A 144179-nucleotide genomic window follows, 5' to 3' on the forward strand; every position below is an offset into this window, starting at 1 on the left:
ATAAAGTCAGAATTGCGTGATATAAAGTCAGAATTGCGTGATATAAAGTCAGAATTGCGTGATATAAAGTCAGAATTGCGTGATATAAAGTCAGAATTGCGTGATATAAAGTCAGAATTGCGTGATATAAAGTCAGAATTGCGTGATATAAAGTCAGAATTGTGTGATATAAAGTCAGAATTGTGTGATATAAAGTCAGAATTGTGTGATATAAAGTCAGAATTGCGTGATATAAAGTCAGAATTGTGAGATATAAAGTCAGAATTGTGTGATATAAAGTCAGAATTGTGTGATATAAAGTCAGAATTGTGTGATTATAAAGTCAGAATTGGGTGATATAAAGTCAGAATTGTGTGATAAAGTCAGAATTGTGTGATAAAGTCAGAATTGTGTGATATAAAGTCAGAATTATTGCGTGATATAAACTTGCAATTGCGAGAAATAACCTTGCAATTCTGACTTTATAACATAATTAGGAGATATAAAGTCAGAATTGCATAATCTAAAATCGCAATTTGTGTGATAAAAAGTCACAATTATCTTCTGTGGTGGAAACAAGCTTCCACAGGTTTGTGTGCTTATGCATGCACAAAATCTCTGTTTGTTCCCAGTGCATTAAAGTTCTACAAGTGATGCATGTGCTGATTTGTGAAACGGACCGGACTCTGATGTAAAATATCCTACCGGTGAAGTGAAGACGGTCATACGAGCGTGGATTGCAGTGTATCGCGTCTCTTTGGTGCGACTGACAGCATCTCTCAGCACTGATCTCACACTCATGCTAATGATGAGGAATGGAGTAATACCACGGTGAGACGAGCAGGGCCGGTGTAAACCTGGACCCCTCCAGAGCTCTGCTGCGTTCTGGACATATCCATAAAACGTATGAAAAATGATTTGGCTGTGACTAATTGCCTGTTTAGTGTCGTAGAAAGTTGTGAAACAGACCATTGGCTTTTAAAACCTAAGTGAGGAACGGGATTAATTATGCAGAAATAGGCCATAGCCATAGTTCATAAGAAGAATATATATATGGGACAAAAGACGGATGGATGGAGGTTTATAGGAAGATTATGAACCACCTTCTGGAAAAAGAAGTACACTTTAGCATATGTTTAAAAATTATTTATTACGGAAATAAGTGTTTTTTGAACCCTTAATTGCATTCAATTTACAATTAAATGAAAATGCATTATAGTTATAATATTTTGTCAATATTTTGACATTAAATGCAATTATTTGAACTTTAGAGTGCTTTTTCACTCACTTAAGTTATGATCTTTACATGTAATTGCATAATTCTTTTGTCATTGAAATTTGTATTAGAGTTACTGCTGAATGTGACAAGGATTTATGGTAAACTAAAATATACTTTAATGTCATCCTTATTGAATCTTAAATGTCATGAATTTGAATATATTAGTATTTACACGTGTAATGATGAAGTTGCAATTTAGAACATTTAAAATATATTAAATTTAAATATCAAACAAGGCTGGGTTTCCCGATGCCGTTGTCTCTTAGCGCGCTACGAAGACTCTTAAGGTTTAACTTAAAGGAGCCGTATGTAAGATTGTGGCCAAAACTGGTACTGCAATCACTTTCAAATGACTGTAGAGCGGTGTATCCCCTCCCCCAGGGCCATTTTATGATTAATTGAAATACATTTCTTACATACAGCTCCTTTAACTAAAGGTATACCATTTCTAGTCGTGTTTCCCGAACCATACCTTAGGAAGCCGCTAAAGATATTCCTTCTTACGTGCGACGTTACCGGGTGCTGTCCGTGGCGATGCTGCTGAATCTGCTGATATCGATGGCTTGAGAATCAATTATTCTCTCGTGCAGGGGCTGTTTATGTGAGAAAGCGTGTTCTTTATAAAAGAAGCACTTCAGAAATAGTTGAAATTGCATTTATTAGGACTTATGGGATATTATAAAAAATAATCCAAACTATAATAGCCTATAATAGTCTAGCCTACATATTTTTTAAATTGTATCATATATTGCTGCCATAATAACCATTTCAAATGCTGCGATGAAATATTGTTCTTGTAAATACTTTCCAGCATTTCAGTAATAAAAGTGTATGTCATGTACGGTGCTCGGCAGTGATCAAAAAGGATTTAAACAGTGAATTTTGAATGTCTTCTTGTAAACTCAGAGATGTGGATTCAGACGGCATTTAAATCACCACACGTTTGTCAGAAAACAGTAGGTACTTTGGCCAGGGATTTTTACGCGGGTTGGGTGAGAAAAAACACTGATATTATGGATTCGGACGGCACTAAAATCACCGACTTATACCCCTATAAATGTTACAAATACGAGCCCATGAGAAACAATTAGCGTCCGAATAGGACTTAACTGACAGTAGCCTATGCTTTCACTGGCCTTTAAAAGTGCTCTTTTATTAAATTAATAATATAATATATATAATAGTATAATTCAAATTCTAACAACAATCAGTGTAATGACAATTTTATTCTTTGCATGAAAACACTTGAATTCGTCTAATTGAACACTGTCTGGGTGCATTAAAACTTCAGAATGATTTTCACATAGACCTGCAACAGTGATGAGGTGAAGCTAAGAGTGGTCCAGACCAACCTTCCGAACGTATGACTTACAGAAGGTGTACTTAACTAAGAACGTTTCGGGAAACACGTATTAATGATAAGGTACAGCTTAAGGTGTAACTTAAGAACGACGTAGCGTTAAGGAGGTTTCGGGAAACCCAGCCCAACACACTAGAGCTGAAATTACAATCAAGTGCTTCACATGTGCTTTAGGAAGTCGACATGTCAGAATAATGTTCACGACAAAACATTATTAAAACACGATCATTTAAAATGAACATTAAAGTAAACTTTTAATTTAACATCATTTTAAATTGCATTTTTATTGATGTTTAGGTGTGTTATTAACAGTCAGAGTGATCTCTTATTTCGTTAATATGATATTATCTGCAATTACAGTTTATATATATATATATATATATATATATATATATATATATATATTAAGAATTAAAAAAATAAGATTTGAAGTAGTACAAGTGCACATTCAATGCAATTAACCCTTTATAATTGCATGGAATATTTGCTATTTATGTGTCTTTTTGCACAAAGGAAATATTGATTATACTGATAGAAAAATAACTTTTGGTTTAAATCATTTAAATATTGATAGAAAAGCTCATTGTCATCGTTGGGCCATTGCGAGCGATCCGTTGACTAACACAGTCTTTCCTCTCTATTAAGAGCGGACAGATTTGTGGACCTGTGGACTTTTTTAAAGGACTGCTATAGTCCTGCACTAAAGTTCATTTTTAGCTCTCCACTTCTTCACGATGACAGAATCTTGGCATGCGCTTTTATGAATAGAACTGAAGTACTTTCCAACCGGCCAATAAACTGGGATCCCAAGCACGGCGTTGGGAAGAAACTCAGCAGCAATTCCACGGACACTCGAACGGATGCTCTCGAGTGATTGAACAACAGGACGTCCAGGGAATCATTATTGCCTGATTTTTGAGAGTGTGTGGGACATGAAATAATATTGATTGAGTCTTCTCAACATGTGGCCTTGACTCAGACAGTAAGACTGTGACGACGGCTCTCGAGTCGAGAGATCAGGAGATGAGTCTTCATACTGACACTTCGGCCTTCAGTGTTTTAGACCAACTGTAAATATATACCATCAAATCATGAAGAAAACTTCTGGAGTGACCATACTGGACCATACTGGACCATACTTGACCATACTGGACCATACTGGACCATACTGGACCATACTTGACCATGCTGGACCATACTGGACCATACTGGACCATACTGGATCATGCTTGACCATACTGGACCATACTGGACCATACACTCCATTTCATTTGTTCCCAAATTCCATTTTTTTTTCTTGGTTTACTTTTTTTGGGGGTGGGGTGGGGTGGGGTGGGGTGGGATTCCAAAAGCATGTGTAATTAATTTAATTCATTAAGCTTTAACAATTTAATTCATAATTTGTAATTTTTACAATAATAGGATTTTATGAATTATTTTGTAACTTTTTTTCCCCCAGAAATTCTGTGCTGTCTGCTTAAAATTTTGTGGATTCTGTGCTTGTTTATTATCAAAAACATAAAACTTTCTTTAACAATAAGTTGATCTTATTAGTAGTTTTACTTTGAGAAGTACATTGTACTGTACGATAGTAATGTATTTCTGTAATAATTTAAATCAAACTTTTATTTTGGCCTTTGAGTTTCTGGGCCCTATCTTGCACCCAGCGCAATTGACTTTGTACCCCGACGCATGTTTCATTCCTATTTTGCACCCGCGCAAAGCGGACTTTTCCCTCCACAGAAGCACGTCGGTTAACTAAGAAATACACTTGCGCTCCCCGGGGCGGTTCAGCGCAAAGAGGAGGCGTGTTCCGGCGCAAACGTTCCCTCATGCTATTTTACAGGTTTAGAAAACAATTGCGCCACTGACCGAAAAAAAAACCGTTTAAAGTCAGTGGCGCGTTGTGCATGTTATTCATATGCTATTTTAAGGGCGCATGCTTGGCCTTAATCAATGTAGCGTGTGCACAACACGCATACACTTTGATTCTCTCATCTACACACAGACGCAGCAGTTATCATTTTTGCAAATCATACATTATTACGATAGATAGATAGATAGATAGATAGACATTTTATTATAAAAGCATACATCTAGCTTACACATTTACCCAAATTATCATACGCCTGTTTAACCGAAGTTAATTTGGGTGTGTTTCTCCATCCCCAACGTCCCTGACGAGAACGTCGGTCTCCTCGGCCTTGAACCGCTCCTGTCGTGCAAATCCGGCGCCTGGCAAATCCGCCGTTATAATAGGAATCCGCTTTAGAACAAGCGTGCCTGCTCTTAAAGGGAATGTGAGATGTCGCTCTGATTGGTTTATTTCACATTACGCCCAAACCACACCTATGAATAATGAAGCTACTTCAGACCAACACATTTTAGATTTGCGCCAGGCGCAATTAAGAGTCATTTATCCCGCCGGGAAAATAGCAACAGCGCCCGAGACCCGCCCACAAAGTTACTTGCGCTTTGCGCTTTGACACTTGCGTTTCAGATCGTTAAAATAGGGCCCTCTGTGTGTATATCTGACAACAATTTTATCAAATGAAATCGTTATACAGTAATTTCTATTTTTATGACAAGATGTTTTCTGCACTGTGGAAAATCATAAAAAGTCCATAAAAGTTTAACCCCTTTAAGACTGAACTGCATACTGGATACAAGTTTGCTGTTAAACAGTATGCACATTAACAATTATCAATAACATTTTACAATATACATATATGTGGGCAAGAGTATAGTAGGCTACACATGCAAAACAGGAGAATGATGGACTAGACAACAACAACAACAAAAAAAAGGCCAAAGGATTTCAGCAACTAACACACTAAAGTAATTTGAACTAGATTAGCTTGAGAATGATTTGCTCCTGCTGAAGATCCACCTCAGGAAACGTGGGAGGATCTCGCTGATTAAACAAATTCATAGTATGGAATATAGTTCACCACATACTTTCAGGCTCGTAATTAACCTGTGCCAGCGCTCAACGCCTTTACATATCACAGCCTTTTCTTTTAGTCAGATACCAGAAAAACAACAACAGGAAACACACACACACACACACACACACACACACACACACACACACACATCTATCTGTATGTCTGTCTCTCTCTGTAACGTTTAGCAGATGAAGGAAGATAAGAATCACTGGATATGATCAGAATAGAGTTTACTGGTGACTCACATGAAGAACAGCATTAAACAAAAACTGACAAAGAACTGAATAGAACAGGGAGTAAAAATACACAGACACAAATGAGGGAACTAACCAGATACAGGTGGAGATAGATCAACTAATCAGGGACTAATGAGAAATGAGGAATCTATCTATCTATCTATCTATCTATCTATCTATCTATCTATCTATCTATCTATCTATCTATCTATCTATCTATCTATCTATCTATCTATCTATCTATCTATCTATCTATCTATCTATCTATCTATCTATCTATCTGTCTGTCTGTCTGTCTGTCTGTCTGTCTGTCTGTCTATCTATCTATCTATCTGTCTATCTGTCTGTCTGTCTGTCTGTCAATATAATTATCTTAAAAAAAAAAAAAAAAAAAGACATAAATCTATCTGTCTGTCTAATTCACCCGTACCAGATGTTTCTGGCTCTCTGTATCTCTTATTTACATGTTGAACTGATCTGTCAGCTAAAGCGAGCCCTGCTGACCCTCACCTGTGATTGCCACTGAAGTGCTGACAAGCTGACAAACTCGTATACGCTTAAAAGGAAAATAATAACGTTGTGTTTTTCTTTCAACCTTATTGTGCTCTGTCAGAAAAGTGGTTGCTAGACACATCAAGCATTAGATTTTTTTCCCAAACCAACAGCTTTCCAAGCAAAAAGTGTTTCTATTCAGAGACTGTGCTTCAAGTGACCTCAATTCCCAGAAGCGAAGAGCATGAATTGACTCATTGTCATTGTGTTTGAGTCTTATATTTTTTAAATCTTTGCAGCTAAATCATGCGGTATAGATTTAAGATAGGTATAGAGATTAATTTACCTGAGCTTGTCTTTCACATGTCCTTGCAGTCTTATTAGACTTTTGCCTACTTATTATCAGTCACATAAAATCATACAAGCATTTGAGTGAAGCTTTGTTTGACCTCGTGTCCCTCTGTAGCGTGTCCCTCTGTAGTACTCAGCAGTCATACTGTATACGTCAAACCAAGTACACAGAGGAGTATCTCATTACCTTTTAGTCTGGTTCAGAACCTCAAATGCTGTTGCTGGAGGGAAATCAATCAGTCATAGGGAATCATATTCCCCATTGCAAGTTTCTAGCAGTTTCACAATGAATGTGTTTATTGAATGTTGTCATAAACTGTATCATAATATCTAGTCTGAACACAGAACAACCACCTGGACAACAACCAGTCTGGTTTCAAAAGCGGCCACTCAACTGAGACTGCCCTGCTCTCGGTCACTGAAGCTCTGAGACTGGCAAGAGCAGATTCCAAATCCTCAGTTCTCATCTTGCTGGATCTGCTGCGTTTGACACAGTTGACCACCAGATCCTTCTATCACTCCTAAAGACGAAGGGCATCTCAAGTACAACACTCCTGTGGTTCAGGTCTTCCCTCTCAGCAGGTCCTTTAATGTGTTGTGAAAATGTGTCCCAAGATCTAGCTACTGGAGTGCCTCAGGGCTCAGTGCTGGGACCGCTTCTCTTCTCCATCTACATCTCATCACTGGGATCTGTCATTCTGAAACATGGTTTTCATTTCACTGTCCAGCCGGATGATCTGATGGCAGCTGATCACATCTCAGCTTGCCTGACTGACATTTCATGCTGGATGAAGGACCACCACCTTCAACTAAATACTGTGAAGACAGAACTGCTTGTAATCCCGGTCAACCCAACACTGCACCACAACTTCTCCATTCAGCTATACTAGGCTCATCAACCATAACTCCATCCAGGACAGCCAGGAACCTTGGAGTTGTGATTGATGATCAATTGAACTTCACAGACCACATTGCTATAACTGCCCTGTCCTGCAGATTTGCCTTATACAACATTAGGAGAATCAGGCCCTTCCTATCGGAGCTACACAACTCTTTGTCCAAGCACTTGTTCTATCCAGACTGGACTATTGTAATGCTCTCTTGGCAGGCCTTCCAGCATCACTGTCAGACTTCTGCAACTGATCCAGATGCTGCAGCTTGTCAAAACCAAGACACACACTGGTCTTTGTCTAGTCTTGGTCTCAACACACACTGGTCTTGGTCTTGCCTTAGTCTCAACACACACTGGTCTTTGTCTAGTCTTGGTCTCAACACACACTGGTCTTGGTCTTGTCTTGGTCTCAACACACGCTGGTCTTGGTCTTGCCTTACTGTGCATTCACACCGGACGCGAATAGCGCGTCAAAATCGCGCCTGCAGCGTCTAGTTATACGCTTGACCACTTTGTGTTAATTCGCGTGTCAAGAGCGAAATTGACGCGCGTAAAAACAAAAATTTGAAGCGAAATTTACGCGCGTCAGAGGCGAAATCCGGAGGAGAAAGTTTCGAAACCCGTTGGCGGCCATCTTTTTTAGATGTTTATCGAGCATTAGCATTAGCATTAATCGAGAGAGTCACCGCTCGTATATGCTCTGGAGAGCAGAAACAGCTGCATAGGGGACTTCGTCGCTGTACTCGGGTCCACCAGACCCTCCGGAGGGTTTCAGGAGTTTCACAATTTGCTCCAGGAGCTAGGTTTGGTGGACCTAACGGTGAGGACGCTGACGAGGACAGTGTAGGCCGTATAAGGCCTCGGCCTCGAGTGGTCGCTGCCTGACGAGCCCGCGCTGTACAGCCCGGCGCGAGGTTCACCCTCACCCGCACCCACCTAATCTGTCATTTATTTTTGTTTTGATAATAAATGGAGCCAGCCTCCAAAAGTGAAACTTGTCCTGTGATTTTTTTTTAGTTTTTATACACTAAATTGTGTTTGTTGTCTTTACATTAGATTAATAATGTTTAACATAATCTAGAATAGATATGGAATAAATAGCATTCAATACAAAACGAGTATCTCTCATATATTGAAATCAAGTTTTAATGTGAAAGATTTGCTTTGTTGTGCATTTTAGTCATATTACAAAATAATTTATTGAGGCCAAACATAAAATAACATTATAAACTGTCACTTCACCACGTGACAGCAGCAAGCAGGCTCCTGATTGGTTAACGCGGCGCGAATTGACGCAGAAGTTCAGATTTTTCAACTCGGGCGGCAGACGCGAAAATGCACAAAAAGCACTAATAAAATAATTTGCGCGTAACGCGCTTAACGCGCCAGACGCTCAATTCGCGGCAATTGCGCGAACGAGGCGTAATCGCGTCTACCGTGTCGCGCTCTACGCCTCATTCGTGCCGCAGGAATTTTTTAAGCGCGTAACGCGTCTTTGCATTGACTTAACATTGAAATCACTCGCGCCTGATGCGCTATTCGCGTCCGGTGTGAACGCACCACTAGTCTAAACACACACTGGTCTTTGTCTAGTCTTGGTCTCAGCACACACTGGTCTTGGTCTTGTCTTGGTCTCAACACACACTGGTCTTTGTCTAGTCTTAGTCTCAGCACACACTGGTCTTGGTCTTGTCTTGGTCTCAACACACACTGGTCTTTGTCTAGTCTTGGTCTCAGCACACACTGGTCTTGGTCTTGTCTTGGTCTCAACACACACTGGTCTTTGTCTAGTCTTGGTCTCAACACACACTGGTCTTTGTCTAGTCTTGGTCTCAACACACACTGGTCTTTGTCTAGTCTTGGTCTCAGCACACACTGGTCTTGGTCTTGTCTTGGTCTCAACACACACTGGTCTTTGTCTAGTCTTGGTCTCAACACACACTGGTCTTTGTCTAGTCTTGGTCTCAACACACACTGGTCTTTGTCTAGTCTTGGTCTCAACACACACTGGTCTTTGTCTAGTCTTGGTCTCAACACACACTGGTCTTTGTCTAGTCTTGGTCTCAGCACACACTGGTCTTGGTCTTGTCTTGGTCTCAACACACACTGGTCTTTGTCTAGTCTTGGTCTCAACACACACTGGTCTTTGTCTAGTCTTGGTCTCAATACACACTGGTCTTTGTCTAGTCTTGGTCTCAACACACACTGGTCTTTGTCTAGTCTTGGTCTCAGCACACACTGGTCTTGGTCTTGTCTTGGTCTCAGCACACACTGGTCTTGGTCTAGTCTTGGTCTCAGCACACACTGGTCTTTGTCTAGTCTTGGTCTCAACACACACTGGTCTTTGTCTAGTCTTGGTCTCAGCACACACTGGTCTTGGTCTTGTCTTGGTCTCAGCACACACTGGTCTTGGTCTTGTCTTGGTCTCAGCACACACTGGTCTTGGTCTAGTCTTGGTCTCAGCACACACTGGTCTTGGTCTAGTCTTGGTCTCAACACACACTGGTCTTTGTCTAGTCTTGGTCTCAGCACACACTGGTCTTGGTCTTGTCTTGGTCTCAGCACACACTGGTCTTGGTCTTGTCTTGGTCTCAGCACACACTGGTCTTGGTCTAGTCTTGGTCTCAGCACACACTGGTCTTGGTCTAGTCTTGGTCTCAACACACACTGGTCTTTGTCTAGTCTTGGTCTCAACACACACTGGTCTTTGTCTAGTCTTGGTCTCAGCACACACTGGTCTTTGTCTAGTCTTGGTCTCAGCACACACTGGTCTTGGTCTTGTCTTGGTCTCAGCACACACTGGTCTTAGTCTAGTCTTGGTCTCAACACACACTGGTCTTTGTCTAGTCTTGGTCTCAGCACACACTGGTCTTGGTCTTGTCTTGGTCTCAACACACACTGGTCTTTGTCTAGTCTTGGTCTCAGCACACACTGGTCTTTGTCTAGTCTTGGTCTCAGCACACACTGGTCTTGGTCTTGTCTTGGTCTCAGCACACACTGGTCTTAGTCTAGTCTTGGTCTCAACACACACTGGTCTTTGTCTAGTCTTGGTCTCAGCACACACTGGTCTTGGTCTTGTCTTGGTCTCAACACACACTGGTCTTTGTCTAGTCTTGGTCTCAACACACACTGGTCTTTGTCTAGTCTTGGTCTCAGCACACACTGGTCTTGGTCTTGCCTAGATCTCAACACACGTTTGACAAACCACATTACATGTTTAATTGTACATATGATTAGCCACAGTTTTGCTGCACATTCAGTCCAAAATGTGGAAATACAGTATACAAATTATTTTCAGGATTTGTATTTATTTATATTGTTTTATATTTATACTTACTATATTCAAACCTGCAAAAACATTTAGATGAAATCCCCCTTGGTAAGATAGTATTGCTTATCATAAAGGAAGGATACATTATAATATGGTCCCTCTTTAATGTTCCTGCATAGTATGTAAAGGTGTGTGTGTCTTTTTTCCCCCCTGTTTAAATATGATTTTTAATGTACCTGCAGTAGGCATAGTAAGTACTTTTTCAAATAGGAGCGATAAGACTCAGATGTTAGTCAGGGGTCAGTGCTGCATTGTCTATTTAGTCGCCTTCACTGGAACATCAAAGATGTTTCCACAGACAGAAATCACACATGAATAAAAATCACACCAACCACTTTGTAGAGAGAAAATATTAGAAAGGCTGAGGGAAGAGAAATAGTTTGTTCTGGTTGCGGCAGGAAGTAAATGACAGAGATGAAACAAATCAAGTCTGAGTAGCTTCTCTGAGTGAGCCGATTCTTAGTAATCAGTGTGACTGTATTGAGCTCTCGTCTGTACGGACCCTGATTTGCCACCAGAACACACAACTGTCTGCATTCACTACAGCGCCCTTGTTTTGTCACATCACTTGCATTTAAAAACAAAAAGTATAAGAATAGGCACAAAAGTGTGAAGGGATTTTGGGTATCGAGATGATGGGTGAAGATTTGGATTTTGTCAAAATGAAGGTCTGGTCGTCTTTAATATGTGTGGTCGTTGACCGGATCACTCAAACCACAACTACACAAGTAATATATGGTATAATACAGAGGTTGTGCTACAAATAATTATCCATCACTTTGATGAGATGTAATCTTTCCATCATGCTCCATTTGTATCATATCCATGAAAGAACACATCCATACAGTCTCATAAAAACTTCTCTGTCAAGTTCTGTGTCATTTGTGTGTATGTTTTTTTTAGTAATATGAAAAAATAACAGAGTGTGGTTAAGCAATCTAGTCACCCGCTTTATGAATTAATATCTCATTCATTTTCCCACTGAGCAGCATTTAAAATCTGTACTTTCTCTCCTCAAATCCTCGCTCACGTCTCTCGCCGGGTTTATATTCACAAGAGTGCTTAAAATATTAGATTTTTTGCCTTTTTACTTACACTGTAAAAAATTTGTAACACTCCCAAATCAAAAATTTCAATTGACCGATAACATCTAAATTTTTCAATTGGCCCAAGTGAAAATCTGTACATTTAATTTTAGAATTTACAGAATTTCACTTGGGCCAATTGAAAAATGTAGATGTTATCGGTCAATTGAAATTTTTGATTTGGGAGTGTTACAAATTTTTTACAGTGTACTTCAAATCCTCCTTTACTGTTTCTTAACCCTAAAAAGCCTACTGTATCATATTTGATAGATTAATTTCCAAGGCCTCTACATTATCAACATGATCAAAACTTTGCTGATAAACCAGTCGCACAGAATCTGCTCCATTCCTTCCATCGTCTGATTGATAGTTTAGACTTTTGTAGCAAGTAAAAGTATAATTGCACAAAAATCCACATTCACATGTCTTTCTGCGGTGACATCTTTACTGATTTGTATTAAGTAAACGCAACAATATCTTTTATATTGTTAGTAATATTTCAAGATGAACCTTCAGGCTTTTGAGAAACGTTTATTTGTTCATCTCTCAATAATCAGTGTATTGCATTGCATTATCATTTATAACTACAGACTATCAAAATTTTCATTGTACTTTTTGGCCTCATAAATATCAGCATCTGCACCAAATTGCATATTTTTGCTTGAGCCTCTTCGTGTTCTCTCTCTTTTACTAAAGGTTCAATAAACTGTTCCATTTAAAAATCTATATTTTCTGACTATGATTGTATATGTCAGGCTGTACAGGGTTGAGTAGGAAGAACAAAAGTGTTTTATTATGGCAAGCCTCAGAGACTGTCCAGAGCGCATGCATGTGGACGTCGAGTGCATCAGAGAGTTTTCCCCTGACACACACAGAAATACACATCTAACAAAAGTCTTCACACTAATGAAATGTCCCTGTTCTGTTTAGGGATGAAGTAATGATGGCCTGGAGGCAGTGCGATGCTCTCGTTTGAAAGCCTGTCTGCTAGTAGTTAAAAATGTTCTCCACTTTTCTGCTACCCTCTCAGATTGAAGGCTTATTAGTTCCCGTCTCTTGGACTGCAGTCTCCAATAAGACTGTATCAGCAAATCCACTTCATTATCCTCTTTAATTGGCTAAATAATCCCTCTCGCTCCCCACTGAACTTGTTTGTTGGTGGGCAGACTGGCGCTTTATGGCTGACTGGAGAAGATCTAGTCCATTTTTGCACACACACATACACACACAAAAATGTAAAAAAGATACACACTGTCATACAAACTCATCCACATTTCACTTCGGGGAGCTAAAGCTCTGTAGTCGTTGGATCGCTTCAATTACCAGCCCGAGCTCGTTCATTAAAAGGCAAAGCTGTCGATGCCGATCTGATCAGCTAATGGCGTGTTAGCAAAACCAGAGAGGGAACTTCACTCGCAGCGCTTTAGCCCTTTGAAAAGAGGAAAGCGGGATCAGCTGTAAAGGTGCAGCTCTTGGCTAGTTTTTTCTCCTGATAGATGGCTTCTTCTCGCCGCCGTGCTTTGCTTGTTTATGTTAATGTGTCTGATGACCTGTTGGTCTTCAATCTAACTGGAGGAAATGGCAGATGGAGCAGCGGGGTGTGATCCTTTGATTGTTATTCAATGCGTCCTTCACCACAAAGCCTCACCAACATTAAACACACAAGATGAATGGAAATGTGCACAAAACGCCGAGCTCGGTTTGCCGGCGTGAGCCCGGACGTGAGCCGCGTCTATTTACTGCCATTGCTTGATGATTATTTGACTTCAGTGTCTCGACTGCAATCCACAAATCTATACTGATTCTTTCGTACTAATGTGCCTTACATTAATTAAATCCCAAAGTCTACCAAAATAGCATAGTTAATGTCAGTGGTGGTGAATAGCAAGTTACATATTTTACAACACACACTTTATATATGGTGCATTGTAAAAAACATTTGAATGCATTGATAATTATATGACCTCATGAATTGTTACCGCAGTTATAATACATTAACACTTGCCTATTCATTGTTACAAGTAAAATGCATTAAAACGCACAACCAATTTCAGATGTAATAAGGAATCTTATTATAATGCATTTTAACTTTGGTTGCAATTATTTCTGAAAATATATAATGCATTATAATGTACATTATGACTAATCCATTATACATGAAGGCTTTAAGTAAAGCGTTACCAAGTTTATTTTTTTATTGGACTGACAATCATTTTGGCAGAATCAGAAACCATTGGACATATTTTAACATTACATACATTAGTAATAAAGTTGTATGATAGACGTTGGCAAGGAATTCTTTTTAGATGCCGGTTTTTCTTTCACTTTCTTGATAACCTCTCGACAGAAACTCTCCTCTCCACAGTTCATGGGCCCCTGGACCTTTAAAGAAGCCGTTTTAAGAGACACAGAATGACATCTGAGCCGAAGCCCACAGCGGTGATTCCCAAACTCTTCAGAGAGCCGTAGCGATGGGACGGTTCACTCAACTCGCCATGCAATATAGGATTCACAATCCTGGTTTCACGATACGACTTTCTCACAACAAAATGAGATTTAAGACGTATTATAAATGAAAAAGTTTCCTTTTATTATTTCTCAGTATATTAAACAATGCTGCACCTTTCTTTTCTTTTATGCCAAATAAAATAGATAAAACTAAATTGAAATTCCCAAATCCACTGGCACTTTCTTCACGCTCTTCCTGCTCAGAGGAATAGCAGAAATAAAAAAAAAGTCTACGTACAACAGTGACAGGGGTTTCACATTGTTATATAAAGGCAATGTTTTAATATTATTTGTTGTCATTTGTATCATTACACTTGCAAGAGTTAGAAAAATATGCCATATTAATCAACAAATTATTTAAAAACAATTCCATGTACACATTTAGAGAAAGAGATGGTAAAATAAATACAATACCTGGTTCTCGCAGCTTTCTCCGTTCTCCGCTGGTCTTTCTCTTACGGAGATCCCAAAGGGACATTGTGAAAAAAAAAGAGATCGGAGGAAAAATGATTTGGCAATGCTTTCGCGTTCCCCCATGAAACTTTAGACTCGCTTTCTCAGGGGAACACGAAACTCTGTGAACGACCGCAAAGTTTCTTGGGGGAACACACAAAACATTTGCTAGAGAACCCAAAAGCATTGGCTTATTTTTCCTCACATATCATACTTTTTTCATATCCAGCACCAGGTCCCCTGCGTATCCTCCAGATGAGGATTCTTTTTCTACGACGACACGAATACGCCAAAGCACTTTGTGATCTCAGTGGCTCCGGTCAGTGTGGTTTGGCCTGTTAACGTCTTCAGCTTTGGTGATGGATTAGATGCTGCATCACGTTTGTTGTGCTATTAGTGTGTATTAACATCTTGCAGTATCTGCACACAGTTTGTGGTCAGTCTGTTACCACCTCGTCGCTTTCATTTTTAGTCTTCGGAAAGTCAGAATGTCCTCAGATCTGAACGATCTACGCTTGTTTGCCATGTTGGAGGTCACAGCTTCAGCTTCAGCGCCCCTGCTGTTCAGAACATGTATCGCCATTCCTTTAACATCTCAATCCACTTGAATCGTCACATATTTTTATAAATTTTTAACCAGTCTATCGTTACATCACACCTTTTCCATTAAGGGACAATGTTTTCCCCCTTAAATTGATTTTCAGGTGCATTTATTACCTTTATAAAGGCAAAGTTTTTCTATTAAATGTATGTCATGTTTTATGTCAAATTATTAAAACTCCATTAATTTAATTATTAGTAAAATAAATCAATGCGTTAAACTAAATCAATCAAATGAATCATCATCTCATGAATGCAATTACAATGGCATAAATAATGTCATGAGATAATGTGTTAAATAAAAAAAATATTCAACAGAGAAATATGAAATGATGGTAAAAACAAAGTGATACTTTTTAAATATTAAACTAAAACTGCCAGTAGGTGGCGGCATGTCTCTGTCTTAATGAGTGAGCCATCGAGTCATTCATTCAGTAACGAATGAGCCATTGAATCATTGACTCTCCTGTTTCGTTCAAAGCCGCAGATTCACTGACGAAAACACTGTGTGTTTATCGGAGACGCGCAACAGTTCTGCTGTGGCTTTCGTTTGAACTATTATTTCATGGCAAAATAGAGAAAGCAATACTGTTTTAAATCAACATCACTTAACATTACCTTTTTTGTCTGTTTGAACTGTTGCATAAAATCAGTGTCACATTTGCAATCATGTGGATATTCGGGAAAATTGCATTCTTGCTCGTATTAAAAACAAGAACTCACACAGGGTCGTTTTCTGTGTCGAAGAGACTTTGTCTTCAACCGATCTCTATGTGTCAGTCTGTGTCTACTGCTGTTCTTTATGCTAATAAATGCTAGCAAAACGCAACCTTTCATACACACGCTGCTTGTGTAGATGCAGTCAGTTTTGACCACAAAAGATGAGGTCATGATTGGATGTCATGTATTTGACCTTTTACGCCACTACCTTTTTTCTGTTTTAACACTAGAAGTGACGTTTTGCCTGTTAGAAATACATGCTCGGTTTGAATGCTATTTTAAGAATAGTATATAGAATAGATAGAATTAAATCAAACTAAACTTAGCGTTATGTTCACATACCCCAGTTTGGGAAGCACTGGCCTACAGAATCCAGTAGTCATCAGTCAGCGAGCTTGATATCACTCCACAATCCGACCTCGTGACCCGCCTTCAGGATTCACAAGATGAACGTCTTGTCTTGGAAAAGGAAGAAGTGTGTTTGGAAGGCCATTAGACGGAGGTTTTCAGAGCAAGCCGGTCGTTCGGGATCTATCGGCCTGACCGTCTCGACTCCCACGGGAGATGAATCCGAGTAAATGATTACGCTGAGGGGGTAATTAAGAACAATCTGTCTTCAAACACTCATTTTGCTGGGCTACTTTGCCCTTCATTTGCCTTTCCATTTTCTCTAATGTATAATTTCGCTCTCGTTTCTCTCTCTCTCTCTCTCTCCCACCCACTCACACATTTCTTCCCACCACAGGATTGTTTTGCACTGTAGAGTAAATACCAAAAGCTCTAACAGAGAGGCAGGTTTTTGTTAAAGACCCTCAAAGCCGGGAGACGAGGACTCGAACGAACGCCCTCCTCGCGAGGATCGATCAGCTGTGCTATTGGCAACATCCCTTTGAATAAAACACAGCACTATTGAGTTCACAATCCCCACTGGGCACAAGAATGGGGAGACATAACCTTTCGCATCTGGGCTTTGTGCGCCGGGATTCAAGTCGTCCCCCCCGACGACCCCGACCTCCCCGCCGAGAGGAGAGAGGCAAGAGAAGCAGAGTAAATGTCAGAGAGGAAAGCAGGCTCTTCAGAATACGCCTGTTTCTATCTCTTCCCTCATCCGTCCAAACCAAACGAGGGAACGATCCTCAAATACGCCAGATTTAGCTCACTAACATCTGTAGAGATTTACACTTCCATTCAAATGTTTGGAATAATTAAGTCTAGGCTACATTTGTTTGATCAAAAATACATTAAAAACAGTTGTGCTGCTTCACATTTTTATGGAAACCATCATGCAATGTTTTCAGGATTCTTTGATGAATCGACAGCGTTTATTTGAAATAGAAATCGTTACATTGTAACATTTTAAATGTCTTTACTGTCACTTTTGATCAATTACTGAATACATTTTTTACAAGAGTATAATTCTTCTTTATTGCTATTTACAATAAGGTCTCATTTGTTAACATTAGTTACTGTATTAACTAACACTAACCACGAGCAATACGTGTGTTACTGTACAGACCCTTTCCAAAAAATTAGAATATCATGGAAAAGTTTATTTATGTCCATAATTCCATTCAAAACGTTAAACTTCCATAGATTATAGATTCAGGGCCCACAACTTAAACAATTTCAAGTATTTAGTTGTTTATGTGTACATAATTTGGGCTTCCAGCTCATAAAACCCACGAAAACAGGATTTCTAAAAATGTGAATATTACATGAAATCACACAGTAATTACACAGTGATACCATGGTCATTGATCCAGGTTTGGGTTCTTTTGGCAGTGTGGGCAGGTGCAAATCCTGCTGGGAAATGAAGGAAGCATGAAGTGCTCTGGACATGTCCTGGTAGACGGCTGCGTTGACTCTGGATGTAATAAAGCGCAGTGGACCAAAGTCCTCTTTTCTGATGAGAGCAAATTTTCCATCTCATTTGGAAACCAAGGTCCCAGAGTCTGGAGGAAGAATGGAGAGGCACACAATCCAAGATGCTTGAAGTCCAGTGTGAAGTTTCCACAGTCTGTGTTGGTCATCGGCTGGTGTTGGTCCACTGTGCTGTCCACTCAACGCAACCGTCTACCAGGACATGTCCAGAGCACTTCATGCTTCCTTCAGCAGACAAGCTTTATGGAGATGCTGTCTTCATTCTCCAGCAGGATTTGCATCTGCCCACACTGCCAAAATAACCCAAACCTGGATCAATGACCATGGTATCACTGTGTAATTACTGTGTGATTTCATGTAATATTCACATTTTCTGAAATCCTGTTTTCGTGGGTTTTATGAGCTGGAAGCCCAAATTATGTACAAATAAACAACTAAATACTTGAAATCGTTTAAGTTGTGGGCCCTGAATCTATAATCTATGGAAGTTTAACGTTTTGAATGGAATTATGGAAATAAATAAACTTTTCCATGATATTCTAATTTTTTGGAAAGGGTCTGTATTTGTTAATGTTAGTTAATGAAAATCCGTTTGTTCATGTTACTTCACAGTGCATAAACGAATTTTAACAAATACAACTTTAGATTTTATTAGTGTATTAGTAAATGTTGAGACATTAACAAAGATTAATAAATTCTGTAGAAGTGCAGTTAACTAATGTAGTGAACTAATGCTAATGAAACCTTACTGTAAAGAGTTACTGAATAAAGTTAATGTAATCCTAAAAATTCCTATTTTAACTTCCAATTGAAATTGTAAAATTATTTGACAATATTACTGTTTTTGCTGTATTTTTGATCAAATAAATGCAGCCTTGGTCAGTAGTGTAGTTTTGAAACGTTCCTAACCACTGAAGTTGTCGTATGAACACTTTTAAGAGCTGGTTATTAATACATCTTAAGCTGAATAACGCTCAAAGGAAACTAATCTCTGATAATGTATGAAGAAAGAGACGAGAGCGTTTCATGCAGGACAAAAGTCTTGAAATTTTCCCATATATAATTTATTTAGTAATTCATTAGTGTTTTTTGTTTTTTTTTAATCTATTATCTATGTATTTAATATTAAATAGTATATAGTTCTTTGTAATCCTGTCTCAGTTCCTTCTTGTTTTCGTATATGCAAAGTTGTCTGTTCTCTCAGAGGTCCTTGCTCTTCTGTTTGGCGGGGACGTATGGCAGTACAGTCTGAGTGCTCTTATCCGAAACCGTCTGTGTGCTGCTGTTGCGTAACAGTTTTTTCCGGCAGCCCGGGTTTAGAAGACCTTTCCTCGGGAGCGTATGAGAGCCAATCATTGACACCTTCACTGGCGACGGGCCCGCGGACGCCGTTTCCCGACAGTTGTAGAGATCGGAGGAGGATAGCGGCGGGATCGGAGAACTGGCTAACGGACTCGGCTCGCTGTCCGTATCCGGGGTCCCACACTCGCCCTTATCGTCCTCCTCGCCACCGTCCTCCTCCTCGTCTTCATCATCGTCGCAGCACAAGGCGTGGTAGAGGATCTTGTCGCTGAAGCGGACCCGTTCTCTGGTCCCGGAGGTCCGGGAGGTTTTCTGGCTGTGCGTTGAGCTAGACGCCTCTTCGCTGGAGGAGTCCGGCGTGATGATTAAAGGTCCGTTTGGGACGGGGAGACCCCCGTTCATCTGCGAGTACACGCTGGCGGTTGTGGGCCTCGTCTGGGCCTCGTCCGGCTCATCCCTGTGTGCTTTCCGGTTCGCCGACTCCAGGAAGTTGCAGAAGTCCCAGCTGTCCGAGAGCATGTCCTGGCCGAGGAAGTCCAGTCTAAAGGCCTCGCCCAAACCTCGCTCGCTACTCGAAGTGCTGCTCGCCGTCGCCACCGTCCAGTCGTCCGGCTCCAGGTCCAAGTCAAAATCCGATGTGAGTTTGTCGATCTGACCCACCACCTGCGTGAGAGAGAGGGAATGATGAAATAATGGCTTTTCCTTCCTTGATCATCAAACATGCATTAGCATCACCCTGAAGGTCAGTCTAATTTAACTTTGGTCAACTTCAGTTGCTCTCGGAAAGCGCTGAAGTGATCCTCGGATCATGATTCATTTTATTAAACTGTTTGAACAAAAATTGAATTGAGTTGACTTGCAGGGCCCTCGTTGTCCAACACAATATTCGATGGAAGTGTCAGTATATGAAGTTAATTTTCACAATTATTTTGTGATTCCCAGCGTGGGCTTTTATGATTCGCCCAGCGATCTATCCACACACACTGCGCATTTATGATCTTTTCTTTATTGAATATTCTTCCCTTTACGTTTATTTCCCAACATTCTTTCCCAGTGTTGGTCTCAGTAGTTAGTCCAGTTCAGATCTGAATAAAGACTAACCCTTTAACCCTTTGTGGCCTTCAGAATTTGATCTAAATGTTCTTCAGACCCGTGTCACAAGGTTTCTTGGTTTAGCTGTGTTTTTTTTCCTGTCACTTTGTGGCATAAACACAGAAGGATCAGATGAAAATGCCCTGCTGGCATGAGGGATTAAAAATCTAATTCATTTATCCGGCACAATGACTCCAAAGGAGCAATTAGGAGCTCTAAATCCCTGATTACACCGCAGCGAAAGCCAGAGGAGGGCTGTGTTTCCGTGATCCGCTCACTGATTTAACAGATGAGTTGCCTGAGACACTTTTTCTCATCTCTATCTGTAATCACCGACTGAACGGGTGATACTATATTTAAGCATGTGCTGCAAAAGCCGGTTGTCGAGTTTGCTCAGGCGCTTATGGACTATGACAGCTTGACTTCATGAAATTGCTTCGTTTACTGTATGTTATTTGTATTGTGTATATAGAGTTCATTTATGACTGGACCTCCCATTGTTTCAAGATGTTTTATATTCTACATGAATGGCACTACATCATCAGATAGCTGGAGAAACATGACGTCCTGCATGATTGAAACCCCTCACAAAACCTCTTTAGAGAGAGATGTCACATTTATTAGGCCAATCAAATGATAAATTGGCTCGGAAACAACTTTTAGGTAAAGGGCAATTGGATTGGATTGAGTGACAGATTTTTAATAATGTTCCCATCATCACTGCCACCCAATAGTTGTCCAACCCAGTCTGTCATTGTCCAATTAAATCATAGAACGATAACTTCCATAAAACCACAGCTGTTTTTAACATTGATATCAATCAGAAATGTTTATTGACCATCAAATCATCACGTCAGAATGATTTCTGAAGGATCATTAAAAAGACTACAATGCTTTCTCCCTCTTTTATTATTTAGTTATTATTATACCTCCTTGGTTTTCAGTCTGTGCTCCTAATTTCTGGTTCATGATGCTCATGTCATTGCCTGAGCAGTGTAACGTATGCGATGGCGTCTCTGGATGAAGGGTAGGAAGCTTAAAAACACACACTGAAGGTGCTGAGGATGTGAGATGAATTGCTGGCCCAAGGGCGGATGAGATAGCTTTGTTTACTAGATTACTCGTCCCGCAAAAGCGGGATTTAATTCAATCAATGTTTTCCGGATAGTCTGGCACCGTTAGACACATTTCACAAACCCCTGTCATCCAAGAGAGGAGCATAATTTTATCTATATTAGGTCCGTTATGACTCATGCCATTTTTAATATTAATTGGAACTGCAGCACATCCTCACAGGAACAAGTGCACTGTCAGTAAAAGTTATTTCCAATTCCAATTGAAAGGTGAAGTGTGTAATTTCTGAGCCTCTAGAGGCACCAGACGTACACTCATAAAATATCAAGTTTCCAAAAGAGTTTTTTTTTTTTTTTTGCAGTGATGCCATAGACGAACATTTTTGGCTCCGGAAAGAATCCTTTAGTGAACAGTTCTTGAAGATGACCTATTGTGCTTTTTGTGCATCTTTCTTTAGTGTGTAATGTTGCTGTGTGATCATGAAGAAGCTCCAGTTCTTCTCTATATCAGCGTCAGTGTTTCTGAACTCCTGAAACGCCTCCATTGTAGTCTTGAGTTTCTCCCGGGAACGAACAAGTCATTATTCATCATTATAATAATTCATACGCAGAATAAAGGGGCGGGGCCTGGTTGAGTTAGTCAGTAGTGTGTTAAACTGGCGGTTATGGTAAGGGGCGGGACATTTCCCAAACACACTCGAAGCGCTCGACCAATCACAACACACTGCTCCAGCCGACCAATCAGAGCACAGTGTGCTTTTCAGAAGGAGGGGCTTCATAGAGACAGGAAGTAAACAGAGCGTTACTGACAGACTGAGAAGAGAGGAGAATATGAGGAAAATAATCAACATTCACGCAGGAAAACCTGTTCTAGTAGAGACCAAAAACAAAACCAAGATTTTTAATAATCTGAAGGACCTTTTTCCACTATGAAGAAACTTTTGTGCATTAGAAAGGTTCCATAGATGTCGAAGGTCCTTCATAGAACCATAATGACAAATAAAGAACCTTTATTTTTAAGAGTGTACGTAGACAAAAAGGTTTCTCGAACACTCCCCGTCTGCTATTGGTCATCAACCAGTGCTTCTTCTGATAACTTCTAAATTAACAGGTTTAAAAATGGTATGCAATCGAGCACAATTAAGTCATTTTATAGGTCAGATCTGGTAAAAAAATAAATCTTGATTTATTGCACCCATGTTGGGAAATGTACAGTTTATTTTGGTCGTTGGCACTTGACTTTTTTTTTTTATTGCATAATAAACACTGCATTAGCTATTGACCGATATTACTTGTACATTTTTTGGCTCATATTTGAGCTATATGTACGTATAATTGTATGCATGCTTATTTCACATATTTTTAAGCCATCTAAATCCATTGTTTGAGCCCACCTGCTGTGTCGGGCCGGATCTACATTTAACACAGGCAGAAGGAAGTATGTTAACACTGCACAAATTATACCTTTCCACCTCCCCCCTCCAAGCACAACACAAACTGCAAACAGAAACAGAAAACGTCTAATTTGGCTGATAATGTCCGTTGTGCGGCGTAATCACGGAAGCAGCCGCCTCCGTTCCTGCGGCTCACTCGAAGAACGCAGGCATTCCTCGGGGGAAACAAAATCATTCAAATGAGCCTAGGCGATGCCCTCACCCCACAACAGCTCCTGAAGCAATTTAACTAGATAGCAGCGCAAGCTTAAAGGGTCTGCGAAACCTTTCTAGGTCACAGATGGGCTCGACGCAGCCACAATGAGCAGTAATCCCTGCGCCTTTCCTCCGAGATGCAGAGAGAGTGAGTGGGCTATGGAGTAAATTATTGGGTAAACAGATTGCCTAAGTGTAAAGGATGAATGAACACATCAGGAAGAAGTCATTAGCGTTGGGACACGTTGCGTTTTAACGGGAAGGAGCACAATGAGAACCTGCAATAGTAATTACAGTCTATAGGGTAAAAATCACATCCTTTTGTCGGCCTCGGCCCTCGTAATGGCAGAGATTGCAGCTGGATTATTCAACGCAGAACAGATTCCTCTTCCCACTCCGGCGCTTTCAGCTGACGCTCGTCTCACTGTAGCTAAATTACACATCAGCAACATCCAGGAAAACTGCACACTGTGGGCTGAAAGACCTGCCGTTTGGAGCGATTATATCTGGTGTTGCAAATGACACCAAACTGGCCTATCTGCATTTCTGAAAATGTGTGAAAACAATACTTTTATAATAAGCAAGTCAATATTGAGTTACATTTTAGATACAATATGGCTAGATAATCTCTTTCTGCAGTTACATTGCAAGTGAATCACGGAATCATTCATTAATCTGATTACTTCAAACATACCAATTGATTCAATTAAAAACACAGATGAGAGATTCTTTATGAGAGAGTCATTGGGCCCTATTTTAACGATCTGAAACGCAAGTATCAAACGCGAAACGCAAGTAACTTTGTGGGCGGATCTCGGGCGCTGTTGCTATTATACCGGCGGGATAAATGACTCTTGCTCCCAACGCAAATCTAAAATGTGTTGGTCTGAAGCAGCTTCATTACTCATAGGTGTGGTTTGGGCGTAACGTGAAATAAACCAATCAGAGCGTCATCTCACATTCCCTTTAAGAGCAGGCGCGCTTGTTCCATGGCGGATTGCTATTATAACGGCGGATTTGCCAGACGCGGTTCACAGCCGAGGAGACCGAGGTTCTCGTCAGGGCCGTAAAACACAGAGAAGTGACATTGGGGATGGAGAAACACACCGATTTTGTAAATCCGCACCCGCCCGTACCCGCAGTGCTTAAAACCGCATCCGACCCGTTTTCCGACAGCAACACTAATTAAAATCTGCACCCGACCCGACCCGCTTAAAATAGAACCGACACCCGACCCGCACCCGAAATAAAATCAGTTTAGACAATCACATTATAGACACATTTATACACTTGTAACATTTTACCAATCGAACAGACGCGGCTACAACACTATATCTGCCACGCAATTTCGTCTAGCCTACATCTGACAATTTTGGGTTCAAACACGCCCTGCACACCACACATAGGCTACTTAGCAGTGTTAAATTTGAAAAATACTGATCGATAGAACTGCTTGGTTTGTTATCTGCGTGCTTCCTCGGTGATGAAGTTCCACATTTGCTCCTATCCAACACGAAAATGCATGCAGCAAATAATCCGTTCACAATATTTTGTTCCGATAACTCCAAATTTCTCCCACACACTAGACTTGATTTTTGATGACGAATTGTCGACAACTTTACAATCTCCACTAGCTATTCTTTTCTTCAACTCCTCAGCATCCATCTCGACGACTGCAAGCAGATCGCGCGCGCGCAGTTATGATGAATTTTTAAAAGTGAAAGTAGCCTAGGTAACGTTATAGATTCCTGGGAGGGCGTGGCGCGTGGGCACGAATAAACTGATGTGGATTTTAAATTATTTTATCAACTTGAAAAACAGGCATATTTTTGTAGATGTGTTACCCGAACCCGTGTGGTACCCAAACCCGTGCAGGACTCGCTGGGTGCGAGATAGAGCCCATTGAATCATTCACTCAATAGTCTATTATAAAGTGTTTCTAACAGATTATACTACAATATATTGGCATATAAAAATCAAATAATGGCACAATCACGAATGGTTTGTCACAACTGAATGTCTAGAGAATTTTAACAGTGTGTGTTTACTGCCAAATTACAACTTATAGAAATTCTAAATACGCTATTCTATAAATTCTGCATTTTTAGATCATTCACAGATTAACTGTTGGGAAATGTTGATGTAAAAACAGTAAAGGCATTAATAAAAGCATAACTGTTTAATAAAAAGCTGAGATGGGATTTAGTGACCTCTGATCGAGAGGGGGGAAAAAAAGGAAAAGTTCCTTGTATATCAACACAGCTGTGATATTAAATATCTAAAAATAACACATTCACTATGACATCATGTAAATGTGTCTATGGAGTGTAGATCAATGCTCGGGACGTTATTTCTATCGAAGCACTCATGTTCCTGACGTCTTTTGCTCTACCTCCGGAGAGCTGTGAGGGATTAGCGAAGGTCTTGCTAGCAGGGCTTCGATCGGTACGGGTAACCGCAGGACACTCCTGTCCCGTCTGTACGGGTAACCGCAGGTATAGCGGGAGCTAGCATACAGAGGTTAGCATTCCTACGAGTGACAGCTGACTCCCCGCCAGAGCCTCCTGCTAAATGTCATCTGTGGCGCTGGTCCGTGAATAACACGCGCTGCTGTTGTTCTGTGCTTTAGCTGAGCTCGGCCCTGCTTTGGGGTCACTTTCATTTGTATTGAACATGTTTACTGCAGGACAATTCCCTTGCTGTGTTCATACATAACTAAATAGATCACTTTAATTGTAAATAATAAATATATAAATGCAACTGTATAAAAATATATGTATAAATGTATGTATAATTTTTTAAATAGAGTATATATATATATATCAGCAGGTAATTACAGCTGTGTTGATATACAAGTAAATCACCAAAATCCCATCTCAACAATTTATTATGATTTATCATTACCTAAAATGACAACATTTGCTGACACTCAACAGTTAATTTGTGAATAATTTAAAATATAGAATTTATAGAGTTTATAGAATTCTAGAATCTATATATGTTGCGATTTTATACACACACTGTTTATAAGAAACACAAAGCAAACACAATTTTGTTTCTGTGATTTGGTCGTGACGAATTCGTGATTGTGTCATTATTTGATTGTTTATTTGCCAATATATTGTGGTATAATCTATCAGACACACGTCTCAGTGTTTCATTCTAGAAGGAATCCATTTTTTAGAACAATTTATGACTCACTAAATCATTAAATCATAAATAATAAATATATATATATATATATATGTAACAAACAGTTTAGCATATACATAATCATAATCTACATATACCCCCAGTTTCACAGACAAGGCTCACGCTAGTCCCAGACTAAAATGCTTGAGCTGTTTTAACTGAAAGCATTTCTTAAAATATGTCACTGTCTTTGTTTGGTCTCAAGATTCACACCAGTAATGTTTTTTTTCTTTTCTTCTAAGGTATGTTTATTAAAGCTAATTAAATGCCCTAATTGACCTATAAGGCCTAATCCTGTCTTAATCTGTCTAAGCCCTGTCTGTGAAACCAGTCATTTGTTTGTCCCTCAAATTTTGGTTGCATTATTGAACTTGTAGGGTCATTAAAACAAATATCCCCTCTGGACATAATTTTGGCCACTATAAAATATAAACATATATATATATTTAAATGTATATGATTTAGATTTTCACAGTTGTTGATGTGTAGCATTTGTGCTTCTCATTTCATCTGAAAAGCTTCTGAACTGAACGCAGATGTAAGTTGTGAATGTGTTTCTCCAATACTGTCCTGCTGAGAGATATTACAGTAATACTGCTGTCCTACTTAAACTTCTGCTGAATCCTGCAATCCTGCGCATTGATAATTGTGGGCATTTATAAAGTTCTTCAGTACAAAGTCTTTGAGTGTTGTTTTCATGCTGTCTATGTCTCAAACAACCAGCACAATCAGTCTACTTTACGTAACAGTATACACACCAAAAAGAAAATAATAATAATAATAATAATAATAATAATAATAATTTCCATCAACTCTAAATAGCTATTGGAAAAAAAAAGAAAGTTTGTCAGGCAAAACTTTTCAGGCCCCCTGAATGATCCATTATATAATATTCAGCCTCTAGCATGAGTTTCCCCAAGAATCTGATTGAAATGTGAGCACTATGGGAACAGAGAGCTATTAAAACCGCCTCTCCATAGTTAGAGGCCGAATTTGATGATTAGGAACTGCAAACAATTACTGCAACAGCGTCACATGCTGATTTCAAAGTGAACCGTTGGTAAATATTTCCTTAATGTATTTCGCTCATGCAGCGATTCAGACTTTCAAGCGCACAGAAATCAATTCATCGTCCGCTCTGTTTAAGTTCACTTCGGGACGCATGCGGGACATGTTATCCTGCTCCGGCCTTCCTATTACATTCTGCTGGCGGATTCATCATCGTCCTTATCGTTATGAAGTTTGCTTAAGAAAAAATTCAGCAAAGGCTTCAGATTCTCAGTCCAGCTGATACTGTAAATGAATATTAATTGTGATGTTGTAGAGCAAGAAAAGGTAGAGACAATGAGGAAATAATCACAGCTCTGCTGCGCTCGCTACGGGACATCGGGTTACAGGTTACCGGGAGATAACACAATATTTTGGCGTGTAAAAAGAAAATGAGAAACCAAATATTGGTAGTCATGAATGGTTTGTCACAATCAAATCATGCACAAATTATTTTGACTATTATTTGGTTTCTCATTTTCTTTTTACACGCCAAAATATTGTGTTATAAAAAAAATATATATATTTTAATTAAAATATTAAAAAAAATATATAATTTTGATTTTATTTTGTTTTATTCTTCACAATTATCTGTTCACAAATATTATAATATATATATATATATATATATATTTTTTTTTTTAAATAAACATTAATAACAACAAAAGCACTGCACCACACATTGGTTATAAAAAAAATAAAAAATAAAACAATAAATGAGTATAGCCCTTCTGTCCCTTGGTAATCCAATTAATTGTATAATTGGCATTTAAAATGTTTCACAGATTAATTGTTCACAAATGTTGATGTTTCGATTAATAAGAGGATAACCAATCAATAAAATGTTGAGATGAGATTTAGTGACCTCTATGGTTAAGTTGTATTTCCTAAAAAAAAGTGCATCAAATGAAACTCAATGCAACTCAAACCTGTGTGTCTTTACTATTGAAGGAAACCAGGGATTTTCAGTCAGAGCTTGTGTGCTGCCGGAGTAAAGCATCGGCAGTACTGTATATGTGTGAGAGAACAAGTGAATCCTTTGTCACGCAGTAAGATTTCAAACGCGAGCATGTTTTTTTTCTTATTCTTTTTTTTTTTTTGCACGGATCCGCGTGAGAGCTTTAACGGATGATCTGGGTCACGCAGACCAGATTGGTTCGATGTGTCACTCATCCCGTGCTGAGTGTGTGAAGTGTGTGTTTGAAGTGCTCCCCCCGACCGTTAGCGGCTAATTATCCCGTCATACATGGGAGCATGGGCTCCGGCGTTCATTAAGCACACAACACCCTCCTTTTTATCTAGACTCTGAAATAACACTTCAAGCAGACCTTAGCACATGCTGCATATTCACACACACACACACACACACACACCACGAGTGGGGCGACGAGGCTCTCAACAGCTGGATGATCAGACGCATGAACACACAGCTGTATAATGGGTGTCAGTCAGTGGCTCCTGTGATCTGACGCACACTTTCCTCTGCTCCTAATTGCAGTGGAATTGTCAAAAGCGGTCATTATTTTTCCTCTCTTCTTACAGAAGCTTGGCTGTAGTCATTTCAAACTCTCAGAGTAAGGCTGAGCTGAAGAATTATGTGGGCCACGGCTATAGATATGCTAAGGCTATCTTTAGATATAGGCTTGGCTAACTTTGGATGTGGGTTTGCTGGCTATTAACGGCACTGAGCAGTTCTGTGATACTGGGCCGCTCTGTGGATCCCCGTTACATAACTCGCCGACTGCTTCACCTGAGGCGTACGGCCAGATCCAGATATAAGCACGTATTCATCACTGTTTGAAATGGGGTTAATTTAGTTTAATTGATGTCATTTTCGCTGTGTTATTACCAGGTGGCGTGCACAGGTTCTTTAGGCTATACATGAATTATTCATTGCAAACAAGTCACACGTTAATTGTTGAACATAAGAATTACTTACAGCACATCAAAGTCTCTGAGAACTGCCAGCAATTCAAAACGAAATAATCATGCGCTGTTGCATTTCTGACAGTATAATGTTATTCATGTGTTATAAATGTGTTATAAGCAGTGCATTTCTAAAAAAGAGAGAAAACATCTACTATGACGATTATGTAACATAGCTATATCTGTCCATGAGTACAGCCAGTTATTCACAATGAAATACTCATGCACTGTTGCATTTCTGACTGTATACTAATGTCATACATGTGTTGTGTACAATAAGCAGTAAAATTGCTTAAATAGAGATAAAACATCTACTTTAAAGATTATGCAACATAATCGTCTTTCAGTCTCTATGAGTATTGAGAAGCAATTCATGCAGTTTTGCATTTTTGACAGTGTAATAATGTTATACATGTGTTATAATTGTGTTATAAGCAATAAAACAGATTATATAGCGATAACTTGATGATTATGTAACATAACTGTTTGCCCCTGATTACTGCACTCCTGCATCTTTGACATTATAATAATGTTATACATATGTTATAAGTGTATTGTAAATGTGTTTTGTATGTGTGTTATGTAGAGATAAAACATCTGTGACGATTATGTAACAACTCTTGTTCTGTTCCCGAGCTCGTTTGCAATGAAAAAATCATGTTTGCATTTCTGACTGTATAATAATGTTATACTGGTGTTATAAATGTGTAATAAGCAATAAATTGCAAAAAATAATAATAAAAAAAAAAAAAAATTATGCAGAGAGAAAACATCTACTATGTAGATTATGTAACATAGCTATTTCTGTCCCTGAGTACAGCGAGTAATTTAAAGTGAAATAATCATGCGCTTTTGCATTTCTGACTGTATAATAATGTTATACATGCGTTATAATTGTGTTATAAGCAATAAAACAGATTATATAGCGATAACTTGATGATTATGTAACATAACTGTTTGCCCCTGATTACTGCACTCCTGCATCTTTGACATTATAATAATGTTATACATATGTTATAAGTGTATTGAAAAATGTGTTTTAGTATGTGTGTTATGTAGAGATAAAACATCTGTGAAGATTATGTAACAACTCTTGTTCTGTTCCCGAGCTCGTTTGCAATGAAATAATCACGTTTGCATTTCTGACCGTATAATAATGTTATACTGGTGTTATAAATGTGTAATAAGCAATAAATTGCAAAGAAAATGTTTTATGCAGAGAGAAAACATCTACTATGTTGATTATGTAGCATATCTATTTCTGTCCCTGAGTACAGCCAGTAATTTAAAGTGAAATAATCATGCGCTTTTGCATTTCTGAGTATGTGTTATAAATGAGTTATAAGCAATACATTTGCTTATGCAGGGAGTCTACTGTGAAGATTATGTAAAAATATCTCTATAAATGATGTGTTTAGGTGCGTATGGTGATTTCCATGTGTTGTGGGTAATCTAGCAAAGTCTCTGAGAAGGATTTGTGGAGGTACTCGTGACGAGGGCCTGAAACAAGATGCATATAGTTGCGCTTTTTGCAATAGACTATTTGTTTGTGGTTTCCTCGTCCCAGGACCTTGTTTTTCACAAAGAGAAACACAGTCCTCTATCAAATCAGTTCATAATGTCTGAGACAGTGTTCATCACTATTCAGAAATGAATCAGAAGGTGCAGTATATACAGTGAATCAGCTCTGCCCATTACAAACACACCGTAGATCATATCTGCCTTGAATGATGACCACAAAAGGCTCACCAAAGAAAGATTTCAGCAAAGAGAGCCACGGCAAATCCACGGCATGAAAATGGGGTTTTCTTGCCTATACTATATCGCCTATATCTCAGTGGTTGGAGACATCTTATCACTGTCAGCATGTGCTGTAGTTTCTTCCCTTGCATTGAACCTCATGATTATATAATGAAGTCATTTCATCAGTGAAATAAGTGTTCACTGAACAGATCTGGAGCATGCTCTCGATTGGCTGATGCATTTGCTTATGGCAGTCTCTGGAGAAAGAGCAGAGTAATCTGAATTTCACTTGCATCTCATAACTCATGTTCTCTGTATTTTCCACAAGATTTTCTAATGCTTAAAAATTTGAATATTTTTCACATTGACTTCATGATACAGCTCGCAATATACTAAATCCTCCGTAACTACCACGTTTTTATTACCGACTTCTTCATCTGTTTGAAGAAACAGTCGGGAGTTTATTTAGACTACCTGATGGTGGCTTAAAGAGAGTAATTTGTGCATTACAATGATGAAACCCACAGCCTGCTCTCGGTGGCTGACAGTATAATTGGAAGTTAGACAGGGAAGCACATTTGAAAAGACATAATAGAAGTATATTAGTCACTAATTAAGTCACATGCATTTTTCTCTTCCCCTGACACATTCATCATCCTTTAAATCCCTTCATGTGTTACTCTGTGAATAAGTGTGAAGCTGTGTTTATACGTGTGAATGCGTGTGGATGTGAGACGGAAAGAGAAAGCGTACACAAAGGGCGCATGGGTGGTAATTATCTCTCAGCATATATAACCTGGATGACGTACTGGAAATGGCCAACACATCGTAAACTGAGCAATAGAGAGTTGGATTTTCACACTGTTTCTGGAGGTAATGCAATTAAAGATGCTCAAAGAGATCTGCGTGATTTCCTACAGTGAAATAGACCATTCCTTCAACGTAATGGCAGGGAGTTCTCTGACTGGCTCATAAAAAAACTAAACAAAACAAATCCTTATTTATTTTAATTATATTGGTGCATAGTTACATTTTACTTCAATATTGACTATTATATCGATATTTGAAGGCTTTCAACTGGGACTGTATAATGTTGAGATCCATCTTTTGACATTTAATGAGGGATTCATTAAAATTCAAATCTTTTCCACTCTTGTTGCCTCGTTTCCTTCTTGTTAGACAACGAAAAACTAAATCTGAAAACATTCATTGATGCTCAAGAAGGAAAACGAGGCAACAAGAGTGAACAAGATTTGAATGCGATGATCAAGGTAACATACTCAGGTTGTCCTTGGATAAACATATAAGTATCTTATTTAGCTACTGTACTTAATCAAAAAAAATAAAAAAAAGATTTGTACTTAATAATAATAATTACGTCTTCATTAAAAGTTTACACCCCCCAGCTATTAATAAATTGTGTTGTCTTCTTGAGCAGTAATTAATGTTTGCACCTTTACGATATGCAAATTGTGAGAACCATGCTTTATGCATGAATACGTCCGATAACTAATGAAAGATAGAGGTGTGAAATCTCAGTAGTGGAGAGCATGATCCTGAGCGTCATCCAGAAATCATATCCGGAGTCTTGGATAGAATAGAGAAACTATCAGTCTCTTGATTTTGTCTGCATTGCTTGTGATTTTCTTTTGTAAAGGAAATGTTTGTCTGTGTCCTGCTGCAGTTTTCTGCCAGACTTCATATTTTCCCAGACTGTGGTTTTGCCCTTCGTCACTCGTAGGGCAAAATCAGGAATTAAAATAGCATTGGGCGGGAGACTGTGAGGAAGTCTCTCTCTCTCTCTCTCTCTCTCTCTCTCCTGCTCATAGACTCTCTCTCTCTCGCTGATAACGCCGGCCGTCAGATCGATGTCTCTCTGGCGCTCCGCTTTGTTTCTCTGGCCCACACTGCATCTGTTTAAATAGCTTCCGCTTTCTCGTTTGGAAAAATCCCATATATCATTACCCAACAAATGTAACTTGCTCTCCCATATTTGAAGTGAAACTCCAGCATTCTGAATATATAAGGACAAAAAGAAAGCCAGTGATTTATTTGATTCTGCTCTCAGAGCTGCTTTTGTACGACATGAAGCAAAGCAGCAGCAAATCTATTTCCATTCCTCAATCCTTTTTGTTTTGGACTTGTTCAAGGCCTCGATCATCAGAATTACCTCGACACGGCCAGGTAACGCTTCACAATCAGCGATGCAGTGATCTGATGTATGGCGTGGCAGGAACCAGGCGTCCAGACGAGACAAAAACATCGACTCAATCGCTTGAATGAGAAACACGAGTCACGCTGTTCAGTTTGCTTAATCAAGAGAACAAAGCTTTTTGATTTTGTGTATTATTATTCAGATAAATCACAGGGGGTGTTGCAATTTAAAATCAGCTGGGTTGTGGAACATTATTCACAGTTTATGTTATGAATTTTTATGCATGTTTGAAAGGATGTTAAAAGACTTAAGAGGGAGATTAAAAGATTCTTAACCCTCAGAAACACCAGCTTTGATATTGATGAAGTATTTTCCTTTTAGAGTCATTGGTTATTAAAATCATATGCATATTTATGCATATTTTGCTTCGGGGTGAATTTTTGAGAAAAAACAACAAAAAACAACAAACAAACATTGCAATGTTTCTATGTTGGGTTTTCAAGGCTGCGACATTTCAGAATGAAGGATGGAACTGGAAATATTCGGACATTCTGGGTTTGACTTTCATGAGAAACATGAAGGCTGAAATTTCAATAAGTTCATATACAGATATATAAATTCTAGTGCTGGGCAACGATTAATCACACCCAAAATAAAAGTTTGTGTTTACATAATATATGTGTGTGTATAATTTGTAATAATGTAATATAATTTGTATATATTATAAATATGTAAGAATATTATATTTTGATTTAAAATATTTATATTTAAAAACAATTTAAATTATAAATATATTTACAGTATATATACATGCAAATATTTCTTAAGTAGCCTATATACATGCATGAATGTGTAATTATCTATACAAAATAATTATACACAGTACACATACATATATTATGTAAACAAATAAGTTTATTTTGGATGCGATTATCTTTGCCCAGCACTGATTCACACACACACACACACACACACACACACACACACAAATATATATGTACATGAACTTTCAATTGGCAGTGAACTATACAATCCTGGCAAAGTTAATAATCAAAAAAATATCCCAATAAACATTTCCTTGCCAAAGCCGTAGTGAGCTGCTGCTATGTGTAGTTTCAACACATATGTAGTGAAATATATCTGTTATTTAATAGCTTTAAATAACTTGCAATTTTGCTACAGTGTGTCTCTGGAGGTTTGAGATTTAACAGTTTAGACTAGCAGTGCCTCAGTTATTTCTCTCAAGAAGAAATTGACCAAAAATAACAAATAGTTGCATCTAAAAGCCTTAGGTCAGATAATACAGCTGTTGAATATGGAGACAATCCTCATCCGTCACCCATCACAACCGTTCGTCAGTGTTCCCACACTCACCCTTACACACACACACACACACACACACACACACACATATCCTCACTCTCTCCCCTCCATCCTCCTCTCCCTTTCAATTTCTGTCTTCCGATCCATTCCTTCCCTTTCCTCTTTAGCAAGACCTCGGAGAGGCGGTGACATCTTTATCAGACTTGTTAGTTTGCTGAATCAATGGTTGCGGTGTAATCTGAATGGAGGAGCGGAAGCAAAGGTGAGTCTATTTGCAAACACAATCACAACAATATATCTAGCAGTCCCCGGGGAACCTTCTGCCCGCTTAACCTCCTAAAACACACACTAAATCTACAATCAGGGTCTATTGAGCAGCAGATGCTGACAGGTTATTAGCATCATAGGATTTATTCAGTCATTTACTGTCAGGAGTTTCCGAGTCAATGGTTCATTTTCGTCATGGTTTCAAACGAAAGAATCACTCATTGCACTGGCGTGTTTTCAACTGGGCTCAGATCCACTAACACAACTGGAGAAGCTCGGCTTGTGTGTAAGTTTGTGATTTATGATTATCCTTCTGTGACTAGTTTTGGGTCAACGTCACCAGGAACACTTCCATGTAAAATACTGGGGATATTCACTAATATTAAACTTTTACCGTGACAAATAAAGTATCTGAATTAATTTAAAACCCAACAGGGACAATATATGCTTTACATATGCTATTCATTCATTCATAGATTCATTCACAGATTCATTGATTCATTAACTGATTCATTGATTCATTGATTGATTCATTAATTGATTGATTCGTTGATTCATTGATTGATTCGTTGATTCATTGATTAATTGATTGATTGATTGATTGATTCATTCATTCATTCATTCAGAATCTGTATATTTCTGCCAGAAGATCAGCTGATTCAATAGCCTAATCCATTTGACATTATCCAGCTAGCATGAAATGCTTTAGTGGGTGATTATGTCTGGTTGCACTGCAATACTAGAAAGTCACATTCAGTTTCTTATATTGCACAGAGCCAATAAATGTTGCTGATAGAGTTGGATTCAGAGCGGCTTGGCTCAGTGCAATAACAACAGAAACTCATTCTGACTCGAGCAGACCTCGGTGTGACAGCACAAACAGTGCAGCAATTATATCAACAGCATTAATTATTAGCCTTGTCCACTTTTTTCAGACAGAGATGTCATGTCAGATGAAGTTTAATTGGTTAGAAGTGGGCTATTAGTTTAGAATGTGGGCTGGTTACAGATGGTGAAAAACTCATAATGATTTGTGGTGAATTATGAAGAACATTCAGATTAATTGACAATAATTTTCCTGTCACCTGTCAGTCCGGCAAGCATTTGATGATTCGCTAAGCTCCGCCCCCTCTTGATTACAGTAGATCCATATATAGGGCTATTTCCATAAACAACACTAATTTCGCTAAAATGTGCTTGTAAGTAAATATTTAATGTTTATTATTCATATTTGGACTCAAATTAATTGTGGGATTGTAAATCATTATTCTCAGTTACACTTTATTTAGATATTCTACTAACTATAAGTAACTTTGCAACTACATTTCAACTAACTCTCATTAATTTGAAACTATATATGTGAACTAATTCTCATTAGAGCTTTAGAAGACTGTTATGTTAGGGTTAGTAGAATTAGCTGACTTGCAAAGTTACTTATAGTTAGACTTATACTTATAGTTAAGTTACTTATAGTTACTGTCTAAAGTGGACCATCGAAACAAAGTGTAACAGAGGAGAAGCCGTAACAGAATTGGGGGCTCGTCCGGGATGCGAACCTGGGACCTCTTGCACCCCAGGCGTGAATCAGACATTTTTCAGAAAAATATATAAAATGATTAAAAACTGCAATTAATTAGAATTAAGACAACTGAAAAACAGAATAAAAACATATTTTGCAAAAAATATTAATATAAGTAAACTGAGCTGTTCATAATGTTTAAATAAATGCATTCACAAAATAGTGTACAACACAAACTAAAATGCACACTTTTGTAACGAATCACTCAAAAGTCATTTATTTACTTTGTCGTCAGACGCTGTTGAAATGATGTGTTGCTATGGGTTGCATCTTGCTTCGGACTTGACTGACAGACTGGCATTCTGACACATGCTTTCTATCCTTAAATCCACTTTTTTGTTGTTGTTGTTGCAATTATTCTGCTTATTGTACATATAAAATACAATAAGTTTATGTCAATAGTCCCATATTCATAACTGTGACCACACAGTCTGTTTTACAATGTCTTTAAACAGTGTGTGTATTCATTCCTTCCGCCTTTCCTTCTGGAAAGGTTGAGATTTGCTTCAAAAATAACAAATGATCCCTAATATAAGATCAGTTTTATAAAGCTGAACATCTGCTCCCTGCTTTCACAGTTAGTTATCACCCCTGAAAATCTTCAATGGCATCGGCATTCTGCCAAACATGCTTTCAGTGCCGTTATTAGAGTGACTTTTAGAGCCGACTATTAGAGCTGAGAGATGTGAAATATGACACGTCTATATGATAGATCTGCATCTCACGTCTCACAATGCCTCTGGAACATGGACAACTTAAAATTCACGTACATTTAATAGTCATATTTTCAGAGTAATTGCAATAATTATCTGTACCCCTGAATCATGGTATAAAGAAAATGAAAAAGATGTTTAAATAAAACCAGAAATATGCTGTATGTGCTTCACCATTGCAGTAGAAACTATTCTGCACAGCAGACGTCTTTTCATGAATGCTTGGTTATATATTTACATAACTTAAACAACACTTCAGAGGATAGGTAGTAATGATTTGTCATTAAAGGCACAGTATGTAAGTTTGGCCACTAGAGGTCACTTATTCAAAACAATAGCAGGCGTAGCTTGATGACGCTGTGAGTGAACAAGTTGCGATTGCTTTGGTCCATTCATGCAATTGATTATGTACAATTGTCTGCAGTTTCCTACATTATCAGTTGCTAATGCCATGTTGCTCATCCGATGGATGGATGGATGGGTGGATGGATAGATGGGTGGATGGGTGGATGGATGGATGGGTGGATGGGTGGGTGGATAGATGAATGGATGGATGGGTGGATGGATGGATGGGTGGGTGGGTGGATGGATGGGTGGATGGATAGATGGGTGGGTGGATGGATGGGTGGATGGATGGGTGGGTGGATAGATGGGTGGATGGATGGGTGGATGGATGGATGGGTGGGTGGGTGGATGGATGGGTGGATGGATAGATGGGTGGGTGGATGGATGGGTGGATGGATGGGTGGGTGGATAGATGGATGGATGGATGGGTGGATGGATGGATGGGTGGGTGGGTGGATGGATGGGTGGATGGATAGATGGGTGGGTGGATGGATGGGTGGGTGGATGGGTGGGTGGATGGATGGGTGGATGGATGGGTGGGTGGATGGGTGGATGGGTGGATGGGTGGATGGATGGGTGGATGGATAGATGGGTGGGTGGATGGATGGGTGGATGGATGGGTGGGTGGATGGATGGGTGGATAGATGGGTGGGTGGATGGGTGGGTGGATGGATGGGTGGATAGATGGGTGGGTGGATGGATGTGTGGGTGGGTGGATGGGTGGATGGGTGGATGGATGGGTGGATGGGTGGATGGATGGATGGGTGGATGGGTGGATGGTGGATGGGTGGATGGTGGATGGGTGGATGGATGGGTGGGTGGGTGGGTGGATGGATGGATGGATGGATGGGTGGGTGGATGGATGGATGGGTGGGTGGATGGATGGGTGGATGGATGGATGGATGGATGGATGGATGGATGGGTGGGTGGGTGGATGGATGGATGGCAGCCATGAAGTGTATCATCTATTCATCAGTTAACACTGTTAAGATAAAGTTTGATTAATGATTCTCTATATAAATCTCTCTTCAGTAATACAGTTGTTTTGGCGGCCGATCCTGGGCCTGTCGTCCTGAACGCGGTGTGAAATCCCCCCAGCTAGAGGTGAGTGTGTGTGTGTGAACATGTACAGGACGAGCTCCTGCATGACGCCGGTCCTCAGCGCTCTTAGAAAGGCTTTATGAATAATGAATAGCTCTGTGTCTGTGTCTGGGTCTGAGCTCGGTGTCTCTGCCGGCTGCTGCAATACTCTGACACCTCGTGCCATCGTCGGCACGGGCACTTTCAGACCCAGATGGAGGAAAACAAAGGGAAGAGAAGAGAGATCTATCCTTCCGGGAAAGGGATGGAGAGAAGGAGATAAGTGACTAGTGCTGATGAGTCAATGGATGGGATGGGCCTGCTCCTGACAGACGAAAAACGAGAGAGAGAGAGAGAGAAACAGAGGGCAGACAAGGAGAGAAAAGGAGAGCAGGGAATGGGAGAGAGACTGTGGATGAGTCGAAGAGAAAGCCAGGCCTGACAGAGGGAAATACAGTGTCATGGGCAAAAGATATGATAAGCACAGAAAGCTGAGACAGACAATGAAGAGAGATTTATACTCACTAATTAAAGGGACAGTGCACCCAAAAATAAAAAATGCATTCATCAGAAAAGATGCAAAAGCACCACAGGCCCTGTTTACACCTGATAGTAAGATGCATTTTGGTCGATTGGATCACAAGTAGACGAGGGAGACACATTTTTAATCCGTCTCTTTTGTCCACTTTCATCCACTTCTGTCCTGATTTCTTCGAGGCGAGGGTCATGTATCGGCTTTTTCAGATCACATGAGCATCTAAACTACGAAAGCAATCCGGTCGGATGCGTTCTCGAGTACCTCTGGAAGTGTTGGAAAGTGGACCAGCTCAACATGTTTTAGACCCCGTTTACACCTGTATTAGCATCGTCCACGTGTGATCCGATCGACCAGAATGCATGTTAATACCAGGCGTAAACAGGACCATAAAGTCACATGACTCATGCACTATGTTCCAGGTGTTTTAAAGTGAGCAACTGCCCAAAAATGTAATATTCATGTGTGTGTCTGTACACCACTGCGACTGGATTGAGTCAGTGAGTTAGTGAATGAATCATTCAGACAGAATCAACAGATTCATTGAACAGATCAAGCTTTAATGAATGATTCATTATTCGCTATGTTTATGAACCCGAACGGCATGAGAATAATCACTGTACATTAACACAGTTGTAGTGTATTACAAGATTTCGGAGAAGTTGTTTAAATATGCAAATGAGACATTATCTAATGCAATATGCTCAAATTTGCATACATTTCCAGGACAGAAATCTGAACATTGGATAACGGGATAAACTGTGAAGTTTAGTGCATTTAGGTGTTTCTGAATTTTGAGAAAACTGCCTTTAAATAGATGTACTGTATTGTAAGTGAAATAGATATAAAATGCAATAAAATAAACATGGAAAACAAAATAGGCCAAAATCTCAGGACTGACCAGTGCATCTTTTTTTCTTTTCTCTCTAGTGTCTTGCCTTTGACACTGGACTGAACCCTCAAAATTATTCGAAACAATATTTTTCTCCGTGCACGGAATACACAAGTCACTTTTGAAATTGTTGAAAGATTTTTTGTTTCAAGTCAGGACACACACACGTGTTTTCTAGCACTGTTCAAAAGACAGTGACGTCACTACATTAGTTGCTCCGTTTGGTTCTGCACACACTATGCAGATTTAATGTAAAAGCGGTCTTCACTTTCATTAATATGCATGCAGCCAGTGTGAAGCTTATGCCTTCATCCAACCAATCAGTGTTGAGCAGTACGGTGACATCATAAACATGGCTGAATGCCACACAATAAGACTGAACCGTCAAATCAACCCACCGAAACACACACTAACATGCGCACACTATATCCGTGCGAAGTCCAATGTTATTAATATAAAACGTCCATGCATGTATGGCTCTCACAGTAACCAGCATGATTCCATGCCCACGACATTCACAAACAACACTTCCCGGTCCTGACCAGGCGGCGGATAGAAAACCACTGCCTTAACTCATATCTGCTGTCTGAGGTAATTTAATTGTGAGTGAGACTGAAGTTAAGTGAGGTATAGTGATGCTATTTTACGGTACATGCTTTTTGCACAAGGTAAGAAGGATGATCTCATGCATGTCATCCGACGCTCCGGGATGCCCATGGAAACATGACCTATCTTTTAACTTATCGCAGAAACAACACTTAACAAGACTCTAGTCGACATGAAAACAAAATGTACTGTATTTTGCATGTTACTGGAGTTATTGAGAACAATTCATCAGTGCACGTTCTTCCAAAGTTTCTTTGCAAATGAGGTTGAGGAAAAATATTGTTATTCATTAGCCAAACAGATATCGTTCGAGGCCGCTGTTGCAATGCAGCCTTTTTAAAATAGTGCAAATAGTTAATGCATTCATTTTATGCGGGTTAACAATAATGCAATAAAGGTTACGGCAATAATGGCAAATAATGATAGACTGGAAAAATAAGTGTTACCCTTGGGATCCGTCAAGAAGACACTCTAAAGGTTCAGCCTCCAAGTTCCCCAGAGAGAAATGGACAATCAAACCCGGAGGAAAATGTAATTGCTCCGAGGATTCTCTCAGGAGTTATGGACATCTCAGCTATATCTCTCTGAAGGATCAACTCTGACTGTCATGTTATCATTAGCTATGTTATGTTAATGTTATATGTTTATTATGTAATGTTATGTTAATGTTATGTTACAATATGTTCTGTTGTGTATTAGTTAATAGTAAAAAAAATATATAATGTTTGTTGTTTATGTTGTTCTGTTTTGTTAATGTTACCGTTTTATATATTTGTTGTTATGCTTCTGTTGTTTTATAACAGTGTTATTTTTCACACATGTTATAAGGTTGTTATGTTGTATGTTATATGGTATGTTATTGTAATGTTTATGGTATATTATGGTACAGTATATGTTTGTGTAATGTTAATGTTATGTAATAGCATGTTGTGTTATAATAAGTGTGTTATACACACGCAAGACACCGGGGATCTTTCCCTCAAGAGATGATTATCTGAGGAACATTAGGCTTCAGTAAACATCTAATGTTTCTGCCTGTTTAATCTCAGTGTTTTTGTCTAATAACTTAAAATAATTGGGACATGAAAGAGATCTCATTTGGGATTTAAAAAAAAAAAATCAATTACTCATTGACTAGCATGAACACTCATGAATATATCACAGAAGTAAAGTTAATGCTGTTTTGTGTTGACTGTCAAATCACTGTCAGCATATTTTCATATTCTTTCTATATTGATGCAGGAAAATATTCAATATGTGAGTTCATCTGTTCTAAGCCGACTGAAGATCTCTGTGAGTGTTCAGTCTGTGTGTTTATTTGTATGTATGAGGGAAATGTATGTTTTGCATGCTGGTCTTCTTTAAATGGCCCTTGATTTTAATCTCCTGACAGAACATTCTTGACAGCTCCGGCCTGTTTATCTCTCTCTCTCTCTCTCTCTCTCTCTCTCTCTCTCTCTCTCTCTCTCTCTCTCTCTCTCTCTCTCTCATAGTCTACCTCTATTTCCCTCTCTCTAGTATTCTGACCGTTGCTCTCTGGCCCCTAAAGCCGTTGTCTCTTCTGCTCTGCGTCTGCATCTGAAAACCCAGTGGATTTACAGGGTTTACTCTCAGCTCCTCTCTCTCTCTCTCTCTCTCTATTCCCGCATGCTTCCTGCTCACGCTCATCTTTCTCTTTCTCTCTCTGTTCACCACATGCTATTCCATTTTTCATGCCATTCCTTTCCGTCTGGTGACACTGTCGTTATTCTCATTATGATCTCTGTGCTTCCGTTGTCTTAGTTCGCTGGAGCGAAAGTGACCGCCAAGGTTTAGATGGGTCGTTTACTTTCTCTCTATATATATATATATATATATATAAGTCTGTGTGCATGTGATCTGGATGTATTCTGCATGTGATCACGGCTGTTTACTGTAAGAAAATGGATTCAATGCCTATTTCAAGAAATGATGAATGAAATAAATACTGCTAAATATGAGTTAAGACTCTGATAAGTTTCAGATGGAGGCAGTGTCACTTTCCTTCAGCTCATCGTGTTCTCAATCACAACTCACCGCTTACAGTTACAACTGCAGATAGAGATATTTTACTCATTTCCCGCAGATTTTGAGCTCTCACCCAAAGTGTGCACACATAAAGCCACTTCTCAGAACTAAATTGAGTTATTTTTCAGTTCTTATTGCGCTTAAACAGTCAGATAAACACAAACTAATGTCAAAATGCCAGTCTTGGCAAATAGTCATGTAAACACAGTCAGTTATGTTTTAAGTGAAAGAAAACACATGTGTAACAGTATAATGGATCCATGCCTCAGGTCTTAAAGTGACAGTGCTGGTTTCTTGATGAAGTAAAATGGTTTTCCATGTGCCTCCAATCCGGAAACAGAGTGGATGATGAATTTACATAAAACCCAAACACAGAGACGAGACCAAGCACAACTGATTCTGACACTGTTTGTGCTTAGAAAGAAGACCAAGGGTGAAATCTGTACACTCAGCGTGTGCTTGCACAAAGTCAACATGTCTTTTAAGTGTGCTTAGATAAATATGTCTGCTTTGTGTGTGTGTGTGTGTGTGTGTGTGTTAGTGTGGGAGAATGAGTGTGTATCTATGATTTTGCGTCATCCTGCAGCGCCCCGAGAGCAGGGATCAGAAGTGAGCATCTTTCACACGCCGCGTGCGCACAAACAGTGTCAACAGTCGGTGCCGAGCTTCTGCGAAACACGAGACATGAATCTGAGGAAGGCTCTTGAACACAGCTGTGCTCTCGCCTCAGACGCAGAGGAAAGCTTGACTGAGAGACCGTGAGTCACACTCACCTGCCTCGGGCCTAATTTAGCTCATATTAGCAAACAAGGTACTTACACACGGATAAACGTCTTTCACGCACACAAAGTTCTTCATCGGCACTGCAAAAAATACACAATCGACAGCAGGACAGAGCAAAATTCAGTAACACTTTAGAATACTGTTCCTTCATTAATGAATAATTAGGCTACACAGGAACAAACGAGTAACGCACTATTAACATTCTAGTAACTACTATTAACTAACAAGAAACTCTGATTAACAAATTAGTAAGTAATAGCGCTCAGATGAATGTAGTAGTTCATTATTAGCTAATCAATAACTACAATTTTTTTCATACCTCCCAGAGAACTACTATCTACAGGTTCATAATTAACATGAATAATGCATAATTTATAATAAAAGGTAATGGTAACCCACTAGTAATGACTCAAGTATTACTACATCATTCTAAAGGAACTACTAATTATTTGGATCAGTATTCTAAAGTGAAAAACATGATAACTACCTAATATTGACTGAAGTCATTGTAAGCTTTTGAGATTTTTGTACGATTTTGAATAGTAATTCCTTCCAATGGATTTGGTAACACTTTAGTCATTACTAGTGTGTTCCCATGATCCTCACTTTAGTCATTACTAGTGTGTTCCCATGATCTTCACTTTAGTCATTACTAGTGTGTTCCCGATCTTCACTTTAGTCATTACTAGTGTGTTCCCGATCTTCACTTTAGTCATTACTAGTGTGTTCCCGATCTTCACTTTAGTCATTACTAGTGTGTTCCCGATCTTCACTTTAGTCATTACTAGTGTGTTCCCATGATCCTCACTTTAGTCATTACTAGTGTGTTCCCGATCTTCACTTTAGTCATTACTAGTGTGTTCCCATGATCTTCACTTTAGTCATTACTAGTGTGTTCCCATGATCTTCACTTTAGAATACTGATCCAAATAATTAGTAGTTCCTTTAGAAAGATGTAGTAACACTGGAGTCATTACTATCCAAAACCTTACAAAAGCCTTAAAACTTACAACGACTTCAGTCAATATTAGGTATTTATCATGTTTTTCACTTTAGAATACTGATCCAAATTATTAGTAGTTCCTTTAGAAGGATGTAGTAACACTTGATTAATTACTAATGAGTTACCATTACCTTATTATATATTATGCATTATTAATATTAATTAACCTGTATATAGTAGTTCTTATAGTCTTCAGTGAGGTATGAAAAATAGTAGTTATTGATTACCTAATAGTGAACTACCACATCCGACTGAGCGTTATTACTTACTAATTCGTTAATCAGAGTTTCTTGTTAGTTAATAGTAGTTACTAGAGTGTTACTAATGCATTACTCATTTGTTCCTGTGTAGTTATTCATTAATGAAGGAACAGTATTCTAAAGTGTTACCCAAAAGTCTCTTAACATTCCTCCTGTCTCACAACTTTTGTTTCAATCGGACTGAATTCATTCCGATTAATGAATCTGACTGTAGTGTGTACATGGACGCTAAACAAGTGATTTATGTGCGCGTTTATAAGATTAAAACTGGAATATATTTTTTAACATGCGCACACAGCATGAATATACAGAGTTTCCCGCTTTTTGCGCATAATAACCGTTCTCCTACATTGTTTTTTATTTGTTTTAAACAGCTAATATTTATCCATTTCTGGTCATAATTTGGAGACAATGAGCATATGAGCATATGTGCCGCTGCTTATATTGATCACGCAGTAAAAATGCCCAAAACCAGCTTCACTTCACAGACGCAGTGAAAGATGATTATAGAATGACGGGACACTCATTTATACGACACTTTATTCATCAGGAAGAACAGCTCGTTCCACGCGTCATACGTCATTACGCTATATCAATGTCATTGCACATGTGCAGCCCTTTCAGTTTTGGTTTTCAGTCCGATCAAGTGTTTTACATGTTCTCTCGATCGGATTAGAAAAGGAATAAACCAGCTCTTTCAGTCGGATCGATTAAAGAGTTTTACATGAAGGCTTTTCAGTCCGATTGAGTCGTCAATCTGATTACTAATGGATTATTTGGTTGCATGTAAACATAGACTGCTGCCTTACTAGCACTCATTATTAAAAAAATACAATAATGATATATAACAGCTATGATACACACCAGCAAATATATACATATATATAGTTGATTAAAAATAAATGTTTGGTGGTGTCACGGCTTTTGTATGTTGGGTTAATAGAAACTGATTGTGAGAAACTGTGCCTTATTAAAGTATCCATTTTGGAGACTTCGAGGGCAGGAGCTAAAGGGAATATGTATGCTAACTGTGCAAGCCTGAGATATTTTAGTCCGTGTGTACGAGGAAGAGCTCAGCACGGACGTTTGAGAAGCTGACCTTTCCTCGACACTCGAAGGTGTGTGAGTCTGTGAAGCAGCTCGAAGCACAATCCCCATCCGTACTCAATGGCCTATTCAACATGACACGCACTCTCACACCGGCAACAGTTCTTCCATTTTTCCTGTCATATCTTTTTGAATCATGTAATTCCTTACTCTCAGAGCCCATAATTTGCCCATCGTGACCATATGCCAGGCATTTCTATTCTGAATGGGTCAGCCATCACCAAAGTGCTCACACAATATTCCTGTGTTTCCAAACAGTCCTCGTTTTTTACAACTCCATGACAGTGGAGAGAGCGACTACATCGGATTTATTAATGGACGAGGTACATAATGACAGAACACACATACACACACATTTACTTAGCTTTCTAAATAGGGACATGCCATTTGTTTTTGCTCCCATTTTTCATGAGCTGAACTCAAAGATCTAAGACTTTTTCTATGTACACAAAAGGTCTTTTTCTCTCGAATCTTGTTCACAAATCTGTCTAAATCTGTTAGTGAGCACTTCTCCTTTGCCGAGATAATCCATCCACCTCACAGGTGTGGCATATAGATTATTGCACAGGTGTGCCTTAGGCTGGCCACAATAAAAGGCCACTCTAAAATGTCAGAAGATGGCAGGACCTGGAACACGCTGTCAGATACGCCGATCCAGAGCATCCTAATATGCCTTTTGTGTACACAGAAAAAGTCTTAGATCTTTAAGTTCAGCTCATGAAAAATGGGGGCAAAAACAAAAGTGTTGCGTTTATAACCCTACATCAGATTTACACATGAGGACGTGTAAACACGTGAGGTTTTTGGAGATTTTGTCAGGTTTTGATCATTTCTGGGTACAAATTTGTCCCCAAAATATATAAGTAGGCACACACACACACACACAATTTGACATTATTCAGCTGCTCAGCTCCTTCGAATATTACCAGTTGTTGTTTGCAAACACATAAGCCCACAAAACCAAATACATTTCAATGACATGAGTGCAAAAAGACACAAACAATGCATAAAATAATTCGTTTGCTTCTTTCTGTACAACAGAGTTTGTTAGATTGTCTCCCTTCAGGCATATTTCATTATCTTGTAGCTCACACATGATTTTTGTGGGTTTAGCCTTCTGCCAACATTGACAAACAAGCTCTACTCCAGCTAACAGGGAACGTTCTGGCAAGGTTCAGTCAAGGTTATGAACAAAGGTTCTTCCAGTAACATTAATTGAATGTTTGTTCAAAGTTTTCTGGAAATAGTGTTATCAATATGTTAACACAAAAAAAATATTTTTTTCTGAAATATTTTAGTTGGACGTTTCATCTAACATTTTTCGAACTTGTTTCAGAACGTTCCGAGAATATAAAAAAATAACGTTCCCACAACGTTTGAAGGATGATACAATGGATTGTTTCCTTAAGAACTTTAAAAAAGGACAATATGAAATGAACAAATACTGATTGTTATGTGCTTTAGGGTCTGACTTATGAGTTTGTGACACTTGTTGCTGAAAATGAGAAATTAAACAAAAACTGGGAGTTCTCAATGACAATACAAAGTATAAAAAAATGATTTTGCCAAGGTTAAAGAGGGGAAAGGTGGGTCAATTTGATGTACCAGCCACCAAGTAAAAATCCCATTCATTTTCTCAATAGGGGATTGATTTGTAACAATAAATTATAAACCGTTAAAGACAGACGTACTGTGAGCTACGAGGATGGTAATCAGTGGTATGTGCTTCAGTTGAAGCCATCAGACCACATTATTTCATCTAGTTTTTTACATTTTTATCATTTTTCCACTTTTTTATAGCAGAATTCCTGGTGAAAATTGCATTATGATTTCGAAAAGAAATCTTCATGAATCAGAGAATGAAGCACTGCGAATAATCGAGTGCATAATATGCATATTTTGCATTAAACATAAAATGTTTTCTATATACATAATCAACATCGTTTTATATTTATAGTTTTTATTTCATTTTTATTATGTCATTTGAAATACTTCATGGCATTGTAGTTCTCCCTGCTTGTATTTTTGTTACTTTTTAGCTTCAAATTAAAGCTTGTAAAAGCCTCGTCTCTGGTTGGTTTGGTTCATGACCCCTAAATGAAGATGTTTTTAAAATCCCTATATACTTCTGCTGAAAAAGAGGACGGCACTGTTGCAACGCATTGGCAACCTCCTCTAGCATTGTTGCATTTTAGCATTAGCAAGACATAATCAAGCTGTATTTCTTAATTTGCTAAAACTTTTGTCACTGATAGCCCCGGGCAAGACATCTGAAACTTTTCTATTAACATCCTGCAGAGTGGTTTCCGTCTCTTTGACAAGCAACAATCATTTATTCGTAATGAAAATAGATTGAAGCTCCCCTTAGTTTCTAACCAAAAGCGACTCTAAAGGGTTCTACTGAAGCTGCTGAGTTTACAGAGCTTTCAAAAAGATTTTATTGCTTTGCACAGAATTACTGTGTATTTAAGTGAATATTTTTGTAAGATTTCAAATGACAATCCATCTATCTTTGTGCGTTTCGGTCACAGAGACGACGCTGCCATCACCATGTGTTAGTTTTGCACTAAACAAAGCACTTATAGCACTGAGGCTTGAAGTTCAATTTTGGTCTCATCCAGCCACAGACTCTTCTTACAAATTGGCGAGTCTCGCGTGCCTTGGGCAGACTAGATGCGATATGAGATCTTTCAGCAAAGGGTCCCTTCATGCTTCCCTTTCCCAGCGAGATTCATGAAGTGTATGTTCTGCTGTTGGACAGTTTCTCCTTTGTCATACGAGACGCTTTAGGCCTTTCCTACTGACTGCTGTCCCACATCTTCTCAACTTTCAATGACAATGTGCTTGAAGACATACTGGATATTCTTTATATTCAGGCCCCATTTTCACAAACCTCACCCCAGACATGCTAGAAAAATTCTCAACGCTTCCTAATGGTCACGGGTGTATTGTTCTATGATCACAGGCATGTAAAGTAGTATTGTCAACCTGAAATCAGATATTAAAGCTGTATCATTTCTCAACATTGTCGCTTAAATGTCTGTTAATGAAATCTGGAAAATGTAAACTCACAAACTGACGTCACAAACTAACTTGTAACCAATCAGATCAACGTGTGATCGTCAACCAGTGGATCTCTGAGCTGAGTGAGTGAGTGGGGGCGGGGCTAATTTGCATATTCATAGAACCGTATACTAATGAGGCAGGGGTGTCGAGTTACATCCAAGCTATTTTAAGTCATGAAGAATTTTTTTTTTTTCAAGGAAAAAACACTTAAATATTACATTCAAGATATTGTAAGGCATGAAGACATTTTTTTCAAGGACAAAACGCTTACATATATCATTTTGGTGATCAAAGATGAGTTTTAAGGGATCGATTAAAGGGGGACTTTACAACAGCTGGTCATATCTTCACTGGTTTTAGTATTGTACACCCTCGCTCAGAACAATACTGACAAACATTCAAATCTCTTAATGGGACAAAACCGACCAACATTTAAATCTCTTAATTGTCTTTGAATGCTCAGACGTGAACCCGAGTATGACCGATATACTGTATATCAATATATCGCCCAGCCCTAAAACCTGCTCTCTGGTAAAGTGGCATGTAGACATAACGGCATGACTTTCTACGCATTGTGAAAGCGCTATACAAAGAACTAACTCAACTAACTCTCATTCATTTGCAACTGCATGTCAACTAACTCTCAGTAGAGTATTAGTAGACTGTTAGGTTACTAGAATGATTTGCAAAGTTACTTATAGTCAGTAGAATGTATGTTGGCGGACCATCAAAATAAAGTGTTACCCTAAATTTGACTTAACGTGTATCAAGTACAGACAGGTGGGTTTTATATAATTACCTGAACGTAAGTTGAAGGATAATGAATCTTAAGGTGCATGAATAGGTGTGTGAATAGGTGTCATGAATAATGAATAGGTGCATATATGTGCATCTATTATTTTCTATTGTTTATCTCTAATTAAATCAGGAAAATATCTAGATGTTTTTCACTATTTGAATTCAGTGACATTTTAATGCATACATTATAAAATGTGTAAAAAGGGGCCAGATTTACTAACAGCTTGCACCAGCGCAAACCCTCTTTTGGTGTATTAAAAAACCTGTCAGGATTTAATAAAGACGCAGTGAGAAATTAGCGACAAAAAGGCATTTATTTTTACGGCTGAACTTCTTGCATATTCATTTGTAAGAGTTTCCCTTTCAGACGCAAAATTATATTAACTCCCGTTCGACACACTGCGATAGTTGCTCTGCTTTTGCTAGATTGCATTGGTTATAATGGAGACAAGCTGCTGCATCTGTGCTCTTAAGCGGCTGTTCACACGACACTGTTTTCAACTAAAAACGGAAAACTTACTCGTTCATTTACACGACAACGGTGCTTTGGTGGCCTGAAAATGCTAACTTTTGAAATCGGGTTTCAAAGTGTACATTTTTGAAAACTATACCATTATCGTCTCCATGTAAACAACCAAAACGTGAATTTGTGAAAACGGTGATTTACACTTATTTACAAAGTGACATCGCCATCTACTGGCCTGGCATGCATAATACAGTGTGTTTAGTTGTTTTCATGGATGTTGTCGTCTAAACTCGAAAAAAGCAAAGGAAATACGTTTCCGTTTTAAGTACATCGTCGTTGTGTAAACATGCGCTTAATGTGCACATTGTCAGAACTTTCCACTCTCGTCGACACCGAGTTTTGGATTTGAGGGATTTATAGTGTCAGCCGCCTCCAGATGGCTAATGTTCCTTCGGTGACACGGATGAGGGCTGGAGAAGCGTTCGTGAGGATGAATGTGGATGATTACCTCTAAGCTAAATGAAAGTCACAGGTTAGAAGGACAGAATGGCTTTAGTTCTCAGGGTGGCGTCGTCCACTTCTACACTTCTACTGGTCGTCGCAGGAGCCAGACAGTGGGAAAGTCTGGACGGTCTCCAATGCTGGGGGGAATATGGGTCTCGGCCAGACAGCGGTGAGGTGACCGCCGGACATGTTGCTCCAACACACACATACACACACTCGCTGTGCACTTGTCATTTGAATGATGAAGCACCTGGACCCTCCTCGTGTCTCTCGTTTTCTCTCTCTCCTTCATGAAATCCTGTTACACTTCACTCGTATATGCCAGTTCTTCTCTCTGAAGCAAAGCTCTCTTTCTTCAGCCAGTCTTTCACTCTCTCTGAGACTAAACAGTGTGCTCTGATTTGTGTGTTGTTTTAGCACCTAATTCACTAAATGCATGAGCTAAATCAGTCACAAAATCTGCACAATTTCAGAACTTGTGAGTTAGTTTTAGATTGCATAGAGCTGCACAATTAATCGTTAAAAGATTGCGATCCAGATTCAAACATCCACGCGATCTTATTCCTAAATGACAACGATTCTATTAAACCTTTGACAAGTACGATCACAGCGAATATTCAGATCTGATATTCGGTCTTTTCAACCACACAGTATCATACTTGTCTTACAAAAATTCACAGAATCACTGAGATAAAAGATTATAGTTCAGATATAAACACTGATGTCTACGGTAGCAATCAAAATAGAGTGAATCATCTTTTGAAAGTAACATGGCACTTAAAATAAAGATTGTATCAATTACACCGTTACACCAGTAGGTGGCGACAAGTGACTGTTAAAAACATGTAAGTGTCATTGAATCATTCACTTAAGAGATTTGTTGTTTTGAAAAAGTGCTGATTCATCCAGTAATGAATCAAGTGAAGTTGAAGTGATTCATTGAATCATTCATTGATTTTTTTTTTAAAATAATTCATTCAAATAAATAAATAAAAAGTTTGTAACAGACTGCAGATGGCCTGGGTCTGTGGTGGAGAAGTGAGTTTGATGTGTAATTTACACTGGAGGTTCTGTGGGGTGCGGACTGGATTCTAGAGCTTCCGAACAAATGGGGTTTTGGGGTGTGGACTGATGGGGCAGTGAACCCGAGGTCAGTCCTAGAGCTCCTCATGTCCGGTTTTAGGGAAATATCGGGTCTATTGGAGACGTCAAATAGATTTTTTAAGATCACCACAAACACAGTACAATCCACATGGGATAATCTCTCAGTATAATAAGCAGCTGTACAAAATATGATGCACCGGTGTTTTGCCAGTTTATCTATTTTGATTCTCTTCATAACTGTATCGACTGTACGTCCGACTGACTGACTGACTGTATTCTTCTAAACTGAACTCAAATGACACTGAGAACTGGGTTAGAGAGAAACATAAACCACTTAGGCTAATTGTGGAAATTGAAAGATGCAAAATAAGATACAGATGAGAAGTTTATTCTATGTATTATCTTTCTACTACTTTAATTCATTTTAGTCTAATTAATTTTATAACTGTATCATTTATCTCTTTTAATTCCTTTTATAACTGTTTTAATTTCCCTTGCTTTTATTTTGTGATTATTTGTATTCCTTTCTATGTAAAGCACTCTGAATTGGCATGGTGTATGACATGTGCTATATAAATAAACTTGCCTTGCAGCAATTATGTTATTTTGTGTAATTGTCTATTCAGAATCGTGATATCTGTTTTAGACAAAATTAAAGTAATTATTGTTCATTTATCCAGCTCGACTGCACAGGATAACACATTTCACTGCAATCTGACATACTTCACTTCGACTTTACAATCTCACTGCATCACTGTAATGCAGGAAAACCTGAAGCTCTAAAACGCCCGGAAGCGTTCCCAGTTCCCAGTTCCCAGTTCCCAGCTCTCAGAATTACGGCTGTCATGATCAATGGAAAATGTAAAGAAAGATCCCTTTTAAACGAAAGTCTGTTTCTGATTTCGGTTTAATAACGGCACCTTTATTTGCATATATTTTAAATAATGCAATAATGAGTCTAATTTATGAAGGAACAATAGAAACTAAATTACATACACAATGACTTTTTGATTACACTTTATTTCAATGGTCCACATTAGTAAATTCTACTAACTATAAGTAACTTTGCAACTACATGTCAGCTAGCTCTCATTAGAGTATTAGTAGACTGTTCGGGTTCAGGTTAGTAGAATAAGTTTACATGTAGTTGCAAAGTTGCTTATAGTCAGGAAAATGTGTGTTGAGGAGCATCAGAATAAAGAGCTAATCAGACAATCTACTAATACTCTAATGAGAGTTATCTGACATGCAGTTGCAAAGCTACTTATAGTTAGTAGAATATCTAATGTGGACCATCGAAATAAAGTGTTATACCGACTTTTTTATATATACTGTATGTAAAATATGCAAATACTCACCTTTTCAGTGCAATATCACCTGGTTAAACATAAATGCAGGCAGTGTTCTTTTAGTATTATTTACATGTTATTATAAAACGGAGAGTTCCGATTGGTTGAGCCGCGTTCAAAGCCGTTGTAAATGACTCAACACACACACACACACACACACACACATGTCTGGTTCACTATCTTTGTGGGGACTCTCCATAGACGTAATGGTTTTTATACTGTACAAACTGTATATTCTGTCCCCTTACACTAACCCTACCCCTAAACCTACCCATCACAGGAAACATTCTGCATTTTTACTTTCTCAAAACAACTCATCCTGTGTGATTTATAAGCCTTTTGAAAAGTGGGGACCGCTGGCTGGTCCCCACAATGTAGGTGATCTCAGGTTTTACTATTCTTATGGGGACATTTGGTCCCCACAATGTATTATAAACAAGGGCACACATACACACACACACACACACACACACACACATGTGAGCGCATTACATTAGTGTTACTGTGCGTTTGTGATGCTTTTGTTGCTGCATGTGTTGCTTAGCAACCTCTTTGGAACTACATTGCTTGGCGGAGGAGTAAATGTGTTATAACGTTATATTTTTTTGTTGCTGGTGTTGATTTTATGAATAAAATAAATATTTAAATGAATATTGTCATTGAGTAACTGTTTTATAATAGCAATAAGCCCCTTGAAGTCGTGTTTTACAGTGGATTTAGAACAGCTGAGGGAGTTTTAGGCAGTCCACTCCGCTACATCCACTGTGAAACACGGCTTCATGGGCTTATTGCTTTATTATAGTATTTATTAATATCTAGAATTAGCTTGTGTGTGTGTGTGTGTGTGTGTGTGTGTGTGTGTGTGTGTGTGTGTGTGTGTGTGTGTGTGTGTGTGTGTGTGCGTGCGTTTATTAATTGTGTGTACGGGTGATTTGAAGTCTCATCGAGTGCCAGTGCCATAGCAGTAGGAGAGAGAGAGAGAGAGAGAGAGAGAGAGAGAGAGAGAGAGAGAGAGAGAGAGAGAGAGAGAGAGAGAGAGAGAGAGAGAGAGAGAGAGAGAGAGAGAGAGAGAGAGAGAGAGAGAGAGAGAGATCAAAGGCCACAATACTCTCCATCCATACAACCTGTCACCGCTTCCCCTCGATCTCACCCCTCCATCCCTCAACCAGACTCCTATTAAAGTGCACAACACTGACGGACAGATGCAGAGATCACTGCAACGCCTGATGGATCGCCACTTTGAAGTTATGCGATATTACACAAGCCATTTTAAGTAAATCAGTTTGTTTAGATGATTGATTTAAGTACTGAGTTAATTAACTACATGTACTTACTATAGGGTTAGGGTAGGAAGGATTAGGGTTTGGTTGAGGGTTAGTTGCATGTAATTATGCATAATTTACTGTTATTACTACTGTAAGTACATATAAAATATCTGTAAAATAAAGTGTTAACTTATCATTTAGATAATACTTAACATGAACTAACAATGAAAAAAACATTCATTCATCTTAGCTGGTTTAATTTTAACATGTACTAATACATTATTAAAATCAAAGGTTGTATCTGTTAATATTATTTAATTGATCAGAACAGTTGTATATTTATTACTTAACATTAACACAACTTATTACATACTCCAACAAATGCATTGCTCATTGTTACTGCAATAAACATCATTAACTAACATTAACTAATGGGACCTTTTTAATGTAAATGTACTGTTGGTTTTATGTTGTTGCTCTAATTGAGAGAAAAGACTCAAAATATTATCTAAATTGTTGATGCAAAAATATTTTTGCCACAAAAATCTTTACATGCATTACAAGATCTTGAGGAAAAAATACAAATATTTCGATGGTCCAATTTAGACAATCTACTATCTATAAATAACTTTGCAACTACATGTCAACTAGCAGTCATTAGAGTATTAGTAGACTGATGATTAACATCTGATAACTCTTTATTCTGATGCTCCTCAACACACATTCTACTGACTATAAGTAACTTTACAAGTACAGGTCAATGTATCTAATGATCGTAGATGATGTATCGTATGAACAGTCTACTAATACTCTAATGAGAGTTAGCTGACATGTAGTTGCAAAGTTACTTATAGTTAATAGAATATCTAAAGTGGACCATCAAAATAAAGTGTAACCGCAAATACTAATACTAGAAAGTATACCACGACCCCTCTAACATCAACGTTTTCAACACCAGAATCCAGATGTGTTGTAAATCTTTTTTTATCGTGTCCCCAATTAATCAGTTACTACTACACACATCAAGCATGACCGTGCTCGAGCCCGCCAGGAGAAAGGGCAGATGTGCATGTACGTTCATCTTTATACAGATGTGCATGTGCGTTCATCTCTACGCCTGTGAATAATTCTGCAGTTTGGCCTCTGCTACAGTCGTCCGCCAGAGAAGAGGAGGAGAAAGAGACACGGGGGTGTAGAGATGGACAGAGAAAAAGGGAGGAAGCCGAAGGGAAAGAGAGACGTGGAGGACGAACGTAAATAAAGACGTCAGAAATAACAACAAACACATTTGAAAGAAAAGAAAATGGAGTGCTCCTCCTGTTTACATGTTTCATACCTGTCCATTAAACGTCTCAGTGCTATCATGCAAACATTAACTCTATTGAAAAAAATAAGGAGTCTTGTGGAAAATGATATTTCTAGGCAATCATTGCCCCTAATCAGATTGTTTGATGGTGATCATGAGCAGATCAAGCGTTAGAGCTGAAGTGTCTGCATGAGATTTACTGTGCAGAGCCTCTTCCTCTTCCTCGCCGAGGTTTGCAGTGTCCTGATTAGTATTCTGCAGAGGAGCAGGCCATGGGCTAAATATAGCCAATGAAAACAAGACCAGTAGCATCACACCGCTAGCACTGGAACACTGACTGCTCACCAGTCAGACACCGGCACAATCAGGAGAAATAACACATATATCCGCTCAAAAGACACTGTCTATTCAGTATTTAAAAGTGATGCAGTTTTTTTCAATGCAAAATGCCTTCTCTCATCCCACATTAATATGCAGAGACGACTATAAATAGACATTCGTAGGCCGGTTCACCTGATGTGTGTGAAACTGTGAGGCTTTTAAAACATTGCTTTGCTCTGTTTGACAGAAGAACTGGCTCGACCAGTGGCGTGAGTTTGGGGGCGGGGCTATTTGTTTTTCTGACCAATGGCTAAATGAGTAGAGGGTTCAGGGGATTTAAAGTTACTTTTGCAATTTGAATGCAAGTCTACACACTTCACCTCTGCAGTCAGGTCAAATTCATCTCTCTGACCATTTTGAAATCCAAATCTCTTAAGCTGCATTACAATAATCAATAGGATAAACAAAACATGCTATGTTGCAGAATATGTAATGCATCCTGTCATTTATATATATATATATATATATATATATATAGGCTACATATATCATGCATGCTCTACATCTCCCCATTGGCCTTTTACATGTCCATTAATGCTACCTGGATCTTATGTATGTCCTGTGTAATTGTAGTAAAAAGACAGTAGAACAAACTTCAAGCCTTGTCTGGGTTGTCTGAACGTTTAGTTGTCTAGTCATCATAAGGCTGGTCATGTCTCCTAAAGGGTTGACTTCAGTTATTGTCTCAGGAGGCCATTTAATAAAAAAAAAAAAAAAAAAAAAAAAAAAATTATATTAATAAAATAAAAAAATAGCCTAAAATAAAATAAAATAAAATAAAATACATAAGATAAAATAAAATAATTAAAACCTTCTAACTGAATGAAGTCTCTTTAATGGCTGTTTCAGTGGATTTAAAAAATAAATTAAATAAAATAAAATAAATAAATAAATAAATTAAATTAAATTAAATTAAATTAAATTAAATTAAATTAAATTAAATTAAATTAAATTAAATTAAAAGGTTTCACTTTATTTTGATGGTCCCTTTAACACATTCTGTTGACTATAAGTAGCGTCACGCCTACATGTCTACTAACTCTCATTAGAGTGTTAGTAGAGTATTAGTAGACTGGTAGGGCTAGGGTTAGAATAAGTTGACATCTAGTTGCAAAGTTACTTATAGTCAACAGAATGTTCAAAAGGGACCATCAAAATAAAGTGTTACCAAATAAAATAAAATAAAATAAAATAAAATAAAATAAAATAAAATAAAATAAAATAAAATAAAATAAAATAAAATAAATGACTAAATAAAATGGAAAACCTTCTAACTGAATGAAATCTCTCTCATGGCTGTCTCTGTGGATTTTAAACTAAAAAAAAAAAAAAAAAAAGATAAACTAAGATTAAAAAAATAAAAAAAATAAAAAAAGTAGCTCTCATGGCTGTTTTTGTGTATTTTAAAATAAAATAAAATCCTTAAACAAGTATTTGACCATTTGGAAAAATTAGTTTTCATCTCGATGTAAATAATTGATTTATTAACACTTCTTCAGTCTAGATTCCCCCTTCCCAAAGTTTGCATAGAAATATAGTGACTGAAACCCTGTTACTGTTGGCACACAAGAGCATATTCTTGAGAAGAAGCATCTCTAAAAGCCTCCTCTTTAAGACAGTGTGAGCCGCGACCAGTCAGTCTATAAACACCATCAGTGAGGACGGAGGATTCACTGGGCTATTTACAATTGGTAAGGTGACCTGGAAGTGGACAAACCCTCCCTCTCTTTCCAGACCACCATCAGCTGTCTCCCATATGAACAGAGGACGCATCAGTAACGTCCTCGCATGGCACGGACAGATGCTAGCAAACACACATACACACACACACACGCTAAATTACAGCCTCAAAACTCAATGTTCCCGTCAGCCGCTGCACACAGCTCAAACTAGGGCACAGTTAATCTGTTGAAGAGATGGTAGAGGTGTCCTAGTTTATTTGACACACTGCAGTTACTACACACACGCTTCGGAGGTTGAAGGTTTACAGAAGTGCAGTGTACAGAAGGAAAGGTACACTCACACACACACAACAAGAGGTAGATTTGTGTTTTGGTTATTCAAGCTACAAACAGAAAATTGCCCTAAGAGCCCTAGATTATAGAAAGCACTCGGCTTGAACAAGTACGAACAGATCTTTTTAACTGAACCAAGTCTCTCTTAGTTTTGTGGATTTTCCTGCTCTCAAGACTAGCATTAGCGTCGACTGAACTACTGAACCGATCAGCACTTTGACTGAATGTGTCTTAACAAGATTCAGAGTGCCACTGAATGAAATACAAACTCAACACACTGGCAAAGTATTGGTTCATCTAATTAAATTCGACACTGAACGAGATGTTTAGTTCATTTAAAATGGTACTTCTAGTTCGTGAATGTCACGGTTTTGTTTTGTAATTTTTCTGTGTCTTGTCATGTGATTCCCTGTTTGTCATGTGATCCTGCCATGTGTCTTGTCATTGGTTAATTGTCTGATCATTGTTCACAGGTGTTCCTTGTCTTGTAATTAGTCTGTGTATTTAATCCCTCATGTTTGCCATGTGTCTTGGTCAAGTATATTGTTTTCTGTAGTCCACTGTTGTGCAAGTCTATGTTCGCGTTTATGTCCACGGTTGTGTTTCTTGTCATGCCTTTGTTTTATGTTTAATCTTGTTTTGTTTAAATAAACTGCACTTGGGTTCTCAATAAGCTTGCCTCCAGTGGATCCCTTACAGTGAACAAACAAGGAATCTGCTTATAGATGAAGTGAATCAACTAGGATGTTTCTTTCATGATGGAACTAGGCATCTCGTTTATATATTAAAATAAAATTAAATCCTCATTTGCATCCTGGTGTTTCAGTCCAGCATTTTTTGTCCCCAAATTTGTATGAAATATTTTTGACTGAAACGCTGTTACAGTAGGAACAATAAAGCACTTTTAGGGTTTAATACCCTAAACCTACCCTAAACCTACACTAGACCCTAAACCTACACTATACCCTAAACCTACACTATACCCTTAACCTACACTATACCCTAAACCCACACTATACCCTAAACCTACACTATACCCTAAACCTACACTATACCCTAAACCTACACTATACCCTAAACCTACACTATACCCTTAACCTACACTATACCCTAAACCCACACTATACCCTAAACCTACACTATACCCTAAACCTACACTATACCCTAAACCCACACTATACCCTAAACCTACACTATACCCTAAACCTACACTATACCCTAAACCTACACTATACCCTAAACCCACACTATACCCTAAACCTACACTATACCCTAAACCTACACTATACCCTAAACCCACACTATACCCTACACCTACACTATACCCTAAACCTACACTATACCCTAAACCCACACTATACCCTAAACCTACACTATACCCTAAACCTACACTATACCCTAAACCCACACTATACCCTAAACCTACACTATACCCTAAACCTACACTATACCCTAAACCTACACTATACCCTAAACCTACACTATACCCCAAACCCACACTATACCCTAAACCTACACTATACCCTAAACCTACACTATACCCTAAACCTACCCTAAACCTACACTATACCCTAAACCTACACTATACCCTAAACCTACACTATACCCTACACTATACCCTAAACCCACACTATACCCTACACTACACTATACCCTAAACCTACACTACACTATACCCTAAACCCACACTACACCCTAAACCTACACTATACACTATACGCTAAACCCTAAACCTACACTATACCCTAAACCCTAAACCTACACTATACCCTAAAACCTAAACCTACACTACACCCTAAACCTACACTATACCCTAAACCCACACTATACCCTAAACCTACACTATACCCTAAACCCTAAACCTACACTACACCCTAAACCTACACTATACCCTAAACCCACACTATACCCTAAACCTACACTATACCCTAAACCTACACTATACCCTAAACCCTAAACCTACACTATACCCTAAACCCACACTATACCCTAAACCTACACTATACCCTAAACCTACACTATACCCTAAACCTACACTATACCCTAAACCCACACTATACCCTAAACCCTAAACCTACACTATACCCTAAACCTACACTATACCCTAAACCTACACTATACCCTAAACCTACCCTAAACCTACCCGATGGTGTTAACAAAAACAAGTGCGACATAAAATCATAATCGTAACCATGTCATTTGAGCTTGTTTTTGAACTTCGAGCTCTTTTATCTCGACTCATTTTCACGAGGTTTGCACCGGATCTCTCCGCATCACAAGTACAGTTCTGTACAGCTGAGCTATCCAGCAAGCTTAAGCTTCAGTCAGTAAAACTGAACATATTTAGCTGATTAAGTGATGCAAACTCCAAAATATATTCGTTTACAAATCCTGCACTATGGTATAAAGTGTTTTGAGGTCATAACATAATTGTGCAAGGAGCCGAGTGAAAACAAGTCTTTATTAATCCATAATCTGCCCCGTAATCATAATTGTGTGTGAAAACGATTAAAAGTGTATGTAACTACCTCTAGTGTTCATTTCTGTTAGAAACTGCAGTGATATGCACGTATTGGTGTGTATTTTGCGTTTTGCAAAAATGTTGCCACATGAACGTTTCTCCAGTGAGCCTGTGTTGGTGTTTTCTCTCATGCATCCTCAGAATGTGTGTTACTTTTCAGTTTGGTGTGTTTGTTCAGCTGTTCTCAGTCAGACATACGAGTCGCTGTGATTCAGCAGTCTCAGAATCCAGGGCTCTTTTCATCGGCTCTTAAAGCAACGCCCCATTACCCGGTCCGCTGTATTTGTTCCTTTTGAACTCTCAGCTTCCCATTAGTCATTTTCTCAGCACTGGGAGACATTACTGACAGATATTCTGACAATCTCACAAATGTTTGGCTTGTCCTTTCAAGCATTTGTGTGCCATTTATCTAAAACCTTTTTCTGTGTTTAATAGCTTAATAGCTTAATGCCTCTCACTGAGATGATGCCTTGGGCAGAAGCCTTCTTTTTTCCCCAGCTTTGACCAGTATTTTTCTCTCCCAGAATGTTTGTCTCTTCAAGCGAACCTGCTGAGAGGAACCAAACTGGCTTCCCTTGAATTAGGAACAGTATAAAAGAGAGTCACAATGCTGAAAGCCACGCGGATTAGAGCGTTCCACAGCAAACGCAATAAAAAGCGCATTAAAAATGTTAAATATAAAAAAGCATGGGCTCAGACTCAGCATGGTCCACATCCAAAGGCTGTGTCTCACATATTGGCTGAGCTGGCATTGATCATTTTACAGTTGGCTGGAGGTTTGCGGACAGCAGACGTGCAAAACAAATTCCCTCAGTCGGAGCCGCTCGCCTCGCTGGCCTTTATAGCAGTGCTAACACACTGGCTGTGGTCTCTGGGTCCAGTAATCGCACGACGGCTGTCAGAAAACACTGCCGAGTGAACCTGTTCTCGTTTCCTCACGTGAGCGCGAGCTGTCTGTTAAAGTGATTGTCTTGTGCTTGTGTCAGATACGCTCTCAAAAGGAAATGTTGTATATTGAACTTTAAAGGGTTCTGTCAGGTGTTTCACATATAGAAACAATTTCACCAAGTTACAACATCATTGTTGATCCTGGAACAACATTTCAATCAATCAATCAAATTTGAGGGACATGTTTACAGTTTATGTCAAGTGTTTTTGCATCAGTGTTATTCACATATCACTTCCCTCTGATATTAATATGTTGATCCAGGAACATGTCTTACTTGTAGAGGTGTCACAATATATCGCAATACAAAAATGCAACAATATGTATCGTGGATAATTCACCCAAAATGAAAATGAAATGAAAGATTACAGAGTTTTAGTGTCAGTACTACATTGAAGGACTATATATAATGTTGAATATAATGTATAATAATGCAATGGGGGAATATTTGTGGGTCCTGATAACGCCAAATGTCTGATGTTCTTAGTAAAAAAGTGTCCTACATTATTTTAAATATATCTAGTCAGTGGAAGAGTGCAAGCATATTCGTCTAAAATAATTCTGTTTTCAGAATCATGAACATTGTTATTCTGGTGTCTCTATTGTTCTGTGCTTTGGGTTTCCAACACCAAGTCCAAGCGTATTAATTTACACATCCAATGTTAATACCAAATTTAGCATTTTAATCAACACTTCATTTTTTGTTAACCTTTTACCATATGTCTTGGAGTATCGGAATAATATCAAATCGTGAGTTCAGTATCGCGAAAAGTATCGAATTGTGACATGAGGGAATTGTTACACCCCTACTTACTGCAAAATTACACCCAGACAGCAACAGTGTCGGCCCAGATCCGGCCCACATCCGGTACGTGTGGAAGCCAGATGCGGATCCAAGGTCTAAAAAAAAATGATCGGGTTGAGAAAAAAAAAAAAAACCTTATCCAGTAAATCACAAAAAAATTGAAAAGTCATGGGGCCTTTAAATATTGTTATGGACATGTAGTCAAACACGTTGAGAACCACTGTCGTAAACTTTATCACTAGAAAAACCCTGTTAGAGCAATCATTTAAGACATTTCACCTTATAATGAACCTTTTTGGCATAAAGTGTTCTTTTAAAAGGAGTCAAGAACCCTAGAGTTCTATATAGAACCCCGTTGAGTGTATTCGGGCAAGATGGACTGTTCAACGTATTCGGGCAAGGCAGTTTAATTGACTCCCACTCCAATGCTCATAGTCTATATTCATCAAACTTCAGACAGGAACTCCGATTGTGTTAACAAAAGGTTCAGCGGGATCTAAAGCAACGTAATGTTTTTTAACCTCAGAGATCGTTGAGCAGCTCTTGGCATCCCTAGAAAGTTTGTTATTTTCCCCGCTCAAGGTTATTCAGCAGTGTTGTTCAGTCAAAGATCAATACTATAGCCTTTGCTTGCCCAAGGTTTCCATAAAAGAGGTTCTTTGTGAATGGAATAGCAGCTCATATTGATTTGCTTGTTTTATATGTGTGAAAAAAAGTCTTGCTATTTACAAAAAAGCTATAGATTCATGTGACAAGTCTGACTGTCGCTCAAAAAAAAAAATCTCTGGGTGCAATGACACATCCGTGACGGAAAAACAATATCGTTTTGTGGCAGGAATACCACTTTCAGTGTGGAAGTGGGTGATGTTTTCCAACAAGCCATACATATTCATTAAACTCGGAGACAGGTTTTGGTGGAAAAATTAGAGGATAGGTTGTGCATGGCGCTGTGTTTACCTAATTGCACGACTTGTAGATATTGCATCATACAGACTCAGTTCCCTGCAGCGACACCTCAATCTTTCGCCCTGCCGTTGCTAAACAAATATCCACAACACCATAAACTCAAAGTCAAAGCAACCTTGAGGACGCTGCTGGCCGATATTGCCACCTGTCAATCAGATCTTGCAGCATTAGTGGTGCGGTGTCACTGCGCTCGAGTAGCCCATCAGCTCCTTTGGTTGGCCAACAATGACAAATGGATGTGTGTCGCCACATCTAATTGTTTTTATTACAATTTTGGGGCTTTACTGTAGCAACTGTTTTATTCCTTGAGACAGCAGTGATATGATGCCTCCTTCCTCATATATATAATATATATATATATATATATAAAGTCAAACCAAATTGTTTTCAGACGCCTTCAACATTTCTCAAATTATCACAGTTTATTCGCTATAGTTTAGAAAATGGGTTGTCAAATCAGTTGATATTTCTCTGGTTTTGTCCGTCCTTCTGTTAGACTGTCTCACACATGAATTATGTTGAATATCTGCCAGCTGTTAAATGTAACTACACAATTAGATAATACCAGTTTAGCTCAACCAATGACCAAGCAATGCCTTATTTTGCTTTCGCAATTAAAGAAAACACACTTCAGCAAAACATGATCAGCTCAAGGTGTCTGAATCATGTCACTGGTAGTCTCTGTATGAAGAGTTTTTGGGTATAATATGTCACAGTTAACTTTATTTTGCCCTCCTCACTTACATAAATTAACTATAGTGTCCTGATCACACTAGTAAAAAATATATATCTGGTGTCTAACTAATTTTTGGTTTGACTGTATATATATATACACTCACCTAAAGGATTATCAGGAACACCTGTTCAATTTCTCATTAATGCAATTATCTAATCAACCAATCACATGGCAGTTGCTTCAATGCATTTAGGGGTGTGGTCCTGGTCAAGACAATCTCCTGAACTCCAAACTGAATGTCAGAATGGGAAAGAAAGGTGATTTAAGCAATTTTGAGCGTGGCATGGTTGTTGGTGCCAGACGGGCCGGTCTGAGTATTTCACAATCTGCTCAGTTACTGGGATTTTCACGCACAACCATTTCTAGGGTTTACAAAGAATGGTGTGAAAAGGGAAAAACATCCAGTATGCGGCAGTCCTGTGGGCGAAAATGCCTTGTTGATGCTAGAGGTCAGAGGAGAATGGGCCGACTGATTCAAGCTGATAGAAGAGCAACTTTGACTGAAATAACCACTCGTTACAACCGAGGTATGCAGCAAAGCATTTGTGAAGCCACAACACGCACAACCTTGAGGCGGATGGGCTACAACAGCAGAAGACCCCACCGGGTACCACTCATCTCCTCTACAAATAGGAAAAAAAGGCTACAATTTGCACGAGCTCACCAAAATTGGACAGTTGAAGACTGGAAAAATGTTGCCTGGTCTGATGAGTCTCGATTTCTGTTGAGACATTCAGATGGTAGAGTCAGAATTTGGCGTAAACAGAATGAGAACATGGATCCATCATGCCTTGTTACCACTGTGCAGGCTGGTGGTGGTGGTGTAATGGTGTGGGGGATGTTTTCTTGGCACACTTTAGGCCCCTTAGTGCCAATTGGGCAACGTTTAAATGCCACGGCCTACCTGAGCATTGTTTCTGACCATGTCCATCCCTTTATGACCACCATGTACCCATCCTCTGATGGCTACTTCCAGCAGGATAATGCACCATGTCACAAAGCTCGGTTTGGTTTCTTGAACATGACAATGAGTTCACTGTACTAAAATGGCCCCCACAGTCACCAGATCTCAACCCAATAGAGCATCTTTGGGATGTGGTGGAACGGGAGCTTCGTGCCCTGGATGTGCATCCCACAAATCTCCATCAACTGCAAGATGCTATCCTATCAATATGGGCCAACATTTCTAAAGAATGCTTTCAGCACCTTGTTGAATCAATGCCACGTAGAATTAAGGCAGTTCTGAAGGCGAAAGGGGGTCAAACACAGTATTAGTATGGTGTTCCTAATAATCCTTTAGGTGAGTGTATATTTAAACTCATTTATTTAAACATGACACAATAAAGACAACCATTTAACTTGAGAAATGTTTATATATATATATATATATATATATATATATATATATATATATATATATATATATATATAAAAAAAAAACTACAGCTACAAGTTTTCTATTTTACAATGCAAACCATCTATAGAAAACCATAAAGCACTTTATGTTATTAATATTTCGTTGGTTTTCTCTTGTTTTTGCAAGTGTTCATAGTTTCTTTGTATGACAATACCCGCCTAAAATTATGGTGGCCCAATTTGGTATCATTCATTGCGTTATCACAAATCAAATCAAATCAAATCAACAGCACTGCAATATGCTGACAAAATCTTTAACAAAGTTTTAACAATATTTAAATAAAGGGTGAAGATCTCTAAAAGGCCAAACATCACTTTTGGCACTTTTGTATGCAGACACATTATATAATATGTATTTATATTATTTGTGTGCATACATGAATTCTATAAATAAACAGTAGTAAGTATATACATTACTGTGTTAAACAGTTACTTTAGTTAATAAACCTTAATACTGTAACACAATTTCTCCAAACATGCTCTTGCTTTAACAGTTTGGCCATGAATCCAACACCATACTGCTAACGCACTGGAAAGCGTGGTAATTTGGTGTATTTATAGTCTGCTGTCCAGCTCTTCTTACACTGGGAACATGTATTTGCTCTCATACAGTTACAGTAAACAAGGCCATTATACTCCAGCCGTGTAATTCAGCGAGTGTTTCTCGTGTGCCGCTTCAGGTGCGCTGCTGTCCCGGGCCTGTCCGGTCCGGCTAAATCATCTGTCCGTGTGAAACTCGCCTCAGGTTCATCTTGAAGAGCACGAGGGCTCTTACTGAGCTGTCACACACACACACACACACATACACACTTAGTTTTCCTCTGCCTGGAGGCATCAATTAGTGCCGGTGCAGAAAAGTGTTGGAGACACATCCACAACCCGGTGGTGTTCAGGCGGGTTTATGTCGAGGTACAGCACTGTATGAACGACTTCCTCAAACAGACTCATTATGGTGCTTGATAATTCCCTTATAGTACATCAGAACAGCAGCTACATATATACATATATAGTACATCTGGACCATTATGACTTATTTGAGAGATTCAATGAACATGTTACGTTTCACTATAATCTAATTATTGTTTAACTCAATTTTCATTTTACTTTTTTTTTGCTTCTGTATATTAGTTGAGATAAATACTAAGGCTGGCAAAGTTAACTTCTGAAATGAAAGAAATGTAATGTATGGCTTGCAATGCCCACTTTTCACAATCCATTCTAGATGAATAAGTCCCAGTTTACATTTGATTAAGGAATATTTTTTGTTATAGATTTTTTTTATGAATATGTGATGTAATACATATAACTCGAGTTATTTTTTCTAGTTGTACTGTATTTTTTTAACACCTTCTTATGTTCATTCATGTTTATTTGGTGCTATACCTAGTAGTAAAGCGGAAGAGATGATCGGTTCACGTGCTGCTTAAACCACAAACCTACATTTATTGCTTGAGTTTCTTTATAACATTGACAGAATTTGAAAGCTGAGACTTTGTTTCAAATCAAAAGTAATAAAGCATGAAGCTTATTGTTGTTATCCTTGTCTTGTGTGGACTTGTCATTTCCTGTCCTGTGTCATGTTTTGTAGTGCTTTGTAGGTTTTCTTGTTTATTAGTCTCCCCAGGTGTTTCTAATTAGCCACGCCCACTTGTTATCTTGTTTAGCTTGTTTGCCTGTGTATTTAAGCCCTGTGTCTAGTTTCAGTCTTTGTGAGTTCTTGATGTTGGTTGTTCTTTTCCCTAGTCTGAGTTTGAGTCTGTTTAAATAAAGTTTGCTGCACGTGGATCCTTCCTCCTATGTTTCAACCGCAATGTTACAATTGTGATAATTGGATGGGAAGCACTACAAATAACATTTAGTGAAGTTTTGTTTGTGCATCAACAGAAAACAGCACAGACTAAAAGATCTAAGTTCATCACCGTCTCTGTAAAAATAAACATGGCCAAACTTGTGACGTTCAAAGGAAGGAGGACCCAAAGCAGAATAATGCTTCACTTCAATGTATTGTAACAGTAATACGGTTCAAGCTGTTAAGCTCCAGAACTGATAAACAGCAGCGAAGAGACGAGTCAGGCCGGGATCACAGTCCAGGATAATCAAATCCACATCGTGAGGCGAGAATCAGTGTCAGACAAGCAGGGTAGTCCGGCGAGGAACAAACAGAACCAACAGGGACATCCCAACCCACAATCAGGAACAGGCAGAAGTTCACAGTGGAAATCAGTCCGGAAGGGCGAATGGTAAACCAGGGAAATCCAAACTCAGTACCAGGAACAGTCCTAATGATCAGCAGCGACAGAACAGTCCAAGACCAGTGGATGCTGGAGGAACAGGGAACCGCAACACAACTGGGCACAGAAAACATGTGAGACAACAGAAAACAAAACCAAATAAAACTACTAAACAAAGAAAAAACCGGTAAGTGACCAGCAAAAGGTACAGAATACTGGCAGAGAAGAAAGGGAAAGGAAGCATAAATGTGGCTGAGAAATCAAGCAATATGGGGAGAAGGGGAGCGCAGACGAGCAGAAACCCAAACAGCCGTGCGGAAATGCACGTGGAAAAGATGGAAACAAACATAAGAGGAAGATCAAACCTGAGTCCTGACAAAACTAAGTGAACTAACTTTTTACTTAGCCAAAAACTAGTTCTACAAAAATTCAGTCTACTGACAACCCTTATCATTCTGAATGTGAATGGTTTTGATTCGATCTCTACAAGAAATCAAATGGAAAGCCCAGAACATAATGATCAGATCTCTTCCTTCAGTGACGTTTAGCAGGAACTCTGTGTTCTTTCAGTGAGATGAAGGTTTCTCCTCGCATCTGCTTTCTAGAGCACCAGCAGAACATCAACTAAAGCTCAGGCTCGGAGAGTCAGGAAGATCGGGAGAAACATCCGCACCAATGCTGCAGAAGCGCAAACATGACCGTCGTCGAATGCAGCGATCTCACCATCAGTACGCCAGCGATCTCACCATCAATACGCCAGCGATCTCACCATCAATACGCCAGCGATCACACCATCAATACGCCAGCGATCACACCATCAATACGCCAGCGATCATACCATCAGTACGCCAGCGATCACACCATCAATACGCCAGCGATCACACCATCAAGACGCCAGTGATCACACCATCAGTACGCCAGCAATCTCACCATCAATACGCCAGCGATCACACCATCAATACGCCAGCGATCTCACCATCAATACGCCAGCGATCACACCATCAATACGCCAGCGATCACACCATCAGTACGCCAGCGATTTCGCTATCAATACGCCAGCGATCTCACCATCAGTACGCCAGCGATCACACCATCAATACGCCAGCGATTTCGCTATCAATACGCCAGCGATCACACCATCAGTACGCCAGCGATCACACCATCAATACGCCAGCGATCACACCATCAATACACCAGCGATCTCACCATCAATACGCCAGCGATCACACCATCAATACGCCAGCGATCACACCATCAATATGCCAGCGATCTCACCATCAGTACGCCAGCGATCACACCATCAATACGCCAGCGATCACACCATCAGTACGCCAGCGATCACACCATCAGTACGCCAGCGATTTCGCTATCAATACGCCAGCGATCATACCATCAGTACGCCAGCGATCACACCATCAATACGCCAGCGATCACACCATCAATACGCCAGCGATCTCACCATCAATACGCCAGCGATCACACCATCAATACGCCAGCGATCACACCATCAGTACGCCAGCGATTTCGCTATCAATACGCCAGCGATCATACCATCAGTACGCCAGCGACCACACCATCAATACGCCAGTGATCACACCATCAATACGCCAGCGATCACACCATCAATACGCCAGCGATCACACCATCAATACGCCAGCGATCTCACCATCAGTACGCCAGCGATCACACCATCAATACGCCAGCGATCTCACCATCAATACGCCAGCGATCTCACCATCAATATGCCAGCGATCACACCATCAATACGCCAGTGATCACACCATCAATACGCCAGCGATCTCACCATCAATACGCCAGCGATCTCACCATCAATACGCCAGCGATCACACCATCAATACGCCAGCAATCTCACCATCAATACGCCAGCGATCACACCATCAATACGCCAGCGATCACACCATCAGTACGCCAGCGATCACACCATCAATACGCCAGCGATCACACCATCAGTACGCCAGCGATCACACTATCAGTACGCCAGCGATCACACCATCAATACACCAGCGATCTCACCATCAGTACGCCAGTGATCACACCATCAATACACCAGCGATCTCACCATCAGTACGCCAGCGATCTCACCATCAATACACCAGCGATCTCACCATCAATAAGCCAGCGATCTCACCATCAATACACCAGCGATCTCACCATCAATACGCCAGCGATCTCACCATCAATACACCAGCAATCTCACCATCAATACACCAGTGATCACACCATCAGTACGCCAGCGATCACAAGCACTAATGAGGCTGTGGTGTATGCATACTTCCTGAAACAAATGAAACATTTAAGAAAAAAAATCTAGTTTGCCTCAGACAATAGACATTACTGACATTTCTAGACCATATCTGCACTAGAACAAGAGTGTGCAGTTTTCCCTGTTTTCATTTCAACACCGCGAGTAGAGAGCAGACTCTGAGACATTGATCTTTCTGGACTGCTATGTTAAGTATCAAGACGTTTCTGTAATTCACATAGTGATTGGGAGAGATAATGTTGTGGCATATACATCAAAGCTTATTAAGGCAGACTTTAATTAATTGGCAAATGTAAGCACATCATCACACTATGCGTAATTCTCCAAAGGAGAGTGTGTTCGCCACACACAATCATGTTCTGGCCGTGCTTTTGTTGTAAGCGGCACATCATGAGTCACTTATTCGAGTTCACAAACCATTACTGACAAACAGCAATAAAGCTCATGCTTTAATAGGGATGAAATTCTGTGATAATAACAGAATATACAGCAGTTTACACAGCCGAACCGCTGATGACAAATACACAGTAGCAAGATAAAATCACTGGATAGAAATCATTTTTTGTGTTGTGATGATGGAACGAAAGAATAAATATAATAATTACACCAATCATTCATCTTCCTAAAACTACACAGATATAGTTTAACGGTATAAACTGGTAGTCCTTCGTTAATATTTAGACGTTTAAACCCATCAACCTTGGGATTTTACCCGAAGGTCGCAGTCATCCGCCATTTCATTTATTGTTCCAGCCCAGGCTTTTAGTCAAACGAGCTCAGGAATTAGTGGCTTTCCCATTAGTCGTTTAATTGCCTCTGGACGAGTGACATGCATGCAGAATTACAGACTGACTGAGGGTCAGAGGGGAGGAATTTACAGCAATTAATGAGATTGTGGCTTGTTCACTGCTTCAAATAGCAATGCTTTAAACAATATTCTTGCTAAAATCTTTCTTTCTGAAACTCTTGAACTCCAGCAGCTGAAGAAGCTGAAGCTCTTTTCATGAATTCAGTTCATTCCCTGCGAGTCGAACCCATGACCTTGTACTAAACCATTCGAGCTGCTTCAGATCCATGGACCAGTGAGGCAGTGAGAACACCAGTGAATGTTTCTCCATTTCAGTAAAACAGCAAAAACTGGCCAACGATTAATCGCATCCAAAATAAAGGTTTGAGCATAATTATTTTTATATATAAATATAAAAACTTTTTATTTTGGATTAATCGTTGCCCAGCACTAAAAATAACATATAATGTTTTTAAGCAAAGCAATAATATTAATATGCAATTATATTTTTAAGCAAAGCAATAATATATTCAATAATATTTAAAGCTAAGTATTATTGCATTCAATTAAATGTTACATATGTAACATATATTCTTTTTTCTTTTTTTTTACTCAAATGTAAAATAAAATGCTTAAAATATTGTATAACAAACACTAAAAATGAGCCGGACATCAGCTATAATGGTCTACAGTTATGGAACTGTAAAAGCCAATAACTCTACAAGCTCTGCTAATAAACAGAGCGTTTGACTTCATCTCTCCTCTGTCCCGGAGATTACAGAGGTTTCGTAACAGATGCACATCTGTGGTAGTTTTGACTGTGTGTGTTCGTAACAGATGCACGTCAGTGTTTCTGCAGTTTACTGTGTGTATTCAGACTCGGCTCGTCAGAAGTCGTGCAAACCTCACAGGATGTTTCGCAGTCAAGATCAGAAATGATTCTGTGTCATTTTCAGTAAATCAGCATGCTGTCAGAAACTGTCCACCGATGACTGACGTGTGTGTCTGTGTGTGTGTGTGTCACAGTTGAGTCGAGGACAGTAAAGCATCAAGAGAGAGAGAAGTGTTGCTGTGGTGAAAACACCTGAAGTTAAATCTGATACACACATACAGTTAAACACAGATGTCAGAACAGGTGCAGGTATTTACACATATTTACTCTTGATATATTCTAATGTCAATATACACTCACCTAAAGGATTATTAGGAACACCATACTAATACTGTGTTTGACCCCCTTTCGCCTTCAGAACTGCCTTAATTCTACGTGGCATTGATTCAACAAGGTGCTGAAAGCATTCTTTAGAAATGTTGGCCCATATTGATAGGATAGCATCTTGCAGTTGATGGAGATTTGTGGGATGCACATCCAGGGCACGAAGCTCCCGTTCCACCACATCCCAAAGATGCTCTATTGGGTTGAGATCTGGTGACTGTGGGGGCCATTTTAGTACAGTGAACTCATTGTCATGTTCAAGAAACCAATTTGAAATGATTCGAGCTTTGTGACATGGTGCATTATCCTGCTGGAAGTAGCCATCAGAGGATGGGTACATGGTGGTCATAAAGGGATGGACATGGTCAGAAACAATGCTCAGGTAGGCCGTGGCATTTAAACGATGCCCAATTGGCACTAAGGGGCCTAAAGTTTGCCAAGAAAACATCCCCCACACCATTACACCACCACCACCAGCCTGCACAGTGGTAACAAGGCATGATGGATCCATGTTCTCATTCTGTTTACGCCAAATTCTGACTCTACCATCTGAATGTCTCAACAGAAATCGAGACTCATCAGACCAGGCAACATTTTTCCAGTCTTCAACTGTCCAATTTTGGTGAGCTCGTGCAAATTGTAGCCTCTTTTTCCTATTTGTAGTGGAGATGAGTGGTACCCGGTGGGGTCTTCTGCTGTTGTAGCCCATCCGCCTCAAGGTTGTGCGTGTTGTGGCTTCACAAATACTTTGCTGCATTCCTCGGTTGTAACGAGTGGTTATTTCAGTCAAAGTTGCTCTTCTATCAGCTTGAATCAGTCGGCCCATTCTCCTCTGACCTCTAGCATCAACAAGGCATTTTCGCCCACAGGACTGCCGCATACTGGATGTTTTTCCCTTTTCACACCATTCTTTGTAAACCCTAGAAATGGTTGTGCGTGAAAATCCCAGTAACTGAGCAGATTGTGAAATACTCAGACCGGCCCGTCTGGCACCAACAACCATGCCACGCTCAAAATTGCTTAAATCACCTTTCTTTCCCATTCTGACATTCAGTTTGGAGTTCAGGAGATTGTCTTGACCAGGACCACACCCCTAAATGCATTGAAGCAACTGCCATGTGATTGGTTGATTAGATAATTGCATTAATGAGAAATTGAACAGGTGTTCCTAATAATCCTTTAGGTGAGTGTATGTATATATATATTTTTTATTTCAGGATTGAGTGTTGCTCGGTTCATGCAGGCTTCCGTCTGTGTCTTTATCAGGGAACAATTTATCCATTTATCATTATTAACATTTTCATTTAATATTTTTCAAATATATTTAAACTGTAATGTCATTTTGACTTTTTCATTTCCTTTTAATAAATGGCAAATCATTTTTTTTTTTTTTTTTTTTGCAATTTTTGAAGCTGTGAAAAGCACATTAATGTTCAATCTGACCACTCAAATCAACATCTGCTTTTTACTGTAAAACACTGTACTTCATCAATAAACCATTACATTCATGCATTTATTACCATTTTTAATGAATCTTTATTCTTTAATCTTATCTCTTTTGTGTTACTTTATAATAAAAAAAATAAAAAATCCTTTTAATAAAAATACAAATAGTAAAACAAAAGCCATATTGTTTTGCACTATTTTTATTTGTAAAATACTATAAAGAATACCATAATGTTCCCACGGTGTTGTCTCTCTCTCTCTCTCTCTCTCTCTCTCTCTCTCTCTCTCTCTCTCTCTCTCTCTCTCTCTCTCTCTCTCTCTCTCTCTCTCTCTCTCTCTCTCTCTCTCTCGCTCTCTCTCTCTCTCTCTGTCTCTCTCTCTCTCTCTCTCTCACTCCACTCCTCTCTCTCTCTCTCTCTCTCTCTCTCTCTCTCTCTCTCTCTCTCTCTCTCTCTCTCTGCATGCGGGGAGCGTTTGGGTGTGTGTGAGTGCAGGTGAACGCGGTGAGAGGGCGGTTTTTCCTATTTCATTTTTTCATTTATTTCTTTCACTTGGAAGTTATGACGGATAAGTAAGGAATTAATTGTATTGGATAGGTGAGCTGTAAGTTTTGTGAGTTGTTTGGAAAGTTTGACGGAGCTGAGATGGCATCCCTTCCTGAGGGGAGTGCAGCGTCTCTCTCGCTCCGTCATGGGGTCAGGTGCATGGCGGAACCTGGCGTAAATGTGGAGGATGTATTGATCGCGGCTGGGGAGCAGATCGGCTACGACAATATTTGCTCGGCTTCTCGAATGAATAAGGCGGTGGTGATTTTCGTGAAAGAAGAAAATTTGGTTAATCGTCTGATAAGCAACGGCGTTGTGGTAAGTGGTACCTTTATTACTGTTTCACCGCTGGTTACACCTACTACTAGAGTGACGATATCAAATGTGCCGCCATTCATTAAGAATAGTGAAATTGAACGAGCTCTTGCGAGTTACGGAAAGTTTGCTAGTCCAGTTAAAATGATTTCTCTTGGATGCAAAAATGAGGCCTTGAAGCACGTGTTATCATTCAGAAGACAAGTTTTTATGTTTCTGAATGAACAAGATTTGAATGTTTCTTTTAGACTGGGGCATGAAGGAAAGTCGTATCTGGTGTATGCGAGTACCGGGAATAATAAATGCTTTGAATGTGGAGACATTGGGCATAAGAGGGTTGCATGTCCACATAAGGCTCAGAATGTTGAGAATACGCAGCAGAATGTTGATGATGGGAATCGTGAAATAAATCGAGGAATACAACCTCAGGCTGTGAGTGAAGTACATGATGGTGGTGTTGCTGTGGGTGATAGTACGAGGCCTAGCGAGGAGCCCACTGTTGTTGTGAACCAAAGTAGGGATACTGAGAGAATGATGAGGGCCGATGAAGTTACAGTGACAGCAGAAGTAAGTGGAGTAGGTGTAGAAATGGTGATTAGTGAGGCTGGTGGAAGTGAAATTGAGCTACAACCTGAAACATCACAGGGCTTTGAAATGAGTAACGATGACAATGAGATGGTGGATGACGATGCTTGTTCGGAAATTTCTGAATTTGGTTCCCAAGTTATGGGAGAATTGTATACATTGCAGGAAATAAATGATTTCTTGGATGTAACTTTTGGTAAGATAGTTGAAGTAAATGACTTCTTCCCAGATGTGGATAAGTTTATTGCTTCAGTAATTATGCTACAGAGAACGGTAACCCATGACGAACTAAGTAAGAAGAAGAGATTTCGTTTGAAGAAACTCTTAACGAAATTACGTCAGGGTAAATCTCGTGCTTCAAATTATTAAAGCAATGATTAAGTTGCACAGGGTGTCTCTCTTACAATGGTTTCTTTTTCTATCCCTTCTATCCTTTCATCTATCTATGGAGTGTTTGAGGGTTGGTTCCTTAAATATAAATGGGGGTAGGGACAGGAAGAAATTGGCAATGGTTTCAGAATTTTTGAAAATAAAACAGATTAATGTTGCATTTTTACAGGAAACACATACTGATAATAATAATGAAATAGAATGGGGTATGTGGTGGGCTGGAAAGCTCGTCTTAAGTCATGGGTCAAATAATAGTGCTGGAGTTGCTATTTTATTTTCAAAGAATATGAATGTTAATATTTTAAATGTTGAGGAAATTGAAAAGGGGAGGATTATAATAACAAAAATAGAGTTTGAGGGTTTTCTGTTTGCTTTTGTAAATGTATATGCCCCGAATAATGGGTCAGAAAGGGTGAGGTTTTTTATGAAACTGAATGAATCTCTTAAGAAAATTGATGATGGTGTGTGTATTATTGTAGGGGGAGACTGGAACTGTACAACAGATTTCACTGTTGATAGAAATGGTGAAGAACCTCATAATCAATCTAGTTTAGTACTATCCAAAATAATGGGAAAAAGAGGTTTGATAGATATATGGAGAGTAAGGAATGGAATGGAAAGACAGTACACATGGGTTAAAGTGACTGATAATATTGTTTGTGGGGCTAGATTGGACCGGTTTTATCTTGGAAAAATATGGAACAACAGAATAATGAACGTTTTTCATTCACCAAATGCCTTTTCAGATCATCATATGGTTGGTTTAGATCTTAACATGAAAGAATTGTCAAGACGTACATATTATTGGCATTTTAATGTGAAACTGTTACAAGATGTTTTGTTTTGTGAAAGATTTACAATGTTTTGGAATGAGTGGAAAATGAAAAAGAGTTTTTTTGAAAATATTAGCCAGTGGTGGGAAGTGGGAAAAGCCCAAATAAGAGTTTTTTGTCAGAATTATACCTTGCATTCTTCCTCTCAAATTAAAGTAACAGTACAAAAACTGGAAAAGGACATTGTGCAGTTAGAAAAAGAAATTATGGATAATCCTGGAACTGTGCAGAAAGACTTTTTGGAAAAAAAGAGAATGGAACTTGGATCTTTTTTACAGGAACGGACTAAGGGAGCACTGATTAGAGCAAGGTTTTGCTCGATTAAAGATATGGATGCTCCTAGTTCTTATTTTTTTAACCTGGAAAAGAAAAATGTTCAACAGAAACAGATGTATAATCTTCGTCGCGCAAATGGAACTATAACCTCTGATCCGGTGGAAATCAGAAAAATGGCAGTGAATTTTTATGCGTCATTATATAGTAAAGAATCATGTGACTCTAAAAGTACTGAGGAATTACTGTTTGATTTACCAAAGTTACCAGATGGACATAAGAAATTGCTGGATAATGAAATTACTTTTAAGGAACTCACAGAGGCAATGCAGCAACTGTCTTCAGGTCGGTCTCCAGGAATAGACGGATTGCCAGTTGAATTTTATAAGCAATTTTGGAATCTAGTTGGAGTGGATTTGTATGAAGTGTTTTTAAATTGTTTTAAAGAAAAATCACTCCCCTTAAGTTGTCGACGTGCAGTCCTCTCACTGCTACCAAAAAAAGGGGATTTATGTTTATTGAAAAATTGGAGACCAGTGTCCCTACTATGTCTGGATTATAAGATACTGTCAAAATGTCTGGCTAATATAATTAAGCATTGTTTAGAGTTTTTGATTGATAAAGATCAAACGTATTGTGTTCCAGAGAGATCTATTATAGACAATATATTTGTGTTACGAGATTTAGTTGACTTTAGCCACCTTAATAATAGTGATCTTGGAATTGTATCATTAGACCAAGAAAAGGCATTTGACAGGGTGGATCATGGGTATCTGTTTAATGTTTTAAAACATTTTGGTTTTGGTGAAAATTTTTTATCATATGTAAAATTGTTATACTCCGATGTGTTTATCATGGTAAAGGCTGGTGGGGGTCTTAGTGCTCCAGTAGCTCTTGGTAGAGGGATCAGACAAGGCTGTCCATTGTCTGGGCAGCTGTATAGCCTAATGATTGAACCTCTCTTACATAGACTTAAAAAACATTTACAAGGTGTGTTATTTCAAAATGGAAGTGAAAGTGTTAAATTAGTTTTGTCTGCTTATGCAGATGATATTACGGTGTTTATCACGAGGCAAGAGGATATTAGAAGTTTGAATGAGAATATTAAGCTTTATGAAAAAGCCTCCACTGCCAAAGTAAATTGGGAGAAAAGTGAGGGTTATATTATGGGTCAGTGGGACGAGGTAGGATATCCACAACTTCCAGGTGGCTTGAGATGGGGAAGGGAAGGTTTAAAAGTGTTGGGAGTTTTTATAGGCAATAGACAATATCAAATGAAGAATTGGGAGGGTATGCTGGATAAGGTGTCTGCCCGATTGTCTAAGTGGGAATGGCTATTACCACAGTTGTCTTATAGAGGGAGAGTTCTGGTCGCCAATAACCTGGCAGCGTCTACACTATGGCACAGGTGTGTAGTCATGGATCCACCTGAGGACATTATATGTGAAATTCAGAGGAAATTGGTCATTTTTTTCTGGAGTGGCGAGCACTGGGTCCGAGCATCAGTGATCTTTTTGCCAGTTTGCGAAGGAGGACATGGCCTGGTGGACGTTAAGAGTCGTATCCACGCGTTCAGATTACAAGCAGCAAAAAGATTTCTTTATCAAAAAGACTTGTTATGGACTCCTACAGCATGTGCCATCTTGCAGAGGGCAGGTGGGCTTGGTCTTGATAAACACCTGTTTTTAATGAAACTGGAGGATATGAATTTGTCCGAAATTACTCCTTTTTATCGGACAATGTTTCACGTGTGGAGAAATGTTTTAAAGGTGGACAGAGATGGGAGCAGTTCTATTCACTGGGCTCCTGAGGAACCATTGTTTTTTAACAACATGATCCAGACCAGACTTTTGTCCTCAGTGAGTGTGCGAGCATGTCTGCTCAGGAATGGTATCGTGAAGCTGGGTCATCTAATGGATAAAGATGGATGGAAATCTGTCGAAAATATTAAGGAAGTGACTGGTTTACGATCACAGAGACTTGTTTCAAAAATGATGGAGGAAATCTCTCTGGCAGTACAAAGAACTTATGGAGAAAGTATAGCAACAGGACAAATGTCAAATCAGAATGACATGAAAGTTTTTCCAAGGATCAAGATTTCGTCACTAATGTGTGATGAGAATGAAGGGGAGGTTGCCGATTCTATCTTGAATTTACAGACACCTCAACTGGAGTATCTGGATTGTGCTTCGAAGAAGGCACTTTACCACACAGCAGTTAAGGTGATACACCAGAGGTCACTGAAGAGACAAAAAGCTTCCAGATGGCTAGAGTTGTTGGGACCAGACTTCCTTGTTAGAGACAGGTGGAGGACCCTGTACAAACTCCCTGTAGAAAAGCGAACTGGTGATCTGCAGTGGAGGATCATACACGGGGCGATAGCTACGGACAGGCATGTGGCGCACCTGAACCCAGCAGTGGGGGGGCAGTGTAGGTTTTGTGGTGAGGGTGAAGATCTAGAGCATCTGTTTTTAAAATGCAATAGATTAAATGATTTGTTTGAATTACTTGCAGCTTGGTTTCAGGGGTTTGCAGAAGATTTTTCAGACAAAAAATTTATAGGAGGGTTGAAATATAGATTTTTATTAAGAAGGAGAGTATGTTTATTGAATTATTTAATAGGGACAGCAAAATTGGCCATATGGAAAACAAGAAAAAACAAGGGCCTAGAGTTGGCAGCAACAAATTCTAGAGTAATGTGTATGAGTCTGGTGGCAGCAAGATTGAGAATGGAATTTACATATTACAGTCTCACAAATAATGTACCTGCTTTTTGTGAAATCTGGTGTATCAATGAGGTTCTATGTGTTGTACATGATGATCAATTGGTCTTAGGGTTTTAAAAAAAAAAGTATTTTTATTTTTTGAATATTACATTTTATTATTATTATTATTATTATTGTGAATGAGATATAAATGATGTCTAAATAAAAGTTGTTTAATCCTCTCTCTCTCTCTCTCTCTCTCTCTCTCTCTCTCTCTCTCTCTCTCTCTCTCTCTCTCTCTCATGATGCAGCTTGAATAATGAATCTTGGCCGTGGTCAGCATCTCTTTGATCACGGTGTGCCTGAAGCTGACACCTGTGATGGGGAACGAGGACAGGGACAGTCACACACGCACACACGCACACACACACACACACACACACACACACACACACAGGGCCAGCTGGTCACTCACACACGCTGACTTCGATCTGTTACAGGTGAGGGCCGTCAGAAGGACATCGGAGTGGAGATTTATTACAGACGATTATTGAAGACCTGTTTCTTATAATATCGTATTATTTTATAACAAATAGAGTTTTAATCATACATTTTATGTTATGTAATACTAAAAAATAAAATAATAACAATATGCTCAATTTCATAATAATGCCATAATAATAAGTAAATAAATAATATTAGATTTACTTAATATGACATTGAGCATGTTGACATTGTCATGTTAATAATGATAATAATAAGATACAAACTGATAACAATTATTATGTATAAGTATTATGCATAATAGTGGTGGTGTTATTTCTATGTTCAATGTCATAGTTATGTCATAATAATAAGTAAATATTATTAGATGTATACATATCATTAACATATTAATGATAATACAAATAACATTAATAATAATAATAATTATGTATAACAAGTAAAGCAATGTTATGCTAATGATAATAATAATGCTGATAATCCGCCAGCTGCAGTGCCGGTGTTCTCCAGCAGAGGGCACTCTGTCCATCATGAACTCCAGTTCCCATAAACCCCAGCACCTGGACTCATTATTGTGTGATTACTTCCACCTGTGTGTCAGTGTGTGGTTCAACTCTGCCTATAACATCCCTGTGTTTTCAATTCTTTGCAAAGTCGTGTGTGTGTTACACTGCATTTCTGAGCGTTATCCTGCTCTTGGTTTTTGATTATCTGCTTGTTTTCTGGATTATGCTTTTTGCTTATACATAATAATGTTATTAATTTATTATTATGATCATTATTATTAATACATAATAATGTTATTAATGTATTATTATCATTATTATTATTAATATGCACAATGTCATAAGCAAATCTCATAATATTTACTTATTGTTATATTGAGCACACTAATAATAATTGTTATTTCTTCCTCTATTTATTTTTATTGAATATCCAGCTAAATGAACCAGTGACAAAACAAAGCACATCCTAACTTTATGCTTTGAAACAAGTATATCAGACCTTTTGTTTACATGCTTAATGTCACCATCAAATCTGAAGTATTTCTTGTGCATTTTATGTCATAATGTCTCTTTTCTTCACAATCCTAAAAAGTTCTGTTCATTTTCACTTTGAAATGGGATTTCGGATCCTAATGTTTTTCCATGCTTTTTCAAACCAATGTCTTTGGTTTAATATTCACTTCAGATCTGTTCTACATTAATATGAAACTGTTTCACGATTCAACCTCCCATGATCACAAATTGGTCCAAAACGTCCGTGTCTGGCACGCTAATCTCGGCCACCTCCGTCCATCCGCACAGGTGTAATAAAGACTGAAGCGGCCGATCGAGAGGCTTTAAAGGTTAAAGGCTGCCTCTGCCCTGTTGCTTAAGCTCTGGCTATAACAGTTCATGCTATCAGCAGAAACATTACCAGATCATTGCAAACTGGGTCACGCTGAAATCTTGCAGTCCTGAGATGCTGTGGTTGTTTTAAGAATGAGCGTTCTTTATTTTCAAGGACATCGAGGACACGCACATCGCACATACAGTCGTCGTTCGTGATGTACGCTCAGAGATTACGCTCTGAAAAATGTGTTTGCTCTCCGGATCCCATTACGCATTCAGTCCCTGTTGTAGTTAAGGCTGATAAAAGCATTTGTGCCTCTCCGTGTGCTAAGCATGCTTGAAAAACAATTAGCCCATGTAAAGAGTCAGTCTGCCATTTCTCACCCCATTAAGTTCAGCCCAGTGGTTTAATTCATGGCGTAAAGACGCGCCAGCACCCGTCCCGAGCGTGTCCATCAGAGCAAACCAACAGAGCCGTAAAGAGAGGAAGAGCGATGACGAGGAAAAGAGGACAGGAGAGCAGGAGGCCGATAGCCTGAGAGACGAGGTGTTTTCGCTCTGCGTTCTCAATGCAACAACCTCAGAAAATGGAGAAAATGTGTCTCATGCTGTGCAAGGAATGCAATACCTCTCTAACGGATCGTCTGTGTTTGAGGGCCTGTTTAATAAGGCAAAAAATGAAAACATATTTTGCAGGCATATTTTCCATCCATCCATCCATCCATCCATCCATCCATCCATCCATCGTTCTATCTATCTATCTGTCTGTCTGTCTGTCTGTCTGTCTGTCTGTCTGTCTGTCTGTCTGTCTATCTATCTATCTATCTATCTATCTATCTATCTATCTATCTATCTATCTATCTATCTATCTATCTATCTATCCATCCATCGTTCTATCTATCTGTCTGTCTGTCTGTCTGTCTGTCTGTCTGTCTGTCTGTCTATCTGTCTGTCTGTCTATCTATCTGTCTGTCTGTCTGTCTGTCTGTCTGTCTGTCTGTCTGTCTGTCTGTCTGTCTGTCTGTCTGTCTGTCTATCTATCTATCTATCTATCTATCTATCTATCTATCTATCTATCTATCTATCTATCTATCTATCTATCTATCTATCTATCTATCTGTCTGTCTGTCTGTCTGTCTGTCTGTCTGTCTGTCTGTCTATCTGTCTGTCTTCTCAATACAACATCCTCATCCTCCCTGCTGGAGAAAATGTGTCTCATGCTGTGCAATGAATGCAATACCTCTCTAACGGATTGTGTATGTTTGAGGGCCTGTTTAATAAGGCAAAAAATGAAAACATATTTTGCAGGCTTATTTTTATAAGCACTCAAGTAAAATAAAACTTTCAGAAAACGAACTCTGAAATCTCAGTGAAAGGATTGCATCACATCACAAGTCAACAAACTTCACCGTGAATACAATAAAAAGGGTGATGTTAAAAATGACATTCTGTTCAACACTGCACCTACATGTCTACTAACTCTCATCGCAGTGTTAGTAGAGTATTAGTAGACTGCTAGGGTTAGAATAAGCTGACATGTAGTGGCAAAGTAACTTATAGTCAATAGATTGTCTGTTCGAGGAGCATCAATATACAGAGTTAGCAGATATTAAGCATCAGTCTACTAATACTGTAATGAGAGCTAGCTGACTCATTGGTTCAAAGGGGATCATTAAAATGAAGAGTTACCATTTATTCATAAAGTTCAATGGCTGATGGCGATGAAGCTCCAAATAGGACAAAAACACAATATAAGCGCCATAAAACGAGTCCATACTTCAATACAAGTTACACTTAATCAAAATAATTTGTGGCATAATGCAATAATTTGCAGCCACAAACAATAAACTTCAGCAGTCTCTCTCTCTCTCTCTCTCTGTCTATCTATCTATCTAAGGAGATCTTTTGTACTAATCAACACTGACAAATCCTCTCAATTGAGCTTAATTTGTACTGAAACTGAAGCTATTGAACAATTAGAATAAAGTGCATGAGTCATATGGACCACTTACAGTATCTGCTTTTGCTGTTTTTAGGGCTTTTTGTTTCTTTAAAATGTGTTATACTGAAGAAAACAAAGTGCCTACGGGCTTAGAATTGACATGAGAGTGAGTAAATGGTGGCAGAATTTTCATTTTTAGGTGAACTATTCCTTTAAGTCAAGTGGAAATCTTTGCCTCGGTGTCCAGGAAGCCTCTAATGGCCACTAGAGATGGAGGACCCGGTGCGAGCCGAAGTGGGAGCTAATCCATGGCTTTTACCAGCATGATGAGGCGGTCAATACCACCCTGAACGAGTCTGGAGAAGCTGTAATGAAGCTGGAAGCTCGCAGGGTTTCGTGGCTGCGGGCTTGTTTGCTGTTGGCCTTCAGTTATCACAGCAAAAAGCCTTTTGAAGGGTTTTTTTGAAGTCGAGGGGTTGTTGATATCTTATAATCGTCATGTTATCACACGGGGCTGACGCTAACGTTATCCAGCGCAATGCTGTCAGGCCTCTCTGAAGACTGACTCGTTCCTAAGGTGACACTCGTTAATTTAAGAAATTAATTTGAGCAAAGGAAACGAGGTCAACAGAAAATGGAAATGGGTCTTTGAAAGAGGGTAAAGACGGAGCCGGGGTTTGGCGGCTGGTTTCTCTTCCAGGCCTGCGTTTCCCAAAAGCATCGTAAGCCGACTGTGGATGCAAGTTCCGTCGTTATCAGCAGTTCAACGAGTCGGTGTTTCCCGAAACCATCGCAGAGTTGTGTGTTTGAGCGACAGATCTCGACCTGTGCTTAGAAGAAGAGTTTCTTGTTTGCATGACATGTGGACTCAATAAATCAAGCAAAATAAGCAAGCTGACATTAATTACAATCTATGTCTTTTATTCAGAATACATACAAATGTCATTTACGTCTTTTAGTTTGTCAAGAGATTTAAAGTGTTGTATCTGAAGAGTGCGCATGTGTGAACGAGCTCTAGTGTAAGAACGAGTCTATGAGTGAATCTGGAAATAAAGCAAAATAACTGAGAGAAATGAGAAATAGTCCTCAGATGACATGTCTATCATTTACAGCAAAACATCTAGCGTTAATTCGATCTCAAACAGATTCATTAAAAGTTATTCATTATTACTCCAACACCTGCGTGACATCATTAACCAACGTGGTTGAACGACCACTTTGCGACAGTACGGTTTCGGGAAACAGTCGTGACTAGCTGGTTGATTTCTTCAACGATGAATCGTACTATGATAGTGAAGCAGCGAGTTACGGCGTCGTACGGGAAACACACACCAGGCCGGTGTGAGAGACGGACGGTTAACAGGTCCCTGGATCCACCAAAGCCTCCACATAATCTCCAGCAAATTGAGTCTCCAGCTGCGGGACGGATGGAGGCGCAGCTTTGGATGAAAGAGGGAATCGATGCACTGGCCAGCCGACGAGAAAGAGCAAACCCGTCCAGTTTTTTAAAATCAAGTAACAGGTTTTCTGAGTTTGCATGTGTTTTTTGTTGATCGTATTTGATACATAAGACTTTTATGCCTCAAATAGTATGATAATAGTGAGAAAATGGGGGAAACACCACCTCAATTTTATTCAGAGGCCCAAACTGAAGAAAAATATGCCATTTGGTGCAGATGCAGATATTTCTATGGACAAAAATAAATGAAATTCTGATGCTTGTAATGTCAATCAGTGAGATCTGTATAAAAGAACAACAGATACTGACATAAAATGCATATAAATATCAATATCTGCCAATAGTATGCCTTAGTTTTATGATCAAAGCTCTGTAGTTTTAAAACATATAATGCAATACAATGATGATTGAGAGATGAACAAATAAATCATCATATTTGATAATAATACTCACAATTTTCAAAATAAAATAAAAAATAATTATGGATAATCAAGTAAACCTGAGTTGCTTCAGTCCAGCAAATAAAAGTTTCATCTTGAAATAAAAGTTATACGGTAAGTCAGTAAAAATTTCAAAGCAAAAAGACACGTAAAGCATAATTATACTAAAAGACTTTATCAATCAGACGACAGAACGCATGGAGTAGATTGTGTGTGACAGGTTTATCAGCAAATGTTTGATCATGTTAATCGTTTAGAGGTCTTAGAAATGTGCCAAAATCTCTTTAATATCTCAAAATATATAAATATACATGGAGACTCCATCTTCTCAGGTTTCTCCTCAATTATCAGGGCTGTAAATGTGAGAGGACTGAGTTCAGGCGGTGCATTTCAAAGGTCGGCGGCGTTCAGGTTCAGACTGGTTAACGTTTTCAGGGAAATCACAAGTACTTCTGTCCTTCATCCACTTAAATATGAGAAATGGCAGTTTTAGGTCGATGCAGATAGCAGAAAATAGACTGTTAAGTTGAATTAGTTTGTGTGTCTTGAATATGTCAACAAGAAGATTAGTCAGAGCCCAAGTCACCCGCAGCTGATGCCCACCATTTACAGTCAAAAGAAATCTGAAACATGCTTGTTAGTAATGCTTATATCATTTCAATTATGTTTAAACATATTGAGCACAGATCTGACCTTAAATGGTTGTAATTGAAAGGCGCTTTGGAGTACAGACCTAAGATTGGTCTTTAAAAAAATAAAAAGATACTCAACATATTATTGCTGAAGCGAAAGAACTTCAACTAAATGAAAGTGTAAAAAAATATAGAAGTTTAGGTTTACTGTAAAGGAAATGTGCTGAACTAAACATCTTTTATTTCATACAAAATATATATTTTCATAAATTTGGCCTCAAAATTGCTATAAAATCAAAGCCATATGTCTGACCAAGTTGTGTTCAAACAACTTTAAGGTTTTAACGCACCGTTTTCCATAAACGTTTTCACTGGATGAGTTTTGGATGTGTTCCTAATTTATAATGATTACTAAAAGATGTGGAAAAGGGCCATAAAGAAGCGTGCCAAGTTAACAGGCTATAAACTGAAAATCATATTTATATTTCTTCAATATTGTGCACTGAAAAAAATTGGTGTACATGTTCACTCAGAAATTGCTAGAAAATGTCATGCATTATTACAAAGAAATGGCAAGTAACATTGAATTAAATGTGGAATTTTGAAGTAGAAAGATTTTTAATAGTGTTTAAAGCATTTGCTTTATTTGCATCTTTTGACAGTGTAGTTTGGGCTATGATTGATGTTGACCAGGAACATCTACTTTTGCTTTTGAATCAAGCACTGTTGGATCTGATGAATCGGCATGAAAGAATCTCTACATTCTAGAGCGCATCCTCAGCGCCTCTAGTCGGGGCGGCGCTGAGGGGTTAGGGCGACTCTAAGGGCCCACGCACTTCTGGGGCCCCAGAGATCAGTGTTATTAGTAGTAACAGTACTAGTAGTAATGTAATAGGGGGCCCAACCTCATATTCTTCCATAGGGCCAAAAATTGCTAGCGGTGCCCTGGCGTGCAGCGTAGCGGACGGCGTGCAGAAGGAATCTAAGACGGAGTAAACAGTCTTTGATTCGGGGTTTAATCCCCCCCGTGCCGAGAGACGCTCCGGTCACACACTCGCTCTGTCTGTCGTGGGACTGAGACTTTATCCTCATCACTTGCTACTATCTCTCCTCCCATCACTCATCTCTCTCTTTCCCACTCTCTCCGTCTCCATCTATCTAATGCTGTGCGTGTGTGAGTGTGTGTCTGCTTTCAGATGTTCGGCCCCACTGGAATAGAAAAACATTTTTCTGGACTCAAAATGTGCCTCCTGTGGTCACATCTAAATTCACAGCTTTTATTGCAGCCGAGAAGCCCAGCCTGAAGCCCAGGTGAAGAGAGCACCACACATAACTAATAGATATCGCCATACTTCCACAGTTCATTGATCACATTTGGAATTGCAAACATTTATTTTGTATTACAGGTTTTCTCAAATGCTATGTTTGAATATGCAAATTAGGCAACATCTAAGTCAATATTCACTAATGTGCAGAGCAGAAATCTGAAGCTTAGGCAAAGACAGGTTCAAAATGTGGTTACACTTTAATAGTTACATTCTACTTGTGCTTACATTGATAAATACTGAGGAATATTAGTTAACTAGATGTACTATAGAGTTATGGTTCGGGTTAGGGTTAATTGTGCATAATTTACTGTTATTACTATAGTACATGTAAAAAGTGTTACCCAAAACTCTTGTTTCATTTTGTTGATATATTAGAGAAAGTTTTTTATAAGAGGATTTTGCATTTCTTTTTTTTTCTTTTTTTTATCACTCCATAAATACTGAAAATACTGTTAACAGACAGAAAACAAACACATTTACACCATGTTTTTGGGAATAAAATGCTCTATATATCAGGCGATGATATATGAACAAACCTTCAGAATATAGATAGAAATAAAACTGTAAAGTCTGGTGTGTGTAAAGCTGCTGAAGTGGAGAATACAAACTGTATAAAACTGTATTTTGGACGCTTTAGTTCCACAACACAATACGAAAAGCCAAATAAACAAACAAAGTTATTAGTGTCTTGCCTGAAGGTCACAACCACATTTTTGCAGAGTTGTGACTTTACATTATCTACGTCAACATAAGAGTAAACATAAAATCAAAACTCGATTTACCTTATCTTCATCAAAACACACTATCTTCAACTATCAAAAAGTAATAACTCGCGATGTCTCTGAACTGACTTTCCGTTCCGGCTGACATCAGAAATCCTGCTTGTTACGTCAACCTTTCACAATCCAATCAATTCCGGATGGATAAAATCAAATCCTGTCCTAAATCTTTCCTCGTTGAATATCCAGCATCGTATATATGGGTTGAGAACAGCATTTCTTTTCGACTTTAACCGCTGACATGCTGTTACTGTAAAGGCCACTTTTCAACGGTACAAGCTTTGTGTGGTATTGAAAAGAAACGAGCCTCCGGCACAGTCTGATGTTATTTGATCAGAGCTGCTCAAGTGAAGTCATTTCTGCCTCTTTTGGCTTGATTGAGCCTTAAAAGTGCTAGATCTCTGAAAGCATCCAACATGACTGTTGCACGGGAACACAGATGTGATGGATATATGCAAACGTAATCATGTTGGAAGGAATCGTTCGACCAAAATCTAAAATTCTGCCATCATTTAATCACACTTATGTTGATCCAAACTCTTTGAATAATCCACAAGCCAGTTTTTTTTTTTTTTTTTTTTTCAAGCAATTACAATTAATGATGACGGGAGCTTCAAAGCATCGAAAAGGACAAATAAGTAGTTCAAAAGTTTGGGGTCGGTACGATTTTATAATGTTTTTGAAAGAAGTTTATTTTCTGCTCACCAAGGCTGCATTTATTCAATCAAATATATTGTAGATCAGTTACATTTTGAAATATCATTACAATGTAAAACAGCTGTAATTTAACGTGTAATTTATTCCTGTGATCAAAGCTGAATTTTCAGCATCATTACTCCTTCAGAAATCATGCAGAAACACACACACACCTTTCAGAATATATGGTGTTTTTGCCAAATTTTTGAGAATAATAATAATAAATAAAAAAAAATACATTCTTGAAAATCTCTACTTTTGTGTTTCAAAGAAGAAAGAACATTGACCGACTCAAGTGTGAATGGATGACGACAGAATGTCCATTTTGGAGCATCCGATTCCTTTAATGAGTCGTCTCATTATTATTTCAGCGAGGACATTAAAACACACCGAGCGTTCGGTCTGAAATCTGGACTGTCAGGAAGCCATGTTTGCTGTTGCATCACCGGCTCTGCTTCTGTGTGATAAACCAGTCTCTCAAATTACTGCGCTCAGGCAGAGACACTTAACCAAGCGTTAGACACTGCACTGGAGCAAAGATAAGTACTCTTTGTCCAAATGACACTCGTCCCTCTCATTACATGCTGTGAGACACAGTCTCCTCTCCGTATTGTGTCTTTCTGTCTCTGTCTACTTACTCTCTCTCTCTCTTGTGCTCTTCCCTAGAAAGAATTTCCACTCTCTTCTGACACTTAATTTCAAGCACTTGTATTTTATGACAATCCATAGGCAGCTCGTGTGGGCCTTTAACCGGAGCCGTAATGGGAGTGTTTATGTTATCGATGGCTTTTGCATGTTGTGCTCCGGCCCGTGGAGAATTCAGACGGGATTCGGCTCGCTGAGGGCAGAGCCAGTGAATCGACTCATTAATGAAATATATTGATCATCAAATTCAGTGCAACTACTAGCGGACTCCAGTGGGAGCGTTATCTGTTTCAGTCAGCGTGATAATGCAACGCTTAAAGGCAAATAAAAGCGACTGCGTATGATCTTATAACAATATTGTGAATAATGTAATGTGCTTAATACGTATAGATGTTTTACTCCAAATCAATTTACAGTAGGGCAATTGCACCGAGTCCCTTTGGAGCAGCGATGGGTTAAGTGTTCAGCTCGAGAACACAATGGCGGTAGGACAGAAACAGGGTCTGTGTTTAATGGATCATCTCTAAGTGGGATCAAACCTGCCGCTTTACAGTTAAAAGCCTTCAGCAAACTGAATGAGGATACCGGTAATTGCCAAAATGTACCAAGGTAAGCATCAGAAGTGGCATTTCTATTCAAAGTGACTGTGTTTGAGTGGAAAACAAGTGGATTTTGGATGCAAAATGCTAAAAAAACAACAACACACACTCACAAGCGCACACACACTGCATTAATAACACAAATATTGCAATATGTTTCACTTTGTTAACATTAGAACTACCAACATTTTAACAGCATTTATTAATCAGTCAGTAAATATACAATTATTCATAGTTAATGTTCATTCATAATGCATGAATGTTCATTTATTTAACTTGAAATGTAAAGAATGATTATGCTGTAAAAGTGTTCATTGTTATCTTGATGTTATCTTGATATCACACACACACACATATATATATATATATAAAGCGTTTGTCTGAAACACTGTCGAAATCAATTAATGTCTAAATTGAGTGAGTTCATTAAGTCGTCGTCTGCCGACCCTCATGTCGCTCCAAACTCGCACGACCTTTTCATCAAAGTTATTAGCTATTATCAAAATGTCAAATGGTGATCACTAGCTGTCAAGTTTGTCTCTAATTTAAGTTCAGTTGTAATTTAAGAATTTTTAATTCATGCCCATGGTAAAGAGTTGTCTTCATTATTAATGAAACCCATCACAGGATTGCCTAAACCACTCTTCTGGTTTGCGCTGCGTCTCCTACTTGAACGTCGGAGGGAACGAACGACAGCATTTCCCTCAGCGTTTGTTTGCGAGGATGATCTCAGCCTGAGGCGGTTAGCATTAATTAAAAAGTGCGGCAGCAAAAGCTTGAGGGGTTGGATTTGAGTTTGAGTGAATGGGAGGAGATGTGAAAAGATCTCAGGCTCGTGTGAGATGCGAAATTCCTGCGGATTGACAGAACTGATGACTAATTCAGAGCTGTTTGTGCTGTTTTATGTAAGTTACTGGTAGAGTTACATAAGTCTTTTCCATCTCAGCACAAACTTGCAGCACTCTGAAGTCAAACAGGGTTAAAGGGTACAAACACACACGTACTCGAGCTCACACACACACACACACACATATGCTCTCAAACACCAGGAGCATTCGTTCTCTGTGGCCTATGAGGGCTAGAGATGGTTTAGCTGTAACGCTTTTGATCTAACGCTCCCAAACGGGAAGAAAAGCAAATGTTTCTACAAGCAAAACTACTTGCTGATGTGTCAATACAACAAACACACACAGTAGGGACTTTCCATTGACTTTTTACACAGAGCTTATGATATTTCCCTACCGGCTAAATCTCATGGAAACCTTTTTACATTTTAATAGTTCAATTAAGATATTGTTCTGTATGTTTACCAAGCCATTTTCCTCTTAACGGCCAATGACTAGCCTCAAAATGTACGTGACCTCAGCTTTTACTGTCCTTATGGGAACATTCGGTCCTCTCTCTCTCTCTCTCTCACACACACACTCAGGCAGAGTCTGCAGTCTCATTACGTGCGATGTGACCCCATTATTGCGCATCCCTGAAGTATCATCCAGCATTGAGTGTCATCCATCAGGCAGTCCTCTAAAACAGCCAAAAGAATTAAAGATTTTATCCAACATTCACCATCTACACATCTTCCCCTGGACTGATCATCAATACTCCTTAACGTAAACCTCTACAGACATCCCATACACACACACACACACACACACACTCCCGTCAGCTTTTAAACATTTGACTTTATTTTTAGCCTGATCCATATGTAGTGTGGGCGTAGAGCCGTTTACGGGCTACTCCGAGTCCTGGTGTTTATAAATAGCCGGAGCGAGCATTATTCCCACATCATCAATCACATTCGGGAGCTCGGGAGAGACTCGAGGGTGTAGTTCTGCTGTAGTCTGGGCTTCATGAGCGGGACGGGCTAATCTGGAGGGGAACAGATGCCGGTGCCTCCAAAGATGAGCGATGATTCGGGAAGGGCGAATTCCTAACTGGTGTACAAGCCTAGAAATATTCAAAGTCCAAATGGAGCGAGAGAGAGAGAAACGAGTCTCGTGATTGTAGCAGAAAGCAGAATTCATTATTTTCTCTCATACATGCGCAATTCTCATCACTTTCATTTCTAAACAAATCATTGCCCATTTCTGTTCCAAGTACATTTCTCGCACACACAAATCTATTCAGCTGAAATGTGACATTGACGCAGACACACACTTGTCTTTTTTTCAATGCAGTCAGCTCACTCCTAAACACTGAGAGAGGAACACACACACACACACACACAGAGGAATCTTTTCATCTTGTAACCATGGCAGTTGGTAGAATACAGTAGGAATCCAGCCGATAACAAAGTGCTTACATAACTATAGCATTGCCAAGCCCGACTCCTACCTTGCACACCTCTTTCCCTTTTTCTTCTGCCTCTCACTTTCCCTCTCTATTTTCCAGCATGATCACTTTGTAGCAGATCCATCATTAGGCATTGCAGCGGATCCCAGACATGTGTCACGTCATTGCCACGGGAAAAGTGCACTACTGTATCTTCTGGATAAAGCAGCTACACATCTCTCTTTCATTCCCAAATTCTCCTTTGGTTTTCAGTACAATGAAAGTGTACAGCCGTCTGTCGGAAGCTAGTGATTACAGTTTATAAAGTTTTAAATATGGATATTTTTCTTAAACAAATGCATTGTTTGCTTCAGAAGGCCTTTATTAACCCCCCAGAGCAGTATGGATTACTTTTATGATGGATGGATGCACTTTTTTGGGGTTGAATTTTTCTCCAGCCATTCACTCTCAATATAAAGCTAGGAAGAGCCAGGACATTTTTTAATATAACTCCGATTGTATTCGTCATACACACCTAGGATGACTTCAGGGTGAGTAAATCATGGGCTAATTTTCATTTTTGGGTGAACTATGCCTTTAAGGCCTCGCTTTGGTTTTCAGTGCAATGAAGCCTACTTCAACCTGGACAGCATTGATTATTTATCACTGCAACTGTTCTATCATTTGGCATTGCAAAGGATCCCGGACATGTGTCACGTCATTGTCACGGGAAAAGGCAATCTTCTGTATCTTCTGGATGAAGCAGCTACACCCCTTTCTTTCATTCCCACATTCTCATGTTAAGGCTTTGGTTTTCAGTGCAATGAAGCTACATTTATGCCTGGAAACCTGGAAAGCATTGATTATTGATCTCGTCTTCAGGATAACACTCGAACCTCCTCGTCTCCCTCAATAGTAGAACCGAAATGAGATGAAATGAGTAGCGATCCTTACCTCCCGCAGTTCATGTGCCACATCTTTCAGCTCTTTGAGGATTCCTTCCAGCTGCTCGATCACCATCTTCATGTGGCTGCGGATCTGTTCTCTCTGACTGCGGGTCTCAGAGGGTTCCCGGGCTTGAGCTCCGCTCTGGGACATCCTTCACAGGCTTCTCACGGGCCGGGGAACGGAGCGCTGAGGGCAGGGCCGAGCCGAGCCACGATCCATGTCTGGGGCCTCCGGGAGCCGCAGTGCTACTGATCCGATCTGGGGCTCGGGACACACGGGAAGGGTTCAACATCTTAAATACGCCTGGGCAGCCGAGAGACCTCGCTGGGTCTGGGGTCAAGCCTCCTCTTGAGGTGTACGACGGGGCATCTCGGGGTTCGGGAGACTGACACGGATGGAACGGGAGATGCCGGAATCATTGAAGGATGCTATATCCGAGAAATACACACTCCAGGGGGAAGAAACAAAATGTGGTTCATTTCATTGTAGCTTGTGTGGAAGAGTCCTTATGGGTAATTCTGGATGGAAAGCTGGTGTCTATGACGCAGAATTCTTCTTTTCCATGAAGACATGCTCGTATTCAGCAACTGATCCACGGCAAACTCTCATAAAATCCAATTTAGGAAGAAAAAGGAAACTCCCAAAGTTGCATTTCTTTCAGAGAATGATTGAAGTGCTTCTTTAAAAAAAAATTTTTTGTCTTTTTTTGCTTGGGTTTGAAGTAAAAAAAGTCAAACTAAAAGATGAAATATTCCAACTTTCATTTTCCTTGAACTGGATCTGGAATAAAAGGAGAGAGAGAGAGAGAGATGTTAGTTCAGTCAAAAACAGACAGTGTGCTTCTATATTATGTGTGTACATACGTATGTTTGTCCTTGCGCATTTGTGAATGTCTGAAACGATAAACCAAGGCAACCGACTTAATGCTGTCAGAGCGGTCGGCAAAATTATAACTACACTTACAAATAAGTGCTGTGATGGTGTTTCACACGTAATCCCCCACAGGGTGTCAGACGAAACGGTGCATCCTTCGCTCCGGGTCAGAGAAGCGTTTCTCACACCTTTCCTTAAATGGAGACGGATCACAATCTTTCATGCCCTTTTTGAATAGCGCTTTGTTCTTCAAAAAAAATGTAAATCATCAGAGGAGGTAAATTCCATGTCTTTTTGCCCCAGGAGGATTGGAAGGGAAAGAAATAGGACGACTTGACCCTTCAAAACCTCTGCTGCTGACAAAATTGGCAGGAGGCACCTGGAAAGACAGGAATGAGAGCAATTTCTCTGTGTATCTGGTAACGTCTCTCTCTCCCGGTCATTTTTTATTTCCCTCTCCCCCACTTTCTATTCTCTCAGACACACATCTTGATTTTCTCTTTTAACCGTGCTCAAGCTTCAATTTACTACACAAAATCAATTACAGACAGCAAAGAGAGACCAAGAAGAACAGATACAAATGAACACGCTCACCAAATTGAATCGCTCCAGCCCCAGTGGAAATACTCTTCATAACACAGTGTTCTCTCTCACTCCTTCCCGTTCCCGTTTCTCCGCCGGTCAGTGATGTGCGGGTTTGCCTTTCCTTCCTCCTGAGAAGGAACAGCGGGAACACAGTTTTCGGATCGGCTGAGATCGGATCATCCTGTCGGTTTTGTTGCCACGTCAGTCACCATCAACTGACTGTCTCCCTCCCACCTCTCTCTCTCTTTCCCACACACAATCCCACTCTTTAATGTCTTTCCTTTCACTTGTCCGTCCAGCCACACTCGCCCACCGTCAGAAGGAGGGTTCGTTCAGATCTGTCCTTCAGTGGGAGGAGGAGGAGGAGGAGGAGGAGGAGGAGGAAAGATTGGCCCCGGTCCCTCTCTCTTCTGGAGCCCTGGCTTCTTCAATCCTGCGTGGAATCCTGGAACTCCTCGAATGCGCTTGTTGCCGCGGCGACCACTAGATTCCGTCTCGCATTCCGTCTCCCCGGTGATGCTGACACCTCCTGTCGCCGTGACGATGGAGGGATGCTGCCTTTGCCTCCGATTTGAAACCCTGTGGATTCACACGCACTCTGGTCCCCTCTCTCTCTCTCTCTCTCTCTCTCTCTCTCTCTCTCTCTCTCTCTCTCTCTCTCTCTCTCTCTCTGTCCCTCCTGCCAGATGGAGGGAGGAAGAGGCTGGAGTTTATGGACAGGCTTTGGCTGCTAGTGGAGACGGCTCTCTCACTGCCTCTAAAGGATGGGGGGGTGAGAGGAGGGACCGGTTTAAAGAGACAGTAGCGAGATTCACACTGTAATTCTATCTCTTCGTCTATTCATAGCCCTCCATTTTATTTATGGGTGCCTATAGCCCTTCTCTCTTCTAGTGTATGTTATACATCCCTTTTTGCGAAGCACAAATTTTCTGGTTTGTCATAAAAATATCATCATCTAACATCTTTAATATTTTACACTCTAAAAAATGCTGGGTTGTTTTAACCCAATTTTGGGTCAAAAATGGACAAACCCAAAAAATTGGGTTAAAAATGCAATTAAAAAGATTAACCCAATGGCTGGGTTTGTCCATATTTGACCCAAAATTGGGTTAAAACAACCCAGCCTTTGCTGTTTTGTATATGTTTTCTAGTTTATAATAAGCACAAATCCTGGAGGGTTTCTGTAGTCTTATGTTCTTTCACCACTCACAGGCACCAACAAATTGAGAAAATGATGCTGAGTAAAAGATTCCCTTTTGTATCTTCCTCTTTGATCAATAAAACATTTCCCCCTTCATAAACTCCGCACATTAACACAATGTGCACACTTGGCATCAAACATATGTTTAGAGTCGGCACACTGTGTTTTCAGAGCGCTGTATTGGCTTTCTCTGTGTTTGTTCTTCTCCACACACACTTCTGTAGTCATTTCAACTGAAACCACTTCACGCAATGACTGTGTTTTGCAGATAATTTCAGCTAATTTGGGGAATTTTAAAAACTTTCTGGTTGATAATGTAACTGTCAATCATCATATTTTCATTTGAATTCCAATTAGCCTACACTTTTCCTTAGAGCAATTTGCATACAGAATTCTAATTGGTCTTTCTTTCTTGTATCCGTTTAACTATTCCAGCCAGCAACGGCTCAATCGCAGAACAAAAGCTTGAAACCTAAACTTACCTTTTAAAACGTACCTCATTTGCTGCATGAAATTCTCTTCAGGAAATTCAAATCTAGTTATGACGAGGGTAATATGTGGGTTAATTAAGGGGCTATTATTGATCTACAGCTATGAAGAGTGTGATGGGTGAATTCTCCGTTTCCAAAAGCAAAAGCGTCCCAAAGGCTCTACGTATCTGTGAAATAAGATTATCTATAATGCTTCGGGTGCTTGAATTCGCTTATACGTAAAGCCAAAGTGTGTAGCTGTGTGTGTGTGTGTGTGTGTGTGTGTGTGTTCACATGTAGGGTCAGAGTGAGTGTGTGTGTGTAGGAGGAGGCTGATGTGGCATTATTCTCACAGATCTATGTAGAAGTGTGTAGGCTTTGAGAAGCAGTCGTTCTGCTGGATGACAGAGAGATGTCCTTGCGATCCTTTAAAAGTCACAGATCATTTCAAACTCTCTTAAACACCTTTACAGCCATCCATAATCCTGTTTAGCATAATTTGGTGTCTAATGAACATTGATAACGGAGTCTGCGGTTGCACATTTGTAATCGTTGAAGAGTCATCGACACACACACACACACACACACACACACACGCGAGTATCGGCGTTTGACTGCCTTCGTCGCCCCTCTCCTGCCGGTATGATATTTCTTCAACGCTAAGGTCATTCTGACTGCTGGTTTTTACTAGCAGAGCTGGAGCGAGGCCAAGGAAATATCAGCCCCACTTAATATTTCTGTCCTGGATTTATTGCACCTGGCCCGATTATGGGGAAGTTTTATAGAACGCAATATTTTTCTAGCAGGGCCTCACGCTGGTGCTTTCACAGGTGTACCTCCAGAGGAAATCACTCGGGTAATGTGGTACTACAGAGAGAGGGCAAGGGAATAAAGAAAGTGTTGGAGGAGAAGAAAGCGAGAGTCTAGTGAGAGTTTATTTGACCACTTCTGTTTACACAGTATTGAGCAATCATAGCCCAGTTATTTGATACTTCAAGATCAAGTATCTTTTTATTAGACGAGTCAGTGTTTGGCTGGCTTGCCGCGCGCCGAGATGCAGCCGACGTGTCTCAGTGTGTGTGTGTGTGAAGATTTATTTTTTCTCATAAACCAAAACTTGAGGGACCCGGCCGGTCGATGGAGGTGTTCTAACCCTGTTCCTGTTTCTTTGTTAAAATATAGCCTCTCGTCCATCACAGCCGGAGCTTAGTATTGGTCAGAAACTTCATGCTTCACACGGCTATTTTAAGACGCATTTGAAGCACACATCATTTTTTCTCATTGCAAACCTGTGATTCTCCTCTCCACAAGGTGGCGCAGTGGTGTAGTGAAGTCCCTGACACTCACAAAAGAGCAACACAGAGAACACTGGACCTGTGGCATCAGGATCTGCTGTTCATTTACAAGAATGTTTTGGAAATATATTTGGAATTTCTGTTTTTAAAGATGCACTGTTTGGTTATTACATCATTATTAATTTAATAATATATTTATGTGAAGTATGAACTCTCTCTGCATTTGAGAAGTATCATATTTGGTGTTTTCTTTTCTTTTAATTTCACACATAAGGTCAACAAAAATAAAGCAGGGTTATTAGAGTTAACTAAAACTAATATATATATATATATATATATATATATATATATATATATATATATATATATATATCTCTATATCTCTCTATATATATATATATATATATATATATATATATATATATTATATATACATATATATTTTTTTTTTGTTACTGGAAATTTAAATCAAGTTAACTGTGATAAAATAAAATAAACTTCTTTTTTTTTCAACTAGTTGGCAACATTTTTTTTTTTTTCATTTAGTGATGTACTAAAATTACAAAACAAATTATTAAAAATGAATAAAAACTACATCGATATTTAAAAAAAAAAAAAAAAAAAAAAAAAAATTATTAAGGCTTTAGGTAAAATTAAAAATGAACACATAATAATTCAATATATTAATAAAAAACAGCTTCTCAATGATTCTAAAATAACACTGATTTAAAGTAAATATGACACTAACATTGTATATTTCCTTCATTCAAACACGTTTATACACAGAAATTAGACTTCATAGTCACACTTTAAATTAGGTATCTTACATTAAATAATAATAATTGTTAGCTACAATGTACTTATTCTTGTGGGATCCGGGATAGGTTAGGGACAGGTTTGGTGGTATGGGTTGGTTTAAGGGTTCCTTAAGATGTAAGGGAATGTCAGAAATGAAAGGTTAAAAAATTAATTACAACTGTAGGTTTGCATGCAGGTGTTTTAAAGGGGTCATTAACTGCATTGTTTTATCATGTTTCCTTGGATGCACTTATAATGTTAGTATGATTTTTACATCAAAAATGGTCATAAGAAATAAAAGGCATTTTTCCTAGCCTGATTTTAGCCTCTGATTTGAACGCTCTGTTTGAAGGGGCGTGTCTATGTGAGACTTCAGTGTAAACGCCCACTGCTGTGATTGGCTGTGAGACTTCAGTGTAAACGCCCACTGCTGTGATTGGCTGTGAGACTTCAGTGTAAACGCCCTCTGCTGTCATTGGCTGACATATTTGCATAAGAAATAAGTATTACATGTGGAACTCTCTCGAAAACTTTTACCACGGTTTTACTATTTCAGCTCTCAAGGTTAACTAATCGTGAAAAGTATTAGCATCATTTTTAGATCGGTTGCAGTGATGAGCATGTAGCCGATCACAGACATGTTGAGCGCATGAATGCAGTGATCTCATCATTGCAACTCGATTTAAGCTCACTAATGAATGCTTTCAAATGCTTTTATCCAACTATTAGTGTTCTTCAATGTGGGCCTCTGACGAGAGTTCACGGGAGCGCCAGGACGCATGCGCGAGAACTGAGATTACGGCGTTCTTCTTCTACTACTACTTGTTACTGGCTGCTCACTCCTTGGGAGTATTACCGCCATCTACTGTACAAGATGACGTCCCGACATTGCTGGAAGCACAAAACGGTCTGTTTATAAGCAGAGGAAGACGCGCGCTGTATGTAAGCTATTGAATTCGACACTTATTGTGATTTAGGTCTCGATGATGTCGGGACGTCATCTTGTACAGTAGATGGCGGTAATACTCCCAAGGAGTGAGCAGCCAGTAACAAGTAGTAGTAGAAGAAGAACGCCGTAATCTCAGTTCTCGCGTATGCGTCCTGGCGCTCCCGTGAACTCTCGTCAGAGGCCCACATTGAAGAACACTAATAGTTGGATAAAGTCGTTATTTTTGTTGTTTTTCCGCACAAAAAGTATTGTCGTCGCATGATAAACTTAATGTATAGCCACTGTAGTCACTTGGACTATTTTAACGATGTTTTTAATAACTATTCTGGGCCGGCGAGTTTCGGTCCCTCTGAAAGCCTATGGAGGAGTGAGACAGCTGTCAGATTTCATCAAAAATATTTTAATTTGTGATCCGAAGATGAACGAAAGACTTACATGGTTGGAACAACATGAGGGTGAGTAATTACTGACAGAATTTTCATTTTTGGGTGAACTAACCCTTTAACACACATGTTGTGGCATTACTGTCTATTCCATGTCGTAAAAGTCTGTTTGCAAAGCCTGCACCGAAATTGCGACTGATTTACCAAAGAATCCACAGTGAAATGTACCAAATACTAATAAATGATGCTCAACTGAGACATTCACATTGTTGAAAATAAATAACCACATTCCTAGCATTAGGATCCTTTGAAAGGTAATGTTGTGTTTAGTCCAGTGATCCTGTATTCTTCTCTTCTTCATCTCACTAACACGCCAGTGGGCGGGGCCAAAGTTGCGATGATGAAGTAGGCGTTGATCTTCTTCTGCAGAGGCGGTCTTTCACCGATCCATGACAGGCACGTTCAACCAGTCGTTCGCTGGGCTTGGTTTCAATAAAGCTGATTTTGGACTAACAAGCAAGGTTTTAGTTCTGAAACTTACAGGATTTTCTTATAGTATGACGACCTCTTATATGTCAAAAGCTCAAGGAAAATGTGATCTCTCAATTCATGACCCCTTTAAAATATTAATACAATGTAAAAACATGCATGTACACAATAAGTGCACTGTTTCAAATATAAAATTGGGACTATAACATTTCACTATTTATTACACAATAAGCCGCGGCCATATGCATTACAGTGACTTTACCACAATTATGTTTTTTTTTACAGAACTAAGAATAGCTCATTCAATGATAAAATCATTATAACACACATCCTCGAGTGGCTTATTGCTTCCTCCCCACATTTATAGACCTGAGCTTCACAGTTTACATTTTTTCAGCTCATTTTCCTTATTTGTCAGATGCATAAATGTGTGTGAGCGAGTAGCTTGCCATGATGTTATTCCAGCGCATCTGCAGGACGGTTAAAAATGTAAGTGATAATTTGTGAGCATTTACTGCCAAGTGAGAGAGAGAAAGAGAGGTCATCCAGCCCATCATTTCATTTACCCGCTCACTCTTCGTCCTTATTTGGGCAGTCGGGGACATTTAATATTCAGCAATATTATTGATCGGCCTTACTTCAGGACGATGGCGCAATTTTCTTCTAGAAACAAACTGTTGTATAATTTTCCTGTTTTCACTGTGAAGCTGCTTTGATAAAATCTGTACTGTAAAAAGTGCTATATAAATAAAGGTGACTTGACTTGACCTTATGGATGATCAGTGTGTCCTCCAGTCCTCCTGTCTCTGTCACACACATCTTCTCATGGTCCTCGGGTCGTGTGTTTTGCTGTTTGCCGATGGCTCGAGGATGAACTGCGCATCACCACAATCATCATCCTTATTCCTCATTCAGCAGGAGTCCCACCAATACAGATCCTCACATTTCCCTCCTCGTTTAGAGCCGCGCGCCTTTCAGGAAACTCAACGTTACGCCAGTTATGTAATGCTTAAGAAACCGGACTGCATTGGAAATGTCAGCGCGCAGCCATGATGAGGAATGGGATGTGATGAGGAGATTGACACGCAGGGTGTTTGACTGAGAAGTGCAGATTACTGGTGCCGGCATCTTCTGATTCACTCGCAGCTCGAGCAAACACAATCAAGGCCGAGGTGTCACTCAATATCATCGCTATGGAGACGAGTGCGGATGCTGTGCCATTCTAGCACTTTCCGCTTAGATAACGTCTCATTTTACTATGCTTGGCTTCAGTAAATAAAGGAAACATACGAGCTAGTTCTGCTTTTGACTGAAGCTGCCATTGGTGTCACAGCAACTTAACACAGATGTCTGGGAATAGCGGCAGTGGGGATTGTTGAATGCTTTGTGCATGTATCCTTTCCAGTTAATTTTTCCTATTAAATGAAAAGGTCCCCAATATTAATTGATATGAGATATGATATGATTTGTGCATTATGATTTACTCAAACGGCAACACAGAAGAAGAAATGTTGAACAATGTCTTGGCTGCTCTTTTCCACATTATGTCGTGCTTTATGCACTATAGTCCATGTCTTCACAATGCATACGATAGCTTTGTGTGACGATGAAAATACAGATATTGAACTATTAATATATTAATAGTTCAATATCTAGTGATGTTAATCACTGGAAATCTTGTCGTCCTCTGAAGCTCTTAAATTGAATATGCCACTTTTAGACGTCACATAACAATAAAGATCATTAAGGTCTTTCAAAATGTTGTTTTTTGTTGATGTTTTTTTTGGTTCATGGGTTCAAAACATATTCTTTATTCTATACTTGAACCCGTTTAAGGCCACCGGAAACTATAGTTGCCGCAGTGTGTAGTTGTCATTTTCCTTTTGTAAGTATTTTTCTAGATGTTGTCCATGTTTTATTTCTCAATGACATGCAAGCAAACAACCAAATAAAGGATTTCAAGAAAAAAAAAAAAAAGGTATTCACTTCCTTCCTGTCACATGAGGCTTTTTTTTTTGTATACTTCGTCAAAAGTCCAAGCAGCAACTATAGTTGCCGGTGGGCAAATGCCTTGTAAGTACACATATCATGGGAACATGGGGTATACTGTGTTAATAGGTTAATAAATCAAGGTTATTGGTCTTGTTTAGTGCATAAACATAACTTAACCCTTTAAATTACATCTCTACTGTTCATAAATTGTCTGTATGTACTTTTATTTTTGTTATTGGCCATTTTTTGTTTTTTTTTTGTTTTGTTATATAGATAAAAAATTTTCTCCATTCTATTTATTTGTATTTATTTATTTTCATTTAACTTTTTGATACAATGCCCTGTTATGGCTGCACTTTGTTCAGCACTCTGTTCCACCACTTTAAGACAAATGGATTTGTTGTTTGTTGTGTTTTCATTATAAGCTAGATGCAGTTTTTTTTGGGGGGGGGGTTCGCATCAAATGTTCTTCGACTTTTATACATAATAAATTTGTTTATGAATAAAGATTGATCTGGTGAAAGCAGTTATTTTGAGATAGATGCCAAATGTTCTCCTCCTATTCATATATGACATTGAGGGGGTGCATATAACATATTTGCCCACCGGCAACTATAGCTGCCACACATTCAAATACGATTTTCAAGAAAGAAAGAAAAAACCTGGGGAATTTTACTGAAATAAGAGCCAAAAATATGCCAACGAAACATTTCTCATTTTCAATTAATTTAACTTGAGGTATAAAAATTACTAACATTTTAGTAATGAAAACAAAATAAAAAAAATATAATCTCATTCAAAAAAGTAATACAAACTATAATAATAATATAGTCATGTTCCACTGAAGATAGAATTCATATGGGTTAGAAACCACATTTTTTGGGGTTTAATAAATTTAGATGACTCAATTCTGACCTTTCAAATTTGACCCTTTTCAATTAACTAGTATTCAATCTCATTTTCTTTATACTCATATTTTCTTTCTAGAAATGAAATGAAATGAATGCATGTTGGCCTTGGAGTCTGCCTCAGTGAATCAATATGGAATAACAGAAATGCAAAACAGAATTTAATACTTAATTTAAGCCCACCGGCAACTATAGTTGCCGCAGTACATGGTTGTCATTTTCCTTTTGTAAATATTTTTCTAGATGTTGTCCATGTTTTATTTCTCAATGGAATGCAAGCAAACAACCAAATAAAGGATTTCAAGAAAAAAAAAAAGGTATTCACTTCCAGGCTGTCGACTTCCTACCCCTATTTCCAGGAAGCAGGGCGAAGGCAAACCCTCCCAAAAAAAGGTCATTTTCATGTTACTAATAAGTATTTTTTTGTTGACATATATATATCTACATAATCATGAAGGTCTCTAGAATCAGCCAAACAAAACAAATCTTACAAGAGATCTATAGTTTTTTGTATACTTAGTCAAAAGTCCAAGCGGCAACTATAGTTGCCGGTGGGCAAATGCCTTGTAAGTACATATATCATGGGGAAATGGGGTATACTGTGTTCTGCACTATGTTCCACGACTTTAACCCTTGTGCGCTGTTCGTTTGCGGTTTACAGTCAGGCTGTTTGGGGTCTGAGAGACCCCAGGCAACAAAATGTAATTTTGCAACAACATATATATTTTAAACAAATGTAATTTTACTCAGTTTATTAATGTTTTTACTCTACATTTGGACATTTTTACTCCACAAAATGTTCAAAAAAAGAAAAGAAAAAATTTGCCTTATAAAATACCCACATTTCTAACTTTCATTCATGGGGATAACATGGATAATTTGACATGGTTTAGTGTAAGATTTTTGGCCAAATCTTGGAAAATGCAGTTTTAAAAGTAAAAAAAAAAAAAAAAAATCACTTTAACCAGTAGATGGCTGCAGAGCTCTAAAAGTACTAAAAGTTTCAAACTAAAAGACATCTTTTCACAAGTTTTTCCAGTTAGATTCATATCTACATATAATGAAATCACAATTATAACAATAAAAGTTACTTTTTGTCAAAGTTTAGCAGTTTTTGTACTGAAAAAATTCAATAATGTTCCATTATGATTAGAATCAAACCTGATCAGGATGTTACAAAGAGAAAAGTTGGAGTTTTTAGAGTTTATCATTTATTTCAAACATCTGTTTTTCATATAATTCTACAAATTTAAAGTGTGCCACTTCATTTCTGTCTGTGTGTTCTGTGTTGTTTCTGATTTTGAGGATGAATTTTGTCCATTGATCAAATTCATTTGATTCTAATCATAATATATAACATTACTGAAAAACAGATTTTTTTTCAGTACAAAAAGCAACTTTTATTATTATAATTGTGATTTCATTATATGTAGATATGAGTACAACTGGAAAAACTTGTGAAAAGATGTCTTTCAGTTAGTCAAAAAGCAAATAGCAAATAGTGGTGCTCTGCAGCCATCTACTGGTTAAAGTGATACATTGTTACTTTTAGAACTGCATTTTCCAAAAGATGGGCAAAAATCTTTTAAAAACACTTAACCATGTCAAATTATCCATGTTATCCCCATGAATGAAAGTCAGAAATGTGGGTCAAAAAGACCCTGAACAGCACACAATGGTTAAGGCAAATGGATTTGTTGTTTGTTGTGTTTTCATATTCAAGAGATTATAAGCTAGATGCAGTTTTTTTGGGGTCTGCATCAAATGTTTTTCGACTTTTAGACATAATAAATTTGTTTATGAATAAAGATTGATCTGTTGAAAGCAGTTATTTTGAGATAAATGCCAAATGTTCTCCTCCTATTCATATTTTACATTGAAGGGGTGCATACAACATATTTGCCCACCGGCAACTATAGTTGCCGCACATTCAAATATGATTTTCAAGAAATAAAAAAAAAAACCTGGGGAAAATAAATGCAGAACATGTTCACATAGGACACTATTAACAGGATTATATGCATGAAACCATTCAGAAAAATTTGGGCACAAATGGGTTAATATCTAGAAATAAATGCATGCAGGTGGTTGCACATTGAGTCTGCCTTAGCGGATCAATATAAATAACAAACGCAAAACGTGCCTAATATTTGGTGAATCATATCTTGTGAAAAGTTTTCATAAAAGTTTTACTTTCAGCTTGCAGCTGGAAACAGTGCTCTGAAACAAATCAGATTCCAAATTATAGAGGTTCACGATGTTATAGAGAAAATCCTGTGTGTGAAATACCAGTGGTCACACATAACAATAGTGGTTCCAGAGGTTAATTCTGCAGTTTTGCCCCCTAGGATATTCCTGGTAATGCAGGCTGAAGGAGCTAGGGGAAGCCATCCCACTTATCACAGAGCAAAGTGTTCAGTAGGCGTCCCTTCAGCGCTTCTCCAAGCCTGTCATCGCTGCTACAGGCATGCATCTGTTTGCTCGCAGTCAGTTCTGTCCATAGCCTTGAGCATCAGCTTAGGTGCTCACAAACACACACACACACACACACACTCACACGTGGGAAAATCCTTCCTCGTAACAGAGCACATAATGCCCTGCTGTCGTTCCTCTGTGAAACTGAGTGCTCTATTTAGGGTGCAGTCAGAGGGTTGTGCGAGCTAAGGTGAAAAACACAGCGAAACACAAGCACTGATCCTCACGAGAACAACCCATTTGTCTTACTGACCTCTGCACACAGAAAACGCCTCGTGCACACGAGTCAGAGGACAGCAAACCTGAACTGGGGAGTAATAACCGGCCAACATGGCCTTCACTATCACCAAAGACACCATAAGGGGAAGAAGGACTAAAATATATTGGGTTATTTTTTCTACCCAAATCCTGGGTTGAGCCTTTTGGGTCAATTTGTGGGGTTATTTTTAGTGTTTGGGTAGTTTTTGTGTTACTCAGATCCTGGGTCAGACGTAACAACCCAATGTTTGGGTAGTTTTTGTGTTACTCAGATCCTGGGTCAGACGTAACAACCCAGTGTTTGGGAAGTGTTTGTGTTACCCAGATCCTGGGTCAGACGTAACAACCCAGTGTTTGGGAAGTGTTTGTGTTTCCCACATCCTGGGTCAGACGTAACAACCCAGTGTTTGGGAAGTGTTTGTGTTACCCAGATCCTGGGTCAGACGTAACAACCCAGTGTTTGGGAAGTTTTTGTGTTTCCCACATCCTGGGTCAGACGTAACAACCCAGTGTTTGGGAAGTGTTTGTGTTACCCAGATCCTGGGTCAGACGTAACAACCCAGTGTTTGGGAAGTGTTTGTGTTACCCAGATCCTGGGTCAGACGTAACAACCCAGTGTTTGGGTAGTTTTTGTGTCACTCAGATCCTGGGTCAGACGTAACAACCCAGTGTTTGTGTAGTTTTTGTGTTACCCAGATCCTGGGTCAGACGTAACAACCCAGTGTTTGTGTAGTTTTTGTGTTACCCAGATCCTGGGTCAGACGTAACAACCCAGTGTTTGGGTAGTTTTTGCGTTACTCAGATCATGGGTCAGACGTAACAATCCAGTGTTTGAGTAGTTTTTGCGTTACTCAGATCCTGGGTCAGACGTAACAACCCAATGTTTGAGTAGTTTTTGTGTCACTCAGATCATGGGTCAGACGTAACAACCCAGTGTTTGGCTAGTTTTTGTGTTACTCAGATCCTGGGTCAGGCGTAACAACCCAGTGTTTGGGTAGTTTTTGTGTCACTCAGATCCTGGGTCAGACGTAACAACCCAGTGTTTGGGAAGTGTTTGTGTTACCCAGATCCTGGGTCAGACGTAACAACCCAGTGTTTGGGTAGTTTTTGTGTTACCCAGATCCTGGGTCAGACGTAACAACCCGGTGTTTGGGAAGTGTTTGTGTTACCCAGATCCTGGGTCAGACGTAACAACCCAGTGTTTGGGTAGTTTTTGTGTCACTCAGATCCTGGGTCAGATGTAACAACCCAGTGTTTGGGTAGTTTTTGTGTTACCCAGATCCTGGGTCAGAAGTAACAACCCAGTGTTTGAGTAGTTTTTGTGTTTCCCACATCCTGGGTCAGACGTAACAACCCAGTGTTTGGGAAGTGTTTGTGTTACCCAGATCCTGGGTCAGACGTAACAACCCAATGTTTGAGTAGTTTTTGTGTCACTCAGATCATGGGTCAGACGTAACAACCCAGTGTTTGACTAGTTTTTGTGTTACTCAGATCCTGGGTCAGACGTAACAACCCAGTGTTTGGGTAGTTTTTGTGTCACTCAGATCCTGGGTCAGACGTAACAACCCAGTGTTTGGGAAGTGTTTGTGTTACCCAGATCCTGGGTCAGACGTAACAACCCAGTGTTTGGGTAGTGATCCTGGGTCAGACGTAACAACCCAGTGTTTGGGTAGTTTTTGCGTTACTCAGATCATGGGTCAGACGTAACAATCCAGTGTTTGAGTAGTTTTTGCGTTACTCAGATCCTGGGTCAGACGTAACAACCCAGTGTTTGGGTAGTGATCCTGGGTCAGACGTAACAACCCAGTGTTTGGGTAGTTTTTGCGTTACTCAGATCATGGGTCAGACGTAACAATCCAGTGTTTGAGTAGTTTTTGCGTTACTCAGATCCTGGGTCAGACGTAACAACCCAATGTTTGAGTAGTTTTTGTGTCACTCAGATCATGGGTCAGACGTAACAACCCAGTGTTTGGCTAGTTTTTGTGTTACTCAGATCCTGGGTCAGACGTAACAACCCAGTGTTTGGGTAGTTTTTGTGTCACTCAGATCCTGGGTCAGACGTAACAACCCAGTGTTTGGCTAGTTTTTGTGTTACTCAGATCCTGGGTCAGACGTAACAACCCAGTGTTTGGGTAGTTTTTGTGTTACTCAGATCCTGGGTCAGACGTAACAACCCAGTGTTTGGGTAGTTTTTGTGTCACTCAGATCCTGGGTCAGACGTAACAATCCAGTGTTTGGGTAGTTTTTGTGTAACCCAGATCCTGGGTCAGACATAACAACCCAGTGTTTGAGTAGTTTTTGTGTCACTCAGATCATGGGTCAGACGTAACAACCCAGTGTTTGAATAGTTTTTGCGTTACTCAGATCCTGGGTCAGACGTAATTCTTTATTCTTTATTCTTTTATTTTGGATAGCCCCTTGAGATGTACCATCTCATTTTCAAGGGGGTCCTTTCAATCACTAATTGAAAATAACACCAAGAGCCACACATGCTCAAAACATAACAATACACAATAACACATGTAAAAAGAAAAACAGCACAAAAATAAAGACCAAACTCAACAGGACATCATTCACAGCATTTTCCCCACAAGACCCACCACCTTCCCAAATTATACAATAAATGACATGGTTTACATTGACAAAACAATAAAAAAAAAAAATAAATAAATAAAATAATAATAATAATAATAATAAAAAAAAATAATAATAATAATAATAACAATAACAAGGCCTCATAGAATGTTCACATGTCATTACAGTATTCTAATGTGCCCAAGATTTACTACAAAATGAACTGAGAAAAGGAATCCTCAATTAAAACATGTGCATGGTGTCTTTAGATATGAAAATAAAGCTGATTTAAATAAATGTAAAGATGTAATAGATTTCAGTGACAGTGGGAGGTTATTCCAGTCCATAGGAGCTTTATGACAAAATGCTCTTCTCCCAATTTCCCGTCGGATTCTTGGTGTAACAAAAAATGGATGTAGCAAATGTCGTATGGGATAGGCTGAGATGTGTCTGACAAAGTATTGTTGAAGATAAGGGGGACATTTATTGGCATAATTAGTGCAATTAAAAATAAACATATACCAATGATACATTCTTCTTTCTTTAGGTTGGAGCCAATCCAATTTTTCATAGAGCGTACAGTGATGTGTCATAAATGGATACCTTAAAACAAATCTACATATGGAATTAAATAAAAGATCTAGAGCTTTGAGAGAAGTAACACTTGATGTGTGGTAAACAATATCTGCATAATCAATTAGCGGTATTAGGAGTTGCTGTGCAATACGCTTTCTTGTACCAAATGTAAAGCAATCAATTGAACGGTACAACTGACACAAGCATTGTTTAACTTTCTTTACTGTAGCTTCAATATGAGCATTAAATGATAGCTCAGTATCTAACCATAGTCCCAGGTACTTAAATGCATTTACATTTACAAGAGATCTTCCATCGTTCATGCAGATTTGTATTTCATTCGTGGTAACTTTAGATGGTTTCAGCTTAAACAACATAGTGCATGTTTTTTTCTCATTAAGAAAAAGGTTGTGCTCTCTAAGCCATTTTTGGACAATGATAAAATCTGATTGTAATGCATTTTGTACCTGGTCCTTTTGGTTATATGATGCATATAGGACCGTATCATCAGCATAAAGATGGACATTAGAGGATAAACAAATACAGGACATATCATTAATATAAATAGAAAAAAGGAGTGGCCCCAGCACAGAACCTTGGGGTACACCTTTACCTATAATTATACTAGTGGAGCATGTATTTTGTAATGCAACGTATTGACGCCTACCATGTAAATAGGCATTAAACCATAATAAAGATCTTTGGCTTAAGCCAATCGAATACAATTTATCTAGGAGTAAATAATGATCCACTGTATCAAACGCTTTCGAAAAATCAATAAAGATGGCTCCAGTATATTTTCCTTCATCAAATGCTGTATATACATCATTTGTAAAGTTGAGGAGAGCTGTGGTAGTAGAGTGATTAGGTCGGAATCCAGATTGTGCTGATGATAAGATACCATGTTCTTCAATAAATTCACATAATTGCATGAAAATTAATTTCTCAAATATTTTTTGGACTGTACATATAATAGAAATAGGTCTGTAGTTATTCAAGTCATCTGGTTTTCCACCTTTGAAAACAGGCAATACCCTAGCCAGCTTCCAAATAGGTGGAAGTGAGTTTGTATTTATAGATAAATTATATAATTCTGCAAGGGGGAACATCAAGATATGTGATGCATATTTTATAAACTTGGATTCCATTCCATCAGGTCCAGCACCAGTACTCAACTTCAATTTTCCTATAGCTTGATAAACATCAATAGGTGAAATCGATTTAAAAGAAAACAGATTTTGGGGCAGGGGGTTTTTGAAAGTTGCATGTGAATATGGGGTCTCATTAGCTTGAGAGACTGCAACAAAGTGATCATTAAGAGTTTGTGAGATTATTGTGGAGTTCTGTATAATTTCATTATTGATATTCAGTTGATTAATACGCCCTGTTTTGTTACGGTTAAGTAAAGTGTTAAGTTTATTCCAAAATTGTCTTGGATTCTTAAACTCTGTATTTAAGCTATTTTTATAATATTCTGACTTTGCATTCCTTATTTTAGTTTTACTACTATTCCGTAATTGTCTATATATTTCCCAATCGCTTTGATTTCTAGTTAAGCGGAATTTAGCCCAAGCAACATCTCTTCACTTAAACAGAGAAATCAATTCTGAGTTAATCCAGGGAAGACGAGTCCCTTTTACTCTGACTGTTTTAAGTGGAGCATGCTTATTAATCACATTCATAACCTCACTGTAAAAGAAGTCCCATGCATCATTAACTGTAGGTATAAGCGAGAGGCGTTGCCAGTTAATATTGCCCATGTCATCATTAAAGAGGTTCACATCAAAATATTTACACTGTCTGAATGTTATATCTTTAGGGTGAGCTTTATACATTTTGATTTTCCACACACAATATATTACAGAGTGATCACTTAAACAATCTGACATGACTCCGGAGGATAATATCCTTTCTGGGTTAGTTACAAGTATCCAATCTATTAATGTTGATGATTGTAAATTTACTCTGGTAGGTTTATTAATCAATTGTGATAAATTCACACTGTTAATTAAATCTCTGTCTCCTGCTGAAGATCGGTCAAGCCAATTACTGTTAAAATCACCAAGAATTATACATTCATTATTCTTTTCTAAGGAGCTTAGGGTTAACAATATATTCTTCATAGAGGCAGAGGGGGCTGAGGGCGGCCTATATATGTTTCCAATTGTCAGCAATTTATTTACATGTAATATTATATTAACAAAAACACACTCAAAATCAATTGGACCAATTTTAGGGGTAGAATGCTGAGAGCACAAATTTGAGCACACATAAGTGACCACTCCTCCTCCTCTTGATCCTCTATCAACCCTGTATAACAAATACCCATCCATTTCAACATCATTATTAGATATGCCACTATGTAGCCATGTTTCAGAGACTGTAATAATATCAGGTTTATTGTGACTTACCCAGGCTCTTAGAAGATCTATTTTAGACATAAGGCTTCTAATATTTAAATTAATTATTTTAAGACCTTTATAGGAATTCAAAGCCATCATTATTATTGGAGCTTGCCATCAGCAACAATAGGGTTAAATGGTGGGAAAAGTGGGGAGCACACTGTACATTTAGAGACAAACATGACACAGAACAAAAACAAAACATAAAAAGCAAAGCAAGTGTACTGTAAAATTTCAATTTTGTGATGGAATAGATCAGACTACTTTCACAAATATATCAATGCATAACTTATATAATCCTTATTTATTTACAACAATTGTGACATATAAGCAAAAAACAAATCGAATTTACGTCACTCATTTACGGCAGCAAGAACTGTTTACTGCAAACAAAACAAGTGTGTTGATCATAATCATACACGCCCACATTCTCATCGAGGGGAAAATCAAAACAGGAGTCGCACAACTTACTCCATGATAACAAAAAGTTAACTCAGTGACAATCAAGTGATCAACCAGGTATTTGACTACTCACACTGACTTATGAAGAAGTTCAAATGCCATCGAAGAATTTCTCCGCATCATCGGCACTACGAAAGAGTTTTGGTTTTCCGTCCACTTCGACTTTCAGAGTGCATGGATACACAAGGGAGTACTTGCAGCCCGCTCCACGTAGTTTCTTTTTTATAGTGTCAAACTGCCTGCGTCGTTTGACCAGGTCAGCGCTGAAGTCAGGATAAATATGAATTTGCGATCCCTTGTACAGGAGCCCCTTTTTCTCCCTGGCCAGGCGCAGTATCTTTGTCTTGTCCAGGTAGTGCAGGAACTTGGCGATGATCGGTCGAGGTTTGTTTGATTTATTTGAGTTGTAAGACGGAGTACGATGAGCTCTTTCAATCACCGGAGAAATGGAGAAGTTGTCACTGCCAAGTTGACCAAGTATCAGCTGGGTCAGAAACCCAATCACGTCAACTCCTTCACTCTTCTCAGGAACATTGATGAACCGGAGATTGTTTATACGGCTCCTGTTTTCAGCCTCATCCACCTTCTCTTTTAGGTAAGCATTCTCCGCCTCCAATGTCTGCACTCTTGTTGTTAAGTTATCTACATTATCCTCATTGCTACTCACTCGCTGCTCAAGCTCAGATATTTGATCTCCAAGCGATGATAAAGCACCATGAATATTGTTGAGACTTGTCTGCAGTGGTTCGATTTTGGAGTCAATATGAGCAGTCATTTCAGCCTTGCTTTGTTGGATGGCCTCCCAAATTGTTTGTAAGGACATCTCAGCCATCTTGTAATTTGGATTCAATCAGTCAATCCTTTAGGCTGTTCAGGATATAATGGACAACAATTGGAGCTCCAAATGCTCATACAGTTGTTAAAGTGAGTTGTTATCTGTTATCTGTCAATTTAGGATATGCATTAAGTCATATATTCAAAAATAAGGTAGTAGCCAGAGATCCTTCAGAGGCCAACTAAGCAGTTGCGTAACAACCCAGTGTTTGAGTAGTTTTTGTGTCACTCAGATCATGGGTCAGACGTAACAACCCAGTGTTTGAGTAGTTTTTGCGTTACTCAGATCATGGGTCAGACGTAACAACCCAGTGTTTGGGTAGTTTTTGTGTTACCCAGATCCTGGGTCAGACGTAACAACCCAGTGTTTGGCTAGTTTTTGTGTTACCCAGATCCTGGGTCAGACGTAACAACCCAGTGTTTGGGTAGTTTTTGCGTTACTCAGATCATGGGTCAGACGTAACAATCCAGTGTTTGAGTAGTTTTTGCGTTACTCAGATCCTGGGTCAGACGTAACAACTCAATGTTTGAGTAGTTTTTGTGTCACTCAGATCATGGGTCAGACGTAACAACCCAGTGTTTGGCTAGTTTTTGTGTTACTCAGATCCTGGGTCAGACGTAACAACCCAGTGTTTGGGTAGTTTTTGTGTCACTCAGATCCTGGGTCAGACGTAACAACCCAGTGTTTGGGTAGTTTTTGTGTTACTCAGATCCTGGGTCAGACGTAACAACCCAGTGTTTGGGTAGTTTTTGTGTTACTCAGATCCTGGGTCAGACGTAACAACCCAGTGTTTGGGTAGTTTTTGTGTCACTCAGATCCTGGGTCAGACGTAACAATCCAGTGTTTGGGTAGTTTTTGTGTAACCCAGATCCTGGGTCAGACATAACAACCCAGTGTTTGAGTAGTTTTTGTGTCACTCAGATCATGGGTCAGACGTAACAACCCAGTGTTTGAGTAGTTTTTGCGTTACTCAGATCCTGGGTCAGACGTAACAACCCAGTGTTTGAGTAGTTTTTGTGTCACTCAGATCATGGGTCAGACGTAACAACCCAGTGTTTGAGTAGTTTTTGCGTTACTCAGATCATGGGTCAGACGTAACAACCCAGTGTTTGGGTAGTTTTTGTGTTACCCAGATCCTGGGTCAGACGTAACAACCCAGTGTTTGGCTAGTTTTTGTGTTACTCAGATCCTGGGTCAGACGTAACAACCCAGTGTTTGGGTAGTTTTTGTGTTACTCAGTTCCTGGGTCAGACGTAACAACCCAGTGTTTGGGTAGTTTTTGTGTTACTCAAATCATGGGTCAGACGTAACAACCCAATGTTTGAGTAGTTTTTGTGTCACTCAGATCATGGGTCAGACGTAACAACCCAGTGTTTGAGTAGTTTTTGCGTTACTCAGATCCTGGGTCAGGCGTAACAACCCAGTGTTTGGGTAGTTTTTGTGTCACTCAGATCATGGGTCAGACGTAACAACCCAGTGTTTGAGTAGTTTTTGCGTTACCCAGATCCTGGGTCAGGCGTAACAACCCAGTGTTTGGGTAGTTTTTGTGTTACTCAGATCCTGGGTCAGGCGTAACAACCCAGTGTTTGGGTAGTTTTTGTGTTACTCAGATCCTGGGTCAGACGTAACAACCCAGTGTTTGGGTAGTTTTTGTGTTACTCAGATCATGGGTCAGACGTAACAACCCAGTGTTTGAGTAGTTTTTGCGTTACCCAGATCCTGGGTCAGACGTAACAACCCAGTGTTTGGGTAGTTTTTGTGTTACTCAGATCATGGGTCAGACGTAACAACCCAGTGTTTGGGTAGTTTTTGTGTTACTCAGATCCTGGGTCAGACGTAACAACCCAATGTTTGAGTAGTTTTTGTGTCACTCAGATCATGGGTCAGACGTAACAACCCAGTGTTTGAGTAGTTTTTGCGTTACCCAGATCCTGGGTCAGGCGTAACAACCCAGTGTTTGGGTAGTTTTTGTGTTACTCAGATCCTGGGTCAGGCGTAACAACCCAGTGTTTGGGTAGTTTTTGTGTTACTCAGATCCTGGGTCAGACGTAACAACCCAGTGTTTGGGTAGTTTTTGTGTTACTCAGATCCTGGGTCAGGCGTAACAACCCAGTGTTTGGGTAGTTTTTGTGTTACTCAGATCCTGGGTCAGACGTAACAACCTGTATATTTTAGTAAATAATTTAACCATTTTTTAAAAGATGTATTAAGGTCATAAAAAGTGGGTCAAATAATTGCATTTAAAATAAATGTAAACCTTCAAAAATAAAAAATAAATACATTCAGTTCAAACGTAAGTGTATTTAAAGTATATAATATTCATAACAAAAATTATTTTTAAAAGTATGCTAAAGTTTAATTCTTTTTCACAACAATCATCCGTTCATAAATAATGCCAGAGTAACATGTGCATTAAAAGCCCGAGCAAAGCAAACGTCTCTGCTACAGTATCATCTACTGTAACTGCAACCGTACGTGTCGGATCAGGTTTCAGCTCTGGGAAAGTTAGATCAGCTTCACGAAAACAATAAAAGCTTGATATATTTATGGGAAAAGGCCACATATCACAGTTACTTTAAATCGTATCTACTTTAATATCGTTTGTCAGACGAAGACACACGATGATGAAGATAAAGTTCCAACAGAGTCTTTAATACTCATTCCCAGGGTAAACGAGCAGAAGGAACAGATTAAGAGACCAGACACTGAACACTGACAACACAGGAACTTAAGGACTACTACAAACACGGTTGATTAATAATACACAGCTGAACTAATGACTAATCATATCAGTAACCATGACAACTAACAAATGGCGGGAAAACTAAAAGGCAAACTAAAGAATACAAACTAAAAGTCCATGAAAATGACAGAACAGACACAAAAATAACAGACAGTGACAATGTCATATTGACTAAATGTAAAGGCCCACTGAAATGCCTTGAAAAGTGCAGCTTTATTCAGTGTGTAGACGTAATGAACCAGGTTTGAAACAACATGAGGGTGAGTAAATGATGACAGAAGTGAATTTATCCTTTAAAGGACACTTTCAAAAGTGTCAAAATCAAATCAAAAGACAAAAACTGAAACAGAAAACTCTAAATTGCATCCGATGCACAGAACCGCCACAGTGCTTTTGTGCAAGCGTTCCGACTGGCTTGACTAAAACAATATGATTTTAACAAAATGTGAATCCTCTAATCAGCTTAAACGGGTCGAATCTCGTGGCACACCGCGGAGCCCGTGATGCATCTCCCATTCACCTGCAAACTAAAGAGGGATTTTCTCTGTGATCTGCACACCCGTGGGGAACTGCGAGAGTGTCCCGCTTCAGTCGGCAGAGCAGGTGACAGAGATTCCCTCCAGTTCGACGTGGCTCTTCAGCTGAACCTGCCACATCGGTGCGATGCGACAGGTAGAGGAACGAGAGGAATCCTCGCTCGCCCATGATAATTCATCTCCTCGCGCTGCTCAGTCTACTCTCTTTACTTCACCTGTCCTCTCCACTCACCCTTCCCGCTTGTTTTCCTCCTATTTTTTCATTATCTCCCTCCTCCTTGGTTAACTTCAATCAGATTCCCTGGTTTCATTTGCATCTCACGCCTCACGTGTGCACTCACCCGTCTTATCCAGGGACAGATTTAGTGATTTGGAGACCACAGGCAAAATATATGGGAATGGGGCCCTTTACCAACACATTTACCATTTAACAAAGTTTAAAGCATTGCTATAGTGTATGAAAAGTGCTATATAAATAAAATTGCCTTGCCTGGATCATCCTCGAGGTTTTCTCTGATGCCCGCTGCTGCAGCGGTGGCCCATAGCTGTCCAAGTTTTCTACATTTTTCATGTTGTCTACGTTATAAAGGCTTTTATTAACACTTTCTCTTCTATTCTATATCTATTTATTAAAATTAAAAAATTAAAAATAAATACATGTACTGCGTTAGATTAAACTGGGAAGTGTTATAGCACTTGCATATTGTTGTCCTAGTGTAACTGCTTCTATTGTTCTCATTTGTAAGTCGCTTTGGATAAAAGCGTCTGCTAAATGAATAAATGTAAATGTTTTTTTCTAGGCTATATGGTGAAATCACACATGGAACTGTCCGGGTGGAAATAACCAGGTGTGGTGTGTGGCTTAGACTAGTCATATTATAATTTTCACCCCAGTGCCGTGACAGTATTCACGTTTAAACAGGTTATAACAGTATTAGCGTAGGCTGGACAATCGGTGGTGCTTTGGGGTCATTTTCACTGCGCATCTCCTGTTTCACAATAACTCAAAGCTGTTATTCTAAACTTTAAAGTACACTTCATTTTATTTATTTGAACAAATTGAAATGAAAATTCAAATCAATGAAAATTAACTATAATTTAACACACTTAAATGATTATTTCAACTAAAAAAGAATTACAAATATGCAAGTGCATTCAGTGGGGTGTCAGCGTTGAGCCTGTGTGGAAAGTCCTCTACTTGATCCTTTACAGAACACGAGTGAGCGCCATTTAAAACAATAAAAATATAATATGCACTGGTGCTTAGTATTAATTTAAAGCATGAGATGCATGATTATTTTCCTTTGATATTTTTCATTCCAATCATCACGTCATTCCAACCAGCTTTCAACAATCAGTAATCAACATGTCTACCCAATCAGCAAAATGAGAGGAGGCCTATATATATATATACACACACATTCGACTCACCTATGTTCTGACAGTGTTCAGCATCCCTCCACCACCCCGTCTCCTCACACTCGCCTTCTTACTTTCCTAACCAGAATTACGTGGGAGTTCTCTGGGCTCGGGCCAACTATTTGTAAGTGTGAACTCATGAAAAAGCATTTTTAGGGCCTTCGGATTTTGGGGGCCCTACCTTTGCCTAATGGTAAGTGCGCCTCTGGTCTTATCAGTGCGTTCTTCCGCGCCGCCAGTGTGTGTGTGACATGCGACGTCACATGCGGTGAAATATAGGCCGAGACAGCGGAGTCAACGCCGCCTCTATTCTGAGGTGAAAAGCAAAATCAAAATCAAGCTTTCGATCTCTCAGCACTTCTGCGTCGCTCTATTGTGATGAGGAGAAGTTTGCAATGAGATAGAATCGCTCAACTATTTCCAGGCATGCAGACACTTAAACGTATCTATTTTACAGAGCTCGGATCTCCATTAAAGAGTTGTCGTTCCTGGCTTCTATCTCTTTCCCTCGCTCTCTCGTGTGGCCAGTCACCGCGGTCTTCTCTAACTCAGTCTGACACGAGAGAGCATTAGGCCAGGAGCTGTTGATGGAGTGGTTGATTGGACCTGTCACCTTTTATTGTGGCAGCGCAGCTGAGCCGCGGCAGAGCCGAACTGTCACCGACGCCGCACGCTTTCCCGCGCCTCGCACCACACGTGCTCTTTAACCTTCGACCTCGGCCTTGCACAACCAGTCCCTGAAGCTCACGGTCAATGTGGATGACAATCAATCAACGGCTGAGGGACAGACTTGAGAGGCAAGAGCAGGGTGCATGTTTGCTGAATCTGCTGTTGTGAAAATCGAAATGTTATGAGCTGTGCGGTGATTAGCATGGGTCAGTTAGCCTCGTCTGGCGGATCCTATATATATATATATATAAAAACATTTTTTTTTTTCTCCATTTACAGGCACTCAAGAGTAGCTGTGTATTCCAACCCGATCTCACAGGAAAAAGTATCTATCTTACGAGGTGGTGATTTCGTACAAGTTCACATTGAAAAAATAAAAAAACGCATGAAAAGTAGCTGCGTATTCCAACCGGATCTCTTAGGAAAACATTTCTATTTCACACAGTGGTGATTTCAAATGAATTTACACCGTACAAAAACATACGACTCTCATGGGAAACCTTACAGGAAAAAGTATCTATCTTACGAGGTGGCGATTTCATATGAGTTCACATCGTACAAAAACAAACAAAAACAAAAATATACATGAAAAGTAGCTGCGTATTCCAACCAGATCTCCTGGGGAAACATTTCGTATGAATTTACATCGTACAAAAATACTATTCTCATGGGAAACCGAAACTATTTTAGTAGATGCTGTGAATCGTTCGAAAAGTAGCTGTGTATTTCAACCCAATTTCTTTGGAAAAAATTACTATTCTGTTATGTGGTGATTTTGTAGGAATTTGTGAATCTAAAGACAATTTGTTTAGAAAAGAAGCAAGCATGAAAAGTAGCTGCATATTCCAACCCGATCTCATGGGAAATGTGTTTTTACGAGGTGGCGAATCTGTATGATGTGAATTGTAATGTACGATTTTTAGAAAAGAAAGGTAAGTATGAAGGTCCAGCCCTGATTGTACGTAAACATACGAATAAGATCATAGAAATTAGCCACCATTTCGCCACAGTGTAAAATAGTTACAAATTGACATGAGATTGTGTTGACATATTCTAACTTCTTTAAAATTGCAAATCACAAATAAAGTGTAAATATTTACTTTTGTTATAGCAGATGCTTTACTACAGCCTGATTCTTCTTGGAGGTATGTATATACATATATATGGGCCGATTTTGGAGCATCATCCATCCCGCATCCATCCCGAGTCTTTTCCCGAGTTATTTCTTTCGGCCTGCCGGATCTGGGCTATCATCAAGGCAAACTGTTTTGGCTACCTGGGTGTGCTATACCCGGGTGTGCACGAATGCTAATGATTTGTACAGGTGAATGTAAACCCAGACACCGCTTTGGGATGACATGCTGGTTAATAGAAGTGATGTCTTTGTTGGCTTGAATTTCTCTCTCATACCTCGCAGTGCAAAACAAATGGAGCTGTCCTTTCAGCTCTGGGTCAACTACCCGTCGCTCGCCCTCTCTCTCATCCCGTCTCTTCTCCGTTCTATGATCCTGTCCTCCACCGTGCTCGTGTCCTTTTCATTTTAGCCTTATTATATGGCTGGCGATGGGCACTGACGGAGTGGCTTTGCCATTATATGAAAATATGACCCCATCTTGCCAGGGGTCAGTGCCAATAAACAGGAGACACGGAGGTGGAGCCACTAAGCTGGAGATTCGAATCTTCCGTTTGCACTTTGACGTGGGGTCAGAGGTCACACTCTCGCTCGCTCTTCTGCTTCCCAAGGTAATGGGTACCATCTCTCTCTCTCTCCTTATCTCTTTCCCCGTCCCTCTTTCTCACTTTCCCTTCTTCAGCTGGATTTATTGATGTTGACCTTTTGCTGAAATTAAGCTTGCCAATCCCCAGGCAGCGAGGGCAAAGTTTAAACCAATTAAAGATAACTTCACCAATCAGCAGCTCGAGAAAGAGTGATTCTGCCCTGTCAGGGGCATTACAATAATTTGTTCTGTGTCACGGACGGGCAAGAGGAGGTGAAGTGGGTGAAAATGTCTAAGCGCAAATGCCACTGTTTTCCAGCATTAGGGCGAACGCGGGCTCAGGTTTATCGCCGACACGTCCTGCGAATTACATAATGACAGCACCTAATGTACATCAGGATTCTGTGACATCTAATGGATCGCGCATGATTATGCCCTTAAGAGGGATAGTCTAACAGGCCGTGATTAAAGCTCCATTCAAATGTGCTTTAGTGAAGCATGTGATTATGAAGTTGTCACCCTGGGCTTTCACGGATGAGTTAAACACGGACACTCCTTAATGTAGCCGTATGAACAATTCATTTTGGCCTGATGTAAATGTAAATGCACCGCGTGTGTATGTGTAAACACTGTATGCATAGTAAAACCTCTACATTGGGGCTGTTTGTCAATCTTTAATGCATTACTTTCTGTATAAAGCAAAATAATGTGTGTTAATGACACTTGTTGAAGAATATAATGCTTCAAATCCTTCTTGGAAACTCCTACGTGAAAGTTTGGAAATCGTAATTGCGGCGTGATGTTTTTTTCAATTGATTTTGCCTGGCATAAAATGAGTGTGTTTCATATTCATTCTCTCTTGTATTCGCTTCCCGATAAAGACATGAAGCTTGTTTAGTGTCAGTGTAACACAATGAAGAGTAAATGCTGCACATTAGCTGTGTAACTGATGCGTTAGATTTGCATTTTGTCATTCGTGTTGTGCTGCCAGAGAGAATTGTGGGAAATATAGTTTTGCTGTGTAAGCCTGTGTCCTCATAAACCGGCTAAATGAGCAGAATTTATCACGTTTCTTCATCAACAGTGCACAAAATGTGTACAGAATAAATTGAGTGTACAACATGCATTGCATTCAAGATGCATATCACTGTTTCCACAAAAATATAAATGTTTTCAACATTGATAATAATAATCAGAAATGTTTCTTGAGATTTCTGAAGGATCATGTGACACTGAAGACTGGAGTAATGATCACAGGAATAAATTACACTTTAATATATATTCACATAGAAAACAGCTGATTTAAATGGTAATATGTTTTATATAAAATATGCATTAGAGCATAAGAGACTTCCTTCAAAAACATTAAAGTAATCTTACCCGTCCCAAACTTTTGAACAGTAGTGTGCAAATCCTGGCCTAAAATATCATCGAAATGCTGAAATACAAACAAATCCTATATTATCTTTCACTGTCCCAGTGTTTTTAATCAAGGAGAACGTCAGACCACAGTCCAGAAACACATTATTTGAGAATATATCCATCCTTTAAATATTCATACGGTCTAAAGCCTGAAGCTTCTATGCCATGCCAACTTAGTGAATGATTTCTTCACACTATATATCAAAGCAGAATATCCTTTGGCTGCTCGTTCTGAGGAGGCTCTCCGCTTATATCCAGCTCTTTTCTTAAGGTGAATCTCTGATTTGTTTACAGGGTCCTTGTAAAAAATTGATCCATCTCTGGGAGAGTGAATGCACCGGGCTTACGGCATCCACTCAGTATGCTTCATACAGGGTATCTCCGGCCACCTATCGACAGCTTTTATACCCAGTGTCACCTTGGAGATTAATTCAACCTCTCAGAGAGGAAAACCTGAATGCCATTATCTCTCCTGGGAATAGACATGTACTGTATGTCAAATTCCCTCTCTGCTTATGATTATGAGAGAGAGAGAGAGAGAGAGAGAGAGAGAGAGAGAGAAAGATGCAAGCAGAGGTTTGAAAATCTAATTGTTCTCAATGGCATTGATGAAAGGGACGAGACACGAGCCTGGCGTCAATCAAACTATAATCTCCTAAATATTTGTTTCATCTCACCTGTCATCCATTATAATGCCCGGCTTATTCTTGCTCTCTTCCCTTGCTTTTCTTACTTCCCTCCTCCATAAATGTGTCACAGGGTTTTCTTTGCTGACTCATGCATGACTGTTGTCTCATTTTTGTAAGCATAGATCACACAATTCGACAATAGAAGATTTTCTCTGTAATTCTCCTTTTCTTTCCTCTTTTCTGTGTCTAATCTTCTGGGCATCTGTGTTCACAGCGTTGTGATGCTGATATTCACTGGAAAACATTTTATTTTGGGGCTATTTTTCAGTTATTGTGAATGTGAATTCTGTTTTCAGACTTCCAGATCATTCGGACACATCTAGAAATCAATACAGCCACATTTTATTAATGTTTGACACATAGATATGCACAGACTAGTCAAGTCAAGCTCATCTCCAATGATGATTACAACACACTATAAGACTAGTTAAGCGGATTCTGACTAATTTACTGACTAGCACCCGATTGGCCAGTGCTTTCACACGCTCATCAGAGATGATTGTGATTGGCTACTGTATCGTAGGGTGAACTCTAGAAACAAAGGGAGATCTGGATCCAGATGCAAAATAATTTAATTATCAAAAATAAACACACAAAACCATAAACGAGACCAGGGAACCAAGAACAGAATGAGAAACACCAACGTACATCCACAAAGGACAAGACCTGACAAAACACAGGGGATTAAATACACAGACTAATTACAAGACGAGGAACACCTGTGAACAATGAGCAAACGATTAACCAATGACAAGACACATGGCAGGATCACATGCCAAACAGGGAATCACGTGACAAGACACAGAAACATGACAAAGACAAGAAACAAACCCAAACCGTGACAGCTACAACGCTTGTAAAAACATGCTGTAAATAGCAACCTTTGATGCTCACAGAGTTCTCAAACAAGCGCGAGCGAGACTGTTAGAAAGCCGAGTCTATCGGCGGGTTCCAGCTATGATGATACGGTCAACATTTGTCAGGTACGTTTGACAACTAGTGATGGCCAAATGAAGCGTTTCGAAGCATAATTGCTTTCTGATACAATTGTGTCGAAAATGGTTCATTACTCGAAGCTTCATTCAGATAGAAATTGCAGCACCATCTCCTGGTGAAGTAAATGTAATGCAACAAAGCTGACAACCATAAAATGCAAGTAACGCCCCGTTTATTACGTGTTTTTACCGAGGCGATCAAAGCTGAAACAGTGTTAGTGCTGTGAAACTCATTATGTAGGTGAATTTTACAGATACTGATGAATTTCATGTGTTCACCTTGATAATAAAACATTAAGCATGATGTGTGTGTGTAATTATTTGTTTAGACAAGGACAGAAGATCAGACCAGCTTAAAAAAAAGTTGGAAACCATCACAGAAATTCTATGGTTTATATTAAAATAGGAACCATTGGCTTTTACCATTTAAACCACTACATTATTCTTTTTTGTAGTGTGTTAGGGACATATTCCATTAGGATTTAATGCCCCCACCAATACAACCCAACACATATCAGTAGACCCACAGAGACCACTATAATTCCCATTACAACCAATAAAATTCCCATGAAAACCATTAAATCCAATAGAATTTCTGTAATAGTTTCTATAGTTTTTTTTACCTTCACTTTTATAAGAAATACAGCCGCCAGGTTTCAAACCTGTCAGCACTGGATTGGGCTGTCAAAGCAGTCAGGTGGTTCACTACAGGAGTGAACCAGTGTGTTTGCTTCAGAAGTCATTTTCACGTGACTAGTGACGTAATGATACAAGCTCCGAAGCAGTGGTTCATTGCAAGGACCGTTCGAGTTTGAAGCAAGCTTCGGAGCGTCGGTGTCAGACGTAACATCACTATTGACAACCCTACTATGAACTAAAATATTCTTCACTGTTTTCTGTCACCGTTTCCGTAACCTATACCCCCAAACGTTCTCTGTGCAGCCGCTGTTTGAGCGACACAGGTCTCTGTTGACTTTGAGGAGGACAGCAGTAAAGCCCAGCGCTCTGTGGAATTATATATTATTTGTTCCTTCCATGCGTTATTAATGGTGATTCTCCCTGGCCCTGCCGCTGCCGGATTAACTTGTCCGCAATGAACCTTGCGACGCAGTCAACAGCACACATCAATCCACACACCGTGTCTGTGTAAACACACACACACACACAGACAGCAATCCAAGGTTAGAAGAGAGGTGAAATCGGATGGAGAATGGGATGGATGGGTAGACGAGTGCATCTCTTGTTTTGACCTGACGGTTACTTCTGAACTCCGGGGTTTGGACTCGCTTCACACAAACTAGCAGTGATGGAACTCAAGTACCAGAAAGAAAACACTGTAGCTCTTTTCCACTTCAGTAAGCACTGGCTTCCGATGGCACAGCTATGCATTTACACGTGTCTTCTTCAGGACGCTCTGAAAGGGTTTGGATTGATGGTCTGAAAAAAAGGAGATCTAGAATACTTGGAGAGAGTTAAGCATTTGCAATTATCTCAAACATTTTGTCATACCTCATTTGAAATATACCATTTACGTTTATTTGGTCCACCTGTTGAATTGAGTATTGAGTTGAATTGATTGCAATGCCTGCAGATCATTTAAAAACATATTATACAAATAAATCTAGGGCTGCAACAACTACTTGAGGAGTTAGACAGTAATGAAAACAATCAGCACAAATATTTGATCATGGATTAATCAGGTCCGCCATTAATCAACATCCGCCAGTTCATTGCAGTGAAATCTGCATTTCTATGGACAAAACGCATCTGGAAAACAGGGAGCTGCTTTGGGAAAAGTGCACGACCCTGTCCTGAACATAAAAATGCATCAACCAATGTGGCTTGATGGATGTGTGTGCTGTCTAATGCGTTTGAGATGTGTTTTCCTCATCGCATAAGTTACATTTAATCTAATCTTTATACGTATCCCTAAAAGTATTTCTCTTTTGCATTAAGGCTCGTCCTGACAGCAAGAAAGTCTCCATTAAACTTAGAAATAATGGACAGATTATCCAGTTATCAAAATAGACGTTACTTGCAACCCTGAATAATACACATAAAAAGTTATAATTGAACATAGGCTAGTATGATTAGTCTGCAAAACTAACATCTAACAAAAAAATGAGAAATGTTTATTTCACAATCTCTAGCTTCAGTTAAAAGACAATAAAGGTCATAACACATTGCACAACATTCATAATAAAGCTATTTTGCAGGATTTATAATCAGACATATACACTCTAAAAACTCCTGGGTCAAAAATAACCCATAATGGGTTATTTTTGACCCAACTCCTGGGTTAAAAAGGGACCAACTAATTTATGGGTTATTTCAACTCAGAAAATTGGGTTATGCTTTTTGACCCAAATTCTGGGTTAAATACCTGACCCAAATGTTGGGTTTAAAAAACCCAACATCTGGGTAGAAATAACCCAAAAATTAGTTGATCCTTTTTTAACCCAGGAGTTGGGTAAAAAATAACCTAACTTAACCTCACTATCCCAGTATGCCTTATTTCAGAAAATAAAACTTTGTTTTACATTATATTACACACTTCAAGCACATTTACATTTTTATTGCATTACATTAAAATCTATATGAAAAAACACACACTTGGACATGTTTATTTTCCTATTTATTTTAGGTCACACTGTAATAACAATATTAGAAATAAAAAATAGAAAAATAAACAACAATTCTCAGAAGAGCCTCAGGAATTTAAGCCTGGGGACAAGATTTTTGATAGTGTCCTCATCAAAGAGAAGAAATGCCTCCTCATCTATGTCTTCATCTGAAAGACAGAAAACAAGACAACATGAGTATTGTTAATAAGTTGAGACAATTGTGAACCACTCACCAGACACTCTTTCATTATCAAGCTAACAAATAATCACTTTTAAGGGAATGCAGTGGCTTTTTTTTTTTTTTTTTTTTTTTACGTGGCCCAAATTGCTAGTTAACTAATGTGGTTCTTTTGCAGCATTAACGTTACCCATTTTGTGTGAATGACATCTTTTCTTTCATTAAAAAGTGTAATGACATTAATGCAAAGGTGAATATCTTGCCCATTCTTATGCATAACAGCTTAAAGACAAGGCACAACAAAATCTTGCACTGACACATTTAAATCTTATTTAAAAAAAAATGTAGGTATAGAGAGATGATATAAGGGCAATAAGAGTAAAATGCTCACCTCTAAAATTCTCTGTCAGCTCAGACAGCTGCCACTCAGTTAGCTTATCAGCGACAAAACTGTCCATTCAAGATGACCTGGAGAAAACATAGCAATATAGAGGTTAGGTTAGCAACAATTTGAAGACTTGACCCGCTTCTTTAACTCTCACTACTTCAGCCAGTAGAGCACTGTATAATATGATAAGCACGGCGCAGCTGGAAAACATAACTCAACTATTGTGTTGCCTCGTCGCTCTGTAGCCGCGGCTATGGGGTTTGCACACCGGACGAGAAGCGCCGCGTCGCGTCTTTAAAATTCGAACACATTATTCTCTATGAGTGTACACACACCGGCGGCGACATCCGGCGTCTGTCCGTGTCCGCGACACCCATAGATATATACATATATAGTGTATATATCTATGCGCGACACCCAGCAACGGCTCAGGACCGTGTTCAAAATCGCGTCCGGTGTGTGATAACGTTACCTCGAGTTGTCCTAGTTGTCGTGATAGCCACGGCTACATGCCAACCACAGAATTACCACGGCTAACGCTAGTCTCTACGTATTTTTTTTTAGCAAATGGTGATAAACTAGCAACAGGGACATGGACACAGAAAAGTTTACAGTACATAAACACTGAAAATACTCTCTTACCTTGAATATAGATGAAGTTGCACCGATGAAGCACAGGCCAAAACGGATCGAGCGCGAAAGCGACGGTTATTTCAAACGACTGTTGTGAGAAAATTCCAGAACAACTGCAGGCGAGAGAGAGAGAGAGAAAGCCAACCCTATAACCCAGACCATGGGTTACTCTTTGAAAAATAACCCAGAAACCCAAACAACCCATGAATTGGGTCAAAATATTAGCCCTATAACCCAGAAAATGGTTACTCTCTGAAAAAATAACCCATAATTTTAACCCAACACAAATAACCCAGAAAATGGGTTGAATAAATAACCCAGGAGTTTTTAGAGTGTACTGAATATAGCAGCACTATAATAACAGTGATTTTAGACAATTGCACTGGGTTTCTCCATGGTCTTTAATTTTAACTCTTTCCCCACCAGGGTTTTTTTTCCAAGTTCTCATCCAGCGCCAGCATTTTTTGATCATTTTTTACAAAGAATATTTGGTTGTATGGATATCTGAACAGTCAGTATATCAAAAGAAAGAGTAGAGCCTCTGCTTTTAAACAACACACCAACCATTGTATTCTAGCTTCATGTATTTTTTATCAACACTGCGGGTAAGTATACTTTAAAGAGCAATATTTTAAAACAAAAAACTGTGAAAATTACGTGTTTGCCAAAGAGTTCGTCCAGATTGGATTCAGAACGATGATCAAAACACAAGATGGACTAGATCAAGTCTACAAACACCCCTAAAGCTTTGATTGGTCCTCGTCATTTCATTCAGAAACATTAGTCGGTTTTGATTTATATGCTGTTTAATGTTTGATGATGGCGTTATTTTACATGTGCGTCAGCAATGCTTCTATCTCTCATTTCTGCCTCACTTTTTTCTAGACCCAGAGATTATACACTCTTTCAGAAGATGTGTAATTACACTTACGACAGTGAAAACATGGATTTCCATCAATGCTGGGGAAAACAGAGCCCTACAAATAAGTATAAGACACTTAACATTTAACATAAAATGTTGCAAAATAATGCATTTCACATCCAAAGGCCGTCAATGGAGAAAGATGCTTTTTGTAGCCCGATGTTTAGTTGCGACATCTACCAGCGGAGGCTAACCAGCTAAACCTAAAGATCTGTTCATCGTGCAGTTTCCACAGCTCGAGGAGGAACTAACAGGAATATTCAGCTGTGTTTACACGTGTCCGCAAGGCTTTTTACAGAACAGATTGTAGCAGTTTCTGTCATCCCACGACTTGTGAAACTCCAACCTCTTGCCAGTATACAGTAATTATCCCTCAGGTTCCTCTGGAGGCTGAGCAGACTCTTCCCGTTGATGATGTGTCAAAGTTTTACTCTAACAAGTTTCTGGTCGCTGGCCATTCGGATACTGCATTATTGATGTTATGGCCTCATTCGAGACAGAAAATAGCACTTTCCAAGTACAGAGAGCAAAACGCAACATTTCGAACACACACACACACACACACGGCACAGATATTAGAGCCCGGAGGCTCATGGGAAGCAGAAAGCCATGTGCTGGTGTAATGCTGACAGAAAACCACGGTGGCACATTTGATCTGGACTCTTTCAAGGTGTTATAAAGTCCCTTTATGCCCATGAAATATCCATTTCCGCTCTGCATTTGCTTCTGTCCTGGATCTTCCTCCAGGGGTCCGTCTCTTTATGTCCATATTCTGACTTCCAGAGCTCAAATCGATTGCATTTCCGCTCCCCACCGCGACAGTGGCGAAACCAGACTCTCCACCTCAGTATCTCTCTACCTTTCTCTCTTCACCTGAGCTCTAATCCCAGCTGGTGTTTATCCTGGACCGGCAATGGCTGAATGGACAAACAGCTCTGAATGCTAATAGGCTTCTCAGCCGCATTATGAAAGTAGTTTGTACCGACTGTTTGTTTGAGTGTGTTTCAAGAGCACACATGCATATATATGTTCAGCTGAGAAGGCCTGTTTACACTGTGTGATCGTTGGGAAGTGCGTTTACTCTGTTGTGGGTTCAAAGGAGAGTGAAATACTTCGGTTTTTTCAAGCCCTGGATCTGTTTGTTCTGTAATTGGTTCAGACCCAAACTGCTCGTGGATTTTTTCTTCTTCTTCTTTTTTATTCCTCTTACAAGGTTAACCAGTGCAAATGAAAAGTAATTCTAATAAATAAAACTACATTTTCTACGTCTGATATTCTCAACCATGACAAAATCCGACGAGATTCCTGCAGGTGTAGATTCAGAAGTATGCCCATATGAAATTCATTCTCTGATCCTTCTTTGTAACACTTAAATCCAGCTTTTAATGTTGTTTATGTGTCTATGTGGTGTTTTTAATATGCTTTAAGACAAACCATGTGTAAATTCATAAGTCGACACCTGAGTATTTTCTCCTTAAAACTGCAGTGAACCAAAGACAGTCTCAAAAACACGCTTTCTGACGTCACAAACGACCTTGTAAGCAATCAGATCAACGTGTGATCGTCAACCAGTGGATCTCTGAGCTGAGTGAGTGAGTGGAGGTGGGGCTCATTTGCATATTCATAGAACGGCATATACTAAATGAGGCAAGGGTGTCGAGTTACATTCAAGATATTTTAAGGCATGAAGACATTATTTTCAAGGAAAAAGCGCTTAAATATATCATTTTGGTGATCAAAGATGAGAACCCTCTAAGCGCCAAAGTCGCAAAATTGCGACAAGACGTCATACTTAATAAAACAGGCTGTAGATCCTAATATGGTGTAATATCTCATTTGTATTCCCTACCACTAGATGGCAGACATGTAATACTTCGATTCAAGACCAAAATGGCGTCATGTTCCTATTCAAAGTGTTGGAGGAAACAGCAGAGCAAGTGAGCGATCGTGTCACTGATGTGGAAGCAGCGTCTGAGTAAATTGTGAGATTTGTGAGAGAAAATCGTCAAATGGCTAATAAAAACTTGTACCGTGAGGATGTGTTGCAAATGTTATTCGCCGATTCTGACTCTGAAGGGGAATATTAGCCTTTTGGAAATGACGATCGGCCGTCTAATGATCGTGCTTCTCCTGGTACATCTTTGCCGCGCAATGGTGCCGCCCGCGCTTCTCCCGGTACAAGTATTGACTACTTTAAATGAGCTACGTTTTTAACCCACGCTGGCATATTGTAGCTTATATTTAGTTTGAGCCTGAGTCAGTGTAATGTTGATTAACTTCTGTTCAATGTTGCAAAATTTGTCAATTATGAAACTAAGTCGAATCAGCTCTGCAGAAAACAATGGTGTCATCGTCCATCTCAATCAGTTCAAGTCAGTGTAGTCAAATCGATAAGATAACTGAATATTAAACAGGCTACTAGTGACGCTCAACCTTGATTTATAAACTTCTCCAGAAAGAAGCGTGTGCTCTGGGGCAGATGAAGCTGAATGGATCGGGAGTAAAGAGGGAACATTGGGACACTCTGTACCCGTCTGTCAAAGCGAGTGACAGAAAACATTTAGCTATTTAGCTAACTCATGTGTGCTGTCTGCAGGCCAGATTCAGACTTTGACGTTTAACTCCTCTAGAGACCGCAGAGAGGCAGTCCTATTTTGGTTATCAGTCAATCGATTTCATGCTTTGCACAAATAACCAGTGTCTTCGAACAGTTTAATCCCCTTCGACCAAGAACTCCCCCCAGAAGTAATTAGATGGAACAACCCGACTATTCCGCAATTATCTCATCAGTTTAGTCTGGACATGTGCGTGTGTGTGTGTGTGTGTGTGTGCTGTTTAAGTGATGATCCACACCAGGGACTTTTCTCTCAATGCTGAGGACATGTGATTCTTCCTCTGTCTATCAATGTCTGAGCCTTTCAATGCCTGTAATAAAATCAGCCAATCCATCTCTAAAGGTCCTCTCTCAAACATGGGCTCTGCGCTTGAATTTTTCCTCCATTTCATTTTCCCTCTCTCTCTTCTCTCTCCCGGTCAGGCCTCTGGAGTCCTCGGCCTCGGTAATGTGTGGAATAAGATGGCTGTGGTGGAAGCTGGAGAGGTTTAGAGTAATTAGTTCATGGACTGAGAAACTCAGCAGGGACTCAGAGGAAGTCAGCACAATCAAGATTTCACCGCAACACTTTTGCTAGCAAAACTCGTTCCTGTGCGGGCAGGGCATACACACACGAGTACTGTGTGATCAGCATTAGGGAACGCTACTTTTAAAAGTGTATTATTGGAAGTTGTGTGTTTGTTACTTTTTAGCTTACGCCGGAATTTAGAAAGGAATGGAACTGATGCCACCATATCATGCAAACTGTAGCCTACATGACAAAATGTACATGAGCAATAAGTTATGACAACATGTTTTACAGCTCACGCGTTTATTCAAAAGCAAATTTTTTGCCAAACGCAAATCTATTATTTGTTCCTTTCATGCGTTAATAATAGTGATTCTCCCTGGCCCTGCCGCTGCTGGATTGGTTAAGTGATGCAAACTCTAAAATATATTCGTTTACAAATCCTGCACTATGGTAAAAAGTGTTTTGAGGTCATAACATAATTGTGCAAGGAGCCGCATGAAAACAAGTATTTATTAATCCATAATCTGCCCCTGTAATCATAATTGTGTGTGAAAACGATTAAAAGTGTTTGCTGTTTTACTGCTTCTAGTGTTCATTTCTGTTAGAAACTGCAGTGATATGCACGTATTGGTGCATTGGTACACACATGTTGCCACAGGTTCGTTTTTCCAATGAGCCTGTGTTGGTTTTTACATTGTTTCAACTCATCAAAATAAGTTAACTTATGTGTTTTTTTTTTTGTTTTTTTTTATAAGTTATTAAAGATTCAACTCATTTAAAAAAAAAGTCAGTCTAATGTAATTTAAGTTGAAATGACTTAAACATCCAAGTTGATTGTACTTACAAATTTAAGGCAGCAACTATTTTATCTACAAAGGTATTTAATTGTAAGTACATACTTATATGATTGTATTTATGATTTAGAAGGTTATGCAAGTATGTCAAAAAGCAACATATACGCTACTTACAATTTCATAAAAGTAATTTGTACAATAAGGTCCCATTAGTTAATGTAAGTTAATGTATTATCTAACAATAACAAAAAATGTGCACTATTGTACAGCATTTATTGATCTTAGAATTAACATTAGTTAATAAAAATACAACTTTTTGTTGTAGCTCATAGCTCGGGTCCATTAAATAATGTTATGGATTATTTATGGATTAAAGATGCAACTTTGGATTTTAATAGATGAAATTAACATACATTTTTTAAATTGTTATGTTCACCCAAAAATTACTATTTTATAATTTACGTCAAGACAGTATAAACCGTTTGCAACCTCACGGTCACTTTCTGTTTTTGTCTTTTTTATATTCTTCCGTCAACATTCTCTCTGGTCTAATAGCCTCTGCCATAATGAAATATGTGTTACTGAAATATGTTTCCAACAAAACAAGAACACGTACACCTGCTATTGCCATTATTCTCCTGTTCTGAGAGTAAAAGCAACATTGACACACATGCAAACCCTCTGCACATGCAAAACAGATGCGAGACCTTCTCATTCAATCGCTCATGTTCCTGTTTGAATGGCTTTTTTTTTTTTTTAATGCCAGTCTTTCTTTGTTCCTTTAGTCTCCACACAATACCCGTCATGCATCACCATTTACCTCAACAGACTTCATATCCTTCAGATTAACAGAATGATTAGTTGCCTCGAAGTCGGGCCGATACTGTTTACTCCCCCCGTTATATTAAAAACTAGAAAGCATGAAATGAATGGAGAGACCAAGGGCAGATCAATCAGCGCTGAATAAAACAGTTCCTAAAGCATCTGGGCCTTAAATGATTGAAAGCAGGAAAATAATTCATTACAGGCCAGCAGCCTTGAGCTCTTTAGGGCATGGAAATGAGCCCGGAGCGTCTCAGACTCAAACAAGCCTCGTGGAGGAACCGGAAGACAGAATAGAAGAATAGAGGCCAGCGCCATGTTTCATTTCTGCCAGGAATGAGGACGAGGCTGTGAGGGACAGAGTGCAGGGCCTTCAGTGGATCTCACTGGTGCTTCTCTGTCAATCTCGGCTACTGTCATTTCCTATTATCGCTATATAAATGAAGGGGACTTGACTTGTTTAACAACAATCAGCTGACCAAACTTACAGTAGACTTTTTCCACCTTTGTTGCCATTGGCTTGCTTAGTTGGGGACATTAAATTTAATATTCAACACTATTATACAAGAACTGAACTGAGCTGGACGATGACATCACGGCTTAATCCAGAGTATATTTTATATTTATATATTGTATTTTAAAAAAATATATATAACTTTTTTTAAAACAAAAATTAAACTTAATTAAGCTGGACTGTGACGCTTTTTTCTTCTTTTTTTTGCATTATGTTCCTGTTATCTGTGTAAAGCTGCTTTGAAACAATCTGTGCTGTAAAAAAGCGCTATATAAATAAATAAACTTGACTTGATAAAAACGCCATAAAACAGTTTTAAAAGTTGTGAGTAGTGGAAATTAGGACCTTTATACAGTGCGTGCCATTGCAAATACTATACGTCTGTCTCTCTCAGCTCTTTTCCTCTCTGTTAAATATGTATAACCTGACTAAGGTCTATAGATATAATAATATGACATTGACAGAAGGGTGATGCAGGGATGGCTTCAACACTAGGAAAGAAGACTAATTCTAATTTTCTTTCGGGGTTTTTCAATTTCAAGCTTGTGGTAAACATAACTTGATGATAATTTGGCGTTTTGTTCCACAGCGTAAACTGCACACACTCGCACCCCAAACGGTCTTATCTTGTAACTAATTTTAACTGCTTCAAAATGTGTGTTTTCTGTATGGGTGTGTGCAACAAGACAGGGGACTTGATTAATTGCTGATTAGTCACACTAAATGAACACGTTTAAATGCATGAGGTCCATATCTAGCATTTCACATGGGAGGAGAGGAGACGCCAGCCACAAATATCCCTTCATTGATTCTGACACAAAATATATATATATATATATATATTTTTTTTTTTATCTTCATCTATCCTCTATAAGGTTCAGGAAGGAGTACACTGTAAACCAGAATAAGTTGGCAAAACTCAAAAAAAAAAATAGGCAATCAGTTTATATTGTAAATATATTATACAGTAAATATTTTTTTTTAAGTAATCTGAATTGTTTCATTGTTTTGAGACTAATTTAAATTGAACTTAAACTGGGCTGGGATTTCTATTTTCCCAGCATGCTTTGCCATGACACTCAAATGGCGAGTAAATGCTAAAATTAAATGTTATATAATGTTCTTCTTACTTAAACTTTGAGTTTCTTAACTTGAAATGTGTCAGTTTTGTGAACTCAAAAGAAAAATAAGGTTCTAAATATTCATAAAAGTTGATTTGTTTGAACTAATTATTCTGAGTGTTAGGGTTTACAGTGTTCTGTAGATGCATGAGGCTGAGGATAAACCTCACGTCACAGCATATCAGCTTCGGGGCAATGTAATGCATAGGGAAATGCATATAATGCATGTCTATTACCAGTGCATGAAGCAAAACTCTTGCACATGCAGACAAATAAATGTTTTTGTTTTTGTTTTAATGTGACAAATCAAACTTTTTCACCGAGGAATAAATGTCCTGAAGTGACTGAAGTCACATGATCTCCTGCTTTCGCATTACAGTCAGCAGCATTAAGCTGTTTTCGATGCACGTATCAGCTCCCAGGGCTCAGTTTGATTACTTCCATGTACCTTTCACCCAGAAACAATATGGATGTTCAATATAATTTAGGTTGCTGATATTTAAAAATCCCTGACTGTTCTGTCAACAAAGCACACAGGGGTACGAACGTGCATCTCAATAAAAGGTCTTTGAGCGGTGAGCACAAACTTATAATTCACCGGAGCGTTGCTGAGCCCTTATCTTGCACTTCTGCTATTGCCAGACGAGGCTTTTTGAGCCGGCCGGTAACGTCCTCGAAAAATAATGCTGCCTTTAATTGTTTCCGGAGGCAAGAAGTGACCCCGCCGTGACCTCTGATGAGAAAAAAAAAATGCCTCTGAGTTGCAAATTCATCCAGCTGGCCTTTAATACATTTTGTTTCTTCAACCAGATAGGACTGATTAATATGTAAAGGCTGAAACATCAATAAAAGAAGTGCGGAGATTTGTATGCAATTACAGAGAGCCATTTTAACCATTAACTCGTGATAACGTGATGATGGTTCATGATTAAATAAACAGTGAAACAAACAAATGGGGCACAAACGTTTCACGCCATTAGGCAAACTCATTGGAAATATGTGAGCCGTGCACGGCGGTTTGATACCAGGAGAGCGGCATGACTGTTGGTATTTATAGATGCAATGGTGAATAAATATGTTAGTTCAAAGTCCATGAGGCTTGAAAAATCCAAAAACGCCATGAAAAATTAATCTACCGCACGTAACGGTACTGAGGTTAACTGGACGAAGCCTACATTTTTTAATAAATACATGTATTTAAAGGTGAAGTGAGTAATTTGTTCCATGTTAAAATGGTTTCAGATTGATACACAAAGACCAGCCAATGGCGTGAGTTTGGGGGCGGGACTATCGGTTTGCCCGGCCAATGGCAGATGACGGAAGGTCCAGTGATATATAAGGGGATACTGAGAAAAGGGGTCAAGGTTTTGAATTCAATTATTTTATTATTTTAAAGGAGACTAATTATGATATCAGATATAATGCTCATCGTAGAATGGGTGTATTCAAGATGAATTGCATTTGTAATGTATTTCTGAATAAATCTAGCCTGGGAAAACCCAGACAACTTCCGGCAAATTTAGATTTGCTCTGCAAGTAGTCTGGCAAAGAGCTCATTCAAGCCCATTTCTAATCGCACCAATCAGAAACGTTGGGGCGGGCTTTACACGATGACGATCCCTCTGATTGGTTTTAGGTCTATCCAATTGCGCCCAGAGGCATTTGAGCGACGTCCGTTGGTGACGCCCCTTTGGAAATGAAGCTTTGCCAGACCATAACTCAGTTACTACTGAGAATGGTCTGGTTTCAACCAGGCTAGAATAAATCAATAGAACAAAAAAAGAAAAAGAAAACACAGCATCACGTCATTGAGCAGGGAGTGTTCGGTAAACTTGTTTGAAAGCAATCATTATGTTTCCAGTTCCACACATACTTCAGCTTTAAATCATGACATGACCAAGTCCAAATTCCCTCCGAGATGCATTCGGAAAAATTCTAATCGGCAGCCAAATCTTGCATCATATTTATTCCTCTTAAACTGGACTATGTTAGAATGCAGAAGCTCGGGCAACGGCACAATCACAGATGTTTCAGTTCAATATGGCACAATCATAATAAGTGGCATTCATATCCATTTTGCAGACGCTTTTCTGTAACCAAGTGCAAACCTAACAGCAATTCGATCAAGATGCATTAAATAAATGTAGTTCGCCACCGATACTAAGTTTCTTGCCAGTCTGAGGATCTTGTCCTCAAAACGTCTGTCTCGTGTTGTTCAACCCAACTATAATTACAGACCACAGCCAGAAATTGTGTTGCGAGACAAGCGGAGCGCAGATACCCCTGCATGTGTCTGTCAGCGGGCCTGCTTGAGCTCCATCCAAAGAGCTGTTTTTTCATCCATAATAGAGGCTGAATCAAAGTGCTCTCCTCTCCAAACTCAGCACCCATTACACAATGTAACTCTTGCTGCAAACCCTTTTATCCCACTCCTCTGCTCTCCTATACTCTCCTCTGCGTTTGATCTCTGTGATACTGCTAATTAGGGCATGGTCCTGGCAGGCATATGGCTCGCACACTAAAGACAAACACAGCGGCAAAATATGAAAAGCCTTCACATTTCATTCCACGACTAAACAACACACACACACACACACACGCACGATCACGCAAGTCAGCAAAGATGAATCGCAAACGCCGCCCACATTTGCAACCGTGCCCTGAATCTGTTTTCCTTGAACAAGGAAAAAGCAAATCAGCAACTAATCTTTGAGCACAATAAAGCTGTTAGCGTTGGCATGTTGTGGACGTCTGAAATCAGGAGGCAAAGTTTGTTTTTTAGCCTATTATATCTCATGCTTCAGCAGCTCCATTTGATGTTTACATGGTTTCAGGGTTAAGGAACAGCGTTTTACCTTACAATTGACTTTCAATGAACAACCAATACTATAATAGGAATGTTTAAGCGGTAAACACATCATAAACAAGAGGTTAATATCGAGTAGCTTACATTTTAGATCCGCTCTGTCAGCGAAAATAGACTCAAGCAAAACCGAACGAGTCGTCAGTGTTTTGAATGAATCAGTCGAGTAAATGATTCAACGACACACTCACAAATACAGTGGCTATACGTCTGAAATCGTATGCTCTCTGATTAGGTACTTTTCTAAATAAATTATTACTTGATACTTGATTATGATGGTGAAAATAGTGTGAATGTGAAAGTGTGTTGAGCTTATGAGCTTATGTGTGTGCATCTGAGTGGGAGAGAGAGTGCTTTTCCTTAAAGCAACACTAAGTAACATTTTTTTACCTTAAAATAATGTTTCCAAAATGTTTTCAGTGGTTCATCAAGTCGTAACGGGGTGAAAGTCACTTCTGGATTCGCTTTGCAGCCCTATATCTGCTATATGCAAGTTTGCCAAACCGGGTCGCGTTTCTGTAGTTCGAATGAGACATGAGAAAACAACAAATCTGACTTGCTTTACGTCAAGCGTTACAATAGTCATTATTTAGTTTTTCTTCGTTTCTGATGTCGCAATACATCATACTTTCATGAAATCATGCATCATACTCTACCTTGTCTGTGGACAGCGGTAGGCGAAATGATTTACGACAGCGGTAATGGACAATTCCGCTTCCAACCTGTAGGGCGACCGAAGAGGAAAAGTTCGTACGAATTCGTACGAATGATAAAAAGTTGGCTAATTCGTACTAATTCGTACGACCTCACTCGTACGAATTTGTACGATTTGTCTAAACCCACGTGATGGGTAGGTTTAGGGGCGGGGTCAGGGGTAGGTCATTCGTATGAGTTCATACGAATTGGCCAATTCGTAAAATATGTACGATTTTGCAAAAATTCGTACGAGTCAGGTCGTATGAATTCGTACGAATAAGCCACCTCGTAGAATTTGTACGTTTTCCCGTGAGATCGGGCTTATAATAAAACGTAATTTTGTGGCAAAAAAAAAAAAAAAAAAAACTTTTGTAAAATTTGTCCTTTTTATCCTATTGTTTACTATATTTCTTTGCTCGGTCAGAGTCGTTGTGGGTTTTAGTTCTGTGGGCTGTAGCTTTGAAATAACTGAAATCATTCGGCGAAGGGATATGAGGCTGTAATGCGGTCAAGACCTGCCTGGAACTACTTTAACCAGGCCTTTCCCTGAAAATAACTGCACGCCTTAGAACGTTCGTCAACCAATCAGAATCAAGCATTCAACAGCCCTGTAGTATAAACTGGTCATAATCCATCCCTTATAAAAACATGATTCATTCACAGAAAATGTTCTCATATTTTTCATATATTCACATATAACGTGACATTCAAGTCTGCCTATTAGACGTGCTTCTAGGAAATTGGATTAATTAGGCTACATTTATACACATTTTACACAATTAAAAATCATGCATTAAGCAAACATTTGTAGAAATACCCCATACTGTGAATTCGGATATACTCTTCTCACACAGACTCTGGGAAGTAAATGCACTTTAGGTGCAGCCAGACACTTGTTTAATCCCATGATGCACACAGTAATCCATTTTTTAATGTATGAACGTTCGTATTTTTAATTGCTTCAAAAATAATAAATGATTGTTATGCTTACCCCAGTGGTTTGCTGGTAGACTCACTGCAGTGTGCCATCAGAGTTTTCTGACTGACGAAGTGTGTTTTGTGCTTCTTCTTTCTCTCTCAGTTTGCTATGCGGCGTCCTGGCTTTGCCAACGGTAAGCTTTGGCCTTAGGCCATGGCACACACAGAAATGTATTTCTAACTATAGTTAAGCCCAAGCCAGACCCAGTGCAGGCACACACTGGTTTAAATAAACCTTAAGGGCACACATTCAGAAGTTGTTCAAAAAGCTGTGTGTTTTCCCAGGACAGGTACGACTGAAGCCAGACACACACACACGCGAGGCGGTGAACATGATGAGCCGGTGACAGACTCCTAATGTTGGACTGACAGTTATTTTCTCATCTACATTTTCTTGCCTCAATCACTGCCTTGTGTACAAATACATAAATAATGAATACAAATTCCCCAGCTGTTAGATGAGAAATATTATCCATAATATTGGTGTTAGTTTCACAGAGATACTAGTGTAGGTTTCATTAATATTTTGAATTAGTTTTTATTTTTATGTTTTTCGTTTTCATTTTAATTTCACTTAAAAGTTTTAGTTTTTTTTTTTTTTTGTCTGTGTGTGTGTGTGTTTTGCCATTTTTATGTCTGTATAGTTTTTTTTTTATTAATTTGTATTTCAGCTTTAGATTTAGTTATAATAGGCTACATCAAGTTTAAAAACTAAATGAAAATGAGAAATGTTGCTTTGGCAACTAGAAGAAAAAACATGTTTTATATTTTATTTTATTTCAGTTAACATTCATTTTATTTCAAGTAGTGTATTTAAAAAAAAAAAGGTTTTAATTTTATTTAATTGTAAAACCCTGATTCAAATCTTAAAATAATAAAACCAATATATGCCACTTCAAACATTATAAGAATCTACTGAGTTGTGATGGATGGATGGATGGATGGATGCTTGCACGCAGTTATACAGTTATTGATATGGACCTGTATATAAGGATTGATGTATATTGATGTCATCCACTTGCATGTGTCATCTACTGGGAATAAATCACACTGTGAATGTCTGGATGGTTTTAACATGGAGACATATCAGATTTATACATTCCTGACATGAGCGAATCCACTGATTGATCGCCATCTACTCTCTCATGTTCCGTTCGCGCTGTTTCACTTAAAGCTCGTCGCGCTGCTCCAGTAATTGGTTGCACATAATGAATTTGTTCTAGCAGAAGCCCACCGCTGAGTTCAGCTGATCACTGAACACCGAAACTCCTCAGCTCGCCCTGAAACATCCCTGTGTGTGATCGAGACACGCTGTCGATGTGAAAACTGTCTTCCGATGTCAACTCGAGATGAGAGCATCAGGCAATTCATCTCGCTGGGTTTAAAGCCGCACGCTGGATTCAGTGTGTGTGTGCGCGCGCACGTGTTAAACCTCTCTAACAAAAGCTAATCTGTGAATTCGCATAGATAGCGGTTCTCCAGCAGGGACACACACACATGAACATGGCAGAGAGCCCGAAGAGCCTCCAAAAAGCCCCTGATTAAGAGGAAATCACACACTTCTGTGATGATGCGTTTCCTGTTTGCTCTGAATGAACCTCGCTTGATTTCCTGTGCTCACAATCTTCCTTTTCTCTCTCGATGAATAATGTTTGTGTCTGTCCCCCGACAGCACATCCATGTAAGCCATACATCTGTAATGTGTCAGAAGAATAGATGACTCCCGGAAATATAAGAGAAGAAGCATGATCCCGCCGCCAGCACTGCTGAGAATGCATTCATTTAAAATATATAAGCATATATACATATTTAACCCTCTATTGCACAGTTCTGCCTGAGGGAAACTAACAAACCCATTGTTTTCACAAGGACATCCTGCGCATAGAGCAATACAACGGTTAATAATGGAGAGATGACTTTTAGAAAAGCAATTAAAAGCGTGGTGAACGTTTTCAAATATGTGAGGATGTATATTGAAGCTGCTCGTGCATTAAACACCATTCACGGTTTTTAGTGATTATTTAAAGTATTTACAAGTTATGAGGATAAAAGCTGTTTGTTTGAACTTATCAATGAATCCAGCTAAATAAAATGCATCACGGTTTCCATTAAAATGAAGCAGCAACACAACTGTTTTCAACACTGATAATAATCATAAATGTTTATTGAGCATCAGATCATCATATTAGAGTGATTTCTGAAGGATCGTGTGACACTGAAGACTGGAGTAATGATGCTGGAAATTCAGCTTTGATCACAGGAATAAATTACACTTTATTATATATTCACATAGAAAATATGCAATTTAAAATTGTAATAATATTTTAAATCGCATTCGAATTCACTTTTATTATATCATTGTTAATCTGTGCTCCAAAAAGACAACAAACAAATACACAAACTATATTGTTCCAAGCAATATAAATGCAATGAGTCATGCATGCATTCATATATTTGATGTATAGTGGTGTTAGTGAGCGACTTCAGGCTCAAGCTGTGCCTAGTGTGTGTTTCAGAGAGAGAAAGCCTGCAGAAACGTGTCATGTGATTCGGGCCGAGCGTGGATAATTCTTTAGGCATTCAGCTCTCACCTGTTCACAGCATTCACATGATATCCTTGAGGATTTATAGTATTTAGAGTAGATATTTATATTCATAGTATATTGAAGCAGCACAACACCAAACATTATATATGATATAATCATACAAATAAGTAGCTTTCCTTTAGCTAACAGTCTGAAACACCTGATCATGACACGTGTATATCTGACAACTGCCTTTTTACGACATTAGCTCAAAACATGTGACTGACAAGCCGCCGAAATGTTTTAATTAACAAACTCTTTTGCCTAAACTAAAAGTGGCATGCTGATCCTAAATTTACACATTAAATCACCGTAATGCTGCGTTCACACCAAACGCGAATATGCGTCTGGCGCGAGTGATTTCAATGTTAAGTCAATGGTAAGACGCGTTTACGCGCGTCTGGAGGTCTTGCGGCGCGAATGAGGCGTTTAGCGCGGCGCGGTAGACGCGAATTCGCCTCATTCGCGCGAATTGAGCGTTTGGTTACGCGCGAAATTTATTAGTGCATTCACGCGTTTGACGCGAATTCGCGTCTGCCGCCCGAGTTGAAAAATCTGAACTTCTGCGTCAATTCGCGCCGCGTTAACCAATCAGGAGCCTGCTTGCTGCTGTCACGTGCTGAACTGACAGTTTATAATGTTATTTTATGTTTGGCCTCAATAAATTATTTTGTAATATGACTAAAATGCACAACAAAGCAAATAATCTTTCACATAAAAACTCGATTTCAATGAGAGATACTCATTTTGTAATGAATGCTATTTATTTCATATCTATTCTAGATTATATGAAACTTTATTAATCTAATGTAAAGACAACAAACACAATATAAAAACTTTTCAAAAAATCACAGGACAGGTTTCACTTTTGGAGGCTGGCTCCATTTATTATCAAAACAAAAATAAATGACAGATTAGGTGCGGGAGAGGGTGAACCTCGCGCCGGGCTGTACAGCGCGGGCTCGTCATGCAGAGACCACTCGAGGCCGAGGCTTTATACGGCCTACGCTGTCCACGTCAGCGTCCTCACCGTTAGGTCCACCAAACCTACCTCCTGAAGCAAATTGTGAAACTCCTGAAACCCTCCGGAGGGTTTGGTGGACCCGAGTACAGCCACGATGTCCCCTACGCAGCTGTTTCTGCTCTCCAGAGCATATACGAGCGGTGACTCTCTCGATTAATGCTATTGCTAATGCTCGATAAACATCTAAAAAAGATGGCCGCCAACAGGTTTCGAAACTCTCGCCCCCGGAATTCGCCTTTGACGCGCGTAAATTTTGCTTCAAACTTTTGATTTTACGCGCGTCAATTTCGCTGACGCGCGAATGCACACAAAGTGGTCACGCGTATAACTAGACGCGGCAGGCGCGAATTTTGACGCAGATTCGCGTTTGGTGTGAACGCAGCATAAGAACATTGTCATGCTGCGTTCACACCAAACGCGAATATGCGTCTGGCGCGAGTGATTTCAATGTTAAGTCAATGGTAAGACGCGTTTACGCGCGTCTGGAGGTCTTGCGGCGCGAATGAGGCGTTTAGCGCGGCGCGGTAGACGCGAATTCGCCTCATTCGCGCGAACTAGACGCGAATTGAGCGTCTGGCGCGTTTCGCGCGTTAAGCGCGAATTGTGCTTTTTGTGCATCACGCGTTTGACGCGAATTCGCGTCTGCCGCCCGAGTTGAAAAATCTGAACTTCTGCGTCAATTCGCGCCGCGTTAACCAATCAGGAGCCTGCCTGCTTGCTGCTGTCACGTGGTGAACTGACAGTTTAATGTTATTTTATGTTTGGCCTCAATAAATTATTTTGTAATATGACTAAAATGCACAACAAAGCAAATCTTTCACATAAAAACTCGATTTCAATATGAGAGATAGCCTACTCGTTTGTATTGAATGCTATTTATTCCATATCTATTCTAGATTAGCCTATATGAAACTTTATTAATCTAATGTAAAGACACCAAACACAATTAAGTGTATAAAAACTTTTCAAAAAAATAACAGGACAGGTTTCACTTTTGGAGGCTGCCTCCATTTATTATCAAAACAAAAATAAATGACAGATTAGGTGCGGGAGAGGGTGAACCTCGCGCCGGGCTGTACAGCGTGGGCTCGTCAGGCAGCGACCACTCGAGGCCGAGGCTTTATACGGCCTACGCTGTCCTCGTCAGCGTCCTCACCGTTAGGTCCACCAAACCTACCTCCTGGAGCAAATTGTGAAACTCCTGAAACCCTCCGGAGGTTTTGGTGGACCCGAGTACAGCGACGATGTCCCCTACGCAGCTGTTTCTGCTCTTCAGATCATATAAGAGCGGTGACTCTCTCGATTAATGCTATTGCTAATGTTAGATAAACATCTAAAAAAGATGGCCGCCAACAGCTTAGAAACTTTCGCCTCTTGACGCGCGTAAATTTCGCTTCAAACTTTTGATTTTACGCGCGTCAATTTCACTCTTGACGCGCGAATGCACACAAAGTGGTCACGCGTATAACTAGACGCGGCAGGCGCGAATTTTGACGCAGATTCGCGTTTGGTGTGAACGCAGCATCAGGCTCCCTTCCACAGCACAACTGTCACTAATTAAGCAGAATCATTTTTCTTCTCTGCAGTGTTTTTGGACTTGATCAAGACTTGATGGCTCTCAGAAGCTTTCCACACGCTGAAATCACACATACGTTCTCAAAACCAATCAAGCTGCTTGGAATTAGTACCCGGTAACTACAGAAATTAGACACTAATTGGAATACTTGCCCCTTAGATGTTGCATAAATTAGAACAAGCTGCAGTTTCAAGTCGATCATGTTTAAAGTTATTATTTGTGTTTTGTCTCCATCATAGTGTGCCTGAAGAAGTTTTAAAGTGAGGTGAGAGAGTTCATTCCTCCCCGCGTTTATGCAGTATAAATTCATTCATACGAATCTTATAAAAGAACAATAACACTAAACAATACAACTGAAATATGCAATCTCAAGCATCATAAGGATGTATGCGGAGAATTCGAATAAGGTGATGCCATTTTTAAAAAGTATTATTATTATTTACACTGTAAAAAATTTGTAACACTCCCAAACCAAAAATTTCAATTGACCGATAACATCTACATTTTTCAATTGGCCCAAGTGAAAATCTGTACATTTAATTTTAGAATTTACAGAATTTCACTTGGGCCAATTGAAAAATTTAGATGTTATCGGTCAATTGAAATTTTTGATTTGGGAGTGTTACAAATTTTTTACAGTGTATAATTTGTTTATACATTTATAATTTGTATTATAAATTATTATTATTATTATATTTTCTGATGTTTTGATATATGAGAATTATAAAAAAATATAATGTAATACATGTAATACAATATTTGTATTTATGCAGTTATATAGTAATATATTATTACTACACTATTTACATCTGTTTTATTTTATTTTTAATTTAATTTAATTTATTAATGATTTGTTTATAATTTAATATGAAATGTAGCTACTATATTTCTGATATTTTGATGAGATTATATAATAATAATTTAATACATGTAATCAAATATTTGTATTTATTTAT

The 144179-nt window shown here is 39.1% G+C and overlaps 1 protein-coding gene across 2 annotated transcripts; it reads right to left on the reverse strand.

Annotated features, from left to right (window-relative positions):
* Nucleotides 1-19198: 19198 nt before the first annotated feature.
* insyn1 (inhibitory synaptic factor 1) lies at nucleotides 19199-94759 on the reverse strand. Of its 2 annotated transcripts, XM_084409219.1 has the most exons (4): nucleotides 94132-94759; nucleotides 93628-93916; nucleotides 92671-93444; nucleotides 19199-20080 (listed from the first exon to the last, which is right to left on the reverse strand). In XM_084409219.1, the coding sequence occupies exons 3-4, from the start codon at nucleotides 92812-92814 to the stop codon at nucleotides 19316-19318; spliced, it is 909 nt and encodes a 302-aa protein (XP_084265345.1). In that variant the 5' UTR covers nucleotides 92815-93444; nucleotides 93628-93916; nucleotides 94132-94759; the 3' UTR covers nucleotides 19199-19315. The 2 variants fall into 2 exon arrangements, with proteins under 2 accessions (XP_084265345.1, XP_084265346.1); XM_084409220.1 differs by lacking the exon at nucleotides 93628-93916 and having other exon boundaries at nucleotides 94132-94703.
* Between the last annotated feature and the right edge of the window lie 49420 nt (nucleotides 94760-144179).

The sequence above is a fragment of the Rutilus rutilus genome (genome assembly GCF_951802725.1).
Source record: "Rutilus rutilus genome assembly, chromosome: 5".
Taxonomy (NCBI): Eukaryota; Metazoa; Chordata; class Actinopteri; order Cypriniformes; family Leuciscidae; genus Rutilus; species Rutilus rutilus.

Excerpts from the sequence above, each read along its gene's own strand:
- insyn1 (XM_084409219.1), bottom strand. The coding sequence starts at position 92,814 with ATGTCCCAGAGCGGAGCTCAAGCCCGGGAACCCTCTGAGACCCGCAGT. Across the intron at positions 20,081-92,670 it reads TGGCACATGAACTGCGGGAG|GTGGTGGGTCAGATCGACAA; the intron begins GTAAGGATCGCT and ends TCTCTCACGCAG.